The 142,938-nt window shown below is 43.9% G+C and overlaps 4 protein-coding genes and 1 long non-coding RNA gene across 12 annotated transcripts; 4 read left to right on the forward strand and 1 right to left on the reverse strand.

Annotated features, from left to right (window-relative positions):
- Positions 1-749: 749 nt before the first annotated feature.
- NSL1 (NSL1 component of MIS12 kinetochore complex) lies at positions 750-20,045 on the reverse strand. Its single transcript, XM_054022827.1, has 6 exons — positions 19,777-20,045; positions 14,208-14,292; positions 8,524-8,654; positions 6,898-6,952; positions 3,171-3,238; positions 750-2,445 (listed from the first exon to the last, which is right to left on the reverse strand). The coding sequence occupies exons 1-6, from the start codon at positions 19,999-20,001 to the stop codon at positions 2,170-2,172; spliced, it is 840 nt and encodes a 279-aa protein (XP_053878802.1). The 5' UTR covers positions 20,002-20,045; the 3' UTR covers positions 750-2,169.
- A 34-nt stretch (positions 20,046-20,079) lies between these two features.
- On the forward strand, positions 20,080-32,229 carry LOC128834221 (putative deoxyribonuclease TATDN3). 2 transcript variants are annotated; one of them, XM_054022828.1, is made up of 10 exons: positions 20,080-20,183; positions 21,485-21,517; positions 24,092-24,165; positions 25,733-25,817; positions 26,474-26,536; positions 28,667-28,776; positions 29,168-29,223; positions 30,339-30,451; positions 31,504-31,584; positions 32,005-32,229. In XM_054022828.1, the coding sequence occupies exons 1-10, from the start codon at positions 20,124-20,126 to the stop codon at positions 32,146-32,148; spliced, it is 819 nt and encodes a 272-aa protein (XP_053878803.1). In that variant the 5' UTR covers positions 20,080-20,123; the 3' UTR covers positions 32,149-32,229. The 2 variants fall into 2 exon arrangements, with proteins under 2 accessions (XP_053878803.1, XP_053878805.1); XM_054022830.1 differs by having other exon boundaries at positions 31,507-31,584.
- A 4,103-nt stretch (positions 32,230-36,332) lies between these two features.
- On the forward strand, positions 36,333-63,531 carry LOC128834852 (putative deoxyribonuclease tatdn3-A). Of its 3 annotated transcripts, none has more exons than XM_054023991.1 (10): positions 40,741-40,765; positions 46,871-46,903; positions 48,318-48,391; positions 50,368-50,449; positions 53,597-53,659; positions 54,446-54,555; positions 56,435-56,490; positions 57,602-57,714; positions 61,384-61,464; positions 63,185-63,531. In XM_054023991.1, exons 1-10 carry the CDS (start codon positions 40,757-40,759, stop codon positions 63,326-63,328), a joined length of 765 nt encoding a protein of 254 aa, XP_053879966.1. In that variant the 5' UTR covers positions 40,741-40,756; the 3' UTR covers positions 63,329-63,531. The 3 variants fall into 3 exon arrangements, with proteins under 3 accessions (XP_053879967.1, XP_053879966.1, XP_053879968.1); XM_054023993.1 differs by lacking the exon at positions 40,741-40,765 and adding an exon at positions 44,597-44,614; XM_054023992.1 differs by lacking the exons at positions 40,741-40,765; positions 46,871-46,903; positions 48,318-48,391 and adding an exon at positions 36,333-36,414.
- Positions 36,339-104,849, forward strand: FLVCR1 (FLVCR heme transporter 1). 5 transcript variants are annotated; one of them, XR_008444498.1, is made up of 11 exons: positions 74,845-75,529; positions 87,641-87,785; positions 93,715-93,855; positions 94,834-94,901; positions 95,155-95,258; positions 96,554-96,664; positions 98,753-98,858; positions 99,110-99,221; positions 102,089-102,156; positions 102,997-103,081; positions 103,489-104,849. XR_008444498.1 is itself a non-coding variant. In XM_054023988.1 (11 exons), exons 1-11 carry the CDS (start codon positions 77,042-77,044, stop codon positions 103,561-103,563), a joined length of 1,059 nt encoding a protein of 352 aa, XP_053879963.1. In that variant the 5' UTR covers positions 76,945-77,041; the 3' UTR covers positions 103,564-104,849. The 5 variants fall into 5 exon arrangements, 4 of the variants coding, with proteins under 4 accessions (XP_053879964.1, XP_053879962.1, XP_053879963.1 ...); XM_054023988.1 differs by lacking the exons at positions 74,845-75,529; positions 102,997-103,081 and adding exons at positions 76,945-77,108; positions 78,625-78,686; XM_054023989.1 differs by lacking the exons at positions 74,845-75,529; positions 102,997-103,081 and adding an exon at positions 36,339-36,414.
- Positions 104,850-134,829: 29,980 nt separating this feature from the next.
- LOC128833470 (uncharacterized) lies at positions 134,830-141,054 on the forward strand. The gene is made up of 3 exons (XR_008444246.1): positions 134,830-134,916; positions 136,792-136,905; positions 140,913-141,054. It is a non-coding gene; the product is annotated as an uncharacterized LOC128833470 (long non-coding RNA).
- Positions 141,055-142,938: the final 1,884 nt, after the last annotated feature.

Here is a 142,938-nt window from a genome sequence, read left to right on the forward strand (position 1 = left end):
TTGATTGTACAAATCAAACACACTGTTGGTGCTTAATTACAATTGTTAAGGAAGAAGAGCCAAAGGCTCCCTGAAACCAACTAGTCTTTCTTACGCCGTTCTATTAACTTAGGAGATGCTTAGATACTAGTGATGGATGCCAGTAAAAAATCCTAAAATAAATAGTACTCACATATCGGTCTTACAAGTAGAAGAGGAGGGGTTTTATCTGCGGGGTTGAGGGAAAAGGGGCAGAAGGAACTGAGAAGAATACGTGTGGATCAATTTTTGGGTGAAGGAATGGGGTGGTTGGTCTTCTCATCCCCACCAATAAAAAAAAAAAAAAAAAAAAAAAAAAAGCACACAACCATGCATAATGCAGGTGGATTGTGTTCTTCTTTCCTATCTATATTCTATATGCTAAAATAATCCCACCACTCTTGTGATCCCAGTCTTGGGCCTCTCAAGTAGATACTTCTGTTCATACTGAGTTATGCAGTGGTTTGGAGAGGACACATAAGAACCAGAATGGAACCAGCACCTAAGGTGTTATCAGGACTGTCCTGATGTTAGGATCCCAAGACAAAGCCCCTATTTTACCCCCTGCGCCCTGGTCCCAATTTTTCATACTTGCTATCTGGTCACCCTACTAGTACCTAAGACAAAATCTGAAAGTAGTTTCCAAAGGTAACCGACTAGAGTCACTGCATATTCCAGATTAGATAATTACTCTTGAAGTGGTAAATAAACTAAATTGAGATTTCACATAGTATTTTTTAATTACAGTTTTATTTGTATAATAGCACAAATGTCTATTTACAAATATACAAGTCATAAAAACAATATTTATGTACAAATGTTCAACATACAAATTCTCACTCTGTACTAAATTTATATTTATTAGTCACAATATTTTAAACTAAAATTTGCCAGACATTTTTCTTAAAGATTTTCTGTCTCTGAAAGGTTAAGTGGGCCTATTCTTTCCCTCTTACTGAGTCTCTTTGATCTGTGAAATTCTCCAATGAAGAGTTATTAAAGTTATTCAGTATGAGAAAGCACTTTACATGTTAGAGAGAGAAGTTTATATTGCAAGTGTATATAATCAGAAGCCAGGAAAAAGTTATATTAATAGCTTTGACTTCTAAAACATTTGAAATATAAATGATTAAGGCAAGCTGCTCAATTTAATATTTCGCAATCTTCTAGTTATTCTGTTATAATATGAAGAAACTCAGATATTGGATAGTTCAGCTTGATATTAATTTAATTTTACTCTACATTGATTTAGAAGTCTAGTCAAAAATATTTTACTTACAGATACATATATACACAACATTGCTTGGAGATCCTCTAACATGAAGAAGTATCCTCTAGGGATCCCAAAGTGGTTGCATTTAGACACTTGTAGTTAGGATGACATGGAAATGCCGATATGTTATAGATTACAAGACCGAAAAGGCCTGGTTTTTGTTCAAAAGCTATACTACAGGTAAATATATAACATTTTATTAAAATTCCATGTTTACATAAAAACATGGATTATAATAAAAATAAGCCAAATCCACCCAAATTTAGAATAAAAATAATTGTACTAAAAAAAAAAGACCAGTTTTGCAATTGCACACAAATTTCATAAATGAAAACTATATCTGATATATAGAGACTGATGTGTTTTAAAATTACTTTTCATCAACAATTAAAGAAACCAACAGCTATCTAGCTAGCTATATTTAAGGGAGCAATACGATAGGTTAATCCTCCAATCCTTTTATACACATGCTTTATGCATGAATAATCCAAATTGGACACAATAGATCTACTCACATGCATAAAGTTGTGCAGTTGTGCAAGCAACTGAAGGATCAAGACCAGAATTTATCCCTACAATAAAAATATAGAAAGAATTATAGGCTAATCTATAGAGTTTACTATTTTGAAGGACAGAGAAAAATTTGTGGGGATATGAGTGCACTCTGATGAACATCACTGCTAATGTACACATTTTCACATGACTAGGATGTAATAGTAAAGAGAAAAAATATAAAAACATTAAAGGCTACACAGCCACTAAGAATTCTCTTTTTAAAAAAACCTGTAATTCACTGTCAGAAAATAACACAGTTAAACTATACTGTGGAAATGGGGAGAGTAGATTTTCAAGCTTGAAAGTAAGTGTAAGAAAAACTTTCATGTATTCAACGTAATTCTTCGTCGCAGTGGGTAGTACTTCATCTGTGGCGAATCTGTGGTTCTCTTTCTTTTCAGGATAGTATTAGAATTTTTACTGGCAGCAGTCTCTGCTGGTGTGACTTCCACTTGTGTTATAAAGCTTTGGATTTTATTTTCTTCCTTAGCCTTACAGCCAGCAAAGACTTCTTGGCGAAGCTTGCAGAGTTCTAAGATGGGCTGCAAAGTTAACGCTTGGGAAAATCCCTCTGCTCTTTCTATCAATGCTGGTAGGGACTACAAAGAAAAGAAAAAAAAAAAAAAAAAAAAAGCATCTCCAATCCCAAGTTACATAATTAAACTAACATTATTCATATTAATTATGGGTAGAAAAAACATGTTAACTAGAATTAGACATCCATAAAAACCCCACCTAACACAATCTTTTGGAATTATAGTTCTGAGTTACCAACACTAACTCATAGACCAATAATAGCAAGAGTCTGCATTAGCAGCTCATGTAAAGAAATTTCAGTGCAAGTTTAAAGACTAAGCAGAAGAACATATGAACAGTTTATCAAGAATAAATATGGTGGAAATACTACAGCTCATTTCAAATTTCTTACCAAAGTGATAAAATGCCATTTAGTATATAGAGGCAGTACCATTCTTCTAAAATGATGGTTTAATCTTCCAAACACTGCAGGTACAGAAATCTTTAAATCTTTACAACACTGCGGATATTCCAAATTACAAAAATACTTCTACGGGTCTTTCACTGTGAATCTTAAAGGAAACTTAGTCCAAAGCAAGGGTTCTACTGCAATTATGTCTGATAAAGATGTAGAATCAGTAATTTTACAAATACAGGTGGCAAATTTTTGTACAAAAAGGATATATTGGCTAGTTAGAATATTTGCTTCATATGGCTGTTTTACAGCATTGATGGAAAATGTGTTAAATGTTATGTGACAAAAATCACAATGAAAGATTTCCTCCCAACAGGCACACAGAAATCTTACCTTCATTGCTTCACTAATCTGCTTGGATGTGACCCCTGTTAGTTGCCTAAGATTTGCCATGTGAGAAGCTGCAAAGAAACACAAACATCAAAAATGCTATATTCCCCCAGAATTATGAAGTGACAAAAAACTTTTTTTTTTTTTTTAAATAAAGAGCAGGAGAATATTACCAACTGTAAAAATACTTTTAAAAATGATTAAATAACTGCTTTGTTGCTTTCTAAGGCATTTTGTGATTCAGTATTTTATGTAACAGGAAACTAAAAGAATACACTGCTTTGTAAATTTAGTGATTCCCATTAGTAATAGTTTGATAGGTTATCCAGTAGCAGGGGAAAAAAATAAGCAGCCCTCAGGTTTCCCGTCACTTAACGACTGGGGCAATATATCAAGCCAGTACTACCTCATGTCATATTGTACAACCCATTTTTCTCATTTAGCGTTTATAGAAGAATATGGTTTCCACATTCAAAGGATTGCCACAAACCAGTCACAGCTTTATTCACTTAGGAAAAATATACAACAAATGTTTACAAGTAATCTTCCCGCAATCCCATGAACTGTTCTTTATATACATTTGCAGATGTTGTAATTGAACTAATTTTGAACTGAACTAAAGATTTTTTAAGGGCTCTGGTTCTAGGGTCTTTGAATATGAACGTACAAAATGAGAAATATTTTGCTATTTATTGCTCTTCATACATATTACTTCTATCTGTTCAGTTTTTATGCTACCTTGTGAGAAATAACCAATATGCCCCATGTTCTCAAAGTCTCCTTGACTGAAGCCTCCTAAACATTTTTAAAAAGACCAGAGAAGGCTAAGTAATGGTATGCATCTTAGGATTTCTTGATAAACATGTGCAAATAAATGTGCTCCATGAAACCACAAAGTCCAGAGGCACTTTCTATTGTTTCTTATTCACCAGTATAGATAGGCTGCTGTTTACCATACATGCAGCACAATACTTATAAGCAACTTGTATAAAGTTAGACTTACTAACTGAAAATATAGTATGAACTTGCATAAATGTCTTTAAACTCACCTATAGCCTATATTACTCTCTAAAAACCTGGATGTGGATGGTCATTTACCAACTTCCACCCCTAAAATTACGATTCTCTGTGCTAAATTTTATATGTTGCCATTATTATTCCTAGTCATTTATGTTGCTAGAGGCCTCATCGAGGTGCAGACAGGAAAAGCAAGATACAAGGTCCCTGCCCCAAAGGTCTGCAACCTAAATTAGATAAACACAGGAAACAACATCAACAACAAGGTGGTGAAGGAAGGAAGACAGTTACAACAAATAAAACCTCAAGACATGTTTATGAAGCTTAAAAGATTTCATTATATTAGACAATAAGATAGGGCAGAAGACAACAAAGGTGAAGAGGTCAGTAATGGAAAGTTAGACAAAAGTAACGGATTTGAGGGAAGGTTTTGTTGTTGATATACAACTGGAATTGCTGCCTTCAGCATTCAGAGTTACAGTTAACCTTTCCCACTCAGCAAAACTGGAGTGATAAGTGTTACTACAGAAAAATTAAGAACTCACTATAAACAAAATGGGAAGGTGTTCTATTAGATCAATTTGGAAAGAAGAGAGAAGTTTGGAAGAAATTAAGCTGCACAGTAGATGGAGAATGCAGGAAACACTTTCATTTTACCGTACTGTGGCAATAACAGGATGAGAATCTCTATGTAAAATTAGTTCTTGTGATCACTCTGAGTAGGAAAATCAAAAATTTGGAATAATTTGCAAGCTAAAATAATAGACCTAGTATGCTTCTCATCAAACAGTCTATCAAAAGCAATCCTGCACTCGTCTGCTATAGCAGGAAAATGAGCACTCTGCCCCGGGAAGAGTATTACTAGTGGAGACTTAGTCTGATTCCTATCCAGGTGTCAGGCAGCATAATTCAGGAATGGCAAAGGATGTTAAAAAGGCAGGATTATTCAGATCTTGGGAGGAAAAATATTTGCACAGCAATCCCTCTAACTAAAGAAAGAGCAGTGGACTATGAATGGACACTCATCCAAAAGGACAGTACATCTCCGATAGGAAGTTTTGATGACAGGATACAGAGTGATGGAAGGCTGAGCGAAGTAAGGACTCCCCCAAATTGTGAGTGAGAAGACAAAAGCAGTTACTTGAGACCCCTCTAGGTAATCAGAAACAATGGCACATTGAGTACATTTAACATGTCACTATCGGTTAAAGTTTAGGTTTACATGGAGAGCATTATATTCCTCATTGTTCTAGGCTTTCCAAAACATAGGGAAATGAAAAAAGGATATGAAAGGTATTGAGTAATCTAAACATTTTTGGTTTCTGGCCACTGCACTTACTAAACTGGAATGCATTAACTTCCCAGAGACTATGCAAATTCTAAAATTCAGCACAAACAACGTGCTTTTTGTTAATAACTTGCTGTTGCTTTGTTTAAAAAGAGCAACAACAAAATAAAGACTGCCGACGTTCCAAAAGTTCATCCATGCTTAAACCTGCAGATGTGGATACTAACCCCACCACTGAAAAAAACTTCAACTATGAAGTGAAGTTCTTTACAGCGCCTGCTGGCATCTTAGCTACAAAAACTGGCATTCCTCAGAGCAGTCTCCTCTCAGTTACAAAAAGGAAACACAGCCTAAAGTAAAGTCAGATCAGCAATTTGAGAATTGAAAGCTTCTATCAAAACTTCCCCTCAGTTCTAGTTAATGTTTCTATTTGTTTAAATATTTTTATATTGTGTGAATGACATTGCGCTGCCAAAGCACACTGAGGACCTTGTAACCACAAGGTATGATTTACTGCATTCAAAATGCTAGAAATAAACCAACACGCTTTTAAAATAGGGTAGTGAAGATAATCCAGCTTGTAAAGACAAGCCTTGAAAGATGGCATCCTACTGATGGCCCTTAATGTTTTATTTGTTCTTAACTGTAAGTTCCTTAGGACAGAGACAGTGTCCTGTTTAGAAAGTACCTAGTAAACTTAGGACACTGATTAAATACTTAGTTTCTGCTTTAACAGTTACAATTTATATTTCATGTGTCCCATTGACGTTGTACTTTAAAAGGTGACATGAGTGTTTATTATAATTTTTAAGACGAAAATCAACTCTGTGCCACTCAGTACTGAATGATAAAAGCATGTCCAAAAATGTGTACTTTATGCTTCTTTCCCAGGTCAGCCAGTTCTTAGCAATTGCTTGCCTACTGACCGATGTTGAGAACCAAGTGGTATTCTCATAAGACATGAATAGGAACACAGTGATTCATTGAGTTTGGTATCTTGTCTACAACAGTGGACAGAGAAAGAAACTCTGCCCCAGACAGTTATTGGATAACCTGACCCACAGAAAACATTTGTCAAACCCCCATCATTTGTTAGTGGCCGATTTTTGCCCTGAAGCACAGCCTGTAATAGCATGAAGGTTCAGGACAAGAGAACTAGATGCGTGCAAATAAAGCAATGTAACAGTATGCTCAGCTACCACAAGGCTCTATGTCTGCACAGTTACATCCAGAATAGAAGTGTATTCAAATAACCAAGTTCTCGCTCGGATAACTATGCCCACAGAATGAACAGGTTAAAAATCTTTGTCTGAAAGTCACACTTGAAAGAGAACAATTTTATTGGCGTTTCTTAAAAAATTTGCATTCGGTGATTCCGTTAGGTAATGTTCTCTATACATTTGCATTGTCATAAGAAACACTTACCTTGAGAGGGCTCAGGCTTTCTCTCTTTTTGCTTTACGACAGGCCGATAGAGCTTCTGCATACACAAAAATAAATTCAAAATATTTTTCACTCTGAAATATTTCCTTAGATTAAGACACTACTTAAACCATGTTTTTCACAGTACCTAGCACAATGGGTTACTACTGTAATAAAAATGGTTAGTGGGATTAGTGCTCTACATCCAATACAGAGAACTGTTAGAAAGAGTGATCTAATTAGCTCTGTCTGCCCATTTCTTATTTAAATGTATATAAAAACCATATTAAGCTTTATTTTGCCAAACTCTAAACTCATTGTTAGTGCAGAGGAAAGCAAGATTTTTAGCTGAAATCTAGATATTTTGGGAGAAGCATTGCCATCTGCTACATGATTTATGAAACAGAACTGCAGAGCAACTCTTAGGGAACCCTTTATGGAGCCTGGACAAACTTGGAACAAAGGGAACATTTATACAGAAAGCTATTAATATGGCCAATCACTGTCAGTTTCCGCTGTTCTAGCTTTGCAGGTATTTGTGTATGAATAAGAACATTCTCCCTCAAAACTCAGGTTCTCCTGCTCTTTTGACCATGCCATGAATCTTGTGTTCTGACATCAAGTAGATGTAGCAGAAATTAATGTAATAGTAGATTCAGCATTATGATTTTACTTCAGGTTGAGTGATGAGCAAGGATAGGCTCTGAGGGAGGAAAGAAACTTATTTCAATACCAACATCTTCAACAGTTAGAAAATGTTTTTAGTTTTTATAATACAAGGGAAAGGCGAGTAACATTTATATTCAAGTCTGACCCATAAAATATTTTCTCCACTACAAGTCACCTCTCAAAATTGTGAGCAGACCAGGATAAGAGAGTCACTTCTTTCTGTCATTAGTCACTATTGGAACAAAATTCTCGTGGCTCTTCGTTAGCTAGTCTGGAAATACAGAAGGCAACAGTCCCAACTGAGGGAAGTATACAACTTGCACTGCTCAAGCATTTTTAATGGATTGACTTGAAGATCCTTAAAGGAGGCAGCCTTCCTTTGGCAGATGTAGGGAGATTGACACACTTGTGCAGAGCAGGTGTAGCTGTTCTTCAGGAGGAGTGTTTTTTGGAGAAAAGTGTAAGGAAGCCCTGGAACTTCATTGTTATGGGCTATTATATGAAGCCACTGCCTTGAGACACATATATTGAGACAGTGATGGTAGTGGGAGTTGTGCTGCCCATGAGGACTCCTTACAGCCAAAGATGAGGAAAATATAAAAAGCTATTGCTCAAAAGTGGTTGAAAGTGATGTATAGTGATGCCACATTTTAACAACTTTGTAATTTTTGCTGAACAATTTAGGTAGAACAGAATAATTTAATTAGTATTACTGCAAAATCTGAAAGGACCATCAGTAACAAAAGCAAGAGGGGTCTCTTTGGGGAAATTACTTTTGGACTACCGTAAATCATAATTATCATTCACTTTGTAACCTGAAAACATTAACTATTAAAAACAAACAAACAAAAAAAACCCAAACAGTCTTGCTGCATATCTCAGCAAAGATTTAATAGTAGAGTGTGATAAAGTCTTATTACTAAGACTTCATCTTTACAAAGTCCAAATTAAGATCCTTACCAACATTTCTTGCTCTGCTTTCATGGTTTTGATTACATGTACTAATATCTTCCTGGGACACTGCTTACGCTTCGTAGCGGTCTCTACTATAAGTTCATCAAACTGATCTTCGAGGATTTTGATGTCAGAACCTAAATTCACAAGAAAAACAAGGTGACACAGTATACACAGTTATTTTAAGTGTCTTTAAAAAATACAAAATTATTACAGGAAATTAAAGAAAAATAAAGCAAAATGTTGGTCAGTCCTTCCCCCTAACAGCAGGCATTAAAATTTCTCATGGCAATTAGTCTCCTTACCCCCTGTTTCAGGGCAGCTGGCTCAACAGGTGTTATTTGTACTGGAACAGTGCTTAGAGAACCCAATCAGGGATCAGGCCCCACTGCACTAGGCACTGTACAAATGTAAAATGAAAAGATGATCTCTATCCCAAACTGCTTACAATCTAAGTAAATTTAGTTAGTTACAGAGAGAGGATGGAGTCAGGTTTGTGTTTCCTGTTTTTTGGAGAAGTTAGCATCCATCAGCCTAAATCATGTAAAGTGAGCCTACATGAGGGATGCCCCATCCCCTCATAATGTATACAATACAGGGACACCGTCCTGAAAGTGTAAAGCTGCTAAAGGTACATGTGCTAAGTGCTCAGACTCCACACTGAATATTGCTATTCTTCACTAAATAGAGATTGATTCACAGACAGACATGATGTGGGACTGTCCAAAAGTAACTGCTTTCTAGAACTCTAAGACTGAAAGTCAGCTTAATATTACAACTGCATCTCACACATGATACTAATTTCCTGGATGCCTTGAATCCTTCTGAGAAGCTTCAGATTTATGAGAGCATTGGTTATTGTTAAGAGATGGGCTACACATATTTTAGTTTTATACTAGTATAACTATTTCGGTCAAGGCTGGGATTTTATTCCAAAGTACTTATAGCAAGGCAACGCCTAGTTATTCCCTTTTGCGAGTAAGCTAGCCGAATATAAGCTCCTTTATACCACTATAATTGCATCCACCTAGGGGGATTGTTCTGCTATAACTATACTAGTATAGTTAACGCAGTACAACTTCTGTGAGTAGACAAGTCCTAAGATGCTAGTTCTCATCAGCTCCCTTCAGCAAAGATAGTAGATGTTGGAGCAAGTAGCTATTAGAAGTGACTACTGATCCAAAGCCCATTAAACCCAATGGAAAAAACTTCCATGGGCATTGAATCAGGCCCTCAAGCTTGACAAGTATTTTGTCAGATCTACTAAACCCCATTACTTTGATATTTGTGGCAGCCTTTTCAGACATGTATTCAGCCTGAAGACACATTCTAGACTTCAGACAAACTTTGCACTCCTTGAGAATTATTACAAGGTGTGCCGTAACTATACTGTGACTTAGAACAAAGGCTGGCTATTTTGAGACAATGCTCTTCTTCCAGCAGTAATGGCTGCTATTGTTCACTACATTAAAAAAAAAAAAAAAAATTACATTTTCTGAGGGACTGAAGAGTGGTAATCCTGACACTGAGCTATGCAATGAAAAATATAAAATATATATTTTACCTCTGTACTCATACAGACACCACACACTTATGAGTTGATCTTTCTGTAATACATAATTTTTTTTCTAAGAGCAAATTCTTAAAAGTATCAGACAAAATATGCAAGGCATTTTTCCCTTTGGCTGTAAAGTAAGGAGAGAAGTATTATGTGAGTAGTGTTTGCAGTATGTGTTTCCTATAATAAGTTCTTAGCTTCTCAAATATTGCAATTAAACTTGACAATTTTTAAAACTAAATACTATTAGATTTGTCTGAGACAACTTTAACCAGCTGTCTATGTTATTTAAAGTCATATCATCTATCATTACACACTATAAAAACTAGTTACCCTAACCACATTTCCTTCCGTTTTGTAACAGTTACATTCCTGTATTCTAGAATGCATGTGATCCAAAGGCTGAGACCATTTTAGATTAGGGGTAGGCAACCTGTGGCACGCGTGCCGAAGGCGGCACGTGAGCTGATTTTCAGTGGCACTCACATTGCCTGGGTCCTGGCCACTGGTCCGGGGGGGCTCTGCATTTTAATTTAATTTTAAATGAAGCTTCTTAAACCTTTTAAAAACCTTATTTACTTTACATACAACAATAGTTTATTTATATATTATAGACTTATAGAAAGAGACCTTCTAAAAAAGGTTAAAATGTATGACTGGCACGTGAAACCGTAAATTAGAGTGAATAAATGAAGACTCGGCACATCACTTCTGAAAGGTTGCCAACCCCTGCTTTAGATGTTAGTGTATTAGGGAAAAATGGATATTCAGCACCCTCTACTGGTCAATCTGCGCAGCATCAGTGGATGTGGAAGAAATGCCAATAGGCAAAACAATAGAGTTGGGTGGGAAACTGTTTTCCCATTCCATGAAAATTTATGAGATTTCAAAATATTTCCTGTTCTGCACTGGGACAAAACCAAGTCCTTCCAAACATTTTCACAAAATAACCGACACCTCCCTGTCAGGCGAGTGCCCTGACCACCAGGCTGACGACTATTTGGGGTACAAGAGGGAATTCCTCTTTCAATCTTTCTGGTTGGAACTGTTCTACTTCGGCTATATAATCTGTTTGTCCCTGTACAATATGTACTTATTTATAGAAAGTGGAATAGCTCTAAATCAGACCCTGAAGTTTTGATTTGTTGAGAGCAAACCACCAATGTTGTGCTCTAACCTTGTTTTCCCATCAAAATAAGTGGGTTATTTACACATACACACAATTCACAAGACTTATAAAATAAGAATTTTTTAACAGATTTTGCACAACTGTAATGAAAATCAATAGTTTACATTTTAAAATAAATATTTTTCCTAGAAGTGTATTAACTGCAAACTTAAATGCTGAGCTGAGTACTTCTGGCATGTTTCCACTGATATTCCAATAAGAAACTAAAATTGACATTAGTTCAAAATGACCCAAAGTGGGTAAGAATTTTCAGATTTTTTTTTTTTAATTCAAACTTTTTTGTTTGATTTTTTTTAAAACGGGGAAAAAGTTTTCCATAAAGAAAAATGTATTCCAATAAAAAAGTGATCCACGTTAAAATAGAAACAAAAATATCCTTCCATAAAGAAAGTTTCCAAGATGATGCAAACTTGAAAAATACTAGTTTTACAATGGTTTAAGTCAGGACTCTCTAAAACAGAATCCATTTTCTCAGTTCCAAACTTTCTGCCAAGAGGTAGTGATTCTGGAACATAGCTTGGAGTGTGTCCTAAGCCTAGGTCATCAGTTGCAGAGTTTATAGAGTTTGCTGACCAAGCAGCAGCTCAGGGAACTCTTCTTCCACATTCAAGTCCATACCTGTGTTTTCAATTTCACTCAACCAAGGGTAGCAGTTGCATGTGAGGAAGAATACCTGACACTCACTAACAGGTATATGCAACCAAACCACACTAACTGTCTTCTGTGAACACTAGAGGATACTAAGAATCCCCATTATTACAAATTAAAAGATATTAAAAGCAGTAACTGCATGTGACAGGGTGGATTAGGCCTAGAGGCCCCCTGCTGGAGGCCTTGTGATCCTGCCACATCCCACCCCAGAAAAGGCCAGTAGAGAGGTCCTCCAAGCTGCCTAGAATGGCTGTGTGGGAAGCAGCCACTCAGATTCCAACAGGTAAGTATAAGAAGAACTGCAGGGCCACAGCAAGTTCAGTTCCTTGCTGGAGCTGTAGGAGTGTAGACAGTGTGTGGCTGGCTGATAGAGCTATAGGACCTCGGATGAGGTAGTGCTGCCAGAAGCCAGGGAGAGCTAGAAGGAGCCCTGAGCTGATTGTGGGAACTCCATCAGGACAAGGTCCTGACGTAAGGGTGAAGACAGCACAGGGCCGTGGCAAAGTGGCCCAGGGAATCAGAGCAGCAGCGTGACTTAGGGCAGGACTATGCTACAGCCGGGATCGAGGCTCTGAGATTGATCCACTGGCAGTTAATTTTCGTGAAGACCCACCAAATTGACAGCAGATTGCTCTCCAGTTGACTCCTGTACTCCACCCCCGACGAGAAGAGTAAGGCAAGTAGACAAGAGAATTTCTCCCACCAACCCCCCGCGGTAACTTGACCTAAGGTACATATTCACGTAGCTGGAATTGCAGTAGTGCGGTAGTGTAGACATAGCCTTAGATAAAGAGACACAGCAGATAACTATCTACAGGATCCCTGGGATGGTACCTGGAGTAGTGGACAGCCCCTCCCCCCTACCCCACACACACAGCCACTGGGGGAAGCAGCTTGGACAGTGAGGAACTCCAGAGAGGGGAACTAAACTATAGTGACCCAGCTGGAGAGCTGTAGCCAGGAAACCCCAAGAGGGTGAAGACACTGCCTCCAGGGAAGGAGCCCTGAGGCACTGCTCTATTCTGGAGCAGGGACAAACAGCGACATGAGAGGGCACTGAGAGAGGCCCCTGTTGAACATGTACCTCAAAAGGGGTTTGGTGTTGCTTTTATCTCACTGACAGAATATGTATGACTTGGGTGGATGGCTGAGTCAGTGAAGACCCACCACAAACTGAAAGAGTGCAGGCACTTGCACTCAGCCGGGGGTGCTCGCAAGAGGTGAGTGCAACACTGTTACACTGCAAAATAACATTTTTCCCATTCATCTATTCATTACACCCACTCTTGTGTCTCTGGATATAATCAAGAATGCCAATCCCTGTGATGTAAACATACTTTTCTCACAAGAACTGGCTTGAGATACCACCAAACAACCATCAAGATAGTATAGGAAATTACAGTAGTACTACCCAACATCAATTTTGCTCCTCTAGGATGCACAAGGAATTTAGCTTGTCGTTAATCTTTGGCTGGTAGTTTTGCAGGGGTGGGACTTTCATTACTTTGCATCCATTGAATACTCTATTATATGTTAACTGTTACTCTATTTTTCTTCTTACTATCATTGTGAGAGAGTTACATCATAGCCTGGGGTGTCATGATTTAAAAAAATTGCAAAGTAAAAAAATAGGTTGTGAGTTTACTGGGAAGAACATTAGTTTCATTTTTTGTTAAATCTGATTTATTGCTTATTAAAGCTTTAAAAATAATATCCCTTCCATTTGTCCTATTCAATTCAGATAGTAAAAATAAGAGAAGAAACAAGACTAAGTGAATGGGACTGTAACAAGTGATCATGTAAAATGATTATTTTTTCAAACTAAATCTTATTTTGTAAATATTGCACTAGTCCTTTTGTTATGAACCCTTCTGCAGGATAACTACCATGAGCATTGGTTATATAAACTTCTTTATTTTGAAATGTCATTTACCTATTATTTATAAATCACCCATCATCTTGATGACTGAGTATCGAACAAATCTGAAGTCGTAAGTGTCAGAACAAATTGAGTTATCTTAAACACCCCGTTTGTTTCCAGGTCACAGAAATTTATATGTTCAAGGATTATTTTTCCTCCTTTAAATTTATATATGGAGGTTGTTTTAGGGGAAAGGTTTTAATTGAAAAGGTGTAAATCATTAATCTGAACACACACAGGCTTGGGTTCAGTCTGTTCTCTTCCCTAGGCATCACATATATATTAGCAACAACAGGAGGAACAATTGCTTGATTAATATATTAAGTGCTTAGACTAAAGTGAAGACATTATATTAAAAACCAAACACACACCATTCTGAAGCTCAGCTTCATCTGAAGTTTCATGCCATGGGTGTCCATTAATGGTAATATTCTCTTGAACTGATGTTTCAAAGTTCTGTAAGAAAATCAGATCAAAATATTTAAAATAATATGCTTTCTAACCTACCAATGTAATATAACACAGCTGACAACTGAATTTAAAGAACTTGTTCAGCATTTTCATTCAGGCAAGGACTCCATCCATGTTCCCTTGAGTTATTTTGTGTGTGTGAGACCCCCACGTGGTACCTTAACACAAGTTTAAAGCACATTAATGTGGTCTCTTGGTTTAGGATGGTCATTTGTTCCAAACATCCAGGAAGAGGGGACTGGCAAGAAAAAAACTGAAAGAAAGTAGAAGGAAAGGATAATGGGAAGGGAAGTATGAGACATGCTGTAACCCATCCCCCTGTCTGGCAGGGGCAGAAGCTGCTGCAGAGTAAGGAGAAGTGCTGGCCTCCTCTCCTGGGCTTAGTGAGGATAAGGAGGGAAGCCATGCAGCTACCTTTGTCTATAGCAGGGGTTCTCAAACTGGGAGTCGGGATCCCTCAGGGGGTAGTGAGATTATTACATAGGGTGTCGCAAGCTGTCAACCTCCACCCCAAACTCCGCTTTGCCTCCAGCATTTACAATGGTGTTAAATATATTAAAAAGTGTTTTTAATTTATAAGGGGGGGGGGTCAGACTCAGTGGCTTGCTATGTGAAAGGGGTCACCAGTACAAAAGTTTCAGAACCACTGGTCTATAGGTTATCCTACACTTTCGATTATAAGATCGTCTTTTCAGTTGCACATAAGTTTGCCAAACAACCTGTCTGAAATGAAAATTTTCATTCCAGGTGTCTGACTCAGGCTGAATTTTTTGATATGTTTCAGCTAAAACGGTTCGGTCATTTCCAAGAACGAGGTTAGGGAAAAATATATGCTTTGTCCATCTTTAAAAAACAAAAAACAAAAAAAAACCACACGCATCAACTGTTTTGTTGAGCTTTGGCACAGAATATTTGGTAGGTAGGTAACCATGGTGTCAGGGGCATCTCTTTTGCTATTCCTGTGAAAATCCAATCAAATCCAGCCAAATTACAGCTTGTGCAACCTTAAATTGGCCCACTTGTGCATATGCGTTATGATACAGCCATTAGTTACAGGATCCCCTATTTTACACAGAGCCCCTCTCTCGTTCCCTGCACAGAATGGATGGTGCATACTAAATGGGTAGCTTTTAATCTTCATCATTCAAAGTGTGCCCCTCAGCCTTATTTACTGCACCCTATCCAAACACTGCATTGAATACAGAATAAATTTATGTCCTCCTGGGCTTTTCTATGGTGCTCTCACCATAGTAATTTAGCTCTTCACACAGCATTATCATCCCCTTTTTACATATATAGGTCTAAGGTACAGAAATTAAAGCCCAAGGGATCCACTAATTTTGGGTGCCCAAACTGAGAAACCTAGGACCTAATTTTTATAGCACTTTATATGATCGGAACAGAACTCCCACTGATCTCAGTTGTAGTTCTGAGTGCTTGATACTTCTTCAAATCCAACTCTTGATGTCGGAAGTTGGGTATCCAGAAAATGAGCAACAAATTAGTGCCCACCAGTGAAAAGTTTGGTTTAAGTGTCTTGCCCGGCATGACATAGGAACTATGTGACAAACATATGGGGTTAACAGGACCCTCCTTTCTCTTCCTGCAGCCCTCTGCCACATTCACTACACACCTTACATTTCTGCAACAAATGGGGGATGAGGTATCATTCATTATGCAACCCTGATTCATTCCCAGAGCATAGTCCATCCCATGTACTGAATGAGATGAGGTCCTATAGAAAAATTAGTATATGTTCCTACGATAGACTGTATCATAATGTATACACACAAGAGTAGAGCCCTACAACAGGACCCAACAAGTGTCAGGTCTGGGTCTAGCTGGGTAAGAAAAAAACAGACCCTCTTGGACTCAGGCCAGGTTGGCTCCACTCCTCCTGCCAGTGGGGCTGGTACATTGGCAGCTGCATGCCTTGCTCTTGCTGCCACATCACTGCACAGCGTATGCTGCAGAGTGAGTATGCTGAGGAGTTGAAACCCCTCATGTTCTGCCGCACAGCAAGGAGTGGTGGACAGCAGGATCAGGGCACACCGCTGTGCTGAGCCCACAGGCACAAGTGGGCAGTGGTGGCAGCGCTGACTTGGGTTTGGAGGGGAAGGGTTGGTTGGGGTCAGGTCAGAAAACTATTTGACTTTCTTGGGTTCAGGTTGGCCTGGCTTGGGTCCAATTTTTAGGCCTGAGCAGAAGTCTACACAAAGAGGGCTGAATCAGAGAGAGGAAATATGGTCAACAGGTGCTAGCCTCAGACCAAGCAAGCATGATGGGTTGCACAGACAACCTTAATTCTAGCATTACCTAATTTCTGAGCACTTGACTTTGCTATCTTAATGTTCTTCTAATGTAGTGTTATTAATAAGCCATAGAAGATAGGTATGAAGAAGCTCATTCAGAACCCATACAAATTCAACAATGAAGCCAGGTTTTCTTTTCCATGTGAGACAATTACAAATTCTCACGTCTAAAGAAGATTGCTTCTGTTGTGGAGGTTGGGTACTGGCCACTTCTTTATGGTCTATGACAGCGGTTCTCAACTGGGGTCTGTGGCCCTCTGGGGGTCCATGAGCCCTTTCAGAAGGGAAGCGTGGCCCCACCACTGAAGCAGGGGGCACCCCCCTCAGGGTTGAAGCCGGGAGCGGCCTGGGGCTGAAACCCCGAGCTCTCCTCTCCCCCCCACTTGAAGTCAGAGCAGCAGGGAGCTGAAACCTCAAGTTCCACCTCCTCCCCCACTGAGGCCAGGAGCAGTGGGGCTGAAGTCCTGACCTAGGCAGAAGCCCTGAGCCCATGGGCAGAGTTGAGGGGGCACAAGTGTGTTGCCCTCCCCCCAAAAACTGTAGTGCCTTACCCAGAGTGGGCAGGTCCTCCCCCCACACCTCCTCCTCTCTGTCAGCTCCCCTCAGGCCCCACCCACCTTCTGGCCAGATTGTAGGCAGGAAGCCAGAGCCAGGCAGTGTGGGGCAGCTGCTCCTCTGGCTGGTGGTGCCATGAAGTGGGCAGCCGTGGCATTCCCCTGTCTGCTGCTGGTGCCCAGGGTTGCGGCTCCTTCTCAGCTCCCAGCCCACTTTGACTGCTCACGCAGCTAGTCAGCTGCCCAGGCGGGGAGCCAGCTCCGGGGCAGGCAGAGCCCTCGGGGAGCAGCACCCGGCACACAGCCCCAGACAGGTGGGTGGCCTGCTGAGGTGAGTCAGGGTGTGGAGGTGGCACTCCCTTCATGGACCTCACTGTGCGGAGCTGGCCAAAGTCCTGCCGGCCCCTGCCTCCCCAAAATAGAAGTCAAACAACGCCTATGCCCAAGGGTTCCCCTTTGCCCCCTGGGCATGTTGGGGGAGGGGGGGGGGGAGAAATCTCAGAAAGAAAAAGGTTGAGAACGCCTGGTCTATGACATTTTTCAGAACATGAAAACCACAAAAATAAAAAAAGCTGGATGGTTTTTCTGCTTCATTAACCTATTTAAGGGGATACCAGCAATTTAGACTAGAGTACAAAAAAAAAAGTGAGTTAAATTAGTTTCAGGTACTAGATGTTCCCTTGTATTCTTCTGACAAGTTTTTAGGGACTTACAATCACATTCTCATTTTTTTCTTTGTTCTTTTCCTGTCCCTGCATGAAAGACCCATAGAAGCAATAGGGGAAACAAGACCAATCCCCAATCCTGAAATGTGAGCCACACAGGCAGATTCCTGAGCATGTTTGGAGCCCCAAAGAAGTCAATGGTCTCTGTTTCAGAGTAGCAGCCGTGTTAGTCTGTATCCGCAAAAAGAACAGGAGTACTTGTGGCACCTTAGAGACTAACAAATTTATCTGAGCATAAACTTTTGTGGCCTGTAGCCCACAAAAGCTTATGCTCAAATAAATTTTAGTCTCTAAGGTGCCACAAGTACTCCTGTTCTTTTTAATGGTCTCTGTGTGCACACAGCTTGTTGGACGGCAGGATCAGGGCCTAATTGACTGCACAGGTATAACAGTGACACTGACTATACACAAAGCACATTAAAATGTACAAGACAAAGGCTGAAACACAGAGACATTTCCCCCTCTAGTCTTTAAAAGCAGCTGAGAAGGGATGCAAAGCACTGAAGCAGTGCCTAGTATTATCATCGTTCTTAGATTAGAATCAAAATGGAGTTGACAAATTTAAGATTTGGTCCGAAATCAACAAGATGAAGTAGTCAAGACAGGTGCGAAGTACTACACTTAGAAAAAAAATCAAATGCACAACTACAAAATTGCAATAGGTGGTGGTTCTGCTGTAAAGGACCTGCGAGTTATGGTAGATCACCAACTGAGCGAGAGTCAACAATGTCATACAGTTGCAAAAAATGCGACTATTCTGGGGTGCATTACAATAGGAGTGTTATATGGAAGAGTAGGTCTACACTATCGCTTAAGCTAATTTAACATATGTCGCTCAGGGGTGTGAAAAAGACACCGTAAGTAATACAAGTTACAACAACCTAAGCGCTGTTCATACTGGTGCTATGTTGGCAGGAGACGCTCTCCCACCGACATAATTACTCCACCTCTGCGAGAGGTGAAAACTATGCTGATGGGAGAGCGCTCTCCTCTCAGCATAGAGCATCTTCACCAGACATGCTACAGTGCTGTGGCTGCACCCATATAGCACTTCTAGTGTATACCTTCCCTGAGAGACAGAAGTTAACTGGGGAGCGCTACTTGGCACTGGTGAGGCCTCAGCTGGAGTAGTGTGTCCAGTTCTGGACTCCACACTTCAGGAAAGATGTAGACAAACCAGAGAGAATCCAGAGGAAAGCAATAAAAATGATAAAAGATATAGAAAACCTGACCTGTGAGGAAAGGTTGCAGAAAACCTTAAGTCCTGAGAAAAGAAGCCTGAGAAAGAACCTGCAAAGTTTTCAAATACATCAAGGGCTGTTCTACAGAGGACTGAGAACAATTGTTCTCCAGATCCACGCAAGGCAGAGCAAAAAGTAATGGGTGTAATCTGCAGCAAGGAAGATTTAGAATAAATGGTAGGAAAAACTTTCTAATGATAAGGGTAGTTAAACTCTGCAACAGGCTTCCAAAGGAGGTTGTGGAATCCACATCGTTGCCTAACATGTTTTTATAAACCTCCCAACTCCTGTCAGGGATGGTCTAGGGTCTACCTCAGCACAGTGGGCCGGACTAGGTGATCGCTGGAGGTCCCTTCCAGCGCTCTATTTCTAGGACTCTGTGGCTGCTCTCACCAACTCCAGCCCCCCAGGTCGGAGGCGGCTCGCACAGAGGTGGACGTTTAATTGCGGGACTGTGGCCCTTGGGCCCTCCGGGCTGGCTGAGGCCTCGGCCTCACCGGGGGCATCTGCCAGCCTCTTGGCTCCGCCCGAGGGGGTCGGTCGGGGCAGCCCCAGCCCCACTTTAAGACGGGCCCAGCCTCCCCCACCCGAGCGGGCGCAGCATGCGGCTCCCGTTCACCCCCGCGGCGGCTCTTACCCACAGCGCGTCCCGCAGCGCCCGCTCCCGGCTCTCGGCCCCGAGCTCGCCGGGCTGCCCGTCCGCCAGCGCCCGCACGTACGGGGCGCACAGCCCCAGCACCTCGCCCACCCAGCGCTTCGAGCAGCAGCGGACGCGCGTTTCCCGGAGGGCCGGGGAGGGCGGTCGCGGCTCCGGCCCCTTCGCCGCCTCCTTCGCTCTTGGCTGGGCCGGGCTTGCCGCCATTTCCCGCTTTCCAAACCGCCGGAAGCGGAACCCGCCCGAGCCCTTCATGAACCGGCGTCTCAGGTCACCTGTCCGGGCGGAAACCGGGCACCACTCAGCCGTTCCGGCCTAGGGCGGTCGGGATGGGGGCTGTGGGACCAGTGGATTGTCACTGTCACCTCGCGGCGCCGGACTTTGAGCGGGTGCGGAGCGGGTGCGGAGCGGGGCGGGGGCGGCCCTTGCTCACCCCCGCCTCATCGGGACCCTTCGCCTTGGTCACCCCCCTCCACCAGCACCCCCCCGCCCCTAAGTCCCGCCCCTCCGTGCCCCACCGGACCCTGCCCCTTGGTCACCCCCCTCCCCACTCCAACAGCACCCCCATCCCGCCCTTACGTCATCCCCTCCGTGCCCCACCGGACCCTGCGCCTTGGTCATCCCGCCCCTCCAGCACCCCCCCCGCCCCTCCGTGCCCCACCGGACCCTGCCCCTTGGTCACCCCCCGCCCCTCCCCTCCGTGCCCCACCGGACCCTGCGCCTTGGTCATCCCGCCCCTCCGTGCCTCGTCGGGACCCTGCCCCTTGGTCACCCCCCTCCCCACTCCAACAGCACCCCCATCCCGCCCTTACGTCATCCCCTCCGTGCCCCACCGGACCCTTCGCCTTGGTCATACCCCCGCCCCACTCCAACAGCACCCCCCCCGCCCCTCCGTGCCCCACCGGACCCTGCCCCTTGGTCACCCCCCTCCCCACTCCAACAGCACCCCGCCCCTCCCCTCCGTGCCCCACCGGACCCTGCGCCTTGGTCACCCCCCTCCCCACTCCAACAGCACCCCGCCCCTCCCCTCCGTGCCCCACCGGACCCTGCGCCTTGGTCATCCCGCCCCTCCGTGCCTCGTCGGGACCCTGCCCCTTGGTCACCCCCCGCCCCTCCCCTCCGTGACCCAGCGGACCCTGCGCCTTGGTCACACCCCTCCCTATTCCACCAGCACCCCCACCCCACCCCATCAGGACCCTCTCTCCGCCTCTTGGTCACCTTCCCTTCGTGCCCTATTGGGACCCTGCCCCATCAGCCCCCCTGTCCTGCCCCTTGGTCACCCTCTGCCCCACTGGGACCCCCTTCTGTCCCTTGATCTACCCCCCCCCCAGCCTATCTACACTGTAACCCTTGCTCCCCTCTCTTAACCCCCCCATCTGCATTTCTCCCCCTCCTGCCCCTTGCTCACCCCTTCCACCCCACCCCCAGTGCTTTACATCAGGGGCCCTTGCTTTGGGGTGTGAGGGGCTGCTCAAGGGTTGCTGGGGCTGCTTTTCCCTCAAGTGGAAGGTTTGCATCTCACAGATGGGTGTTTTCCAGTCCTGTGGCATCACTCCGTGACTTTTCCACTGTCGCCCTTCAGCTCTTGCTCTATTTGCAGATCCCTTAAAAGAGTAGACACTTGTCATTTTAAAAGTCTTGTTCCCCTCTCTGATTCAGGTTTCCAGTAAAACATTATAATCTCTTTCAGGATATTGAGGATGTATTGGAAGAAGCAAAGAAGGTGGGTAACTATCCTGGCATTTTTCCATAGTTGTAAAGTGTTTGCTAATTACTAAACATGGGACTTGCTCCTGTCAACACTTACACACATGCTTAAGTTTAGGCATATGAGTGGCCTCATTGAGGTCAATGAGGCTACCCCCATTTCTAAAGTTATGCACGAGCTTGTGTTTGCCTTATACTGAAAAAACTTCAATTCTGCTAACATTGCACATTTCCTGTTAGCTGGGCACAAAGTTTTATACTTTAAAATACAGGATTGCAACACAAAATGTAGTTAAATGTGGAATTTATACAAAGCCTAATGAAGTCTGAATATTCAGCACTTTCAAACTCTATACAAACATGAAGTAATCTTCACAATAGGAGTCCGTGTCAGAGCTGAGATTAGAATTTGGAAGATCTTGATTTACAGATCTGTGCTTACATCACAGCTCTCAAGTCATCTGTGACAGTGACTGTGTTTATTTCATCTGACAAGGACAAGCTAGACAACAGCCTGGCTTAGGGACTGTTAGGAATAAAGTAAAAGCCTCCCCTGGCTGTGCTTTGTCCAGAAACTTCAGTGACTTGGGGACTGATCCTGCAAACTGCTCTGCACAGCCAGGCCACTGTACCCCCATAGAGCCCCACTGACTTCTCTACCATCCTTTGTGGGCCAACTCATGCCTGAATGGAGCCCTGTAATTGCATGTCTTCACCTCAAGGTTTCCCCCTCATGCATGGATACTCATACTGGGGTCTTCACCAGGAGGTGCTAGAGATGATCACTTCCTTGGCCCCACCAGGGCCTGTCTGGCTGGGTCCTCTCCAGATCACTGAAAAATTCATTCCCCTTTTGGGGTAACAAGAGGTCCAACTAAGTCCAAATAAATATTTTCACTAATAATACTTTGCACCTCTTAGGCTACACTGAAGTTCTCTGCCTTTTTGTCCCTATTCCTGGGCCCTACAGAGTTTCTCCTATGTTACATCTCCTCAGCAGGCTTCCCCCACTGCCTTGCCTTGTTAGGTACTCTGGCAGCACCAGCACATCTCAGGAATCCAAGGGCCTCTGCTCACCCCCACAGGAGCCTGACCTACTTCCCGTAGATCTTTTCCAGCTTGACTTCCCAGAAAGGAAACCCCTCTTCCTCCTCGCCAGACTGAGTTCCCAGATCTAAGTAGTCCTCTCTCTGATTCCCCTCCTTCCTTGCAGCTCGGGTTAGTCATAATTAAGTCTCCATCACAGTCATCTTGAGGATAGGTGTTTGGTTAGAGGCAAGGCTGGGCCCAGCTTGCCTTAAAGGACCTCCCAGATTGTACCCAGCCCCAGTGAAGTTAACCGACTCTGGGCAGGTGCAGTGGTTTCTCCATGTGGAGCAGCTTGCAGAATTAAGGTCCTGTCTTTTGCAGACAAAGTAGTTGGGGTTATATTTTGAGAAAGACAAATCTGGTTGAATACATAATATTTTTCTGAGGCCATAAATTTGTATGTAGCATATGGTTCTTAAAGGAACTATTTATGGTTAAGATGCTTTTGCTACCATTGTATGGACAGGAAAATCAGCTGTCATTTCTGTTTCTTCATGGATCCTATGGAAGAATCCTTATTAGGAGGGCAGGGTTTCTAATTCACCTATTTTTTCTTATTTCATTGTCTTACTTATTAGTCAAAATTGAGTGTGTTTAATTTAATGATGGGTTTTCTAATATAATTAATATAAATGTTGGTACAGGTTGCTTTAGTGTTAGTGTAGTAAACTGAAATCCTTTATCACAGAAGAGTTACAGTAGGAGCAGCAACCCTGCAAACTTCCCTGTAGTATGATGCTGGCATTTCTCATCCTGACTTTGGAGCTGCCAATTCTAGGAGCAATAGGGTACTTCAGTTTCTATGGCTATTCAGTCCTTGGTGCTGAGATTGCCACAAGGCAATAAGTAATAAATGTGTTGGTTTACTTGTCCATTTGGCTATTACCTAGACCACAATGAAAACCATCAGATAGAATAAACTTTCACTTATTGCTGATCTAGCTCTTATTCACATTAACTGAAGTCTTTTCATCGACTTCACAGGCATGATTTTGCTTCCATCTAGTTGTATTTGAGACAGTGGTCTAGAGTTGAAATGTTCCATAGCCCATTACCAAAACCCAGAGATGTCACGTTCCCCCCGTTTAACCTACATTAGATGTGCCAAAAAGCACAGGGCTCATTGATTGGTTTTGGACTCTTAAATACCTAACCTACCCTATCCTTTAAAAATGCCCTATTGTCTTAAAAAAATTCTGAATTCATGGACATTTTTGAAAACTATTCTGATTATTTTTTTCAGTACTTGTACCAGTAGGTGGCACAGGGCTGGTTGTTAGGAACAAATGGGATTTAAACCTTCTCTCCCAAATCCCACCCCAGCAACCCCAGCACTAGGCTTTCCAGAGAAGGGTTCATTATACATGAAATTCCCCACCTAATTTTTATCAATTAAATGCAGACTATGAGAGAGCTTGGAAGTTCTGTCAAGCTAGGAAGTTAATCTAGGATTTCCATTTGTTCCTCTATGCTACAGCAATTTTATTTCCTGTTGTTTCAGGCTAAAGTTTTGGCCCTTGTGGCAGTTGCTGAACACTCAGGAGAATTTGAAAAAATTATCCAGCTTTCGGAAAGGTATTGTTTATTCCAGCGACTTTGTCTTCTTTGCATGTGATTAAAACAATAATTATTTTTAAATGACTGCAGAGCAGTTTGATAAGGTTGGTGCCGTGGGATTCAAAACATCAAGGAAAGCATGTTCTATGGAAAAGGAGAAAAAGAAAACACAAGTTGCGACTGCACATGGGCAGTACCCAAAGGACAGAGCAGGATTAATGGCTGTTCATGGGATGCAGCAAGGCCTTACTTAGACTGTAAATTCCTTGGGGCAGGGACTGTCTACTGGTTCTGTGTTTGAACTGTGCCTAGCACAATGGGGTCGTGGTCTGTGACTGGAGGTCCTAGGTGCTACTGCAATACAAATAAATAATAATAATTAATAAATGAGACCTTGGTGAATCAATAATAATAATTTTTCACTTTTCCAGTGCCTTTCATCCAAAAATTCCTAAGGGTTTTACAAATATGAATTAAGGTTCATAACCCTCTTGTTAGAGAGCTAGGATATGCAACTTTACAGACAGATACATTGAGGAACAGAGAAGTTAAGTGAGTAGCCCAAGGTACATGGTGAGTCAGGGCAGAATGGGAATAGAATGTAGAAATCCTGACTCCAGTCTTCTGAACTAACCATTAGCCACACTGCCTCTCAGAGTCAATAGTATTGTACTATGAATTTTTTCTATTTGACTCTTCTGTGCATAATCAAATGTAGGGTGTTTGAGTAGGGAGCTCTCTGCAATATCTAAAATCTTTCTGAGCTCTTTCCTGTTTGCAGGTATTAGAGTTGTGACAAAAACCAAAAAAATCAAGCACAAAAAGGCATCTTAAGCTGGAATCCTGCTGGCATTTATTAGGTTTGCTTTTAGGTGTCTTTATTTTGTATTATCTTGTTTATTTGGATTTCTGCATGCATAAAAAGTGCATCTCCAAAAACTTGTCACAAGATGAAACTTGTAATTGAAAGGTAGCAGTATTTTTATGAGAGAATAATATGCTTTTCACTTCTGTAGTTCCTTTTAACTGAGGATCTCAAAGTTCTTTATAAACTTTAATTAAACTTCACAACACCCTTGTGAAGGTGGTATTTTCCCACATTTTACAGAGGGAGAGAAATTGTCACACAGAGATGTTGAGGCTAAAATTTTCAGAGAGACTACTGATTTCAGTTGCTTCAATTTCTTCGTATCCAACACTCATGGTCTGATTTTCAGAGGTGCTCAACACCCAAATTTATGTACATTGTGAGTCATCAACAGCTTAGAAAATCAGGCACTACATGTGTCAAGTTGGACATCCAAAAATCAGAGAGGACTTTTGAAAGCCTGGCTGTAACTTGCTCAGTGTCAGAGAGCAAGTCCAGTCAGAGGCAAGAATAGAACCCAGGTACTCTGGCTTTCATTCTCTGGCACTGGGCATACGATGTGCTACTGCTCAAGTGGATTGCTGGTTATTGGGATGACAAGGAATGTACTGTAGCCTTAATTGATTAGTTAATACTTTTTTCTCTAGTTCTTTACAATAGTCATGATGTAGCATGCTTTGTGATGTTTCCCATTGTTAATATATTTCTCATTTCTAGGTATCCAGGGTTTGTCTTGCCATGTCTGGGAGTTCATCCAGTTCAAGGTATTCCCCCAGAGGAACGATGCAGTGTTACTTTAAAGGTATAAATAAACTCTTAATTGCCACTTGTCCAGATTGGGCCAAGCAGCAGGCATTCAGAATTGACTCATTTGACATTTAAAATAAATCCAACCTATACTGTACATGTTGCCATAATACAGAAAACACTGTGGATCAAATCCTGAGGTCCTTACTCATCTTTGATTCTGTTAATACTCAAGCAAAATGCTACTGAAGTAATTTGGCTCTCTATTTTACAGAGGGCTACACTGGAGCGGATGATCTGCTTACAATCAACATAATGAACATGCACATTTAGCTGTCCCTCTACTTCCATGGGGAGTGGAAGACTAAAGAGAGATGTATACATCTGTGTTCATGCCCTGACCATATTTGGTGACTGTTTGCACTCAGACTAACAGCTGGCATGTACAGGATATTAATAGATCTTGTCTTGAAGAGGTAATTACATGTTCCACTCATCTAAAAAATAAACTTTAAGGCAGAATGGCCTTGCAGAATCTTTAAACCTGACAGACTGCCCCCGTTTCCCTCCAACCTACTGTAGGAGCACGTTTCAAGGTACACAGATGACAGATTAAGTGGTTCTGTATCACAGTGGAACTGAATTCATCCTGCTCTTGCTTTGCAAGGATAGAGAGTTGTTTCTTTAATTTCTTTTGTTTTCTTCTCACAGGACCTGGATGCTGCATTGCCACTTATAGAACTCTATAAAGATAGATTGTTGGCAATTGGAGAGGTAAGTAGAAGTTCTGTGTTTTGTTTAAATCCTCCTTTTTTTTTTTTTTTTTTTTTTTGCCAGCATAGGTCCTCTGAGTTACAAGCACTTAGCACATGATCAGCTCTGTATAAACAAAAAGTAATACTAATAATCTGAGCAGCTGGAGAACCTGACCTGTCATTCCAGCACTGAAAATATTTTCCTTCATATACTTCCCTGAGGCATCTCCCCAGTCGTCTCCCTCCCCCTCTTCCCCCCAGCTGCTACTTACTTTGCAATGCTAATTTTTCATCTGAACGAGAATTTTTTTTGTCTACCTCTGAATCTGCTATTAATGCCCTTCAAATAAACAAATTGGCAACGGGAATTTCCATTCACACAGCAGTAAGGGAATAGCCTGAAAAAAATAGAAGAAAAATATAGTAGCATTTTTTATCTTCCTTCTCCCCTGCCCCCAATCTTTCCAGTTTCCCCACTTTTTCTCTCAAGTTTTTTCAATTGTACTTTTCATTTTTAGAGTTTCCTGACCCATCCTACTCCTTGCAGCTGCTCTTTCCTGCTAAGAATAACTCAATATTTTGATTTCAACCCAATGGGAAAGTGCCAATGGAACTTGACAGTACAGGTTGAATGAAAAGGAGGAGGTTTTAAAAGCTATTAGCTACTTTTTATTTTATATTTAGTTAATAGTGTGGACATGGTATGAAGTATCTTAAATATACATACTATCTTTCACCTGCAGCCATGCCAACTTGTGCGGTGATCTTGAGAGCAAAGTGTGGTCAAGCTGGGTCAGTACTTGGATGGGAGATCTCCACTGACCATTTAGGGGCTGTGGAAAGCAGTGTCTGTGATTCAGTTGCTGATCTCTTACCTTTGACTCAGTACTGAACTGAGGTATGGTGCAGGGACACTACTGCTGAAGGTGCTGTTTTTAGGATGAGATATAAAACCAAATCCTGATGACTTTGGTTCATTAAAGATCCCATTGCACTTTTCAGAAGATTACAGGTGCTCACCTCAGTGTCCTGGCAAAATTCCCACTGAAGTACTTGCATTCTGCTTTCCTAATTTGCCTCAGCAGTTTTGTTTGGCTGGGAATCTCCTTTACTTCCTGTCCTAAACTGTGGTGTGGTTTTATATGCTGTTGTGGTTTGAGGCTTGCTTAATTAATGTTAGTAAAGCTGTTATTACTTCCTCTCAGTGGATTCCACAGCGCTTCAGAAATCATGTATGTATGAATGTATTGACATAAAACTAAAATGTCAATTTATTGACCCTCAAAACACAGTATAATAGGTAGGGAATTCATAGTGTTCACTCGAATTGCCACTGAAATTCAGGGTGGAATGCAGCAGAGCAATATTAGAGCACAGGTAATGCTACATGACAGTTTATTACAGGACATGAAGGCGAATAGCTGTACAGTGGCTTGTATGACTGGTGATTGGTGTCTGAGCCCACTTCCTGCAGGACACATGGTCATATCTCAAAACCACCACAACAAATGACAATCTTGCCTGCAGTCTTAGCAGAGAGAATTAAATAAATATGAAGTACCCTCTTACACCTGGATGCCCTTTGGTTTACCCTCTGACACCGTGCAGGGTTGAGTCACACTGACATGTCAGTATAGGTAAATTTGCTATGCTGCACCTGTTCTGTAGATAAGGCAAGGACTTCGGTTGGTACAGCTGTGAACCTTGCGCAACCTTAAAAATCAACTGAAAATATTTAATTCCAATACTATACAGCTGGTTGACTTCATTAGAAATGGGCTTGAGCTACAGATTCAGATCTGAATCCGAACTTCCCTTGGAATTAAGAGGATTCTGGATATGGGGTTTTAGTTTGGAAATCATTGTTAAACAACGGTTATAGCTGCACAAAAGTCATCTATTAGTTAAAATGTTGAATAAAGTTCTTGGGTCTCTCAATTTATTTTCAACTCCTAAAGTGTTTGAATGTTGAATCTAAGCTGATAACAGACCATTTCCTATAGAGCTCGTTTTAATGGCAATCCTTCCCAAATGTATACATTTAAAATTGACTGGCAGGATTGAAAAACTATTTCTTTACTGAACTGCAGATTAGTATGTAAAGGAATCAGGTTGGTGAAACTTTCTTATGTCTCCTCTTGTGCTGTAGGTTGGACTAGATTTCACTCCCAGATTTGCCAGCACTGATGAACGGAAGCAAGAACAAAGACAAGTCTTGATCAAACAGATTCAATTAGCGAAAAGACTGGATTTACCTTTGTAGGTCTTGTTTATACTGACAGGTTATTGTGTTTCAGAAGAGATCTAAAATCAAATTCCTTCATATCTGTAGTTATTAAAGAGCCCAGAGCACTTAGAAAAGTAAGGATATTGCCTTCATTGTCTTGGCCAAATTACATTTACATTGTGCCTACTTGGGTTATCCCCTGTAGTTTCAATTGCATACTGTAGTCTTCTTCTCTTCTTATCCTAGACTGTTGCTACTGTATTTTCATGATGGCTGAAGTGATTTCTTTATACATGTTTGTAAAGTTCTTAGGGAATCTTTCTTGGTGAATGGTGCTATAAAAATTGCTGTCAAATCAGTTAATCTTATTTAAAAAAATACTCTGCTTAATTTCCTAATACTAGTTTTTCTTTTCTTCATTAGAAACGTCCATTCTCGTTCAGCTGGAAGACCAACCATTAACCTCCTAAAAGAACAAGGTACTTTTTTGGGTCACTTCATGCTATTAAAAATTCATTTTTTTTTTTCAGCAACCTTTCTTTGGTTTTACCATATCTCATTATCATGCATGTCAGTTTGCTTACACAAAGCTGGATGGGCACAGTTATGGAGGTCCTTCTCAAAGTACTGTAATTTTGATTTATGGGATTTACTGTTTGTTTGAGGAACTGTTCAGATTGCCTTAGCCACTAGCAGTTTGTCAGTTCAAATACACCTTCTGACAGACCCATATCCATGCTCAGCGTCTGTTCAGAATATCACATTCTCCAGGTTGGCATTTGAAATTCTACTTTTTTTTATTTTTAAAAAGTGGCCATTTTAAATACATTTCAAAGAGTGTTACAGGCAATTAACTGATATGATACTTTTATAGCTTAAGTCTTGGAGCTCATGAAGTGGAATCATGGCGTTATTAAAATAGATAAAAAAATTAAGGCTCTGGTATCTCTTATGTTTTGAACTAAGATCAAGTGTTGTATCAATTTAATATCAAATACTCACACTCCTGGGGGATGGAATCCTGCACTGGTAGGGGAATGGACTCGGTGATTTAATAGGTCTTCTTTTTCATCTTTTCATTATTGCCCAATTTGCCTTACTTAATGGGGGGGGGGGGGAGAGGACCTGTAAAAAGAAGAAAGGAAGGAAAGTGAATATAATTTCTGTCTGTCTCTATTATGTTAGAATGATGATGTCAGCTGCTGACAGAAACTCCTTGGCCCGACTGTACTTTCCTCAGACTGTAATGCTTTCAAGAGAAGGAGATTAGAATTGTTCCCATGGTGCTATCTAGCTCCTTCCCTCCCCAGACTGTCTCTGCTTGCAATCCCAATCATATCTCCCAACATGGCTCCTCTCGTAACAGGTTTTTCTTCTCCACATCCCGCCCCTTCACCTGATTTGTTCTATAAGCTATCTGTCTGACACCGTAAGCACCAACTGTGCTGGCATCACAGGAGCAGTTCTGACTCTGCTCCTCTCCAGAGCACTGTAATCCTAGAGTACAGCGAGACCAAGGGTTCTAGTACTAGGAGGTGACGACATAGTCCTATCACGAATATAGTTACTTCCTAATTGGTTTGGCTCTCTGTAGGTGCTGAAAGGGTATTGCTTCATGCATTTGATGGGAGGCCATCTGTGGCGATGGAAGGAGTGAAGGCTGGATATTTCTTCTCCATTCCTCCTTCCATTATAAGAAGTGAACAGGTAAAGTTCAAAGGGACTAGTCCTATCTCAGTATTTGGGGATTGCAGCCTGTAACCCTCAGTTTATCACAAAGAAAATACTACTTTCTGTTAGGCTGATTTTTTTTTTAAACCCTATAATATGTAAACTTCTGGTGACCTTTTCTTTGGGAAGCTCTAGTGCTCCCTTGCTTTGGAGTAGGGACTCAGAATTTGGCAGGGGGAGACTTGTGTGTCAGGAATGAGCCTTATGCTGTTCCTGTGAAAATCCACTCTAATTTGGCCAAGATATATGTCTACGAAAAACTGCAGTTTGCACATGCTCAGCAGAGACTTTAAATTTTAGCAGCTATATTCTTCAAAGATCCCATCCACACTGGGCACACTACAGCCACAGGCCAAGCAGGACTTTCCCTGCATTGCTGCAGGCTGTGCTGGGTTTAGGCACCTGAAATGAGAGCAGGGAGCTTGCCTGTCCTGTGCTCTAGTAACTCCCTGCTGGGCCCAGGCAGTTGGAGGAGGAAGCAGCTGCCTGATTTGAACGCAGAAGGGACAAGAGCCAGACTACGATGATGGAATAGATTGGGACAAGAACCTTGGGGATGGGAGGTGGGACAAGATTGGAGGACAAAAAATAGTATGCATGTAATTAAATATTGTATCATAAGACATATGCACAAAGAGGATGAATTAGGGTTGCACAGGCAACTTTGATTCTGGTATATCTGAGCTTTTGAGTGCTTTACTTTGCAACCCTAATGTAGGTTGTTGTTTTTTTTTTATGTGCAATAATATTACTTGATTTAATAGATAATAATGGGCTGAGTGCTTCACTAGGGGTGGCATTGTGTATATTATGGAGACTTTATTAAAAAGTAGTTCATGTATTCTTGACCATTTTTACTACTTCCTAATTGTGCAATTAGCAAAAATATATTTACAAGATCCCCACGTGTATTACTGCCATGCCTTTAACATGAAACATACCTCTCTCTCTCTCTCTCTCTCTCTCTCTGCTTTTTTTCCCTAGTTTGAGTGAATGAGCCATTTAATAGCTTTCTTGTTTCCTTTAAGAAGCAGAAGCTTGTGAAGCAGTTGCCCTTAGAATGTATGTGCTTAGAAACCGATTCTCCTGCACTAGGTCCTGAAAAACAGGTAAATTGTTGGTTTCTCCACTTCTGCATTTCTAAAAATGTAGCTTACTGAGGACTGTAACAGAGGGCAAAAACTGAATAGGCAGAGACAAGGAAGGAAAGACATTGTCAGATGAAATTGGAAAAGAGATAGCAGGTTGATAAGGCAGAGTGATACAAGGAGCCAGTTCCCAAAGGCAGGGACTACACAGGAGCCAGTTCCTAAAGGCAGGGACTACACAGGAGAAGACTCTTGCCAATTGCAGGAATAGATTGAGAGGAGACTGGTGGAGGATGAACAAATATAACAGAAATTACATTTAAGGCCCTATGTGTGGTATATTTGAAACCATTTGCAACAGCTGGTTCTGAAGATAAATTGAATCTGACACTAATGTAATTTCAGATTCTTTAATTTATTCTCTGTTTTTGTACATTGCAGGTGAGAAATGAACCAAAGAATATTTTCATTGCTGCAGAGTATATTGCCAAAATGAAAGGAATCCCAGTGGAAGAAGTTATAGAAGTGACGACGCAGAATGCACTGAAACTGTTTCCCAAACTTCAGAAATTTCTCTGGAAATAGACCCAGACATGTTTAAAATTTGCAATTACATTATGTCCCAACAGCTAACATGTGCAATAAAAAAAATCCGTCTTGTCCTAACTGCAGGATTTTACTATCAAATAATTCAGCAAATATTCTGGTATCTGGTCCAGATATAGATTCATATTAGTCACCTAAATAAATATGGAAGAAGGGTCTCTCTCATATTGGTGAATTAATATTATAGCTGTCTGACTTAACTAAACACTGTAAAATCATGGCCCTATTGAAGTCAAGGGTCAAACTCCCATAAACTTCAACAGGCCCAGGATGTCGTCCCAATAGTCAGAGAAATTATCTTCATAGTACCCTAATCGTTACTCCTAAGGCCCAACCGAATAAGGGGGCAGAATGTGGGGTCTCTGTGGAGTTACTGTGTTAAAACAGGACAGCGAGGGAGAATCTGTTCTCCTATCCCAGTCTATAGTCACTATAAACTTCTACACCAGAGCTGGACCTGAACCAAAACCCTGTATGTGAATGTTCCAAACTCTGGCAAGTTCAAATCTGCATCCCAGTGTTATGGTCTGGGCCCATGTATTCCATGTATCAAATGTTTGTACTGTTTTAAAACCTAAGACTTGTCTACAGGGTGTGTCTGTTTGAAATGGACATTAACACACAGTAGGGGACTTTTTTAGCGTATGCCAGGAGGGTCCACATGGGCCAGTTAATGTGTGACATGCTCGTGTGTGCATTAGAATTTACACCCCTCTAATATGGACTAATGCACCCTGTCGACAAGTCAAATCTTGTCTCCCTTAATATATACAGTTTTTTTAACTGCCTTGTTTTTATTATTCTGGAAGATCTCTTACAAAACACGGTTCTGAACTCCTGTTTGACATCTTTGGCTTTTTGTGAACCACCGATGGATGTCAGATTGACAAATTGTAGTCATGGTGCCAACGGAGTAGAGACAGCCTGTTGCCTTTGAAGTCTGTAGGAGTTTTGCTGTTTGTTGTTCAGTGAGAGAAGGATTGAGCCCTAAGTAAGATAAAATGTAAGCAGCCTATTTCCAGGTCATGTGGAAGGTAACTGCTGTCCACCTTAAGTGCTTGTTTTCCCTCACATTTTCATCCCTATGATTACTGCATCACCATTGGGGGAGGTTAGCTTTACTTGTTCCTCAGATAGTGGCAGTGTTAAGGTAAGTTGCGCCTAATTAGCTTATCAAGTTAAGAAAATATCTGTCTTTTCTGTCTTCAGAAAACACCTGAATTTGAATCATTCATATATATATTGCAATGTGTATTATGGTTTTAAAAGACAGGAAATAGAAGGAAGAACTGCAAATAGGTAAACATTTAGGTCTAAGTGGGAACCCTGATTAAGGATAATTAATGACATAGAGCCACCTACATGCACAGCTTCCACTGTATCATTATCAGGATTTTCTGGGCATGGATCAAGGGTAGTGTATAGCTCAAGATACATCTAGGGAACTTTGAAATGGATGCACGCTACCCATTGCTGATCGGTCAGATTCGTTACACTTACAATGACGGGCAATGTAGAAGAACTGGGAATGGGACATTGACCGTAAACTAAAAATACACCGACAAGTCTTATCAGTGTCTAAGCAGAGAGCAACACAGAAAAACATCTTCGTTAAGGAATGGCAAATTACATTTTAAAATTCATCCAGGGTTGATTAGCTCATGTTATTTTTAGTCATATAAAAAGGATTTTTAATTTTTTTTTATAACATTTTGAAGTAATTGCAGACTATACATGGTAGGCTATGTCTACATACACAAGTTGTAACGATACAGTATAATTAAAGTGATATAACTCCCCCCCAGTGTGCATGCAGCCATCCCAGTACAAAAGTGCCTAATGTGTGTGGAAAGGGGAATAAGCCATACCGGTAAAATGCACCTTGTATAACTGCAGTCACAATAAAGATTGCACCAATTAAACTATTCTAGTTAAAAAGAAAATTTACTCCAAAGGTATAAAAACTGTGTACAGCAGGCCTTACTCTAACAAAAAAGATTTTATTAAAAAAACAAGAAAAAAGGTGAAGTTAAATATAAACAAAGAATAAAACACTCAACACAATTAATGCTGTTGCTTTAGACTGGGGTAGGCAACCTATGGCACGCGTGCCGAAGGCGGCACGTGAGCTGATTTTCAGTGGCACTCACACTGCCCAGGTCCTGGCCACCGGTCCGGGGGGCTCTGCATTATAATTTAATTTAAAATGAAGCTTCTTAAACATTTTAAAAACCTTATTTACTTTACATACAACAATAGTTTAGTTATATATTATAGACTTAGAGAAAGAGACCTTCTAAAAACGATAGTGTATTACGGCACGCGAAACCTTAAATTAGAGTGAATAAATGAAGACTCGGCACACCACTTCTGACAGGTTGCCGACTCCTGCTGTAGACGATACTGAAAACATAGCATGACATCAAATTACACAAGCTGCAGAGTTCTATTGGCCCGTGGTGCCTGGGCACCAGGAAGGTTCCTAGCCCGGGTCAGGCTCCAGCACTGTTTGAGGCCGGGTCTCTCCCTTGGCCCCGCCTTCCCCCCCAGGCGCTCCCTCCCGTGCGTCCCCTGGGCGATTTAGAACAGCCCCGGGGCCCCCACCCACCACTAGCAGTGCAGTGGAGCTGAGCAGTTTCTGCCTGCTCGTTCCACGTGGCTGCCGGCCCCTCTCTGTAGCCCCTGGGTTGGGTGGGTCTGTGTCTACACACGCTGCTCCTGCCCCAAGTGCCCCTGCGGCCAGTAGGAAGCTGGGGGTAGCAGCACTCGGAGGCCCCCCGACCCGCCCAGCCTAGGAGCTCCAGGTAAGTGACACCCTCTTCCACCCCCTCCCAGAGCCTACACCCCCCACCCCTTTCCCACATCCTCCTCCCACCCCCAACTCCCTTCCAGAGCCTGCATCCTTCAACCCTTCCTCCTATACATGCACTCCCAGCCCAGAGCCTGCATCCCTCACCCCCTCCTGCACCCCCACCTCCTGCCCCAGCCCAGAGCCTGCACCCAGCACCCAAACTCCCTCCCAGAGCCTGCACCCCTCAACTCCTCCTCCTGCACTCCCACCCTCTGCCCAGTGGAGCCTGCATCCAGCACCCAAACTCCCACCCAGAGCCCAACCTCTCACTTTCTGCACCCAGTCTCCCTCCCAGAGCCTACACCCCTTCTGTACCCCAATTGCCTGCACCCCAGACCTCCTCCTCCCACCCAAAGTCCCTCCCAGAGCCTTAGGCAGGTGGGGGCGGGTTCTGGGCACCACCAAAACTTCTACAAACCTGCTGCCCCTGCAGTCTGGGCCCTGATCTTGCAAAGGCTTCAGTATGTCTGTAAATATTCACCAGTGGTCTCACTAATGTCAATGGGCCTCCTCCCATGAGCATAGGTATGCACAGGCTTAAGGGTTTGCAGGACTAAGGCTGTAATTATTAGACCCTATAAAATGCAGAAGAAATTGCTCATTCTACAACTGTGGGTATAAAAGAAATGTGTAGTCTACTCAAAATCTTCAGCTTCCATCGTTTGACTGAGAAGATTGCAACAAGATTCGCTGCTTCTGGACCAGAGGCGTAGCGAGCGCCCTCCGTACCCTCCAACCGGAGTGGGCCCTGCAAGGAAGAGGGCCCCTAAAAGTGGCAAAATAAATACTGCATTCCACTTTCTGCATTGTAAGGGGCCCCTTCCGGACATATGTTCGGAGGGGGCCACGTTCTTTGTTGCTAGGGCCCTGTTCTGGACCATTCCTAGCCTCGTCAAAACTGATTGTTGTAAGAAACGTGATTTCTAAATTGCCACTGTCCCTTTAATCACATTTTGCTGAGGCTTCAGTAAATGATAATCATTTGGAAAGTGACTCCGGGGGGAGACACAACAGGGCTCACTTTCCCCCGACTCAAACGTCCCGTTTGTAAATACTCCTGTAGTACAAAGCTGGGGCTGGAATGTTCTGCCTTGATTCTGCAAAACTGCACGCACGCGTGTGTAGAGGAAGATCTCACCAGACTCGAACTCCCTGTGCACCATAGAGAGAAGGAGGGGGCCTGGGCTAAGCTGGGCTGCTTGTCATCGTGGAAGTGGGAGGGGTTGTATTTGCTGCCCTGGGAAGAGCCGTATCCTCTTTCTGCTGTCTGTCAGAGTCCTAGGAGGAGGAGCCCAGGCCTTGCCTGCTCAGGGTGCTTTCAGCAGTCTTTGCATATGGAGAAGGGCTGGTTCATCGATTGCCACTGCCACCTCACAGCCGAGGAGTTCAGGCAGGTAGGACTGACGACTGCAGTCAGCAGATGCACTCTGTACACAGCCCTATGCTGGGGCTGCTGTTATTGGATTTGCAGCCCTGGATATAGGAAGTATTATTGTAACAACAGCTGTTTCCAGGCTAGTGACTGAATTCCCTCTACCTGCTTGTAGTCACTGAGCCTGGAGTATGCTCGGACTGTAGAAGCTCCTGATTCCATTAGAGTCAGTGGCAGAACCCCCATGTATAGCACAGAAGTGGTGGAGACACTTCAGGGAGCTTTTTGGTGGATTAGGAGCAGGGTTCCTTGTGCTCTGCAATTTACAAACTTGTTTGTGAGACAAGGTGGGTGAGGTAATAGCTTTTATTGGACCAACTTCCCTTGGTGAGCAAGACAAGCTTTCAGGCTACACAGAGCTCTTCCTCAGGTCTTGCTTGTGTCATGAATAGGGCCAGCTCTAGGCTTTTTGCCGCCCCAAGCAAAAAAAATTTTTGGCTGCCCCCCCCACCCCAGCCCTGGGCTCCCCCCTGCATCCCCGGGCTATCCTCACCCACACCCCCTGCTGCCCCAGCCCTGGGCTCTCCCCCCACAACTGCACCCTCCTGCCACCCCAGCCCTGGGTCACTGGTAACTCGCTCCCAGGGCGGGTCATTCAGCAGGAATTTTGGATGTGCACAGAACACAGACAGGATTGGTTCCCATATGGTTACAGAACTGCAGTAAAGTGGAACAATTTTCAGCTTGTGTGATTGAAGGATATCTGGATGCATATTATAAGACTGTCCAACGTAAATGAGGAAAAGTTGAGGTGCTTTTATTATTCTTTTGTTCCATTCTTTGTTTCTATGGGGAATTTTCCAATGAATATCACTGTTTTCCTTTTAAACAAATAAAACTAAAACTTAATAATAATAATAATAATAATAATAAAAGCAATGGCTGTTGAAAATAGCAATTCCAGTCCTAATAACCACTGGGAAGCATTTCTTGCTCAATTTATTCTACTTTTTCTACAGCACGTTACAGTGGATCAGTATATTTGATTTGGGAGAAATGAAGTAACAGCTGCCCAAATTGAGCTTGAGCACTCCTGAATTTTGAGGGTGTTCAAATCTGGAAGACAGGTGCTAGATTCCCTTTCTGAATATTAGCTAAATCTGGAAAAGAAAAGTCAATTTCTGCTTCCATGGCTCAGAAGTGGAAATCCTCCTATGTGCCTGGTACTGTATCTAAAGCTGCCCAGGTCCTCTAGTAGAGCCTCCTCTCTATTACGTTTCATTTTAAATTCTAGTGGGATCCACATACCTCCCTTGCTAGGCTTCAGATAGAGAGGGGCACTGTCCATTTAGTGCACCCAATTTTTTCTTTGGGGGCTGCAAGGTGAGGTCACACCAGTATCCCTAATCCAGTCTGGGGATGTCTTCTGAAGGAGATATCTGGGCCAAAGCCTTCTACTCCTTGGGCTTACTTGTTCCCTGTTCTAGGGTTACCTACCATACATCCGTATTTTCATGGACATGTCCGGCTTTTGGGGTTTTAAATAGTCGGCCGGGAGGAATTTCTAAAACGCTTAAAAGGTCCGGGATTTCCCTCCCAATGCAGAGCGTGGCACGGCTGACCGGGTGGTCCGGCCAGATTGAGCCACTCGCATTGGGGCTTCCAGCAGCCAGAGCCCCTCTCCTGCTCCCTCCGCTCCTCCCCTGCAGCATCAGCGTGCCGCACCGCGCCGGCAGCACTCTGGGGGGGGACGGGGCTGCGCACTCCACAGAGGAGCGCAGCAGCGTGTATGCGGCAGCATGTCTGGCTCCGCGTGGAGCCAGACACACTGGTCTGAGCGGCACGGTAAGGGGGTCGGGGGGCATGGGATCCCGGGGGGCAGTCAAGGGACAGGGAGCAGGGAGGGTTGGATGGGTTCGGGGTTCGGGGGGGGGCTGTCAGGGGTCTGGGGTGTGGATAGGGGTCAGGGCAGTCAGGGGACAGGTAGGGGGTGGGGCCCGAGGGGGGAAGTTAGGGTGTGGGGTGGTCTCTCTGGAGGGGAAAGTTGGGAACAAGGAGAAGAGAGGTTTAGATAGGGGGTGGGGTCCTGGGGGGCAATTAGGGGCAGGGGTCCCGGGAGGGGGGCGATCAGGGGACAAGGAGCAGGGGGGGTTGGATGGGTTGCAGGTTCTGTGGGGGGGCAGTCAGGGGACGGGAAGTGGGAGGGAATGGATAGGGGGCGGGGCTAACCCTCCTCCCCAGTGGAGTGTCCTCTTTTTTGAATGTTAAAATATGGTATCCCTACCATTCACAGTGCCACCCCATTCTAGCACTGAGCTCTCCATTCACAGCAAGCTGCACCATGAGGTCTCAGCTACCTCACTCCCTCCCCCTCCCTTTCCTGTAGATAGCTGCCAAGGGAATGCTGGGAAATGTAGTTCTTTCCCTGCTCCAGGGCTGGCTCTATAGGCAGGGAGCTAACCAAGGAACTACAGCTCCCAGGGCCCCCTGTTGCTTCTCAGTTCCCATGCTGGATCCCTGCCGCCCTTGCAAATGTGCCACCCCAAGCACCTGCTTGCTTTGCTGGTGCCTAGAGCCGGCCCTGCATGACACTGGTGTGATCTCAAGACGATGACACTTTAGGAGTCTGAAATAACTCATGGGATGGTGCAATTGCTTCCAGGGGGCTGTGTGGCCCTAATTAAATCCAGACAGAGCTGTAGAATGTAGGTAGGGTTACCATACGTCCGGATTTTCCCGGACATGTCCGGCTTTTGGGGGCTCAAATCCCTGTCCGGGGGGAAATCCCCAAAAGCCGGGCATGTCTGGGAAAATCGGGAGGGAGGGAGGGCTTGGCCGGGGCCTCTTTGGCTGGGGTCGGCGGTGCGGGGCCGGGCCGGGGTCGCGGGGCCGGGGGCATGGTGCCGGGCCGGGAGCTGGGCCGGGCGTGTGGTGCTGGGCCGGGGTCCAGGGGCGCAGTGCCGGGCCGGGTGCGGGGCCGGGCGGGGAGCCGGGGGCGCGGTGCCGGGCCAGGAGCCGGGGGGCCAGGAGCCGGGGGGCCAGGAGCTGGGGGGCCAAGGGCCGGGAGCCGGGGGGCCGGGAGCCAGCCCGGGGTCGCGGGGCCGGGAGCCGGCCCGGGTCGCGGGGCCGGGAGCCGGGGTCGCGGGGCCGGGCCGCCGGGGGGTGCGCCGGGCCGCCGGGGGCCGGCAGTGCTGGGCGGGCCGGGGGTGGTCGGCCGGGGGCCAGGGCCGGCACCCCAGGGCCCGAGCCGACCCAGGCTGGAGCCGCCGGGGGGCCAGCCTGGGCCGTGCCTCCTCCCCCCACACTCCCCCTTACCTGCTTCAGGCTTCCCATGAATCAAATGTTCGCGGGAAGCAGGGGAGGGGGCGGAGACTTTGGGGAGGGGGTGGAGTTGGGGCGTGGGCGGGGCTGGGGGCGGGGGCGGGGCCCCGTGGAGTGTCCTCCATTTGGAGGCACAAAATATGGTAACCCTAATGTAGGACATGTGATACCCCAGCCTGGATGGCTCTTTTGGGTTTAAGATAAGAAGGGTAGGCATGCCTTCCTAGGTTAACATTAAATACAAACAGCTAAAACTAGACATTTGAAAACTTGTTACACAAGTGCAGTCTCCCAAGGTATATCCAGTAGAACCTCAGAGTTACAAACACCTTGCCAATGGAGGTTGTTCATCACTCGGAAATGTTTGTAACTCTGAACAGAATGTTATGGTTGGTCTTTCAAAAGTTTACAACTGAACATTGACTTAATACAGTTTTGAAAGTTTACTATGCAGAAGAAAATTGCTGTTTTTAACTATCTTAATTTAAATGAAACAAGCACAGAAAGTTTCCTTACCTTGTGAAAATTTTTTTTTAAACTTTACCTTTATATTTTTAGTAGTTTACGTTTAACACAGTAGTGTACTGTACTTGGCTTTTTAAAAAAATGTTTGGTCTCTGCTGCTGCCCGATTGCGTACTTCCAGTTCCAAATGAGGTGTGTGGTTGACCGGTCAGTTCATAATTCTGGTGTTCGTAACTCTGAGGTTCTACTCTATGCCAGTACACAAGATCTGATAACTAATGTAGCAGATGTAATTAGCTGTGTGTCTGATGAAGAAGAAAATAACCTGGCAATTGTCATTCTCCCCAATGACCAGAATATTAAAAGCTCTGTGTCATGGCATGAATGACCTGAAACCCCCAAGGACAAAGTAAATACATATGTATATGATGCATCCATTGTACAATCTAGGTTCCATTGAAATAGATGTATGATTAAGAAGAAATGATTACATCTAGCCTTTTAGTTAATAATCTTTTTGGTCTGTTTCTCATGTCTGCTACATCCTCTATGGGGGACCACAGTCTGTGCTTACAGGGGATGAACTTGGTGAGCTAACATGAATGTCATATAATTGTGCAATTATATTTAACTCTGAAAAAGCATTGTGTTAACCTGAAAATTGCTGCTGCCATTAAAGGCAAAGGGTGTGTGTGTGACACCAAGCTAAACGTGCTATCGTTTGGTAGTCACTGCTGTGTCTCTGTATTAAAAGAATCACTATCACTGCCTAAGTGGCTACAGAATTAACCAAGTAGAGGGATTCAGAGTAACAGCCGTGTTAGTCTGTATCCGCAAAAAGAACAACAGGAGTACTTGTGGCACCTTAGAGACTAACAAATTTATTAGAGCATAAGCTTTCGTGGACTACAGCCCACTTCTTCGGATGCATATAGAATGGAACATATATTGAGGAGATATATATACACACATACAGAGAGCATAAACAGGTGGGAGTTGTCTTACCAACTCTGAGAGGCCAATTAATTAAGAGAAAAAAAACTTTTGAAGTGATAATCAAGCTAGCCCAGTACAGACAGTTTGATAAGAAGTGTGAGAATACTTACAAGGGGAGATAGAGTCAATGTTTGTAATGGCTCAGCCATTCCCAGTCCTTATTCAAACCGGAGTTGATTGTGTCTAGTTTGCATATCAATTCTAGCTCAGCAGTCTCTCTTTGGAGTCTGTTTTTGAAGTTTTTCTGTTGTAATATAGCCACCCGCAGGTCTGTCACTGAATGACCAGACAGGTTAAAGTGTTCTCCCACTGGTTTTTGAGTATTTTGATTCCTGATGTCAGATTTGTGTCCATTAATTCTTTTGCGTAGAGACTGTCCGGTTTGGCCAATGTACATGGCAGAGGGGCATTGCTGGCACATGATGGCATATATCACATTGGTAGATGTGCAGGTGAACGAGCCCCTGATGGTATGGCTGATGTGATTAGGTCCTATGATGATGTCACTTGAATAGATATGTGGACAGAGTTGGCATCGGGGTTTGTTACAAGGATAGGTTCCTGGGTTAGTGGTTTTGTTCAGTGATGTGTGGTTGCTGGTGAGTATTTGCTTTAGGTTGGGGGGTTGTCTGTAAGCGAGGACAGGTCTGTCTCCCAAGATCTGTGAGAGTAAAGGATCATCTTTCAGGATAGGTTGTAGATCTCTGATGATGCGCTGGAGAGGTTTTAGTTGGGGGCTGAAGGTGACAGCTAGTGGTGTTCTGTTATTTTCTTTGTTGGGCCTGTCTTGTAGGAGGTGACTTCTGGGTACTCGTCTGGCTCTGTCAATCTGTTTTTTCACTTCAGCAGGTGGGTATTGTAGTTTTAAGAATGCTTGATAGAGATCTTGTAGGTGCTTGTCTCTATCCGAGGGATTGGAGCAAATGCGGTTATATCTTAGAGCTTGGCTGTAGACAATGGATCGTGTGGTGTGTCCTGGATGGAAGCTGGAGGCATGTAGGTAAGTGTAGCGGTCAGTAGGTTTCCGGTATAGGGTGGTATTGATGTGACCGTCGCTTATTAGCACAGTAGTGTCCAGGAAATGGACCGCTTGTGTGGATTGAGCTAGGCTGAGGTTGATGGTGGGATGGAAATTATTGAAATCATGGTGAAATTCCTCAAGGGCTTCTTTTCCATGGGTCCAGATGATGAAGATGTCATCAATGTAGCGCAAGTAGAGTAGGGGCGTTAGGGGACGAGAGCTAAGGAAGCGTTGTTCTAAGTCAGCCATAAAAATGTTGGCATATTTGTGGGGCCATGCGGGTACCCATAGCAGTGCCGCTGACTTGAAGGTATATATTGTCCCCAAATGTGAAATAGTTGTGGGTGAGGACAAAATCACAAAGTTCAGCCACCAGGTTAGCTGTGACATTATCAGGGATACTGTTCCTGATAGCTTGTAGTCCATCTTTGTGTGGAATATTGGTGTAGAGGGCTTCTACGTCCATAGTGGTCAGGATGGTGTTTTCTGGAAGATCACCGATGGATTGTAGTTTCCTCAGGAAGTCAGTGGTGTCTCGAAGATAGCTGGGAGTGCTGGTAGCGTAGGGTCTTAGGACAGAGTCTACATAACCAGACAAGCCTGATGTTAGGGTGCCAATGCCTGAGATGATGGGGCGTCCAGGATATCCAGGTTTATGGATCTTGGGTAGCAAATAGAATACCCCTGGTCGGCGTTCTAGGCATGTGTCTGTACGGATTTGTTCCTGTGCTTTGTCAGGGAGTTTTTTTAGCAGATGGTGTAGTTTCTTTAGGTAATCCTCAGTGGGATCAGAGGATAATGGCCTGTAGAATGTGGTGTTAGAGAGCTGTCTAGCAGCCTCCTGGTCATATTCCAATTTATTCATGATGACGACAGCACCTCCTTTGTCAGCCTTTTTGATTATGATGTCAGGGTTGTTTCTGAGGCTGTAGATGGCGTTGTGTTCAGCATGGCTGAGGTTATGTGGCAAGTGATGTTGCTTTTCCACAATTTCAGCCTTTGCACGTCGACGGAAGCAATCTATGTAGAAATCCAGTCTGTTGTATACTCAAAAACCAGTGGGAGAACACTTTAACCTGTCTGGTCATTCAGTGACAGACCTGCGGGTGGCTATATTACAACAGAAAAACTTCAAAAACAGACTCCAAAGAGAGACTGCTGAGCTAGAATTGATATGCAAACTAGACACAATCAACTCCGGTTTGAATAAGGACTGGGAATGGCTGAGCCATTACAAACATTGACTCTATCTCCCCTTGTAAGTATTCTCACACTTCTTATCAAACTGTCTGTACTGGGCTAGCTTGATTATCACTTCAAAAGTTTTTTTTCTCTTAATTAATTGGCCTCTCAGAGTTGGTAAGACAACTCCCACCTGTTTATGCTCTCTGTATGTGTGTATATATATCTCCTCAATATATGTTCCATTCTATATGCATCCGAAGAAGTGGGCTGTAGTCCACGAAAGCTTATGCTCTAATAAATTTGTTAGTCTCTAAGGTGCCACAAGTACTCCTGTTGTTCTTCAAGTAGAGGGAGAATCTGGGCCTCTCCTTCCTTTGCTTGTCAGTGATGCTACTAGCATCAGGGCTCTTGCTTCGGAAGTCTGAAGTCATGGAGGTGGGTGTTCCTTGAAGAAATAGTGTTCTTTAAACAAGGAAAGCAAATCTCATGAAACCATATGCCCACTGTGACGGGGTGCAGCCTGGAACTAGGGTACCACTAAGCCCTCTGTTTTACCAAACTGAGCTCCCTCTCACACTGTGGTGCTGTGATTAGCTGCAAATCTCTCCAGGTACTGCACTGAACACGGACATTCACAGGCAGGGATACACCCAGCTGGGTTACATGAATGCTTTTGCCAGACACTCATGAACCGACAATAAAGAGGCTCAAGCCAATTCCCCACAGCTTCCCAGCCTAGGACCCCAAAGCTATACCGTCTTCCCCTGGTCAGAAGCCTGACCAGTGCCCCTCCCTCAGTGTGGAAAGGACATGCACCAGTTTTTGTTCCTGAGCAGATTCCCCAAGTACTTTACCTAAACAATGTGTTTTGCTTGAAGTATAAAACAGATTTATTAACTACAGAAAGGTAGATTTTAAGTGATTATAAGTAGTAAGCGCACAAATCAAGGTTGGTTACCTAAGAAATAAAAAGTAAAATTGCAATCTGAGTTCTGTAAACTAGACAGGATTTGAATCAAGCAGTGTCTCACCTTGATAAACAATACAAGTAGGTCTCAGATCTTCCATACACAGGCTGGAAATTCCCTTCAACCTGGGACCACTTCCGCAGTTCAGTCTTTGTTCTCCAAACGTATTTCTAGGTGCTGAATTGTGGGGGGAATGAGGACAAATGATGATGTCACTTCCCTTCCTTTATAGGTTCTTCCAGCTTGCTGGAAAGATCTTTTGCTATGGTGAGTCAAGTAGTATCCATTGTCTATGTGCTCCCTCTGAGAGGTCTTCACTGTATACAGTTCTTGAGGTAGTCTTTGTGAGTGTGTATTCCCCTTCATGGGTCATCATCGGTATCTGGCTGCCCCATTGTTGTATCTGAAAGGCTGGTTGTGGGTATTCCCAACATTACAACGTACTTCAGTAACACACACGGCAAACTTCATAACTTCACATACAATGACAGCACACACAATTCAACTGGATACTGATTTTCAACAGATCAAGACTTTTAAAATGATATCTCACAAGGCATACTTTGTAGAAAACATATCATAATTATATCACTGTGGTAAATATGGGGGTGCCCAAGTGTTGCTTTGGGGTACAGAGTGTCACCCCCCCATAATAGTTGATGTTCTCTGTAGCTGAATCTGAACTCGGCTCCAGTACCTCCATTTGAATTTCTGCACTCAGGGCTATGCATTGGTGTTTTGGCTGCCCCAGACTCCTTCTAGTGTGAGATTAGGATTTGAAATGCCCCAGAATCTGAGCAAGATAATGCACAAAAGTGTCATGGGAAGTACTGGGGGTTGGTGCCAGCACAGATGTAGCTGGGTTCCATGTTTAGCTTTCAAGAAGGTTGGGAGAGGAAGGGAGGATGTCTGTGCTGTCTCTTCCTGGTGTTCTGGCTTCCTGGCTTCTCTTCCTGGTTCTGCCACCAAATTCTTGTGAAATAATAAAATAACAATGATGATACTTTGCACTCATCAAGCACTTTCCACCCCAGGACTCGAAAAATATTTTACAATTATTAATAATTTAGTTTTACAACCCCCTTGTCAGCTAGGCAAACTTTGTCATTGCCATGGACTCGGTTCCCCATACATAAAATGGCAATGTTAAACGACTTACCCAAAGTGACGCAGGAAGTCTGTGACAGAGCCACTAATGAACCTTAGATGTCCTGCGTCCCAGCCTGGTATCTTCAACACAAGACCATCCTGTGACTTGGCACCCCATGTTCTTCACAGAGATATGATTATGATATGATTATGGCTTAATGTATTTTATGCAAGATAAGACATGTGAGTTGTCATTGGAAAGTTTATGATTTACTGAATATGATTATCCTATTTGTCTACATGTATCATTTTCATATCTGAAGTTAATTACAAATGTGTTTACATTTGGGGAACGCCCACTAGGCAAAAGGCTCTCAGTGGTTGGCTGGCTGGGAAGGGCCCATTCAGGTTAATGAGCCATTAGGAGAAAACAATAGGCCTTAGAAGAAGTGTATCTCCCATTGGGGAGCCTTCCTGAGGATGCTGCAGACAGCCTCCAACTCATGGCTGCAGTGACACTACAGGGACATGTGACCAGGTCACCTGGTGCTGGACTCCATCTTGGGATATCAGTGTTTTTTCCACTGACTGGCGTGGGAACCAAGCTTTGAAACAAAGGGTTCCCACCATATGCAAAGGCTATTTAAGGCAGGGGAGTGACATCATCGAGGTTCTTCACTGACTCCCCACCCAAAGAGACACCTGGAAACACCTGAGAAACAAAGACTGAACTGGGGGAAGTGCTGGACCCAGGCTAAAGGGACTCAAAGCTGTAAGCAAATGCAGCTTGTCCCTTAAGAATCTGCAGCCTGCTTGTATCATCACTTAGGGTGAGGATTTGCTATTCATATCCGATCTATGTTGTTTATTAAGCTTAGATTGCATTTTTGTTTATTTGCTAGGTGATCTGTTTGCTATGCCTTTAGATTTTAAGTGATTATATCTTTTTTAGTTAATAAACCTGTTTTTGCTTTGTCTAAAACCAGTGTGTGGGAGTCATAACTTGGGGCAGAAAGCTGTTGTATATTCTTCTCCACATTGAGGGAGGGGGCAAATTTTCTGAGCTTACGCTGTACAGTCCCTGTGCAGCGCAAGATGGTATAATTTTGGGTATACACCCCAGAGCGGGGTGCGTGCCCGTAGCTGGAAAGTTCCTTAGCTAGAGCCTTCCCATGCAGAGCTGATCACAGCGTCTGCATCTAACTGCAGCTGGGTGTGTCCCTATCTGTATGTGTGCTGGTGAAAGTGCAGGCTGGTCACAGCAGTACAGTGTAAAGGGAGCCCAGGCTGGTGGGTCAGGGGGGCGGCTCAGTGATACCTCAGTTCCAGGTGGCACCCGAGGGGGGGGGGAACCGTTACACATCCCTCACTTAAATGTAACAAAATCACGTCTCTCAGTGCTTTGCATGATAACTGATGATGTGTGTCTTGCAGGACATAAATGATGTGATTGAAAAATCAAGAAAGGTTAGTGACTTATTTTAAATTATTACTTTTTCTGCACCAGAATTCCTCATTCATTACTCAGGGCATTATTAGGATTTATTTATTATGTATTACAGGAGCACCTGGAAGCCTCAGCTAGATTAGTGCCCCATTGTGCTAGGTTCTATACAAGCATGTAGTAAAAGACATCTCCAGTGCCAAACAGCTTACAATTGTAGGCCCTGATCCTGCAGTATAGTCAATGGGATTCTACCCAGCTGCAGAGGGCTGCAGATGTAGCAGGAGCAGGACCCTAGGTCAAGACAAGATGTAACTTGTGGGTAAAGCAAGCAGGCAGGTGATGGCATGAGGACGGGGTAGCACTAACATGAGCATGTTAGACTATCTGTAGGCACAATTTGTAAGTAGAGAGGTTTTTTGATCTGTTTATTTGTTAGTGGAGCCAAATGAGCAGATTAGTATGTTCTTTACACTTGTGCATATGAAATGCCTACTGAACTTTATTCCATCTTGCCACACCTCCCACTAATGGGCAGAAAGGGTCATTAGAAGGGCTAGGGAGAAAGTTTGAATGGCAGTGTCTTGGCTGACTGTCATTATCATCAGTAATCCCATCCCATCCGGTTGGACCAGTTTGATTGCTTGACTCAAATTGGACAAGACTGCGGTAATACTGAGTGGTGAAGCAACTGGGAGGTGTGTATGAAGCAACTGGAAGGATTAGCATAGATCATTTGGGATCCCCAAATTCTGGGTGCAGGAACAGCAGTCAAGAGTGCTTTATTCTGTCAGGGCTTGGGAGAGGGGCCTGCCATCAGGGTGTTCTCATTAAGGGGCCCTTGTCTCTGGAGCTTGCTTTCTTCCTTGATGCAACAGAGCTTTGGGGTTTATCTTCGCTACCACGTTAAATCAGCCATCACTGCATTGATGCAGCAGCGTTGATTTAGCATGTCTGGTGATGATGCGCTAACTTGATGGAAGAGCGTCTCCCGTTATCATAGCGTGGTGTAGACACAACTTTAAGTCGATGTAAGTTATGTCGCTTGGGGGTGGTTGTTACACACCCTTAGCAACTTAACTTACATCGACTTAAGCGGTAGTTTAGACAAGTCCTGAATCTGTGGAACTTCAGGATAAAATATTCCCTCAGGATTTTGAGATGGGGATGGACTAGGAGGGGCAGTGAGGCAATGTGGCTAATATATTGTTCAATCCTGCATGGTTGAATAGATGAGAATTCATTTATTTTGGTACTACTTTAATTTTTTCCCTCAACTCATTTAATAATGTATTTAACTAAAGTGAGTTTAGTGAACGTGCTCCTAGAACAGTTCCTAGCTAGGTCCTTTATAAACTGAAACACGTACATAAAACAGGAGGGAAGTGTAACTTTCACCAGTACAGTTACTGGTTTGTTTGTTTTTCTTCAATCCAGGCTGGAGTTCAAGCCTTTGTTTCTGTTACAGAGCAGCAAAGTGAATTTGAGGAGGTTCTTGATCTAGCAGAAAGGTTTGTTATTTCACTGTATGCTTTATGTCAGTACAAAGACATCTTTTAGATCAAAGAAATAACACCCTACTTAACACTTGCCATAGCACTTGTCATATCTAGATCTCCAGATTCTGGACAGAGGTGAATGGGTCTCATTATCCTCGCTTTATTGATAGAAAAACTGAAACACAGAGAGATTAATTGAATTGGCCATGATCGTGCTGTTGGCCCTGGTTCTCCACGGCCTCGGGCTCTGCATAGTCAGTGTAAATCTACTGTTCTGATCTGGTAGCATTTCACACCCACTTGATGCAGGTGTAAATGACAACACAGGGAGCTAGGGTAGCGGGGAATCAGGGCTAGTGATTCCATCTCAGAACCAAGGATAAAACCCATGCCCACGAACTCGCAGTCCTGTGCCTTAGCAACTGGGTTATAGGGATCTCTCTGCATAAGGTCTTGGGAATGGCGTTCTTAGAATGAAGTGCAACTTTTGTGCATCTCATTTAAAAAAGAATATCTAGATTACAGGGTGAGTACCGGGGAAGGCAATGAGACAGAATCGTGGTCTGCTGATGAATACATAAACATGTTTAGCCTGAAAAAGAAGAAACAGAGGTGATATTGTAATGGTCTTCAGGTGTATGGAGGATGCGGGAGATAACCCCTTCATCCCTCCAAAGTAGCCGCTTGTTTTGAAGTTGTAACATTTGGGCTAGATATTATGAATTGCTGAAGTGTGGAATATCAGCCATATGATGAGTGAGGTGATGTCATAAAGGAGTTTAAGGCAAAGTTGACTATATATTTGAAATTAAGAATATACTGAACAGGGCTTTCCCTGGGAGTGACACACATGCATATAAGAGCAGGATTTTGCCTTTAATTGGAGGGGTACATGCTGAATAGCAAGCTGTTTCTGTTGTAAGGCAGGGGAACGGACCATATCTCTTACTGACGTGAGAACCTAAAATCGAGATACATTTATTCTTCCACGAGGGGAAGTAACATTCTCTCCTCTTCTAAGGGAGAATGGACTGCAATATGGCCTCTTTAAACAAGGCTATTGCATACAAATGAGCCTGAGGGTTGTTTTTGACTTACCACGGCAGAAAGCTGGAGAGCTGGAACAGGCTAACAAAGAGTATATTTTGCTTTATAAAAATAGTGTGTGTGCATGTGTGTGGGGGAGAGAGAGAGAGATGTTGACTTTACAGGCAATTGTAGGCAAAGGGTGAGATTGTATTTTTCTTTGTTTTTATAAAAAAGCAAAATGTAAAACATGGAAATATCAAGAGATCAAATATTCATTGTTAAACATTATTGATCACCTGCATATGTGTGAATTGAGTGTGTAAAGGAGCAGCCCTGGAGACATCTATTTCTCCTAAGAATGGGCAAAGCGTGGGGGTGGCATTGTAGATGCCCTTATGCTGCCTCACCAAAGTGCCTCAGCTCCACCTTGTCTACACACACAAGTTGTACCATTCTGATTATACTGCTATAGTCAAAGTGGTGCAGTCCCACGAGGGTGGATGTATTTGTGTCAGTATGAAGGAGCTTTATACTACTATAGCTGTTCTCATACATGAAGGGGAGTAAGCGCTACTGGTCTAAGACACTTTTATATCATTGTAAATGTGTCCACAATAGGGGTTGTCCTGGCATAATGGTATCACTAACTAATCACACTCCTAACTCACATAGTTATACCAGTACAAAAATGTGTGTAGACAGGCCTTTGAGAGACCATCTCTAGTGGTGAAAGGGTACTTCAGTCTTCCCAATCTGTTCAGTCCTTGGTGTTTCTGCTAAGAATGACAACTCAGTGCTGATTGTGATGTGTGTTTCCCTGAGTGAGGACACCTCTCTGCTAGAAACTTGGCTGTAACCACTTACTTATTGCCCACAGGCCATCAAACAGTCACTGGATGTTACTGTCACTGCTGAGCTAGATGTTTTAATCCCATTGACATATTTTCCCCCTGCTAAAGGTATCCAGAGTCTATCATGGCATGTTTTGGGATTCATCCGATTCAGGGCAGTGCAGATGGACATCGCAGTGTTACTGTTCAGGTGACTTGCCTAGCTTCCCATGCCTTTATTTTGCTCAATCAAATGAATTTCTTCATGTGGGTATTATTTGTATCTCCACTTATGTAGCTCTTCAAGTCTCTGGGGCAGAAATCTGCCATGGTAGCAGCTGTGTCTACAGCTGTCACATGGGTGAATATGGTCACTTCTCTTCTGTGCCCAACTTTAATAAAGATAATGTAATTATCACCAATTTATTGGGAAAAAAACTGGCTAGTGTGTATGTCTAATGCTGCTCTCTGTTGGACGGTATCAGATTTGCTCATCTGTGCATCATAGGCCCTATTTAGTTAACAGCTGGAGGGAACTCTCCTTTAAGTAGTAAGGGTCTGTGCTTTCAAAACAGGAAGGTCTGAGTTCCTTCCCTGTGAAGTTTGGAGTGCCCTTGCTCTGCAACGTAGTGACAGCTATGAAGTTGTGACTGGCCACAAAGTTATTACAATTTTTTTGTTTTGCCATTTTTGGAGATGAAGCAACAAGTAAGAAAATGAGCAAGTATGGTGAGATCTCGGAAATAAGTTAGGTGCAGGACTTGAAGCAGATGATAAAAGCTAAGGAGACTTCAAGCAAGGACACTTTTTTTTTTTTTTTTTTTAATGATTTTATCCTGCTTTCCTTCCTTCTTGCATAACTTAGTACGGCTAAGATTTTGTTATGGAGGTCATGGAAGTCACTGAATCCGTGACTTCCAGAGATCTCCATGACATTTTCCACTTCAGCCCTGGGGCAGGGACCCCTACAGCTCCAAGGCACCGGGCAGTGGGGAGAACCCTGGAGCCCCAGAAGGGTGCTGGACCCTCCTTCGTCCCCGTTTTGTTAGTTATTTTTAGTAAAAGTCAGGGACAGGTCATGGGCAATAAACAAAAATCCCCAGAAGCCCGTGATCTGCCTGTGACTTTTACTAAAAATAACTGTGACAAAAGCTTAGCCTTATGCATAAGCCATCACCACAGCACCTTGTCAATAGACATAAAGGCAGTTCCTTCACTGAGCTCCAGAGGGTGCTGTGTGATCATGATGGTCGTAGTTCCCTTGTGCAGTGTAGTCTTAGGCTACATCCTCACTACAGGGTGGGGGAGGGGGGGAGGTTGATTTAAGATACGCAAATTCAGCTACGCTATTCGACATATCGGAGCCGACTTACCCTGCTGTGAGGACGGCGGCAAATCAACCTCCGCGGCTCCCCCATCGACGGCGCTTACTCCCACCTCCGCTGGTGGAGTACAAGCGTCGATTCGGGGATCGATTATCACGCCCCGATGAGACGCGATAATTCGAACCCCGAGAGATCGATTTCTACCCACCGATTCAGGCGGGTAGTGTAGACCTGCCCTTAGCCATGTCGGTCACAAAGATGCCGTAGTGCGCAGTGTGTCCACATGGGACGTTACCTTGTAGCAGTCAGGGTGGATTTGATTTAAATCACTAGTTGGGAAGACTTGATTTAATCATGGATGTCTACATAAAAGTGCATTCTTGTTGGTTGTTATAACCTTAATACATATTCTTCTCAACTCGGAGATAGATGTAGGTTTCATTTTTAGAAGGTACACACTATACATTTTTAAAACAGTGATTTATTTTGGAAACTTTTCAGATTAGTTTTACAGCTATATCAGAAAATGAATGATTGTTTGGTTCTTTAATTTACCAAAGGTAATTGAAGCAGATATTTATGAAGTCATTGGGAGGTGAACGATCTCCAGTTCAACAGGTTAATCATTAATATTTAGAGGATTTTCTTGCCATGCTCTCTTAGGAGAAGAACATCACCAGACAGACATTTAAATTGTTTCATTAAACTAAAACAACAACATTAAGTATTCTGGATTTTTTTTCTTCAACAGCAAACATATAATATTTTAACAAAACATGGATATGTCCCTCGCTTCTCACATTTATCTCCAGACTTCTTCTCCTTGTCCAGATCTATTCTGCCCCCAACAATCTTCTATTCATTGAACTTTTTGAAATTTTGCACTTTTAGAGAGAGGTAAGGGATTGACTCTGTGTCCACAAATTTGCAGAGGGACAATAGGATCGAGGTCTGTTATTTCTCACCTGTATTTTTTATTTATTCATTTAAAAACATTTTTGCTGTTAACAAGCTTGTTACCTCTAGAGTCACAAATCCACAGTTTGAGAACTGCAAAACTAAGCATCTCTGATGGTATCTTCTAGACTGAGCACTGAGTCTCATTGGGTAGATAGAAAGATTAACCTAAATAATCTACACAGAAGCCTGTGGAACCCCATAAGATTGGGTCCCTAATCCATGAACTATTGGAACTCATTTACAAAACTTTTCTTAAACTTTACGTGAATATATTGTCTCACTATAGAATTAGAATTTATAATCCCTATTCCATGATGAGATATCTTTGAGCTGTCATGTATCTTAATTAAAACTATCTTTAGATATGCTTTTGGGAGAAAAGAACTGTTATAGAAAATCAGATTTAAAAAAAAATCATTGATTTTTATCTACCCTGGTAAATTCACACCCGAGCTTACATGTACTAAGTTCCATGTAGACAAGCCCTATGTGATAACAATGATGCCTTTTATTTATATAGCTGCTTTTGCACTTTGCAAACTGTGGCCTTGACTAATCTCTGCTGGCCCATGGGATGCAAATTGCAGCAGGAGAGGTTACATACTGGGGCATTCACGCTCAGGGGAGGACCCATGCTATTCCCACTGCTGTCCCTGTTGGGGAGTCCATCAGTGGAGCAGGGCAGCTTTACGCTTCCCCCAGGACTCCACAGGAGCCCTACCATCTGAGGCTGCCTTGAAGATGTGCTGAATCAACACATCTTCTGGCCATTATAGCCAAGCCCCATCCCGAGCCTGTACTCTCCACAGTAGGGAGGCTGGCTCTGGGCAGCCCAGCAGAATGATTGGGCTTTCTTTTCATTTTTAATTATAGTCGTATTTAAAGAATGGGTACTTAAAATATTCAGTAGCTTTTAGACAATTCAGTGTATAATTTTAATACCCGCCTTATACTGCTGTCCTCACCATGGTATACTAATGCCTGTTTTTGCAATTTCGTTAACATGCCAGGACCTCTTTTACCTCACTGTTAAATTTTAACAAAGCATGTGAGCTGTAGCTGGTTTATTACAGGACTTGGAACCTGCCCTTCCATTCTTTGAGAAGCACAAAGATAAGCTGGTGGCTATTGGAGAGGTAGAGTGCTTTATTTGATTTCATTAGTATTGGGGTTTTCTTGACTCAGCCATTGCTCTGGTAGGCCCGTGCAGTATATTGCAATCTGTGGTTTATGGTGCTTACTTTTCTTTTTATAGACAGAAATCATATTTGCTGAGATTAAAAAAAAAAAAAAAAAACCTAACTCCTCTCTTGGTGTGGGACTAGAATCAGGCTCCAGATGATCATTTTATGAATAACTATTGGAGACGGGCCACATAGATATGCTAGAATCCTGCAGCTAGGACAGTAGTAGGGAGACTAAATGAGCTGCTATAGATTTTTCCTAGCAAAGCATTTTTATGTTATCTTATATATAATATAGTTTATTCTGGATCCATGTACTACTGTACCCCCAGGTACAATACCTTATATAGAGATTGTAGTGCCTTCTAATCTTGTCTCAGTTATAGTGGCTTCTCATAGTAGCCTACAGCAGGGGTTCTCAAACTGGGGGTCGGGACCCCTCAGGGGATAGCAAGGTTATTATATGGGGGATCGTGAGCTGTCAACCCTCACCCCAGACCCTGCTTTGCATCCAGCATTTATAATGGTGTTAAAATATTTAAAAGGGTTTTTAATTTATAAGGGGGGGTCACATTCAGAGGCTTGCTATGTGAGAGGGGTCACCGGTACAAAAGTTTGAGAATTGCTGGCCTACAGCATTTGAAGTTTAATGTACTGAAAACAATAATCCTCCATGCATTTTGAAGTTTACTTAAGATTTCACAAACTCTATCATCCCCTAACTGATTCTCATTGCAGATCGGTCTAGACTTCACTCCATGGTTTGTGTCCAAATCCCAGCAACGTGAGGAGCAGCAAAAGGTCTTTGCGTTACAGCTGGATATAGCTAAACAACTAGACCTGCCAGTGTGAGTCAGAATCCCTCCAAGCAAAGTCTTCCTCACATAACAAATCTTAACTAAGCTCAGAACCTGTTTCCTAAGTCACAGCTCCTGGAGTGCAGGAGGGGTGGTAAAGCATATTAATAATGTTTTGACTAAAAATAATCCAAATATTCAATGGTTTAAGGTAAAAAATAACAATAATAAAAGGCAGTTTATATCTGGGAAGCCTGAGCCTGTATCAGGAGATTAGGGTTGATAAATGTTCCTCTCTAACTGAGTCATCGTTAAAATTGTGGGAGACTTGCTGGCATTTCTTCTAAAAGAGTTGTTGTTGAAAGGGGGTGTATTTTCCATATGTACACGTTTCATCTTTTGGATAAGAACTGAGCTATGCTCCCCAAATAAAACTTCAACGGGGGGTTAGACTTGTATTATTTCAAGGTGTCATTTTATGTCGCACTTCTGCACAAATGAAGTCAGAGGACAACATTCTGGCCCCTTGAAATGAATGGCAAAACTCCCCTGCAATTCATTAGGGCCAGGATTTCAACCAGAGAGAGATTTGCCACAGACTTCAGTGAGAGCAGGATTAGGCACATGCACCCACCACTGCAGAAAGAGACCCTCTTATCTAAACTCCTTGTTGTCCAAATTGAGGTTTCCTCCCTCTATGTATGTCATTTACATCACAAAACTCGCTTCCTTAACCAGAGCTTTTATTGGAATAACTTCTATGGCTCAGATTCTGATCTCTGTTATGCAGGTAAAACTCCAAGAGTTACACTGGCATAAATGAAATCAGCATCTCTCCCCAAACTCTCTATTCCACTAGATAGTGGTTTTCCACTGTATTTGGTAAGTGAACGTTCAGGGGGGAAATAAGAGTATTCTAAAAATAAACTGAGATTTTAATTTGATGCTATCAAGTTCAGCATCAGGAAACAGGAAGACAAAGACCGTAATACTTTATTTTCTTCTCCCTACATGTGTAACTCTCTTAACTATCAACAGGTATTCAGCATGCCAACTGGTTGTGCTTGACCCCCTTGCAGCTGACTTAGCAGATAAAAGGGGGCATGGCTGGAGAAAGGAGTGGGGAGAGAAGCTAGAATACCTCGGTGCATGGGGCAGTGCAAAGGAGAACTTTAAACCACCTGTATCCCTCACCTCATTTTGCCCCAAAATGTTAGGAACTTTAAAAAGTGGGGATGGAGAATAAAATCTCTTCGTTTGTAATTCTTTCTTTGTTTCAATGAAAGTAACTTTGGCGTGGCAGGGTGCTGTGTTCATTTTCTCCTAGTGATTTCCTCAACAAATGTGTTCCGTTTACCTGTGAAAAGATGTTGGTTTTTTTCCCTAATTGCCAGCCCTCAGAGTCAACCCCTGACTTGAAAACCAAGCTGGGTTCTTTTCTTCTTTGCATCATCCCCAGTAATAAAAGTTCTGCAGGTCACACGATGCCCTCGGTGACTGTGCAGTGTCATTGTCTTCATTCAGTTTATGTCGGTGAAACTCGTTGGTACTAAGTAAACAATTCTGATGATGATGCAGTAGTAGGAAAGTAATCCAGCTCGCTCTCTCTTAGCTGTGTTGGCTCTGCATGGCAAACAAGAGTAACACCTTACTTTTGACACTAAATTCAGCAGATCTGACTCTAAATACACACGAGGAGCAGACCTAGTGAGGAAGAAGGTGCCATTTTTCTGTAGTTGCTTTTTCAGAATAGAACCAAATCTCTTCACTTTGCCAGCAGTGCCAGTTGTAATTCTTGTTTTCCTGAACAGTAACGTTTTCTCCTTAATAGAGATATCTTATTTTCTAAAAAGAAATCACTTTATATTAAAAAAAAAAAAACCACCAGTGTTTCTCTGCTTCTCTAAAGTATGTGTTTTGTAATGAACAGAAACGTTCATTCTCGTTCGGCTGGGAGACAAACTATTGCTTTTCTTAAGGAGCAAGGTAAGTCTCACTATCCATTCTGATCAAACCCTTAGAACCAGTACTACTGATTGTTGCAAGTATAAATCCTTAACTGCTCTCTGGGCCTGTTTCTGCTCTTACACAAGTTATACGCTGGTGTACAGTAATTCAATTGATTTACCTCTGTATCTGGGAAGAAAATTGAATCCTTTACCTCAGTTTATCTGTTTGTAAAATGGAGCTAATAATGTTTCCCTACCTCACGTTTGGGTCATAGAACTCCATTCATTAAAGTCTGGAAACTATGAGTGGAAGATGCTCTAGAGCTGCCAAGTTTACGTATTATGCTCAAGGAGTGACAGTTTCTGCGGAGTGGAAAACCTCTGATGAAACATAGAATTGTTTCTTTTTTATATTGTAACTTTTTTTGGGAGTGAGGAGGGAATGAGTGAAGCAAAGCAACCTCTGTCTCAGCATCAACTTCCGCCACACTCTTTTGAACAGAAGCAAGAAGAGTACGGTTTCCAGATAGCTTTATTTCTCTTTATGATTTGTTTCCAGCAGATCTGTAGATTGAAAATTGGCCTATTTTGTGAAGAAAGATACAATTAAAATATGTTTAAAATATTTACTTATCTACATCTCTGTGCATATTACAAACACAGTTAGTGACAGCAGGACAGAAATAAGCTGCTGGGGGTCAGAAAGGCTGCGGAGGTAGGTAATCGACTGTGGAGCCTTTCACCACTAATTACAGGTTCAGTCTGGCCCCAGCAGATGCCAACTGAAAATTGTTACCACTGACAGCTCTCTGGTGCTGATATGAAGTGAATTTGGTGGTCTTGGTCCGGTTCCCAGTGGATACATTGGAATCAGAGTCTGCACCTTTGTTGGCAGGCCTAGCAGAGAGGTCACAGGTGGAATCAATTATGTTCTCACTTCTCAGGGAGGGATCCTACAAATCCAAGGTTGATGCACATTTTGCTTGTGGATAAATAAAGGACTTCAGGACTGAGAGCTGGCACTAAATTCTCTTACAATTAAAATAGAAAAAAAAAGTTTGATACAAATCTTTACCGTGGTACTGTTAAACTCTTGCAGCCTGGTTTTAGTGTCTTTAGGTTTTTTGGGTTTCTTCTATGTGGTGCAGGTATTCGGAATGCACTGCTTCATAACTTTGCTGGCAGGCCCTCTGTTGCCCTGGAAGGAGTACAAGCTGGCTTTTGTTTTTCTTTTCCTCCAGCTGTCACAAGGAATGATCAGGTAAGTCCCTGGAAAGTTCACAGAATCTGCTTCAGCATAGTTTTAATTGGACTGCACGAGAACTGACGTTCTGCATTGGCTCAGATATTGGGAGATAGTATTTGGGCGGGTAGGGTGAGGCAGAGGGCAAGAATGACCATTGAGGACATGCATACAGTGACCTGAATTCTCATGCCCACTAAGGCCTCTTCATGCCACTCTGGCAGTAAATTGCCTTTGTATATTTATACCCACTTAAGGGCACATTTACTCCTCCAGAGCAATGTAGATGGGCCTTAGTGTAAAAGAGAATCGGGCCCAACGTGTATAATAGGCACATGTGATACCCATACTTCCTAAGAGACACTTTCTCTATTATATATATCACAGCAGAATTAAAGACAAATGACGAATGTCAGGTCTGTGCTCGAGGAAGCTTACAGTCTAAATCACACATAGCTCAGCAAGGGATGGGGGGAGGAACATATGTGGCCTTTTAGTTCTTGTTGGGGTTTTTTAAATGAGGATTAATTAACTTACTATATTGCCGTGTGGAGCAATGATGGGGCTACAGCTAGAGTAGAACACTTAGCTGGGGAATGATGGTTGGGACATGATGATGGAGCTAGAGCTGGTATTCGGGATTAATGGCATTAATAATCTTTACACATTGATGTTTTAAATTCCTGACCTTTGGGTTTGTTTAACTAACTGCTGTGAGTTTGGAAGAGGGGTTAGAATAAGGAGGAGGGCGATGTGGCGTGGTGCACGGACTGGGTCAGGGATGAAGGGTGGCAAGAGAAAATGTGCAAAGCTGCTTCTGCAAGAAGGACACAAAGCCGATTCCCCTCTGGCTTACATGGATGTAAATCAGGAGTGAGTCCACTGAAAGTGCATGAGTGTGCAGCCAGTGTAAGGGAGATCATAATCTGGCCCAAAGGCAGAATCACCATGAACTAAATTGGTCGTGATATTGTTTGTGTTGCAGTAATGCTCCTAAGCACCAGTTAGAGGCTTTGCTGTGCTAGGTGTAACGCCGACAGACCCTGGTCGTCAGTGGGCGGGATCGAACTTGGGGCCTCTGGAGCTTAGCGCATGAGCCTCTACTTCATGAGCTAAAAGCCAACGGGCTGTTAGCTAGGGCTATAGAACAGACTCACGTTACCTCTCTCTCTCTAAGTGGTCTCGGTGCCACGAGATAGGACAGAACACCACACCCAGAAGGTGTGTGGGTTACTTAAGCGCTATACAAATACATAGTGGGAGACAGTCCCTGCTGCCAGGAGTTTTACAACCAAAGGCCTTGTCTGTAGCACTCGTTACTAAGATCAGTTGAACTCTACTACACCTGCAATAGGTGTCAAGCCTGGAGGGAGGAATTAAAAGGCCTGAACATGGCTCAGTTGGGGACTGACTAGGAAGGAGAGCAGATCAGCAGGAGAAGGCTGGCCTGCTGGATCCTCTGAGCCTGGGACTAACTGGGGAAAAGGAACTAGCTGAAGGAGAAGGTGGCTGAGGCCCTGCAGTGGGCCTAAGCTACAAATCCAGCTCCAAGAAGGAGAGCTGGGGGGACTCCTGTCATAAGGAGGGAAACGGGAAGGACTGTTTAGCAGCAGCTGGGCTGTATTTCACAGGCTGGGAGCAACTTTGAGGAAGCTCCTTAGTAGCTAGCTGGGAAGAAGCTGTGGGGAGCCACAAATTCATGGCGGTGTTCCCAGAACTATGGAAGGTGTTGACAAGAAGGGAAAGGTAGGGGCAACCCAGGGTAGTGGTGAGGGATTGAACGACAAGCCCTTAACCACTTAAACAGGGTCCCTGGGCTGGAAACCAGAGGAGAGGCTGGATTCCCCTACCTCTCCCCCAGACCTGGCATAGAGACCACAAGACTTAGTGCTTTCCTGTTTTGAGGGACTATTGGTTTACTCCAGAAGGGGTGGGAGTCTAGGTGACTCAGCTGGAGGGTTGAGTCACAAGAAGAAGCAGACTACTACAGAACCAGACTGGTTGTCAGCCGGGGCCATTGAAGCATGAGAGCCTGCTACACCCTGCCCTGCCACCGGGGTGCCAGCTGGTGACTTAGATGCTTACAGCACTTAAATAATTTCTTGTGAGAATGAGTTAGGTGCCTGCCTCAATCCATGCAAAACCTGGGGCACTCCCAGGCTCACCTTATAACTTTTAGCCCAGTGGTTAAGCACCCACTTGGATTGTGGCAGACCTGGGTTCAATTCCCTCCTCTGCTAGAGGGGAGCAAGAATTTGAACAGAGGTTACCCCACCTCTTAGGAGAGTGCTCTAACCCCTGAACTATGGGATAGTCTGATGTGCACCTTCCCCAGTGTCCCTGAGTTTAGGTGCCCACAGGGTGTGGTGGGAGTTTTGTGAAGCATAAAACTGAGACTGAGGTGCCTACATTAGGTGCCTATGTACCTTTGTGGATGTGGGTCTAAGAGCCCATGGGGAGGCGGAGTGGGGCAGGACCCTGAAGGTCAGGAAGTAGGGTATGAATGTGATCCTATCTAAAGAATCTCAAACTTTGGAGTGGAGGAGGCTCTTTGCAGGCTGTCTTCTAGGGGCCTCATTCTGAACTCACTTAAACTGATTCTACCTCAGAGACACGCCAGTGGAGTTACTCTTGACACAAGAAGGAGTGAATGAGACATGCCAAGTACATAAGACAGGATTTGAGGTTCATTCCCCTCCCTGCATACACATAGTACAGCAGCAGTAAAGCAGTTAATCTTTCATTTCTGTACGATGGGGTTTCCAAATCCTTTCCTGTTCATATGCAGGCCTGCTACGTAGTGTCAGCTGAGTTTATCCTTGTCCCTTGCTGCAGAGACAGCACACCTAGCTACTTGGTGAGAGGAGAGTGCCTTGACTTGCTCACAACCATGATCAATCTGATTGATCACCTACCAGTGTTAACTGACTGAGTCACGCCAGTGCATCTCAGCCGGATGATTGGGCCCAAGCATCCAAGGAATCACAAGGCTGATCACTTATTGATTCCTACACCAAATGACCAATTCTTGTGCTGAGAGACTGGGCCTTCCTGCATCCAAGCTACCATCTGCCCCATTGTCCTTTCTCTGATCTTCTGGTGGAGTGAATCCCTTTACCTTCCACGCCAGCCCTGAGAGGGGCTCAGATACCATGGCAGTGAATATGCTATAACTGCCTAGATAAAGAGAGAGAAAACCACAACCCACCCCATCTACCTAAAGTCATTAGTTAATGGTTATGAGAACAGGAGTCCACAGGATGTTCTTGACTGTGGGTCTCCTACACTACCAGCCCAGCACCCGGTTGGCTGTTGTACTGTCTTTGCCAACCACAGTACCGTGTCATTCGGTGAGTGGATGTACTTAATAGAATGTTAAAGACAGCTTGCATTTAGAAAAGATTAATAGACACTTGAGGGGGGTGAATATTCACAATCCTTGTAGTATGGTAGAGGCTCTGTTGGCCCAGGACACTCTGTTTAACCTTTGTGTTTGCAGCTCACTGGAGACATAGAATTATCCCTAGTGGCTCAAACTGCCTATTGAATGCCAATAAGGCAGACTTGTTACCCATTAATTGATGGTGTGTGCAAAATGTATAGTGTGCTCCTTTCTATATTGATTAGTGTGATGAGAATGGACTCTTACCTGTGTTATTTCTTGTTTTATTCTCCTGTCTTTACAAGCGAGCAAAGTTAATAAGACAGATTCCACTAGAGAACATTTGCTTGGAGACCGACTCACCCTCTCTTGGCCTAAAGAAAGAGGTACAGTAAGTAAAGTATGTAGCTTACTAGTTTAAATCCTAAATCCTTTCAACCTGCGTTTCAGAAATGAAGTGACTGACTCTTAGGGTTCATGCACTATAATGCATTAGGGACTCATGTTCCCTAATGCCCTGACTACTAGCCATATGCGAGATGCAAAGAGAGGTCCCAGCTTCTCTTATTTAAAAAAGAAAAGCCAAAAGAAGTTGTCAGGAGAGAAAAATAATTCTTGGTGCACATACTATAGGATTAATTTTTGCTATCTCACTGGGTTTTCATTGCTGTCGCTCCATTGACGCACACTAACCAGTACACAGTTTAACCTAGAGCTCAAACACCACCCCCAGGCACCTTTGAGATCAAAGGGGCACTGTCATGTGAAATCAGATCATTAAAATAAATGTTTCCTTCTTTCTGTTGTTACCACCACGGGTAATTAACAGTACAGATTTTAGAAATCAAATGTGTCATCATTTAATGCTCTCTGTGTACATTTGGCACTACATTTAGCTTGGAAAATAGACTAGTCAGTTTCTCGTTTTGCCATCTTGTGCTAATGCATGAGAGCCAGTGTTCAGGGTACCAAACTGCACAGGAATGTTTATATCCAAACTAAACCCCCCCTTTTAGTTGGAATTTTAATTTTTTTGTTGAAATCAATGTGAAAATGTCTCTTTAATAAATTAGAGCCTGCAAGGGGCTGAACAATGCTTAAACCTTTTGTGTGTCATCAGTCCTTGTTGACTTCAGTGGCAGTTGAGATGTTAGGTACTGAGGGGGGCTTCTTACCAGAAGCATATGACTCCAGGATCGGCACTGGCTGTCTGTTGGTTTCCAGGTGGAGTTTAAGGTGTTGGTTATGACCTATAAAGCCATTAATGGCCTGGGACAGGCCTACTTGAAGGATTGGCTCTCTCCCTGTGCCATACTGCAATAGCTGTGGTCAGCAGGGGCATTTGAGATGGATCTCCCCTCATTATAAAAGAAGGAGCATCTATCTGAGAGCTCCAAGACTCTGGAACTAGCTCCCCTAAATAGTCCAAATTAGGTGACGTTCTGGCCATGCTTCAAAAGACATCGGTTTGATACGGTTTTTGAAGAGGGTTGAGGTTTTGCTTCCTGCAACACTAAAAGGGTGGAAAGGAGTTCTGAACTCTGGCTGCCTGAGTTCCTGTGCAATGATTTCTTAATGCTGCTGGGATTTTATTGTAGCATCATTGATGTCAGAATGCCTCAAGCCTTGGTTAGGTATCATGTTTATTACTTTAAATAAATAAATAACTCCCATTGGGTTTAGTTAGGCACTCGACATCTTGCAGCATCTAGGCTGATATATATAGAACTTCAAAGAATGCAGATTTTTTCCTGCTGATAACCTCCACAGAGAAGTTTCAGGAACTTCAAACTGTTGCTGAATATTTATTCTTTCTCAGCAATAAAGGAAGTAGCATTTCTTAAGCTTGATCCAGCTGTTGTCTTTAAAATGTATGCTCGTGTCCGATCCAAAACTGCACTGTATCAGGCTGACTCTTCCATCTAACTTATCTAAGTTGCTAACACCATAGAGTCTAGTTGTGGTTTAAAATTTGTAAATACCAGTGGTGACTTTTTTGAAGTAATTAATGGAAGAGAGGGACTCAGTCCTATGGGCCCTGGGTAAGCCAGGCTGATCTCACTTAATTTCTTGTATAGTGTAACCTTGTTGGCAATTCTCTTTTAGGAGAGAAATGAACCAGAGCAGATCAGGATTTCTTGTCAGTACATTGCTGCAGTGAAAGGAGTATCAGTAGAAACAGTCTGTGAAGTAACAACATGTAATGCCCTGAAGCTGTTCCCCAAAGTTCACCAGCGGTTGAAACAATGAACACTTGCCAAACAACAATAAAAAGAGAGCATCTGAAACACAGCTCTGCTCTGTAGTTTGTGGTTTGGGGCTTTATTTTATATATTTTTTACAGTGTACATGTACATATTTCATACTATGGATGATATCATCACAGGGGTATATGTGGAATTTTTGTATTACCAAAATGACATCTTAAAGAATAAAAGCCCAATAAAGTTTTACCTATTGTATTTATACAGGCAGGCTATTTTACAGTTGATGAGGTGAAAATCAGTTACGATTAATAATTTAAAGCAGGCACATGGAAAATAGGATAGCAACAAGACTGCAACTTTCCATGCCTTTTACATAGATCAAAAAATACAGCAATGCTTATTTCCATTGGTATTTAAAGAGGAATCTTCTGAACCTGGACTCACGTCTTATAATGCTGCACTTTTCTCTACTACTCGAGCCAAACTTTTGCATCCTATTGGCATATTGAGACCACAGCATTCTCCCAGCTGGTGCTTTCCAGAGCCACAGAGGGTTGCTTTCAGAAATCTTTGTTTGCCAGTTAGTGTTGATAAGAAAATGCAATGGGCCTCATTTCTGACCTCCCATCAGTTTTGTACCAGGCCACATCTACCCTGCAGCTGTACCACTGTAATGTAGATGCTTCCCCTGAGCTGCGGGTGGACCACGGGGTCAATCAGAGGACTGCAGTATTTTTACAACACATGCCTTTTGGAGGCAGTGCAGTCCAGTGGGTCCGGCAGTGGACTGGGAGGAGAGCTGAGTGCTATTCCCAGCTCTGCCACTGACCAGCTGGGTGACCTGGGGCAAGTCACTTCATGTTTCTGTATCTCCATTTCCCAATTTGTAAAATGGGATAATGATACTTATCTATGGATGACATGTGCTACATATGAACTAAGTAGTTTTAGAGATAACTGGCTGACAACTCCCCCCCCCACCCCCACAGTGATTACCTCGCTCTACACCTTGTGGATCAGACAGTTGCCTGGAACCCCCAACACTTGCCCACTCCCCCCGTTCAATGACTTATGCTCCAAACACCCCTCCACAGGAGGAGGGAAGCGATCGGTGACCAGATGAGTAGTGTGGAGGCTGGGCAATCCATGCCCTGATCAGGGAGGGAGTGGGAGGAAGGGGGAGGGTTACATCAGTCAGCAATCTGTTCCCCACCCACCCTTAGTCCAGGATATTGTACAAATTCTCTGGCTCTTCACTACATTTTTCTCACTTTTTTTAAAATAAGCATGGCAGAAAACTGATTGTTAGCTAATATGAAATGTCAGGGGTTTTGTTTTAAAGCTATTCTGTTGCCCAAATTTGTTGTTAAATTTAAAAAAATCACTTAGAGATAGAGGGAGCTAGCTGTCCAATGCATTTTTCCTATGCTATGTGGCAGCATCCTGTGCACTGAAAACTGTAACAGGAAGTTAAATGTAGGGGGGATAGCTCAGTGGTTTGAGCATTGAACTGCTAAACCAAGGTTTGTGAGTTCAATCCCTGAGGGGGCCACTTAGGGATCTGGGGCAAAATCAGTACTTGGTCCTGCTAGTAAAGGCAGGAGGCTGGATTTGATGACCTTTCAGGGTCCTTCCATTTCTATGAGATAGGTATATCTCCATATAAACATGCTTTGGAAATTAATTTTAACCTCTAGTGACTGAAATGTACAGCTTAAAATGCACATAAAATAAACTGGAAATCCAATCTGCACACACACATTATAATTTTAATTCAGTTTAGAAATAAACCGTAGGTTTCATGGTCAAAATTTTACAGTCTTAGACACAGTTCCAGTGAATCAACTTTTGTTCATTTCTGAGTCTTGTCCTGAGGAAGAAAAGTACATTATGTTGGTTTTAAAATGTACTTTAGAATGTTAGTAATGAGTTTAATTGGGAACTGAGCTACTGTTGAAACAGTTTCTAGCAGTGTTAGATATCCAAACTCATTTTAAAAGCAGCCCTGTAATATCGGGCTTCTCCTTATTTTGTGAAATGTCCTGAGCTCAAACAAGAAGGCAGCTGGTGAAGTGGTGCTTCATCCAAAAATGGCATTATCTGCAAGATAAAAGTAAAGTTACGAAAATAGTTATGAAAACCAATTCCTCTCTTAGTAATATATATTTATATTACAGGAGGAGGAGCAGTAGAAGTAGCTGAATGTATAAGGTTGCCGTTTCAGTTGCTTTATAACTCTGACAAACTTGAACTGTTTGGAGTTAAAATTTCAGTGTTTGGTCTTTGATTGAGATTCAGTTGTTGTTTGGGATTTTTTGAAGCTTGAGCAAAAACAGTTCAGCAAAAAATAGGTTGTTTGGAAAAAAATCAAAAATTTAACATTTTAAAACATCTCTAGTACCTGTGGTCTGGAACAGGAACCTGACATTTAGCTGAGGGCTAGTTCTGAGGTTAGAGGTGCCTTTTGCTGTCCCAATGAAAATCCTTTGGAATGTGGCCAACTTATAAGCATTCGGGGAAAAAAGGCTGCTTGAACATGTACCCTGGAACTTGTTCAGCTCTTGTCCCTTCAAACTGTAAACACTCCAAATGCACTTCACGTGCTCCTAACTCCAGCTAAGCCTCCTCTCTTGTTCTGAAACAGAGCCTCACCCACACCTGAACCTCCATATGGGACACAGACAAAAGGAACAGGAGGATCCATATGTTCTCCCATCAAAATCCACTTTGTCTTTGGAGAAAGTGCCCTAAACTAAGAACCAGGAGACCATGAGTTCTAGTCTTACAGTGTCTGTAGTTGACTAGTGTTAATAAGAACTGCCTGACTAATGAGCAAATGAAAGCAGAATATGTAGTATTGGATAATTTTAATATAAGTGGTGTTATCATTCCACCTATTGCTCCTGTCTGGCAATAGCTACTGGGAATGATTCAGTAAAGGGTGTTACCAGAACTAAAGTAGACATGAGGAATGACTAAAAGAATGTGCCATTGTCTTGTGTTCCACAGATCTTCACAACATCATTTATCTGCTTGCACTCCAACTGCCATTCATTGTTAGCTGTAGCTGTATTGAATGGCAGAAAGATTACTTGGAGCAGGTTGCCAGAGCTGCCACTGTGATATGAGGAGTACCTTGTACCCTGTACATGTACCTTGAAGGATCAAGCATGCATCATTTCAGTGCTGAGTTGTATAGGTTGTATTATAGTAGACGTGCACAAAATGTCTGCTTGCCATGGAGATTGTCAGCAGTCTGGTGGCATGCATGACATCAGTGTCTGGGGCTTAGTGAGGGGTAAGCGAAGGCAATGTCTCAGAAGGAATCCTTAGGCAAGGGTGAACCGATAGTAACATTTTGCAAGTCTGGGGTCGTCTGTGTGGAGTAGACTTAGTATTTGGGTATAGACCAAGTAAGTGTAGGGAACTCCTGTTTGCTAAATGAGACCTAACTTGAGTTTTGCCTTAACAAAAAAGTGTTAGACTCTGTTGTATAGTGCTGTTCCCAAAGCGTTCTCGAGCACCTGTAAGGCTAGAGTGCTAGTGTGTGTGCTACTGGTGTGTTGGGACATGAAGACAGAGGTAAGATTGGGGGTGGGGTTGGTGTGTACCATACCTCATTATTTTCTAGTTTTCAGAGATTTAAGTGTAGGTGCCCTTGATCGTTCTAGAAGGGTATGAGGCACTGTCAGTCAATCTCAACTCTGTGTTAACGAAATATATGGGCAGTGAATAACCAATAGGTTTTGTTCTCCATCATCCCAGAAAAGGAAAATATTACTTGTGGTGTGATCATTTATGGAACAACACCCATTTCATCCCAAAGAATCTCAAAGCACTTCATAAAGTTACTGTACATAGTGTAGCAGTGAACTAAAATCAGTTCACCAGCCACTGAAATACTTCCACCTTGAGGGTGGCATGAGGCGAGAACACCCACACTATCACCACTGCACGCTGGGGTGTTGCGAAGCTTAGCTCATTCATATTTGTAAAATGCCTTGAGTTCTTGGAAGGTCCTACAGAAGAGCGAAGTATTATACTGTTTACACACATAGGGCCAGATTCCATAGGTGCTGGAAATAGGAGTGCGGGGGGGTGTGTGTGCTGCAGCACCCCCTGGCTTGAAGTGGCTTCCACTGTATATAGCAGGGGTGGCCAAGCTGAGCTTGAGAAGGAGCCACAATTTACCAATGTGCATTGCCAAAGAGTCACACTACCATGTCAGCAGCCCCCCTTCAGTTCCCCACCGCAGTGTCTCCCACCCGCCAGCAGCCTCACTGATCAGCACCTAACCCTCCATCCCTGTGCCTCCCGCCCGCCACGATCAGCTGTTTTGTTGTTTGCAGGAGGCTCGGGGGGGAGGAAGGGGGGAGGAGGGAGAAGGAGTGGAGTGGGGCCGGGGCCTGGGGCAGAGCCAGGGGTTGAGCAGTAAACACCCTGTAGCACATTGGAAAGTTGGTGCCTGTAGCTCCAGCCCCAGAGTCAGCGCCTGTGCAAGGAGCCGCATGTGGCTCCGGAGCCACAGGTTGGCCACCCCTGGTATACAGGGTTTACAGTTTGGTCCAATGGCTCTCAGCACCCCCACTATACAAATTGTTCCAGCCCCCCTGACAGATTCTGGTCTGTCTCACTGACAGCCATGCAAGCTGAGGCAGAATTTAGCCCAAAGACGGTAAGCAGCTTTGCTTTTTCAAAAACACAGCTTGAATTTAAACTTGGTATACAAATCTTCTACCCATGGCTTAGGGTGACCAGACAAGTGTGAAAAATCAGGATGGGGGTAGGGGAAATAGATGCCTGTATAAGACAAAGCCCCAAATATTGGACTGTCCCCATAAAATCAGGACATCTGGCCACCCTACTATGGCCTTAAAAAAAACAAACAAAAACCCAATGAAGTGCTGTGGAATTCCAGGGGCTTATGATTTCCTATGAATAAAACTACGTAATAAAGTTTCTCATTGGATAACCGCCTCCTGCTCTGAAATAAACTTCTTGGGCCTGATTCTTATCTCAGGCTGATGTAAATAAGAAGTAACTCCATTTCAGTCAGTGTAATTATACAGATTGAACCTGTCTAGTCCAGCACCCTCAGTACCCGGTGGGTGCCGAACCAGAGAATTTGCCAAACCACGGGTGGTCAATGCAGAGTGCCAGTGGGTTTCCATAGGCACAGGAAATAGGAGTGCGGGGGGTGCTGCAGCACCCCCAGGCTTTGTGCCCAGCGTGGCCCCCTGCCTGGGGGTGCCGATGCTGGCACCTGGTCCCAGCCACCGGTCCCTCGCCCAGGGTCCCAGTCGCCGGTCCCAGGTCCTCCCCCTACCTCCTGGAGCTTGAACGGTGTGAATCAGCTGTTTGTGGTGCTCTGGAAGTGCTGGGAGGGAGGAGGAGGAGTTTGTAAGCATGGGGCTGCCGGCACGCAAGAGGCGCGGGGGGGAGCTTGACGCCGGTGGATGCTCTGCACCCACTAATTCTTCCCCGTGGGTGCCCCAGCCCTGGAACACCCACGGAGTTGGCGCCTATGCCGGACCAAAAATGTTGTTGGACCAGGGAGTGCCGGATTACAGAGGTACCAGTGTGGCAGCTGAAGACATTTATCCTGTAACCTCATATTCCATTTGTCATAGTGGGCCAAATTAATCTCCAGTCTAAATTCACTGAGGTCAAGGAAGCTACACCAGGGATGAATTTGGCCCCAGGTGTTTCTTTTCTGTAATGCATATAACTTACTTCTTTCTGGAAAGTGCCTCCTCTCCTTGTGGTGAAGAGGAGTGAGTGCTGTCCAGGAGCTCCTGCCAGTGTCAAGCTCAGGCTCTTTTTCTCTGTAGGTCTCTAGTGAACTTCGATTACTTTGAGGGAAGTGTCTCCTCTGAGGTCTGAGCCAGGTTGAGTCACCTTTTCCTTCCACCATACACAAGGATTCCCTTGTCATGTTCAGTTCAATCAGGCGCTTTTTCTCTGCGTCACCCATTGTATCTAGGTGGGTGTCTTTCTTATAAGCAGAATTCCTAGTAAAAAAGCAAGCAAATCCTCATGTAAACAGAGTATTTGGCTCTGTCTGCTTGCCATGGAAGTGAAACGTATGCTGTGTCCACAGTGACAAACAGCCTGATTCTGACTTTGCTTTGCTGGTGTAAATCAGGAGTAACTCTGAAGTCGGTGGAGTAACAATGGGGAAAAGCCAATCAGAGCAGAATCAGGTCTCGTATTTTCTTGAGCTTTAAAGATTGTGTCCTTGGATTAACATAGGGGACTCCCCAAACTTCAGTGAGAACCACACACACAAATTCAAGGGCGGAATTTGGCTAAATCAGATTAAAATATGTGAGTAAAATTTTCATGAATTTAAGTGCTTTAGGAGCCTATGGCTTGGCCTATGCTTAAAAGTTTTGCTGCAATAGCTATGTCTGTTACTAGTGTGGTAAAAAAATCATACCCTGACAGACATTGCTACGCCACCAAAAGCCCTACTGCAGATGTAGTTATACCAGTAAAACTGTCTATTTGCCAGTATAGTTTATATTATTCAGGAAACTGGTATAAGCTGTATTGGCAAAAGCATGCTTTTGGCTATATAAGCTACGTCTCCACTAGAAGCATTTGCTGTTATAGCTTGCAAGTGAAGACAAGACCTAAGGCCTTCTATCAGTATATGCTGCATCCACACTAGGAGGCTATTGACAGGTTTCAGAGTAGCAGCCGTGATAGTCTGTATCCGCAAAAAGAAGAACAGGAGTACTTGTGGCACCTTAGACCTTAATAAATTTGTTAGTCTCTAAGGTGCCACAAGTACTAGGAGGCTATGTTGGCATAGCTATACTGACATAGGCTCTGTAGTGTAGATATCGCCTATGAGTGCTTTGCTGATGAAGGTATACTAGTATGGTATATCAGCAAAGCACTCCCAATGTGGATGCAGTTTATACTGGCAAAAGTGTCTTTGATTTGAAAATGGGGCTTACACTCCTAAGTCACTTAGGTACATTTGAAACATTTACCCTGTATCTGTTTTTTACAAATCAAAATAGAAATAAACTATTCAACTACAGATTTTCTTATGAACAAAAAAAAAATCCAAGGCGCCTGATTCTAATCTAATTTACACAGAGTAATTCAAGAAGATCTTCACTGAAGTCAGTGGAGTTAGACTGGTGTAAAACCAGAGTGAGTTTAGAATCAATCCTTAGAAGTCTAATAACATATTAATTAACAATACTTTGAAATCTTCAGATGGAGTCTCATAAATACAAAAAAGTCAATTGAAACTGCAGGGAAAACTTAGGCAGAATATAGTTCCTAGAGCTGGACAAATTATTAGTTTTGAATCATTCATTTAGTTAATTTTGCCTCTTCTGAATTGTTGGTGAGCAGCTTAATCTTGAATAAATTTGAGAAAAGCTTAACGTTAAAAAATTCTTGACTTGTAGCTTATTAACAAGCAACTTGTACTTTATATTCAAAAATATTTAAGGATTGATTGGACACGTAGGTCACATGGTATTTTTTCTGCTCCATGATTGGATGAACATAATCTTTAAAGGTTTCTGATGCATATCTGTGTTCTATGAATTCATAATTCCCTTCCTCTGGATATTCTCCAATATTCACTAAAAAGTCATGGAGTCAGCAAACATCCATGCCAGAACTTGTTTGCTAGAGTATTTTGGAAAAGCAAATGTAGCCAGAGAGTTAAATTTTTTTAATGCAGTATATATTCTTAGAATTATTCTAGCTGTAATAATTACCTAAATTTAAATAGTGCCAAAAAACCAAGGCTCAAATCCTTGATCTTGTCAAAACTGCCAGTGCATAAAATGTGAAAACTTAAAGGACATTTGTTGCAAAGAACATAGTTTCTTATCTAAAACAGAATGTTACTATTAGACCCATCTAAAAAGCTCAAAGGTAGCTTACAGAATATTATTTGATTAAATTCCTTCTATGATCTTTCCAAAAAGCTGATCTAAAATTTCTAACATTACTCAAGCCTGGTTTAAAAAAAATCTATCTTTCCCCTAAACTCCTTGGGGGTAGGGTCTGTTTTTTAAATTTGTGTTTATATAGTGCCTACTTCACTGGGATCCTGGTCCAGGACTGGGGCTCCTAGGTGCTAACACAATACAAATAAATAATAATAGGGAGGCTGGAAGTGAAAGTCTCTTACAAGAAAAATATCTTAACAATATAAAAACACTACACACCTGAGCCTCAGCAGTGCTGTATTTTCTGGGGAGGAGGATCTATGTGTGTGATGCCCAAGCCAAATTTCAGTGGTAGAGAGAAAAAAACAAAGGAATGTTTGCCCAAGGACTTTGGAACAAGGGGCAGTTGGTGAAGATCCATATTGCCTAGCAACTGACAATTCAACTGGTCATGGTTCCATCACAACTGCTGTCTCCCACCTATGCCTTAAATTACCAGGTAGGACCAGCTTTTCTCACTTCTGCATGGCAGCTGCAATGAGCCAAATCCTGTAACTCCAATAAAGGCCAGTGAATTTCACTACACTGAGCCAGAGCTAGGATACAGGTAGGCAGCATTGGAGTCCATGCACCTTGCATAATCCAGTGATGTGCTATGTGCGGGAATGCACAGCACGGAGGGGTGATGGGGTCAGAAGGTCAGTGAGTACAGATCCAAGAACCACACCCTACTGGCACGGGTAGCTGCAGCCAAGAGCATCAGTATAGCACTGAGGATGCAGTGCTATTTCTGCTGAGGTTATGTGGGGGTTGTAGGCAACATTCCCCAAACTTTTGTCAATTACCCACCATGCACAGCCCATATAGGCCCTGTTTAGACCAGGAAAAAAGGAGTGGTTTTTTAAAACATTAGCTAACATGTTTGAATTAACACTTTTAAAAACACCACTTATCATCTAATAGACCGGAATTAACAACTTTACAAATGTTTAAACACTGGGTGTCCAATATGAGGATTCTCCCCAGAAACTCTCTTTCCTAGGCTAGACATGCCCATGGAGGAGTCTCTGAAGAACCAGCAGCAGGGACTGGAGCAAACGATGTCTCTAGAACTTCCCATCACAGTTCCAGCAGGATGGCCAGGGCATTCTCTGGCTACATTGTCACTTTTTCTGTGTCACTAGCAGGGCAGATGGCTCTCCCTGTTCAAGAGAGTTCTTTGGAAGGTGGAGAAGTTGACTTCTTTCCCCCTTCTTCCTGTGCTCTATCGCCAGGTGTAGGTCAGGAGCCCTGTGACAAGGTTGCTGAAGCATTGTCAATGATGGACATAAACTGAATATCCAGCCCGTTTACCTTAAGGAGTAAGCTAGAGATCAATATGGGTGCACTCGATCCGCAAGGAGGCTGCATCTCTTTGGGATTTGCCATGATGATGTGTGGTTGGCTTAGAGTGACCAGATAGAAAGTGTGAAAAATCGGGATGGGGGTAATCATTGCCTGTTTACCATCTTTGCTGATCATGGATCCAAATTTTTGGATCCGTGTAGGGCTCTAACAGTGAGATTATGAGATAGGGTGCTGGTGCGAATACATACAAAAAGTGGGTCAAACACAAGTTAATTATCTCAGATGCGGATCCAATTTTTTTTTTATCTGCGCTGGACTCTACACATAGCTGGGAGGGATATAAATTGTAATGCACATCAACATGTTGTGCACTAACTGATCTATGCGGACCCTGCTGGTGCACACTGAAAGTTCTGTGGTGTGCATTAATGTAATCCTGTTTCAAACAGTACTATGTTAACATGCAGTAGGGAACTTTCAGTGCATGCCAGCAGGGTCCACATGGGCTAGTACACATTGGAGTTTACAACCTGATTAGTGTGGCACCATGTAGACGAGCCCTGACTCTTGGTTTTTGAATACTTGGGATTAGCAATACTAGTGTGAGGGAATGGGGCTGTCTCCTCTTGCAGGGAAGGGTGCTATAAGATAACAGGAGTGGTTCCTTGCTTTTTGGACTCGGACTCTGGCTCTGCGTTTTGGGGAGATTATTTTGCAGAACTATCCTACATCTCTCTAGCTGTGCTCTGGCTCAGTGTATAGAGCGGAGATGGGCAAACTACGGCCCGCGGGACCCTCCTGCCTGGCCCCTGAGCTCCTGGCCCAGGAGGCTAGCCCCCACACCCTCCCCTGCTGTTTCCCCTCCCCCACAGCCTCAGCTCACTGCGCCGCCAGCGCAATGCTCTGGGCGGCAAGCTCCTGGGGCAGAGCAGCTGTGGAGCCCAGCCTGACCAGGGGGCAATCAGGGGCAGGGGTTCCGGGGGGCAGTCAGGGGACAGGGAGAACGGGTGGTTGGATGGGGCAGGGTCCTGGGTGGGGCAGTCAGGAATGAGAGGAGGGGTTGGATGGGATTGCGGGGGGCAGTCAGGGGTGGGGGTTCCAGGGACAGGGAGCAGGGGGGTGGATGGGGCAGGGGTCCCGGGGGGGGGCATCAGGGAACAGGAGGAGGAGGGCAGGAGTCCAGGGGGGGCTTCACGGGGCGAGAAATGGGGGGGGGCAGGGGTTGGGCCACACCTGGCTGTTTGAGGAGGCACAGCCTCCCTTAACCGGCCCTCCATACAATTTCCGAAACCTGATGTGGCCCTCAGGCCAAAAAGTTTGCCCGCCCCTGGTATAGAGGAATGCCTTCTCTCATCTTTGGGGCTCTAGTTCCCCAAAGGGAGGAAAGGGCAGAGGGGTAGAACCTGAACCTGTCTCCCTGATGGGAGAGGGTTCCTGCAGGGGCAAAAGGATTGGATCCTCTCCATTACTACTGGGATCTTCCTGGATGGGGCAGGGAGGTTGAAAAAGCCTGTGGGCCAGACTTTCTTCACTCCTAGACAGGCAGGATATACACTACAGTCAATGGTTACCCTTGCTGAAGCACATCTCCACCATGGGTTGTCCTGGACAGTAGCTCTGCCGGCAGGCAAGAGGGGTTGGCACTTTCCCCCATCCCCATCTGGGCTCTGGCTCCCCCAGTTCAGAGGGGGTTCAGCAGGGAAAGGCCCTGGCTCCTCTCCCCACATTTTCTGGGCTCTGGCTCCCTCTAGAGAAGTGGTCGTTAGGGGGGGGGTGAGATGGGCTGGATCCTCTCCCCATCACTTCCATCTTCCCTATGGGGCAGAGACCGTGAGCATGCGGGGAGGGGCTCCTCTCTTTGGGGAATCTTGCTGCCAGGGTGGGGCGGCGGGAACCTCCCCCTCGTCCTGTGGGGGGCAGGGGGCTGGATCCTGCCTCCCTGCTGGGCTCCCAGCTTCCCCACAGGGGGAGACCGTCTCTCCAGCCCCGGCCGCCCTCCTGTGACCTCCCTGGCCCGGCCCTTCGCCCTCCAGCGGGTTGTGGGAGGAGGGGCGGGGACAGCGGGCGGGACTGGGTAGCACCAGGCTTAGTGCCCGCGGGCACGGGGAGAGCACACGTGGCCTGCGGGAGGGGCAAGAGGAGGTCGCAGGCGCTCTCCATAGGTACGCTGAAAGGATGGAGTAGGTGCTCCGCCCCTCTCCTGTGATTGGACAGGTGCTGGGCCGGGGAAGAGCCGCGTGCGCAAGAGGACTGGTGCAGGGACTCTCCCCGCCGAGCATCGGTGCCCTCTTTCCCTGCAAGCCGGCGAGCGGCGCGGGAAGCTGGGCGGGGAGGGCGCGGCCATGGCTGGGGACGGGGCGGAGGAGGAAGATGAGGAGGGGGAAATGCTGGCGGGGCCCCCGCTGCAGCCCAACGGGTTCCTCCCGGGGAAGGGGGCCGAGCGCGGCAGCCACGCGGCCGGGGCGGATGCTGGGGCGCTCCCGGAGGCGCAGGCCATGCTGCCTTCCCCGGGCTCGGGCGTGGCGCAGGCGCCCATCCGGCTCTCCCGGCGCAGGCTGGCCGTGCTGGCCGTGTTCAGCCTCTACTCGCTGGTGAACGCCTTCCAGTGGATCCAGTACAGCATCCTGAGCAGCGTCTTCGCGCACTTCTACCGCGCCTCCTACTCCCGCGTGGACTGGCTCTCCATGGTCTACATGGTGGCCTACGTGCCGCTCATCCTGCCGGCCACCTGGCTGCTGGACACCCGCGGCCTGCGCCTCACCGCCCTGCTGGGCTCCGGCCTCAACTGCCTGGGCGCCTGGCTGAAGTGTGCCAGCGTCCGGCAGGACCTCTACCCGCTCACCCTGCTGGCCCAGACCGTGTGCGCGGTGGCCCAGGTCTTCATCCTGGGGCTGCCCTCCCGCATCGCCGCTGTCTGGTTTGGGCCTAAGGAGGTGTCCACTGCCTGCGCTGTGGCCGTGCTAGGCAACCAGGTGAGCGGAGGGGAGAGCATGGGAGGACCTGGGGCAAAGGGGAGGGGAGAGAGCTGAAGGGGAAAGGGAGCAAAAGATCGGGGGAGGAATGGGTTATGTAGGAAAGTGGGAGTCAGGTTTGCGCCCTTCTTTTTAAAAAAGAAATGCCAGGTTGAGTCGTGGGGGAAGAGGGGTAGGTCACTGTTCATCAGTGCAACAGCCACAAATCCATGGTTTAGAAGGGAGAAATCAAGGTGAAGGAAATCCAGACAGAAGGAGGGGAAGAGAAGAATCTGGTTGAAATTAGGGGAAATCTCAGAAGGTGCTGGTGGGAGGGACGGGACACACTTTGATAATGTTGTATTTTTGAGTGCTCGCTTTTGTAATATAGCATACAGAGTTGATGTTGTTTGAATGAGGAAAATTCAGACCCAAGAGAGATTTTTCCATTGATACGCACACAGCAAAATCCTTTATCACAAGAAGGCGAGATTTAAAATCCAGCATCCTCCCCACAAACTGAGTTTTTTTTCTTTGCAGATGAGTGTGGCAGGCCTACATAGGGGAAAATCTAAACTACTGTAGTTAATAATTACAATGCCAGAATTGAAATTACTATCAGAAACCTGACTGCTCTAATCCAGCATCTTTTCTGAAGTTTTCAAGGGCACATGGGTGTTAGAGGCTCATTATAATTTAATGGAGGTTTTGGCTGATGTATTTCTTTTAAACTAAATAAATGTTATAGAAGCTAAATTATCTGTCCCTTATAATTCAATATGGCAAGTACTTAAACAAACCATATCAAAGAATAAAACTGCGGTAACATCACCAAGTAACTTACAAAGAGCTTGTTTCAAATATGTACAGCATGGTTCAATTTTTAATAGAGTTTTTCACTAATCCAGTGAAAGTTAGGTAAGCAATGAAGAAAAACTAATGGAGAAACAAGCTTTAGTTGAGACTTGTAATGAGGTGAAAGGTCTATTTAGCTTTATGTTAAATAATTGTGACTATCATTTTCCCAAACAAAAAGCAGAGAAAATAAATACTATAACAAATACTACTATAATACTGCAGCATCAGGGTTGGGGGGGGGGGGGGGGGAGAAGATGGTGGGGGATGAGAGTCATGTGGAGATGTAGGCAGGGCTTGTGGTCTGAGGGTGAGCCTGGGGCAAAGTGTCATCCAGTCCTGAGTTGAGTCATCCTTGCATCAAGGCTCGCCTTCGTGTGCTAGGCTACTTAGCATTAGAGCTGTGAAATCCCTTTAAGAACTGATTATCCCCATTCCCTGCGCACATCCGTGACTCCACATCTCAAACCGTCATGTGTTGTTTCTATGGGGGACGCCATATGGAGGTGGGATGCTTGGGGTAGGCAAGAGGCCTGCCCCATTCATGCTCCTAAACTCAAGTAGAAGTCTTCATTCTCACCAGCTGTAGTCCTGGTCTGATGAACCTGTTCAGGATGAACAGACTGGGATTGTCCTTTGGTGAGCCTCAGAAGTCTTGCCAGGACGACTGGAGAATTCATGAGAGGAGCTGGTAATTTCACTCTTGTGGAAGTTCAACTGGAAGTCTTCTTACCCCACCATAAGAGTGAGTGAGTTAGTTAGTACTAAGGCTACGTTTTTGTCACGGGTATTTTTAGTAAAAGTCATGGACAGGTCACGGGCAGTAAACAAATATTCATGGCCCATGACCTGTCCATGACTTGTACTATATTCCCTTAACTAACACTTGGGCCGGGGGACTGTGGGTGCACTGGGGTGGTGGTCGGGGGGGCACCGCAGGGACTGGGGGGTGGTCTGGAACCCATATTAGTGCTAGGGCAGGGGGAGGTTTGGCAGGGCTGGCAAGCTCCCTACTCGGCTCCGGGTGTCCCTGCAGCTCCTAGGGGGAGGGAAAGCCAGTGGGGGCTCCCTGCGCTGCCCCTGCCATGAGCTCTGGCTCCGCAGCTCCCATTGGCCAGGAACCACAGCCAATGGGTGCTGTGGTGGTGGCACCTGCAAGATGTGCAGCGTACGGAGCCCCCTGGCTCCTCCACTTAGGAGCTGCAGGGACGTTCTGGCAGCTTCTGTGGAGCTTTCTTGAGGTAAGCGCTTCCCCGCACCCCAGCCCTGAGCCCCTCCCACACCCAAACTGCCTCAGCAGCGGCCGATGTTGCTTGCCCAGGGGCTGCCTGATGTGCTCGTGCAGCCCTGGAGCCAGCCGCACCGGTCACTGCAGAAGTCACAGAGGTCACGTGACCTCCGTGACCGACACGCAGCCTTAGTTAGTACCCATTATGTCTCTGGCGTTCAAGGCAGTGAGGAAGCTCCTCCACTCCTGTCTGTTTCTGGCAAGTCTTTCAGTGGTTCCCCAGCTGTGCCCCAGGTTTTTCAGCTCAACTTCCACATCTCTCTGTTGTTTTGGGGCAGCCTAATTTTTGCTTGCCTTCAGGTGTCCATCTTATAGCTACTCTGGTGATGGAATCAATTTCCAGCCGAAGAACTGGTTGAGAATTTCCAAGTGGAAGGCAACTTGGGTGAAAGTGACCATGAAATGGTAGAGTTTACGATTCTAAGGAATGGTAGGAGGGAGAACAGCACAATAAAGACAATGGATTAAAGAAGGCAACTTTAGCAAACTCAGAGAGTTGGTAGGTAAAATCCCATGGGAAGCAAGTCTAAGGGGAAAAACAACTGAAGACAGTTGGCAGTTTTTCAAAGAGACATTATTAAGGGCACAAGAGCAAACTATCCTACTGCATAGGAAAGATACGAAGTATGGCAAGAGACCACCCTGGCTTAACCAGGATATCTTCAATGATCTAAAACTCAAAAAAGGGTCCTACAAAAAGTGGAAACTCGGTCAAATTACAAAGGATGAATATAAACAACACAAGTACAGAGGGACAAAATAAGAAAAGCCAAGGCACGAAACGAGATCAGACTAGCTAGGGACATAAAAGGAAACAAGAAAAAAATTCTACAAATACATTAGAAGCAAAAGAAAGACCAAGGACAGAGTAGGCCTGTTACTCATGGGGGGGGGGGGGGGGGGAAGGGGGGAGGGGAGACAATAACAGAAAACATGGAAATGGCAAAGTTGCTTAATGACTTCTTTGTTTCAGTTTTCATCAAGAAGGTTGGTGGCGATGGGACGTCTAACATAGTGAATGCCAGTGAAAATGAGGTAGGATCAGAGTCTAAAATAGGGAAAGAACAAGTCAAAAACTATGTAGACAAGTTAGATGTCTTCAAATCACCAGGGCATGATGAAATGCATCCTAGAATACTCAAGAAATTGACTGAGGAGATATCTGAGCCATTAGCAATTATCTTTGAAAAGTCATGGAAGAAGGGAGACATTCCAGAAGACTGGAAAGGGGCAAATACAGTGCCCATTTATAAAAAGGGAAATAAGGACAACCCGGGGAATTACAGACCAGACAGCTTACTCTCAGTACCCGGAAAGATAATGGAGCAAATAATTAAGCAATCAATTTGCAAACACCTAGAAGATAATAAGGTGATAAATAACAGTCAGCATGGATTTGTCAAGAATAAATTATGTCAAACCAACCTGATAGCTTTCTTTGATAGGGCAACAAGGCTTGTGGATGGGGGGAAGCAGTACATGTGGTATATCTTGACTTTTGTAAGGCTTTTGATACTGTCTCGGATGACCTTATAAACAAACTGGGGAAATACAACCTAGATGGAGCTACTATAAGGTGGGTGCATAACTGGTTGGAAAATCGTTCCCAGAGAGTAGTTATCAGTGGTTCACAGTCATGCTGGAAGGGCATAACAAGTGGGGGTCCCACAGTCGGTTCTGGATCTGATTCTCTTCAATATCTTCATCAATGATTTAGATAATGGCCTAGAGAGTACACTTACAAAGTTTGCAGACGATACCAAGCTGGGAGGGGTTGCAAGTGCTCGGGAGGATAGGATTAAAATTCAAAGTGATCTGGACAAACTGGAGATATGGTCTGAAGTAAATAGGATGAAATTCAATAAGGACAAATGCAAAGTACTCCACTTAGGAAGGAACAATCAGTTGCACACATACAAAATGGGAAATGACTACCTAAGAAGGAGTACTCCAGAAAGGGATCTGGGGGTCATAGTGGATCACAAGCTAAATATGCATCAACAGTGTAACTCTGTTGCAAAAAAAGCAAACATCATTCTGGGATGTATTAGTAGGAGTATTGTCAGCAAGACACGAGAAGTAATTCTTCCGCTGTACTCTGCGCTGATTAGGCCTCAACTGGAGTATTGTGTCCAGTTCTGGGCGCCACATTTCAGGAAAGATGTGGACAACCTGGAGAAAGTCCAGAGAAGAGCAACAAAAATGATTAAAGGTCTAGAAAACATAACCTATGAGAGAAGATTGAAAAACTTGGGTTTGTTTAGTCTGCAGAAGAGAAAACTCAGAGGGGACATAACAGTTTTCAAGTACATAAAATGTTGTTACAAGGAGGAGGGAGAAAAATAGTTGTTCTTAACCTCTGAGGCTAGGACAAGATGTAATGGGCTTAAATTGCAGCAAGGGTGGTTTAGGTTGGACATTAGGAAAAACTTCCTAACTGTCAGAATGGTTAAGCACTTGAATAAATTGCCTAGGGAGGTGGTGGAATCTCCATCATTGGAGCTTTTTAAGAGCAGGTTGGACAAACACCTATTCAGGGATGGTCTAGATAATACTTTGTCCTGCCTTGACTGCAGGGGACTGGACTAGATGACCTCTTGAGGTCCCTTCCAGTTCTGATTCTAAAAGCAGTTAATGCCGCAGTTTATTTCATGACCTGTACGTTAACAGTATGTACGTGTGTGTATCTTCCACTGAATTGGCTTACTTTGACACCCTTGTGTTTACACTTGATGTATTTGTTAATTAGTCTACCTAATTTATTGTGTTTTCTTAACATAGTAAATATTCTCATGTACTTGTGTAGTCCAAAGTTCATATGAAAATCAGTAAAAACAAAATCGCTTTTGTAAAACCTAGGAATTTTTCAGTAAAAATCAGTAATATTTGGGGAAGCACTGAAATGTCTCCTGCCAATGTTATGAGTGCCTTGTTATGATGACACAGCAAAACCATCTTCTCTACTGGTGTGTAGCTGAGGTAGACATTGTATGACCTGTGTTGACCCCAACAGCTCTTCAGCAGCTGTCCCATAATGCCCCATTCCCTGCAACAGCAACTGCTCTAGTCACAATTGTGAACTCTACGGCCTAGGGTTCATGGAGACCAGAAGCCACTACTCATCTTAAAATCCCTCACTTATTTTTGAAGTTCCTTTTCCTGATTGCCCAGCTTGGCGAGCACATTTAGCAGCTCTCCCTTCTTGTGTGCAACTGGCCAACCAACCATGCTGGCTCCACACACTAGATGCATTCCTGCCTGGAATAGACAGGAGGTATTGGATCTCCTGCGCTTGTGGGGAGTAGGGGCTGTGCAAGCGGAGCCATAGACGAGGTATAGAAACCTGGACATATACAAGCAGATTACATGGGGAATGGAAGCAAAGGAGTGTGAGAGGGATCAGCAGTCGCACCATGGGAAAGTGAAGGAATTGTGGCAAGTGTCCCACAAAGCCAGTCAATCTGGTTCTGAGCCACAGACTTACCACTTTGTCAATGAGCTGCATGCCATATTTGGTGGACACCCCACCAGCACCCTGCACACCATCATGGACACCTTGGCGGAGACCCCTGCCATAAGCAGCGAAGAGAAGCGATGGGGACTTCAGCCATGCCATGAGCCAGGACCTGCTTGAGACTCCACCACAGTCAGTCCAGTCCTGCCAGCTGAGCATGGATGAGCCCCAATGAAGTGGAAGGGACCTCAGGTAAGTGTGTGTGTATATTTTTTTTTCTTTATAATCTTTAAATTTAAAGAGGGCACCTGGCCCAAGCTAACAAGACACACACATTAACTTTTCATTGTTTAATTTGCATGAGAAGAGGTAGGGGTATAATAAACAGGTGTCATTTGCATGTGCTTTTTGTTTCCCCATAGGGCTAGGTGGGGGGTCGTCATGCAGAACACTTTATGTACACACAATGTCCCTTATATCCTCCTGAGAGATCTCAGTGGAGGTCTTCATGGAGACACTCAGCAATTCTCTCCTGAAGGTTTCTGGGGATGGCTGCCTTGTTTTTTCCTCTGCAGTAGGATACTTTTCCCTGCCACTCTGCAATGAGTTTGTCTGGCACCATTGCAGTAAACTGACTAGTGACATACGGGCCTGGGCAGCTTCAGGACACCAGTAGCAGCTATGCTTTTTGTGCCTTTGTCATTCTTAAGAATGAATATCAGCAAATCCACCACTGCCTATGGAAAATAGTGCCAATATTCAGTGCCATTGCCCTATACTCACACGCATGGAATAAGGACCAAAAACTTATTTCATGCAGCTGAATTTTCCCCCTTCCCCCTGGTCCTATTCACCATGGCTGGGGCTGGAGGGTGGTGCTGTGCTGAGACACTCCAAAGCTGAAGGGTCAGTAAACATTCCTTATTAGGAGTTTTTATCAGAATGAGGGAAGGAAGTTTTGAAACTTGCCTTTTTGTTGTGACTGTGTAGCCAGTGATACATGTCTGTTTTATATGTAGCTTCTGCTATTGTGGCCTTTAGGGGTGCCCCCTCCAGGCCCACAGAACATCTCACCCTGATAGGGAGGAGAAAGAAGACTGGGGAAGACCTGTTTAGTGAGATCTTATAAGCCAGTGCTGCATTGGACTGTGAAGAGAGGGCCAGTGTGGCAGATGGCACAGAGAAGGAGAGAGCAGACAGGAGGAAATCCTAACAGGAAAAGGAGAGGGAGATGCACAGGGACATAATGGCTCTCCTCAGGCAGCAAACCCAAATGCTGCAGACCCTGGTTGACCTGCAAGTCTCCAAATCTCAGACTCCCCACCCTGTGCAGTCCTTAGAGAACTCCATGGTAACCGCTCCCTATATCTCCCAGCATATCACATGGCATCTCATGCTGCATCCTATCCCTACCACTCCATGCCAGGGGATAGCAAGGAAAACTGCAATTTCACATACACTAATCATGGTTCTCAGGGGTTAGTGTTTGTGAAGTCACAAGGGACTGTGTGAACTGAAAGCAACAGAAATGTTTGAAATTGGAAAGGCAGCAAAGTTGTATTCTGTTAATTTATGTTTTCAAGATTGTATTGCATTGCTTGTTGTGAAAAAATACATTGTTTTTCTGCATTATTTTTGACACTCAATAAATTTCTATTTTTGGAGAATAAACTTATCATCTTTAGTAGTTCTCAGCACACACTGAAGAATGCCTATTGGTATTCAAAGCATATGACACTTGTAAATGTACAGCAAGCACCACAGATTTCCTAGCAGAAGCCAAAGCTTACTCCTGGGGGAGTTCTGTGCAAGTGCAGAATTAATGCCCCCTGCAGATTCCTCGCCCCAGGCGGAATAATTGATTCTGATGGAGAGGCGAAGGGAAGCTGTGAGAGGGGTCATGCTGCAATTACATCTTTCACCCACCCGCCTGATGTGGCACCAGAAGAGAGGGCAGCTGGCTCAAGGATGGGATCAGTCAGCTGTGGAAGAGAGGGGTGTGACAGTGCCTGTTCTGGCGGGACCCAGCTGAGAGTGCCAATTCAGGACAAATTGCTAAAACAGGGCAGTCGCAGCCCAAGGCTGGGGTTTTTCCACCTCTAAGGCAAACCAAACCAGCCAGACAAAGAAGACTTTGGTCTCACCCCACTGGCTAACCACGAGTCACACAAGTAATTCCCTTAGACACTCCAGTTTCCCAGTATCACCACCAGTGCCACTTGTTATGGGGACAAATGGTTATGAAAACCAATACCCCAGTAAAAGAAAAAAGGCTTGCTCGATCCCAAAGGACCAAGCCTCAGACCCAGGTCAATATACAAATCAGATCTTACCCACAAATCACGCTGTTGCCAATCCTTTAGAATCTAAAGGTTTATTCATAAAAGGAAAAAGAGATAGATGAGAGCTAGAATTGGTTAAATGGAATCAATTACATACAGTAATGGCAAAGTTCTTGGTTCAGGCTTGTAGCAGTGATGAAATAAACTGCAGGTTCAAAATCAAGTCTCTGGAATACATCCCTAGCTGGGATAGGTCATCAGTCCTTTGTTCAGAGCTTCAGTTTGTAGCAAAGTCCCTCCAGAGATAAGAAGCAAGATTGAAGACAAGATGGAGACGAGCCATCAGCCTTTTATAGTCTTTTCCAGACCTCTTTGTTCTTACTGTGGAAAATTACAGCAAAATGGAGTCTGGAGTAACATGGGCAAGTTCCTGCATACTTTGAGTTACAAGGTGTACCTGCCTTTCTCAATGGGTCAGTTATATAGCTGATGGTCCTTAATGGGCCATCAAGCATGCTAGGCAGAACTAACACCAACTTGTCTGGGATATCTCCCAGAAGCATAGCATAAGTTTGAAATACAGACGGTATAGAGCCAATATTCATAACTTCAACTACAAAATTGATACACCCATATAGACAGCATAATTATAACCAGCAAACCATAACCTTGTCTTAGACACCTCATTTGACCCCCTTTATACAAGATTTGGTGCCACTACAGGACTTTGGTTGCTATCATGTTCTATATGGTCCCAGATTATATCAATAATGTCACAAAGGGGCAGAGGCTTCCTTCATTACAGGGCTCTGCCCACAGGGCCAGGTGAGGAGGCATGGGATATGGGGGTGGTCGGGGACACAGTGCAGGGCACACAGGGCTGCTGGGGGAATCTCACAGATGGGGTTCAGAAGGGTTGGTGGGGGGCAGATGGGGGTGTAAGCACAGGAGCTAGTAGAGTGACAACATTGAGGCAGGAGCTGAATGGGAGTAGTGGTGCAGGGAGACAAGGGCAGCTATGCCTGGTTGAGTGAGGGTGCAGGGACACATGGGGACAGGGGCGTGAGGGTGGAGAGACATATTGGGACGTGATGATATGCCTGGCTGAATGGGGAGTGGGGGTACAGGGACACAGGGGCAGGTGTGCCTGACTGAATGAGAGAAGCTAGGGATCAGCCAGGGTCTTGATAGAGGAGGCTCCCTAACAACCCCTCCCCCCCAATAAAACCCCTGCTCCATACTTTCCCACCCACACCCAACAACCCTCTAGGTTCACTCCCAGGCTCCTCCCCAGGAATTACTTCCCTCTTCCTCAGCTCCTCTGTTACTCCTGACTCCTTCAAGCCTTTGCACTGCTTCTGAGGGGTGTGGGAAATAAATTTCTGTGTTGTAGTTTAAATGAATTATTACTCAAAGTTCTGTGTTAATATGTCTAGTAAGGAATCTGTTTGTCTAAAACCATTTCCTGAATCTTTTTTGTTTGTTACAGACATACTTGTTGACAGGTATTTTGAAATAAATTACCAACATAATTGAGACTGGAGTGATTTATATTTTGTTGTTTTGACAAATAAAATTTGCAGAATTTTAAAATGTTGTGTGTAAAGTCTTTTAATTTTTTGGTGCAGAATTCCCTTAGGAGTAAGTTGAGCTCTAGTAGTGGCCCTTTTGTCTGGCTGTTCAAACTCAGCAAACAGCCATTGCATCCCCACTCTGGTGCCAGGTTTTCCTCCTTTGTCTTTCAGATATGCAGGGCCAAACAGGCAGCTATAACCATTGGGATATTTTTCTCCCTGGGATCCATCAAATGCACATTAATCTGTTATTCTGCACCTGCTGAGCCGATAACTGAATCTTTTTTCTTGGTGATGTCAAAGTGGCCTGTGTATGGCTTCATGAGATGGGGAAGTCTGAGGCCCACAGAATCAGTAGTGGCATTTCAGTATCACCAATGGTAATCTGCTGGTTGGGAAGAATGTTCCTGTTTGCAGCTTTCTGACCAGTCCTGTGTTCTTAAAAATGCGAGCCTCATGCACCTTCCCTGACTAGCCAACATTGATATTAGTGAGGCGTTCCTGATGATCCAGCAACACTTGCATTACCTTAGGAAAATAGCCCTTTCTGTGACGATACTCTGTGACAAAGTAGACTGGTGCCAAAATAGGGATGTGTGTATGTCATCTTATCACCCACTGTAGTTCAGGAGCTCCAAATCCATCTACTATGTCCTTATGTTTCCCAGAGTCACAGGCCTGCAGAGCAGGACACAGTTAATGTCCTACGCACTTGCATGATGATGGCTCCAACTGTGGATTTTCCAAAATTATTTCCATTTCCAGCTTCCCAAGTGCGATCGCTACTCTCTTTGCTGTCAATGCAGCTATCATTCTGGAGTCCCTATGCTGGACAGTTGAGGTGAGCTTAACACATAGATCCAGGAATGTGGCTATTTGCATCTGAAAGTTTCGGAGCCGTTGTTCGTCTCAAATCTGTATTATGTGATCCCACCGGTTAGTGCTCGTTTCTCAAGTCCAGAAGCAGTGCTCCACCATCTCTGCAGCTGCTCGATGAACGGCACCAACAACCTTAAATTGTTTTGCGTTATGTCCCTCAGCAGACTGTTCTTGGGGAAATCACCATGTTGTGGTACATCCTCTAGGCCTCCATGTGCAAGAGGTTCAAGTGTCCTGTATTGGCAACATTCATGAGAATAGTGTAGAGCTCTGCAGGCTCCATGCTTATGTCAGAGATGGCGAACAGCAAAAAAAATGCTGTGTGGGTTAGTGAGATTTTAAAATAAGGTGCGAAAATTATGGGAGATGGATGGTACTATGGGATGGAGAATGTTGCATATTGGGAACTTGATCTCTAGCTCCCAGAGTTCTCTGGGTGAGTCATTTCTATCCCATAACACATGGCAAAAAATTCCCAAAAGGCATCGCACCAGATGGCAGTGCAGGACACACTGGGATACCTCCTTTTTGGTGCACCAATTTTGCATCGTCATAAGCACTCCTTGCGAGTACGTGCTGTGCTGACGCAAGTAGCCGAGTATGCATGTGCACGAGCGTCATACTAATTCTGGCAGCTGTACACCGATATAAATTGTGGGGATAAAAGTTTGTAGTGTAAACATGGTCCTAAGGTACTACAGTAAGAACAATATTAAAAAGATCCATAAAGAAATTAATAGTTCTGTATTCAATGCAGGTCTTGTGGAAAAAGTAGCATATGAGCATATAATTAAAGACTGTATCATAATGTATATGCACATGGGGGCTGTATTAAGATTGCACAAGGAACCTTAATTCTGGCATTTCCTAGCTTGAGTGCTTGACTTTGAATCCTTAGCATTTTTTTAACAAAGATTTTCAGACATAATTATAGAAATTAAACTACTTGAAATAGTCACTGGGGTTTCTAGCCTGACGGACAATGTTTCACTTTTTACTGAAAAAGAAAATAGTTTATTTTTGCTAAAGTAACGAGACAAAACCAAGATAAATTTAAAGAAGCTATGCTATGCTTACGCCTGCAGAAATTTTCAAATGTTTTACATACCAGGAGCCAAATTTTAAATCACAGCCTTCTATTTTTCTTGAATTAGAGGCTGAATTGAAACTGGTCCAAAACATAAACGTGCTACTTTTGTATTTTATGGCACTTCTTATCAGGCTTAATAGTAACTGAAAATGTGTTTCTACAAAGGCATTCCCTTCCCTGTTGCCTTTCTCTTCCTGATTAATCCTGCAGTGAAAATATAATGCCGAACTTCCCTTTTATAACATCAGGCTGTGAAGTCAAATGCAGGATTATGATCAAGAATGAGTGAAGACTGGTCTGTAAGAGAAACGTGTGTCCTGTCTAGATCTACTGTACATTCAGTCACAGAATGACAGGCCAAGTAAATGTGTGTGCATAAAGCAGTGTTCTCGTATGAAATTTCCTCCGTAAAGAAGGATTTCCATATATTTATTTGTCAGTGTGTAACATTCCGACTGTAGCATTGCAGTGAAGAGTAGGAAAACTGGTTTATGGAAATATTGGATGTGGGTTGTCAGGAAGATTGACAGATCAATAACTACTGCCCTTCAGTACAATGCAGAAACACTTTTCTTTTGTAATTCTTATTAATCACTTTCTGTGCTATAATATAAGCTCCATATTCCACAGTGTAGGACTTTTTTTCTTTGTTCTTTTGATTGTTCGTGTTCACAGGAAAATGTACTTGTTTTTTGTTTGTCTTTTTACAGCTTGGCACGGCAATTGGCTTCTTGTTACCACCAGTTTTGGTTCCAAACACAGTTGATGATATTGATCTAATGGGGCATAATATCAGCATCATGTTCTATGGAACAGCAGCAGTATCCACACTTTTATTCTTATTAACAGGAGTTGGTAAGTGAAACATTTCGTATAGTGACTGTGTGAGCTGAGCAATCTAATAGTGACTCTAAATTCCATGACCTTTAGGTTTTAGAAAAAATTGCAAACCCCGCCTCTCTGACTTGGCTTTCCTTGGAATACACTTATCAGTGTGTCACACCATACATCTGCTTTCTGTCGAGATACTCTTAGCAAGTGGTGAATTACATTTGCTTGTTTTTTGTTCTTGGGAGGTACTGCTTATAACGGTAAGGGCTGTATAAGTAGATAGGTTGAATTCATGTGCAAGTTTTGTTTGGCTAAAATAGTGTTTGCCTGCGTTTAACCATGCTATGCCATATTGTGTGTTGGCCCTGAGCTGTAGAAAAAGACCTGAATAGACTTAGGCCTAGTCTGCACTAAAAAAGGTTTGCAGGAATAGCTGTATCGGCAAACTCTCCTAGTATAGATGCAGTTTATACCAAACAGTGCTTTTGTCAGAATAGCGAATACCAGTTCCCCATAATTATATGAGCTGTACCCGCAAAAGCCCTTTTTTTTTTTGGCCAGTATAACTGCATCTAAGCTAGAGCTTTTGCTGGTATAAAACGTTATTTAAAAAGAAAAATCACAACCCTAACTGATTTCAGAGTAGCAACCGTGTTAGTCTGTATCCGCAAAAAGAACAGGAGTACTTGTGGCACCTTAGAGACTAACAAATTTATTTGAGCATACGCTTTCGTGGGCTACATCCCACTTCTTCAGATGCATAGAATGGAACATATATATAGCCCACGAAAGCTTATGCTCAAATAAATTTGTTAGTCTCTAAGGTGCCACAAGTAACCCTAACTGATGTTACAACACCAGAAGATGTTTTAAGAGTAGACTTCGCCTCAAATTCCTGTTTTAACTTTAAACCAGTTGAAATGCCATTGGAGCAAAAAAATTGAGAATAAGCTTCTATAAATTGTACACTGATAATACTTGAGGTGGTTTCTGCATGTTACCTCTTGTGGGTTGTGCTCCAAGGTGTTGCTGAGCTTTGGGAACTTGCTCAAAAAGCAGTGGGCATTGGGATTGCACAAGCATTCCCTCAAGGCACTGAATGTTCACAGGTGAGAGTGTAAGAGCCTGGCCCCAGTTGCTTCAGTATCTTCCTTTTCTTTGCTAGCTGCAAGTGTAGCAATGCAAAGCTCCCTCAGTTTTGCTTCAGAGCAGAGATCGATGGAAACACATTTAGAGATGTGTTCTTGTTGGGACTGGAGCAGAATCCTCCTATTCTGTGGATTTGTATGTACATTGGTGATCAGACAGGACAAGGCCTGTGTCATTCTGATCCCTCCTGTTTGGGCCAAGTAGTAGAGGTATGTGCATCTTCTGGATCTGTCATGGTTGTCTTCGGTGTGTTCAGAATGCCTAGCCCAGGAAGACAGCCTTGTTCTGCATCCCCAGGCCAAAGTCTCTTCATCTTGCAGCTTGGATTATGAGACATCAGCTTCTGATCTAGCGTGTCCAGTAAAGTTGCATAAAATCCTCCAGTGTTACTACCAGGTATGGAAAAGGTTATCTCTGTTGGCAGCAGATAACATGTCTTCATGCTCTGCTCCCTCTTAGTCTATTTTTGGACTTGTTATTATAACTGAAGTCTCTTGATTTTCTGCCATTCCTTCAGTTGACAACTGTAAAATCTTCAGCCATCCCAACACCAGGAGATTCCCTAAATGACTGATGTCGGTTCAAAGAAGTGTTCAGAAAGAGGATCTCAGCTTAATGGTGCCAGAGTTAAGAGTACTCCTTTTGAACCCTGGGGATAGTGTTCTTTATTCTGCTGGTTGCTAGAAACCAGGGCACAGCGGCAGCATCCGCGGCACGCAGACTGTGTGTAGCATGCTAGTGTGCAGCAGATTTACACCCCAGCTTTCCAGGCTCTAACCCATCTAGACAAGCCCAAGGTCAGTTACATCTATGATAAATGAATGAGTTGCAGGCTTTCATAGGTGATATACTCCCTTTGCTTTATTCCACATGGACAAATATGTCCATGTTCCTCATGTATAACGTTTACCTAAAGTTGAGCTTGATTTCCTTCTACACCACATAGTTTATCTCCTGTTTTCTTGATAAAACCTCATCACCTGTCATTGGAAGGAGTTGTGAGGTTTTAGCAGGGCTTGGTTTGCTAAAGCTTCAGGAGGATGGATAGAACATCTGATGTGGTTGTATAAAGCTGGTGAGCTGCTCTTATTTTTTCAGTCTTCGATACTGAATTCACGTTTCTCACTCACAGTCAATGTGAAAGCTGCTGATCAATACTGCAAATTGGTGATTGAGTGTCTAGTGATTACCAAATAGCAATGTATGGATTTATCTAACCTGAGGATGACTAAAGTTTAAGGAAGTGGTAGGGGGAAAAATACTAATTGAATAGATCAAAGTAATGAGAACTGAATCCTACTAAGATTAAAATGTAAACACTTTCAAGTATTGTTAAATAGCAAGTTAGAAAGGATTTGTGTTTAGACTTTATTTCGTAAGTCTTTATGTGCTTTGTTTTAGTGGTTCCACCTACAGTGAAAAAGGAAAAATGCTAAAGCATCAAATACAGCTGAATGGCACTTGAACAATTATTGACACTGTTTTTATATCCACCGGATATTGAGCTAGTATGGTGTTACTATGTCTTTAGAGATATATACAAAGGTCAGAAAGATTTTAAAGGGTTCATTGGCTTATTTGTATCCAAAAGATCCCTAAAGAAACTCCGGAGCCAATGGTATATTTACAGAAATTCAACTTTTAATACTGTAAATAAAAGAAGTTATACTACAGACTGTTAAGGGTCTGATACAAACCCATACCAAAGCATGTAAATTCAGGTACCACTGAAAGTCTGTTCTTGCCCTATTCCAGGGGTTGGCAACGTTTGGCATGGGGCTCACCAGGGTAAGCACCCTGGCGGGCTGGGCGAGTTTATTTACCTGCTGACACGGCAGGTTCGGCCGATCGCGGCCCGCACTGGCCACGGTTCGCCATCCCGGGCCAATGGGGGCGGCGGGAAGCGGCGGGGGCGAGGGATGTGCTGGGCGCGGCTTCCCGCCGCCCCCATTGGCCCAGGACCGCGAACCGCGGCCAGTGGGGGCCGCGATCGGCCGAACCTGCCGCGTCAGCAGGTAAATAAACTGGCCTGGCCCGCCAGGGTGCTTACCCTGGCGAGCCGCGTGCCAAACATTGCCGACCCCTGCCCTATTCTCTTGTGTTTGTGTATTGTAGAATCTTTAAGGATTGGGGTGAAATTCATCCTTCTGTAGAGGGTCTGCATGAAGACTCTGTGTACCATTTAAGCCCTTTAAAATGGTGCATAAACAATATAGAGGTCCTTGACAGGTCTTCTGCACAAAGTTGTGATTTTTTTTTTTTTTTTCCATCTTGTGACCTTATGTCACAAATGTTGTAATACTGAGATATAATGGAGTTAGCATAGCAATGCACTTTCGGCCTTATTACTAAATAAGGGAGCTAGATTGACCCTCATTTTGCCACTGTAAGCAGAACATCTAAATACTTAAGGGCTAGGTGATCTGATTAATGTGATCCTGCTTCATTCCAGAGTGGATTGATTTTAATCATGATATAAATCAGCAAGCAGAAAACCTTGATTTAAATAATCACTTCTAATCTTGTTTTGCTTTTGTACTTTTTAGTTATTTTCCAAAATAATAGCTGAGTCTCATTGGTTGGTAACAATTGAAATACGTTGATTTGCTATTAAATATAACCCTTACCCTAAGTTTTTGGTACTACTTTTTACTAAACTATATCTATTCACATTTATTTTAGCAATTTTATACTGTAACATATGTTCAGATTTTCTTAATTTTTATATTTTTATTGTGTTAGAAAATGAAGAATGACACATTCCTTGTTTATTAGATGATTTTTGTTTGTTTTTGGTTTTTAACTTGTGATTTGTGGCAAACTGAATTTGAATGGAAATTTAAATTCAGTTAAATGCACAGAAACAGCATTTTAAAATTGCTTTTATTAAACTACTTTTAAATATGCTGGATACATACAAAAACAAGTAAGTTAATCAAAACATGTTTTGCATTCAAACAGATTTATTAATCAAAGGAAGTACTGTCTGTAGATAGTGAATTGAAGTAATTGTTTCTTGTCTGCATGTCCTTCAAGATTTTAGGGCTAGTCGATCTCTGACATCTTGTTTTTATTCAGTCATTGGAAGAGGAAAACAAGCTTTCCTGCTTTTTCAGCTCCCAGTCAGTTCCTTACCTTTGAATTGACTAGTCATTGAACTGAACTAGTGGAATAAACTGAAATGAAGAAAATATTCTCTCTGCATCTGCAGAAGAAGCTACTTCTGTCAAAAGCTGGTTTAGCACTTCAACAAACGCTGGTTCCAGGTACTTAGCCAGTGACTTCCATCAGTTGAATGGTTTGACTCTAAAACGTAGGCAGCAAATGTACTGATGAAATATTATTTTTTTAACGATTTTAATATATTATAGTATGTTTAGACCTTAATATAGGTTGTCATAGGTTGTGTTAGCAATGTTAGCCAAAAAGAATATCTCCCATCTAACTAGGGTTCAAAGACGCTTTCAAGGAAGGTCAGCTGACTTCCTCTTTAGTACAAGGACAAGATAGAGCATGAGAAGGAGCAATCAGCAGTTTAAACACTGTTTCTTTTTTGCCAGTCCTCTAATGCAGGGGTTATTTAAGCAGTCTGCAAAAGATTGTTGTTACTATAGAACAGTGGTTTTCAACCTGTGGTCTGTGGACCCCTGGGGTCCGCAGACTATGCCTAAGATTTCCAAAGGGGTCCACATCTCCATTTAAAAATTTTTTGAGGTCTGCAAATGAGAAAAAGTTGAAAATCACAGCTTTAATGTTTTGTTTTTCAGTTATCTGTGGGGCCAATCAGAAAGAAGAGAGTTATTGTAACTTGACAAGTTTCCAGTGAAACAAAATGGTCTCCCTTGAAGTATATCCAGAGTAAAGGACTCTTAGGGCTTATTTACATGAACATTTAGTTCGCAGCAGGCTGGGGTGTGAATATCCTAACCTACCCTGCTGTGGATTAACTGTGCATGTGGACCCTGCTGACCCACCGTATCAGTTCATTAATGCGCTTTAATCTAGTCCCATCTCAAAGAGGACTAGATCAAAGAGTGCTAACGAATTGTTTATGTGCGGAGCAGAGTCCACATGGGCATTTAGTTCACAGCAGGCTATTGTGGGGTAGATTCAGACCCCAGCTACTGAAAACTAATCATTTGTGTAGACAAGCCCTTAATCTTGGTCCTTTACACTCAACCAGGAGGAAAACAAGCTCTTTAAAAAGAAGTTATGGTGGAGGCTTACCAATATTAATGCTTCAGTTTCAGGATCTGAACTGTTGCATCTTCTTTCTGAACTGAAGTTAGCTCAAGGTGTATTTAGGAATGTGCTGATTCACTGGCTTGTTTACTTCTGGGACTCCAACTACAAACTGGACCAGGTCCAAGTAGAGTGGAATATGTTGACGCTGGTGTGGGTAAGCTGTTCAGTCATCTTGAAAAGAGAGAGACATAGTGCTCTGAATAGTGTGCCAATTAATTTATGCCACAGCATGACTTTGGCATTTGTTTGAACTAATTATATTCTAAGTTTTAAGGGCCCAAACATGTGACAGATAAAAAATGTCTCTAGGATATGTTTGTCAGTAGCGCTCCAACCAGAGTGAATGGAGGTGGCATGTTCAGACTGGCTAGCCCTCATTGGAGGATAAAGTCAGAATAGAAGATGTTTGTTTATGCTTTCATAAAATCTACTTTACAATGTTCCTTAAACCAGAACATTTTGTATTCACATAAAATCCCAAGCCATTACTCAAAGCAAACTGATAAAGATAAGTAGGGTGAAAAATCCTTTTAATGTTTTTCTTTTCTGTTTGTTCTAGTGTTTGATGAAAAGCCTAAATTTCCTCCAAGCCAGGCTCAAGCAGTTCTCCAGGACATTCCTCCTGAAGATTACTCTTATAAACAATCAATAATTAACCTGTTCAGAAATATTCCTTTTGTGCTTTTGCTGATCAGTTATGGTGAGTGTTGCCTTCTGTCTTTAGGCTGGTAATAAAGGCGAGATACGTTCCTAGAGTCCATCTGATCTTTGCCATGCCATCACTCGTTTAGCAGCTTGAGATCAAAAACTGTGGGTGGCCTGTGGTCTTCTCAAAAACTATGAGCAGAATTCAGTGCATCATGGTACTTTTGGAGGAAGCAGGTAGAGGAAAGGCTGTCATTAGCTCTACTCCTGACATCCTTCACCCACTATAGTAGAAGGATTACTTACACTGTTTGTACTAGCACTTCTGGCATTCAAATTGGGCCTGGAATGACTGAAGCTTAATTGATGTGAAGCCTTGACAAATCATAGTCTTTATAGCTGCTAAATGATTGAGAGAGTAGTTCTGAGGGGACAAATGTCACTTAGCATGGTAAATGTCTCTAGTGTAGACACAGCCTGGGAGAGCAAGCCTTGTTGAGGAAAGTAGCTTTATTGCTTATTGCTTTGTTTTTCTCTGATGTGTGGAAGACCTAGGGAAACAAACTGTGGGAACAATGAAGCTGTGTACAAAATGCTTTTAAATGCACAAAGCAAACCCCCTGAGGAAACCATAAATATATTTTCTCTAATCTCTTTAAGTTATTATCTTAATTATCATTTTTAAGAATAGGTAAAATACATTCAGACGTGTGATTTTTAATTTTCGTGCCTCCTTTTAAGGAGTAGCTAACATAGACCTCTAAAGTTATCATTCGAATTCTCCTCATCCAGACAGATGGTGGCTTGAATGCTAGCCCTTGAGAGTCTGGGCACAGAGTATAGGGGGAGGATGGGGGCGCTTTAGGATACAGAGAAATCTTTAAAAAAAAAAAAAAAAAGTGCGATAAGTAGACATCGAGCTGGTGACTTACTGAATTTCCTGGTGGGGAACGTAGCTTCTTTAAATGTAAACATTTGATTATTATTGACACTTATGATATGGAGGGTACATCATGTTGTTTTTCTATTGCAGGTATGATGACTGGGGCATTTTATTCTGTCTCCACATTATTGAACCAAATGATAGTGACATATTATAAGGTAAGTTTCTCTTGAATCCTTTGCTTTTTCATTTGTATATCTGTAGAGTTAGTGTCCCAGATGTTTTGTAGGCATTTTTGTGTGATCAAGGATTCAGAGTCTCCTTTGTAGTCCCTTAAAATTGCATGCTCCATACAGTTATAGAGGTGATAAGTACTAGTGTTTGTACTTATAACTGTCAAGAGGCCTGAGAGCCTGACTCCTTGAGTGGAAGTGAGTCATTAATAAAAACCATATAAATATTTGTTGAAAGGGAGAAGAAGTGAATGCTGGGAGGATTGGCTTGACACTGGTGGTAGCAGGAATGGTGGGTTCCATTATTTGCGGTTTGTGGCTGGATTACACCAAAACATACAAGTAAGTGAGTGGAGTTGGGATGGGCAGGGGTAGGCGGATGTGCAATTGTGTTAGGGGAAAAAAAAGTCTTCTATAAAAATGCAAAGATTCAAGTGCACCTTTATGGAAGGCAGAAGGGAAATGATAAAAAAAAAAAAAATCAGTATGTCCATGATTTTTCTTTGTCCTTGAGGGAGTGCCATGACTGAGACTGTGGTAAGAGTCTTAGACTCAATCTCATTGGTTTCTGGCCAGGATGAGGTTTTGGCAAGGTTGGGCTGAGTCCACTATAGTGTGATGTGAATTTGTAGGGGTTTCTGTCTATCCCTGTGGCTGGAGAATGCATGCATGATGTTAGCAAAATAGGAAAGGCATCTTGGGTTCCAGCAGTCCCACCGCTCTCCATTTTATCTTGTTCCAGCTTTGACCCAACAAGTCCTTCCTTTGGTGGAGCATACTGGCTTCACCACATTGTCATATTGTAAATTAGGAGCTTAATTTATTAATTCAAATTTTTGCATCCTCTGCTGGATCTTTAAATAAGCACAACACAACCTTTAATCCAGGGCATGTCTGTGCAGCAGAACACTGTTACAGGCTCTGTAGTATGCACATGCTGTGGCATTTAGCAAACATGTACAAGGGAAATAGGGGATATTGATTTTTCAAAACAAGAACTCTCAGTCTTAGAGTGAAGTTCTTATTTCAGTGACTGTTTCTTTATCATAAATTATGTACAATAGCTTTAATAACCCCAGTGGATGGTAATGCAGTAGGATGGTTGCTCTGCTGCATGTGATTGGCTAATAAAACAAGCGTGTGCCTCAGTTGCTCAGTCTGTAATACAATTTGTAAAATGAATAGTTCATTCTAATCAGATTTGGCTTGTTTTTTATCTGACTCTTCACTTTTATTGGAAATAGTGTTCAATTTGGCTGCTTGAGATTTGATGTAGTATAGCATGTAATCCAGTAGTGTCGTTCAGAGAATGCAATAGAGCAGGGAACTACAAAGGGCTTGACGTCATCTTCTGGTGTAACTACTTGTCCTCTGTGAATCTGAGCAAGTCATTCCCCTCCATTGTGGCTTGAATAAAGCAGCCATATAACTAAGGGAATGAGGAGAAGGGGACGGACAGAGCCTCACTGAAATGCATGATATATCTGAGTTGGAATTACCTGAAGCAGATTTTTAAAACTGATATTTCAGTTGTAGCAAAGAGAATATGTAATATTTATATGACTGTTCCATGTTTGACAATATGTATTGTCTTCTCCGGTTTACAATGGGTATTTTCTCTTGGGTTTTGTTTGCAGACAGACTACTTTAATCGTTTACATTCTCTCATTTGTTGGAATGATCATATTTACTTTCACCCTGGACATTGGAAACCTTGTAATAGTGTTTGTGACTGGAGGAGTGCTTGGGTAAGGAATCAAAGGGGAAAGGAAGACAGGTTGTAATTCTAGTTAAAAACTGTATTTAAAGGTATCTAAGGGCTTTTTTTTTTAAACTAAAAGACTATACCTGTAAAACTCCCTTTCCATACATACAACCTATCTTCTGCTACAGATACAATGGGTGAGTGGACCAAATTCTAGTCTCTGCTGAAGTCAGTAGATTTACTCTCAATTTTCACTGGTGTGATGAAGACCAGATTTAGCTTTCTTATGAGAGCCTGATCCAAAGCCCATTGAAACAAATGAGTCTTCCCATTGACTTCAATGATCATTGGATCAGCCCCCCAAATAAACAAAAGTAGTGGGGTTGGGCATTTGAGCTCACTAATACTACTTGCTAATATGTACAATTTATATTTTCCTAGCATCCGAAATATGCTAGGCTCATCCCAAATGCAGAGGAAGATGCAGTCCTTGCCCCCAAGAGCGTATAATCTAAAAAAACCCCAGAGAGGTGAGGAAAGGGATATATAAGCGAAGCAATTGTGGTGATGATAGGCGTTAAGTCTAAGTTATAATTGTAAAAAGTAAGTACACTGAGTTCCCATCTGCCCTCCATCATTTAGTTCGCCCAATTTCCACAGCAATCCCCAGTTGCAGGTCTAGTGTCTGTACTGATGGTCAATCCCGTTCCTCCGCATAAATGAACAGCTTGGTGACTAAATTGCCTGTTTAAGTCCTGCACTTGCAAGAAATTGGCCTTTTAGTAAAGGGATTTTAGTGAAGAGAGGGTAGTGGCTTTGTGGACCAGCTTCAGAAGGGAGCTCTATATATAGAGGGTGGCATGGAACAAAACACAGAGATGGTTATGGGAGAACATAAGAAAGGCCATACTTGGTCAGACCAAAAGTCCATCTAGCCCAGTATCCAGTGGCCAGTGCCAGGTGCCCCAGAGGGAGTGAACAGAATAGGTAATCATCAAGTGATCCATCCCCTGTTGCCCATTCCCAGCTTCTGGAAAACAGAGGCGAGGGACACCATCCCTGCCCATCCTGGCTAATAGCCTCTGAGGGACCTATCCTCCATGAATTTATCTTTTTTGAACCGTTATAGTCTTGGCCTTCACAACATCCTATGGCAAGGAGTTCCACAGGTTGAATGCACATTCTGTGAAAAAATACTACTTTTTTTAGTTTTAAACCTGCTGCCTATTATTTACTTTCTCCACACCAGTCATGATTTTATAGACCTCTATCATATCCCCCCTTAGTTGTCTCTTTTCCAAGCTGAAGAGTCCCAGTCTTATTAATCTCTCCTCATATGGCAGCTGTTCCATACCCCTAATAATTTTTGTTGCCCTTTTCTGAACCTTTTCCAATTCCAGTATATCTTTTTTGAGATGGGGCGACCACATCTGCACACAGTATTCAAGATGTGAGCGTACTATGGATTTAGATAGAGGCCATATGATATTTTCTGTCTTATTATCTATCTTATGATTCCCAATCTATCTTAATGATTCCCAACATTTTGTTTACTTTTTGGACTGCAGCTATACATTGAGTGGATGTTTTCAGAGAACTATCCACAATGACTCCAAGATCTCTTTCTTGAGTGTAACAGCTAATTTAGACCCCATCATTTTATATGTATAGTTGGGATTGTGTTTTCCAGTGTGTATTACTTTGCATTTATCAACATTGAATTTCATCTGCCATTTTTGTTGCCCAGTCACCCAATGAGATCCTTTTGTAGCTCTTCGCAGTCTACTTGGGACTTAACTATCTTGATACAAAATTATTCATCTGCAAATTTTGCCACCTCAGTGTTTACCCCTTTTTCCAGATCAATGAGAATAAGACAAACGTGTCAGGACTAGAATCTATGGTGGAAGAATATGAGAATGAAATTGTAAGACAAGGGCAGATAACTAGGGAGGGCCAGATTAAGCCCTAAACTATATAAATTCTTGAAATCAAGCACATGACACTGTAACCTGATACTTTAAAATGACCTTTGTTCTGGTTTGTTTTTCATATCCATAACAATGGATTAGAGCCACACTTATGATACTCTTGTCCTTCCTCCCTCCTTCTCCTCCCCCCCCCCCTTCAGCTTCTTCATGACAGGTTATCTCCCGCTTGGCTTTGAGTTTGCTGTGGAAATTACATACCCAGAGTCTGAAGGCACTTCATCAGGACTCCTTAATGCTTCAGCACAGGTTATTGCAGGCTTATTCTTGTATATGAGGGTAACATTTAATAAAGTCTCTCTGCCTGAATTTTTGGGGAAACAGTCCTACATTTGGCTACTGGCATTTTATTGCGCTCCTATAGTGTTTGTTTATTTACCAGTCTCTAGACTGGTAGATAAACTGCAATACACTGATCTGGATTTTTATAAGCTAAATTAGAAGAGATTTACTAAGTGAGTCTAATAAAATCTGAAATGTTTTATGATGATTGATTACAGATATTTGGGATTCTTTTTACGCTGGTTCAAGGAAAGCTCATAACAGTATATGACCCTCGTGCGGGAAACCTTTTCCTCTGTGCATGGATGTTTGTAGGCATTATTTTAACAGGTAACTAATCACATTTGCTATTTATCTTTATTTATGTAGATATTTTTGTTCTTTGTTGTTGAGTCAGTGTCTCCAACAAAGCAATAGAGTTTAAACACACCGTTTTCTTATCTATGTCAAAGGATGGAAAATTATTTCTTGATTAAAGAATCGTTATCCATATTTACTGCATGCATACCTCATTCTAAGGGCAACACAGCAACTACATATACAGTCATATTCCTGGCTGCAATTCTACAGTGTCTTCATAAATTTAGAACATTTGACTATCTTCAGTAAACATAAATGAGAAAAACATACATCAGTTTAAATGAGTACATTAAACTGGATTTATTTTTAAATCCAAAGTATGAAAAAGCACATTTAAGGTATAGAGATTTTTGGATAGATTTGGTTAAATGGATTTATTGGGCGAAGTTAGTTTTGCCAGCAATGTCTGTCTGTTTACAAGCCAGAGTGATTATTTAAATATGTGGGGTTTTTTTTAGCTCCAATCAAATACATTGCTCAGCAAATAACTGCAAATTAGGCTGGAAATAACAAATAAATTGTTAACAATGAGAGTAATAAACCATTTGAACAGCTTACCAAAGGTCATGGTAGATTCTCAATTGACACTGACAATTTTTAAATCAAGATTGGATGTTTTTTCTAAAAGATATACTCTAGGAATTATTTTGGCCTTGTGTGTATGGCCTGTGTTATACAGGAGGTCAGACTAAATGATCACAATGGTCCTTTCTGGCCTATGCAAAAATCCAGGTTTTTTTAATAATTGATTTTAATGTTTTTGGAGTGAATGACTATCTCTAGTAGTTGCCTGGGGTGATCACTCTTCTAGAATAGAATGATCCAATGGTTGTATGAACAGACAGCACAAAGCTTTATTTTGTGAAAAAGAGGTTTCTTTGTATGAACTTGATCTGCCAGTTTGGAGGTGAAACCACAAATTCCTTCCAGCTGCCATCAGAAAAGGGTTGGAATTGCCTAGTTATGGTATTAGACATCAGTGATGGCAGCTATCTCATTCTCTGGAGTTTGACTGCTAGAGGGGTATTATTACTTACAAAATTATGAGAATAAGGAGTTGGCTAAAATCTGTAAAACTAATCCTCTAGAAATCTAAAAGAGCAACTAATGTATCGTTGGGCTTTGTTCAAACCTGATGGCTCAAGAAAGCTCGAAGTTTTATGTGCCTCATCCCTAGAGTGTTGGATTGCACATATCCACATGTGCACTAGTGTGTGTATTGGGAGATGGGGCTCTTGTGCATATTGGTGTTTGAGCGGGATAAGAGATTTTTGCCTGTAGGTGTTATTGACAAGCTTGCAAAGCTGTCTTATAAGATCTCGTGTTATCTGATGCCCTATATATGTGGGGCATAAGCAATTCTACTAGTAATTGTCTTACAAATTACTTATTTTTTAAAGGTTTTTAATGGTATGCTATTAATGTGCAAAACATTCATGTCATCTTCTAGCTGGCTTTTGAGAACTGATTAGGCATTCGCTTTTTAATGACTTGTTAAATTTTTGGATGGCATTGGCATTCTTCACATTTATTTTTTGTCTGCAACTTCTTTGTTAAAGGCAAAACCATCCATTATGGAATATAATAAGGAGAAAAACTAACCTTGTTAGCCAATTAGAAATACCCACCACTGAGTGTGTGCTTAAGATAAGAACCTTTTGATTATGAGGAATGCTGGATGTCAATTGGCTAGTGAGGAAATAATGGCATTTTATGTGTATGTGAAAGTTTTCCCTCACTAGCTTGAGTTTGATTCCTTGGCTTATAGACCTTTTTTAAAGGTAAATTATCCAATGAAGAACTAGAAATTTGGTTGTTAAAGCTTTATAGCCTATATACAGTATCAGCTCATAAAAGTGAATAAGCACTGCTTCACTTTTGTAGTAATCCAGAACATTTTTGATACTGTAATAACCCTAGTACTTATATAACGTGGTGCAAAGAAACTGAAGCAAATCACGCTTGTTTTATAGACAGGAGCTTATCTATGCCTCAGATAAAGTGGCTTGCTCAATGTGCCACAACAAGTCAAATCCATGGTTAGAATGTGGGATTTTTTGATCTCGGGCCTGTGGTTGGTTCACTGGACCACACTTGTAATTTAATGCATTTGAATGTCAAAGCATGTTGCTTTGAAGAGAGGAACTGACTTGCAGGAATCTTACCTGAGAGTGATTCCTGGAGTACTGCGTCCCATTCACATGCTTTCATTCCCCAGTGGGTGGCTTGATAGCATTCTTCTCTGGTGGTCTGATGTTTAGTAAGAAATCCATGGACATTGTGCACTCTGAGGGAACATGGGAGAGGTGCTGGGGCATGGAAGTAGATGCTTTCCCTCTAGAAATAAAACTCTTCTGTTCTTCTTTCATAAAAGAGATTCTGTACATAAGTCTTCTATTCTGAGGGCCTTCTTCTGTGGGGATTTAGAGACATGCAAACAGCCTGACAAGATTTCATTCTGGGCAGCTCTAACATTCTCAGACTAGAGAAATTACTGTTTGGTTCACAAATTTATACCTGGGACTTACTTCCCGGTACACATGTAAACAGCTGAGTATGTGCCAAAAACGTCAACATTCACCACACTCTCACCGATGGCTTAATGCGGCTAAGAAAATGTCATATGTAAAAACTGTTGTTAAATGACTTCTGTGAGGGGCAAGTTTAAAATTTGTGAATAATATGGGTAGGTGAATAAGTCAGAGTGCAAATAAAGAAATCTCTTTTGAACCAGTGATAAAGTAATTGCCACAACTGTGCCATAGTGGTACAGTCAGTCTCCTGGAATGGTCGCGTTATGGGAAAGTTGGGGGTTATAAATGTTTTCTTTGTTTCAGCCTTAATCAAATCTGATTTGCGGAGACACACTGTAAATTCTGGGATTTTGAACACAGACCTTAAAGCTGTAAGTGATTTAACCTTTTATATTTTGGTTGTATTATTGCACTTAAATATTTGACTTGTAATTTCATGAGTATTTAACATCAAAATACAATATGTGACTGCTTCCTAATTCAGCTAGAGCAACTGATACACTTCAGGACCTGCCCTCAGTTATCTGATTATTTCTCTATGTGACTGATATGTGTATATCTCTTAGCAGGATTCCATGGCTTAGGGTACATGCTGTATATTTGGCATTTCAGTGATATAATGGTCTTCCCTTTAAGTGCGGTCCACGTGTGTCTTAAAGAAAGGCATGGTAGAGTTTCATGCCATGACGAATTTATTGAGTGCGGTTTTGGAGTATCCCAGGGATTGGCAACCTTTGGTACGCGGCCCATCAGGGAAATCCGCTGGCGGGCCGGGATGGTTTGTTTACCTGCAGAGTCTGCAGGTTTGGCTGATTGCAGCTCCCACTAGCTGTGGTTCGCCGTTTCAGGCCAATGAGGTCTGCGGGAAGTGGCGCGGCGCGGGCCGAGGGATGTGCTGGCCACTGCTTCCCGCAGCCCCCGTTGGCCTGAAATGGAGAACCGCGGCTAGTGGGAGCTGCAATCGGCTGAAACTGCGGACGCTGCAGGTAAACAAACTGTCCCGGCCCACCAGTGGATTTCCCTGACGGGCTGCCAATCCCTGGTGTATCCCTTTGTTCCTTTTGAAGTGAGGGAAAGTTGAGCAATAACCATTGCTTTAGGTTCTTTAGTAGATCACAAGATGTGTACCCCAGCTGTTAGCTTTGCAATATATTACATAGTCACTAGTTGTTTAAATGAGGGTAAACCATTGAAATCTTTCCATCCTGTAGTTTTCTTGACCTTCAAGGAAATGAAGATGCCTTTGTGAAGTCTTACTATAACAGCATCTATCACACAGTTTTCTGCCTACTTTAGGTAATTCACATGTACCTATAAGTTACAGCAGGATTTCCTTATTTTCAAGATTCTCCTCTATTGGATTTAAATACACTGGGGATGAGCTGAATGTTAATCTCAGTAAGATCCATGTCAACACTCCATCTGTAATATAGATGGGAAAATTATATAATTTATAGGAGATCTAAATTCCATACGACTTTTAATCAAAAATTGGAGGGGGAAGGGAATCTGTTTTTTATGCCTTTCTATTATCATCTAACTCAAACTAATTATTCACCAAATCTAGTTTCTAAAACAGTAATATAGTCTAACTGGCTATATGAACTGTAGAATTTAATGATTAGTCTCATTGTTCCCAGGCAAACTGAAGTCAGGGACCGCTTCATTTGTATAACTACTTAATCCCTTAATTCTTTCTGCAGGTACCAGTTGACAGTCCTACAGAACATGAAAAGAATAACACTGTGTTAAAAAAACAGCCAGAATCAGCCATGTGAGGCAGAAGGAAAATACTCTAAAAACGCACAAGTTTCATGTAATAGTGAACTGCACTGATTAGCATAATCACTGGATTTGTATGTATGAGTAGTAAGAATTTTGTTAGAATATTGGTGTGAGAGTCATGCAGTATTACTGAATGAAGATGCACAATTCATTTTGCCTAAGGCATAAACGGTTTTAACTTTATATTGAATATTTATCATAGCATTTTTCAAATTTGGTAGTCTCATTGGTAAAGGTTTCTTTGACTGTTGTCCACCCTCCCGAAAGCAGTGCATGCTCAGAACCTCATGGTAAAGAAACTTGCATCTCAAAATATAAATCTCATAACAAATGGCCAGTCAGTTTTTAATGAAGTCAATACATTTGGTTAATTCATTTGCCCAAAGTCACACTTTCCTAATGCACAATCTGTTACTGGGGAGAGATGGACTGAGCAGACACACAACTGAAAGGGATTGATATTTTATCTGTATTTTTAATATAAAAGTGTTGCAAATTTTAAACCAGTCCTCCTGTTTGAGGGATTCTGTCTTTAGCACAATACATAGAGCAAAAAAAATAAATAAATTTGCAGGCATGAATGTGTCAGTGAGTGAAATCTGAAGCTTTAATTGCCTTGGGGAAAACCACAGTATATGAAACTTGTTGGTACCCCGATACAGGCAAGAGGAAACACTTTCTGCATAAATTCATCATAATACTTACAGGGGAGACTTAATAGTGATCTATTGAATATTGACACACTTTTACAAAGGTAAAGTGTTCATAGGCAATGGAGTGCTATGACTTGATATACCTCCATAAAATGCTTTGAATGCTACTTTAGATAGCTGATGTGAGATGAGTACATGTTTACAAAAAGATTGTGCCTTTATTGCTGAACGTTGTAAACAAGAGCCTTGGCTCAATCTAAGTTATATCTGTGTTGTCTTACATTGTTGGGGAAATTCCACTGTACATGTTTAAACACCTCCTCTGTGTATTTGCTGACTTAACAGAAAATGTCTTCCATCCTTACCATGTCTCTGCATCATGAACTGTAATGATAGTCTCTAGTTAAACGCTTGTGTTTATCATGTAACTTGCAAATAACTTGCTGAGAAGTAAAACACATTTGTCCTTCAGTCCGTATAGCTTTAAACAAATTGTGAAAGGGAAGTGCTTCACGGCGTCAGTTGGAGCATCTGCTCTTTGTACTGTGGGTCATAAGTAAGGTTGATTTTTGTCACAGTGATCATGAAAATCATGAATTTGAATAAAGTCTGTGAAATCTTGGAAATGGTTGTAAAACATATTTGATTATGCCCCCAAGCAGAGTGGCCTTGCGACCTGGTGCACAGAATCACAGTGCTACTCAGGTTTGGCTCATCTGCCTTTCTTTCTCCATTTACAGAGGGGCAGATGGACCATAGCTGATTGGTGCTGTGAGCTAAATGCACTAAGTCACAACAGCTGGAGTGGGGAGCTGCTGCTGTGAGGTGAGCTCACTCTGTAACTCCCCCGGGCCTTGCCTTTCAGCACCCCTCACTGTGCTCTTGCATGTGTTGATGTAACGAAAACAACTTTGTTTGATTAGCTTTCTGTGACTTATCACTTTTGCCCACGCCTTTTCTGTGAAATTTACTGAATATTTCCATTCCCAAGTCATAGTATTGACCATAAATATAAAGGGGAATTAGGTGTTGCAATGCCTAACTAATAGGCACCCTGCTGCCATTGGAAATAACAGCCCCTGAGTTAATTGCCCAGGCATCCTATGTATTGCATTGGGAGAGTTAGAGCCCTAAGAAAGGGATTTTCAGAAGGCAGCAAGCTGAGTGGGAACCCGCGTAACCTAGCCAGGAGTGAAATGCAGAGGAAGGGGGTGGTGCTCAGGGCCCAGCTCCATCTCAGTATTTATGCATCTAACTTCCATTGATCCTGGTTGCTAGGCACTTATCTCAGGTTGGGATTCTTTGCTGTGTGTCCTCTCCTGGATTTAGGCCACATGAGCCCATTGTCAGGAAAAACTGGTGAGAGCAAGAGAGGCCACCCCATTATTGCCACTATTCCAGTAGTTATGGCATCCACCTGGGAGACCAGTTTTCAAATTTCTACTCTACCTGATTTGGAGCAGGAGGTAGAACCCCCTGGTCTTCCACCAACCAGGTGACTCTCTTACCGCTAGGCTATTGGCTATTCTTTGTTAGAGCTGTTCCACTTCGTATTAATAATGAAATTGTCTGGGGGGGAGAGAGCAAAAGCGAGAGTGACTATATAGCCTAGTGGTCAGGGAATCCACCTGAGATGTGGGAGACCTGCGTTCAAGTCCCTGCTCCAAATCAGGCGGCTTGGGGATTCAAAGCTGGGTTTCCCCACATCCCATGTGTGTGCCCTACCCATTGGGTTTTTAGGTATTCTGGGATGCACATATGCCAGCCAGCCCACCCCTAAAATTTTGACCTGTTCACTGCCTCCCTGGCTGTCTTCTGTGCAGGTTAGGCATGCTTTATCACCTTGGGTCCTGCAGGTGCAATAGATCAGGGACTGACACATTCGAGAATCCCTGCTGGGCCTTAGGCATGAGGTAGGGCTCTGAGCAGCTTAACAGCAGCATTAGGACTTAGGGGGCTTTGCACATGTCCCCTAGTGGAAACCTGCTTGCTTATGGGAATAGATACATTCAGGGCTAGGCAGCAGCTGAGCAGTGATTTTTGTGAATGTCAGCGGTGCCTAAATGTTGGCATTAGGCACCCAACGAGTCAGTTATTCACATAAGTTCCTTTGTGAATCAAACAGTTTGTGCCGTAACCCAACAAAATACAGGGAATTAAAATTTAACAGTAACAAATGCATTTGATGGGTAGGGAGGAGGAAAATGAAGGATCAAAGGAGGAAAGAAGGGACAAAATGAGGATGTTTGTATTGTGAAGTTTTCTAAGTGAAATTGTAGTGTTTAGACTCCTCCTTTCCCCTTTAAACGCTGCACATTCTAGTCTAGTGCACAGTATCCATTCTAGCATCTTAAGGGTTTAATTTCTTGTGAAGATTTCAAAGGTTCCTAGTTTGGGATAGGGAGTTAATGCTTCTTTGTTATCTGGGCTCTGTTATAAAAACTCTCTGTGGTTGTAATTTTAAGTGCCCAAGTTGCTGATGAAAATGGGACTAAGTGCATTTGAAAACACAATCTCTATCCAAACAAAGTAGCAGTAACTGAAGCAGTTGCAAAACAAAGAACCACATAAATTAATTCTAAGCCCCTGTCTGTGCTACAAAAAAGACCTACAGTGAGAGCCTACAGATTTGATATTGTTGAGCCTATGGCCTCTAAAAGCTACCCAAGTGGTTATTCCCAGACACAGTTTAAATTCTTCTCCTTCCTTCCCTACACAATGTCTGAATGGAGAACCCTGACCTGGACCAAGGGCGATATGCAAATAAGGAGGGGATATCCTGCAACATTACTTCCAGGGAGTGTTAGAGTGAGGGTTGTGCGTTCTAGACTTGCTAAGTGTAGAACCCCCAGTCCTGAGGGTAAATGGCACTGATAAGTAATCTACTCTGCCCTTTCTTTACATAAGGCCACCACAGCTTTCCAGAAGCCCCTCAACTTTAGGGAGTCAGCTAGCTTTATAAGAAATGCTCTGTCTGTACAGTTTTCTGAACAAAACCACAGGCTGAGCTGGGACTAGAACTGTGCATTAGAGATAGACAGTATTTGAATAAGATCAGCGTGTGTTGAAGCAACCCTCTTCCAAACCAGGCCCCACACTCTTTTTTGCCAGTTATGGTGCAGGATGGAAACAGGCTCACTCTCCTGCTTTTGGAGAGATGGGGGGAAAAGGAATCTAATTGTTCAGCTGGCATAGAGATACTGGGGAGCGAATGGGGGCACAATGCTTCCATTATGCCACCCTCAGCGATTTAATTACTTGTTCCAAGGTGAATTGCTCCCATGCTTTTTGATTGAAATACAATCTGGTGATACCAACATTTCCGACCTGCACAAGCAAATTAAAAGTTCCAGAAATGTGCTTGTGGAAGCTACCCTTGCATAATTCTGGCTGGCTTCTGCCATTCCACAAATGGTGCAGTTTCACCAATTCATTTTCCCCCCCCCCCCCTTAATCTAGATATTGTAAAATGCAGGTATCTTGGTCATTGTCTGCAGCTGCTGTGTACTTGTTCCATTAAAAACCGTCAGTATTACAACCCCATTCTCCCAGTGATAGTTTTAGTCCTAGGCTGTGCTGCCGTTTTGTAACCCCTGCCACGGGAGACCCTCGGCAGGACACAACCCATACTAAAGACCTGTCAAGAAAGTTCAAATGACCAAGAACTGATTTTTTCCCCTCCCTCCATTGTGCCAGCATGTCCTTTTAAGAGGTTAGACTCATTCCTTCTGGCATTCAGTTCATTACCAATAAATGTTCTAGCCCAGCTTGTTCCCTTTGTTTTATCTTCAGCCAAATTGCTTGGCTGCCTTCTGAAAAGGCCGACAGTTTTCAACATGCCAGAGTGCCTGCTGGGCTCCTGAAAAGAAAATATTCCCGCGTAATGAGGGATTAATTACAGAACTAAATGCACCTCCAAAAAGAAGCATAAAAGTTTATCTGCCAAATATTTCCTTGCAAAGATAAAGCCTATTACATGTATGGACCCCAGTAACAAAACAAAAGAGCTTCTATAAAATACCAACTTGCTATCTGACCTGTCTATCTAAATTGTTTGAAATGAGACAGATGAAATGGAGACTCGAGCAGATTGCTGGAATAGTTTGTTTTTTAATTAGGCAATTCTACTCAATCTGTGAATATCAGATTTTATTGGTTTTGTCTAGAGCCCTTTGAGGGACAGTTTTAAAGAGAATCCTCCTCATGCTCAGGTTCTGCTTAATCAAATGGGCCTTGAAACCCCCCTTTATAGCCAGCTCTCTAGCAGGGGGTGTGTAGCACAGCACAGACTCACCCCTCCAGCACCTCCTGCTGGTCGTCCTTGGGAATTAGCTCTTTGACCCAGGACCGCCCTCTGCAGGCCAGTGATCCGCTTGCCATTGGCCCCCCATGTCCCTCACAGGACCCCAGTGCTCTTGTCTGGGTACTGCTCCCCTGGCAATACCCCACTTTCTCTGAGTTTCCCCACCCACTATCCCCACTTCACCTCAGTTTTGGCTACTGCCCAGTCTCCATTTAGCCCCCATTCACTGGGGCAGACTGCAATATCAGCCACTCATCATAGGCAAAGGGGTTTGGACTGGCTGCCTTTTACCTACCCTCAGGCTGCCCCTCTGCAAGCCCAATACCTAGGTGAGCCTAAGACTAGGCCCTGCAGCCTGGGGAGTTACTGGCCTAGGGCTTCCCAGCCCTGCCTCACTCTAGGTCCCCAGGTGAGGTTCCCCAGCAGCCAGGCCTATCTCTTTCTCCAGTCAGAGAGAGACTACTGAGTCTCCTGGCTCCCAGCCTTTATATACAGGCCAGCTGTGGCCTGATTGGGGCGTGGCCCAGCTGCAGCCGCTTTCCCAATCAGCCCAGCTTTTAGAGCTACAGCCCTCTGCAGGGCTGCTTTTAACCCCTGCAGCCCTCTTTCAGGGCTGGTTTCAAGCCCTCCAGGGCAGGAGCGGGTGTCCACCCCACTACAGGGTGTAGCTGCTAACTTTGGCCAAAATAGTCAAACCTGGGTACCTAAGGTTAGCCTCTTAAATAAATCTGGCTTGATTCCCCCTCCCTGTCACCCCACCCCACTCCAATGTGGTGAGCACTTGAGGCTTTCAGTGATTTCAGTGGGAGGGGTAAGCACTTGGCGATCTAAAAAGCAGCCCACTTCTATTTAGGAACCCAAATATGGGCATAAGGCTCCCAACTTCCAGCTCCCAGTTTGAACACTTTAGTCCTCGGCTTTCTTAGGGTATGTCTACACTGGAAACTTCAAAGAGCTGCTATGGGAACGCTCCCGCAGCAGCGCTTTGAAGTGCCAGTGTGGTCGCGTGTGAGCGCTGGGATAGAGCTCTCCCAGCGCTCCTGGTAATCCACCTCCACAAGGGGATAGCGCTCGGAGCCTGTCTACACTAGCGCTGACCCCCTGAGCACAGCAAGTCTGAGTGCTTTAAAGCGCTAGTGTAGACAGGCTCCGAGCACTATCCCCTTGTGGAGGTGGATTACCAGGAGCGCTGGGAGAGCTCTATCCCAGCGCTCACACGCGACCACACTGGCACTTCAAAGCGCTGCTGCGGGAGCGTTCCCATAGCAACGCTTTGAAGTTTCCAGTGTAGACATACCCTAAGAAAGCCGAGGACTAAAGTGTTCAAACTGGGAGCTGAAAGTTGGGAGCCTTATGCCCATATTTGGGTTCCTAAATAGAAGTGGGCTGCTTTTTAGATCGCCAAGTGCTTACCCCAAGTGCTTTTCACCCCCCTGAGCCAGCAAGTTAGAGCACTATAAAATGTAAGTGTAGACAAGCCCTTGGTAGTATTTAGGGCTGGTCTGTCTACACTAGGAACTTAAATTGGTATAGCTATATGTCTCAAGGGTGTGAAATTTCAAACCCCTGAAAGACGTAGCTATACCAACCTAACCCCCAGTGTAGACAGCGCTACAGAATTCTTCCATCAATTTAGGACTGGCCTACACTATGGGGTTAGGTCGATGTAAGCTGCCTTGCGTCGACCTAGCTGTGCAAGTGTCTTCACTTAAATGTGGATTCCGCTGACATAAGTACCTCTCTACACCGATTCAGTAACACCAGAGCGGTGTAGAGTCACGGTCGATGTAATTAGGACAACGCAGTGTCAGCATAGACACTGTGTTGCTTACATCAACTGTTACTGGCCTCTAGGAGCCATCCCACACTGATAATAGAATTAATGCAAGCACTCCTTGTGAGGATGCGCATTGCCAAGTGTGTGCACACACAAGCGATTTAATAACTCTGGTGGCTGTATGCTGATGTAAGTTACATCGACATAATTTGTAGTATAGACTGGCCTTAGCTACCACCTCTCCGGGAGGTGGATTACCTACATGGATGGGAGAGCCCTTCTTGTCGGTGTAGGCAGCGTCAACATTGAAGTGCTACAGAGGTGCAGCTGCAGCGTTGTAAGTGTAGGCATACCCTGACTCTCTGGCATCCTGTACTTAGAGTCCGTGAACTTTACAAGGTCTACAAGAAAAGGACCTTCTCAAACTAGATTGCAGCCTTCCCCCAGGGCCATAGCATCATTTTGTCTTTATTCACCGGAATCTGCATTCCCTTCAACCTGTGTCACTGCTGACGTTATCAGAGAAAGCTACTGTTATAGTTACTGAGTATCACACTTAACAGGTTGATTATCAAAAGCTTTATTTATTAAGTAGCTGAATTTCACTGCCTTGGTGCCACCTTTTCCATTACTTCATTCAAATCTCATCCAATTTCTAGGGATTCCACTACTGCATTTTAGGGCTTGTCTTAACTTTCCTGAGTGGCCTTGTGCAGACAAGTCAACTAAAGCTATGGTCAATGCACTAGTTAAAGCTTATTAAACCGCTGTGTGGCTGCCCTCATTCAAAAGTAAAGCAGCCTTAGTTCACTGTAGAACTAATGCAAGCACTCCTTGTGAGGATGCGCATTGCCAAGTGTGCGCACAAACTAAGGCTACTTTACTCCCGAATGAGCGCACCCACACTGGTTCAATGTGCTATAAATTATCCACGTTGACTTCATGCCTTTAGTTGAACTTTCCTGAGTGTCCCCATGTACACAAGGCCGTGGGTCGCAAGACAATTGGCCTTTATTGTAGTTTAGGCTTCACTGTAGTGTGACACTCACTTCAACGTATGTTTCAGTCAAATGACCCAGTTTCAGAACCTCCCTAATTTTTTCTCTAGTTATTTTTTTTTTAGTATGATCCATATGGGTGTATTGGTGAAGATGGGTTTTTGTATGGCGATTGGTGATCCTTCATTTGCATTTCCCTTAATTTCTCATAGCCCATTTTCCCCCTGTGTTGGTTCCCTAGATTTGTCTTTGTATGCTTTTAGTGCATTATGTTTTTGAATTGTTGTATTTGATAATGTTTAGTTATAGTATTGAATTTAACACCTAAAATGTAATAACCTTGAGTTCAGTTGTTTGTCTGTAGAATTCACTCCATTTATGTTGATGCTGTTCTGATGAGGCTCTTCTCCCATTGCTCGGTGGCACAATAATTCCTAATAGTAGCACTTCTAATCTAGATGCATCCCAAAGTATTTTACAAACTGTGTATATGCGAGGAACAACTTGCCAGTCACTGAAATACCTCTGGGGTAGACCACCATAACTAAAATGTGTCAGAAACACTTCCTCATACGTGGACTCAATCTCACAGGTTTCCACGATCTGCTCTTATGCAATTTAGTGCCATACTGTGTATGGTAGAATATCTTTAAACAAAAGTGAGTGACTGTGTGGGTTTTTGTCTGAACCTCATACTGTCACTGTTTTTAAATGTTTGTTTTGATAAAGGTAAGGAAAGAATGGGGAAAATTGTGTGTGGGGGGGAGGGTAAAAATAAGCACCAAATAATTTTGGGTTAACACAGGCTTTCCCTAAACTATGTCTTCTAAATAATCTTTTTTAGTTCAGGATTTTCTATTATTATGAAATCCATCAGCTGTTGTACTAGAGGGCTGCTTAAGATGCATTCTATCCATTGTAGATTAAAATCTATTTTGAAAAATCAGATAATAAATTTTTCTTTTTAAAAATAAACCTATTTAAAATAATTTTTGAAATTGTCAACCTGTATTAAATCCTAAACTTACTATAATCTATTAAAATCAATTAAATTAAATTTTAAAAATTAAAGAAAGTTAAACCACTCAGTTGGTTGAAGTCACTGGCTAAGTGCCAGAAACCAGACCTTGCTGAAGTGCTAAACCATCTCTTGACAGTACTAGCCTCTTTTACAGGTATAGAGAATATTTTCTTCATTTCAGTTTATTCAGCTAGTTCAGTTCAATGACTAGTTCATTCAAAATTAAGAAACTGATTTGAGTTGAAAAAGCAGGAAATCTTGTTTTCTTCTTTCAGTGTTGAATAAAAATGGGGTGTTTGAGGATGAGATTTACTCCTTCTAAAATCTTGAAGGACAATTGTGACCAGAAACAATGAGTTCAATTCACTAACTAGAGACAATTTATTATTAACTTGCATTATCGTAGCATTGATGAGCCCTAGTCATGATTGAGAGAATAATAATACTTCCTCTTTTTAATAATCAGTCAGTTATAAATGCAAGGCATGTTTTGATAAACTTTGTTTCTTATGTAACCAACACATTTAAGATAGTTTTTTATTTAATAATGAAAAAAATAGAAACTGAATTCTAATTTCCATCCAATTAGAGCTTGACAAAAATGACAAGTAAAAACTTAATCTACTAAATAAGAAATGCATCATTCACCATTTTCTAATGTAATAAACAAATGTAAAAATTAAGAGTCTGAACAAATTCATAGATTCCAGTGTCAGATGGGACCATTTGTGATCATCTAGTCTGACCTTCTGTCTAACACAGGCTGTAGAACTTCCCCAAAATAATTCCTAGAGCAGATCTTTTAGAAAAACATCCACTCCTGATTTTAAAATTTCCAACAATGGAGAATGTACCATAACTCTTGGTAAATTATTTCAGTGGTTAATCACCTTCACTGTTAAACAATTTATGCCTTATTTCCAGTCTGAATTTTTCTAGCTTCAGCTTCCAGCTATTGGATCATGTTATACCTTGTCTGCTAGACTGAAGATCCCATTATCAAATAGTTTCTACTTCCTGCCCAAGTCTGTGTTATCCTTGGGATATTAAAATATCTTTTCTCTGATATCCTGCTTCAGATACTGACCAATTCCAGTCTTTCAGGAGAAAGTTAAAAATCCCCATACCTATTCTAGCAGGCAATGTTGTACATGGGTAGGGAAAAATCTTCCTTCCTGACCCCTACAAGCTGTTAGTTTGTAAACTGAAACTCAAATTCCTCATCTTGTTTCAGCTATAATATATATATTGTTAATGGTCAGAAAATAATCCAATTCTGTTAGTGTATCCTTTAACATGATAATATTTCATATGCGAGTGAATTCCATGGGTTGACTATACATTTTATGAAGTCTTACAGTGAAAAATTTCAGATTATTTCCATGCATTGCAGTAGGCAGATGCTGTTTTAATGAACCTCCAGTTGAGTTGAAGTTGTTCTGTGGGGGGAAACATTTCACCATTAAAAAGCTTATGGTGGCTTCATTTTATTCCCATTCAAGTCAACGGTGAAACCGGATTCGTCTTCAGTAGGAGCAAAGTTAGGCCAATGTTGAGCACTTCTGAAAATACCTCTCTGTCTTTTATCGTCATTGTAAATTTTCTGCCTTTTAATTTCAGAGGGGCACGTCGTCTGTTACATAATGGAATACCTTTAGCCCTTCTTATTACTGTAATTTAATGCCAGTGAGGATGACTACACAAGTGTAAATAGTTGTGAATTATTTGTAAGGGCTGTTATCTAGAGGAGATGCTTCACATAATGAGGCTAATGGAGTCTGCAGAACGTGGGAGACACGAGGCTTTTATCCACTGGAGTGGAATCCTTCCCCCTTGCCATGGAGTAACTTGGCTATCCAGCCGAGGTTATGTGGCCATGGTGATCGTCCAGGATAGAACATGCTGTATGAGTTGGCAATTTTTTTTTCTTTTTTACCCAGTGATGTAGGGACCATATTCTTGATATAATGCTGCTGTGATAGGCCTCATATTGCATTCCTGTTCAGTGCTCTTATTTAAACATTCCCCCGGTGGGACAGGTAATGATTAGGGTGGTCACTACTGTCCAAATGCATATTTGCCAGCTCATCTGCCTTTCCCAAAGCTAAGCCCCAGAAACCCCACTGGATGAATGAGGTCATGGGTTCATCCTGACTGGTAAATTGAAGTAATTCTTGTGGGAAAAGTCTTTTATGTTTCTTTCCACAAGGGAGGTTGACTCTGTGTATCCAAAATTAATCAATTCTATCCCTTTCATAAAGCAAGGGAGTTTGCAAAGGGATTAACTATGCAGGTGCTTTATGATAACCAGGGCCGGCTCCAGGCACCAGCTTCTCAAGCAGGTGCTTGGGGCCGCCGCTCCGGAGAGGGGCGGCAGGTCCAGGTATTCGGCGGCAATTCGTCGGACGGTCCCTCACTCCGCCTGGGACTGAAGGACCTCCCGCCGAATTGCCGCTGCAGATCGCGATCGCGGCTTTTTTTAGATCGCGATCCCGGTTTTTTGTTTGTTTGTTTGTTTTGGCTGCTTGGGGCGGCCAAAACCCTGGAGCCAGCCCTGATGATAACTCCTCTTTCCCAGGCAGAAAAGATTTCTCAGGAGCTTGGTGGATTTCCTGCCTGCTGGGTTTGATCACAATGAGACAGCCTTATCCAACCATTATCAAAATCAGTTGTTTAGAGCTTCAATGAAACAACATCCTTTGGAAGACAAAACAATAACATCCTAAGCTTTGAGGTGCAGGAACCTGCTTCGGGGACTCCTCCCTAAAAAGTAATTGCTAAAAATACTGGCACTGCTGGACGCACATTCATTTTACAGGGGAGGCTGGTAGGAAGTTTCTGTTTAAACTGCATTGCCAGCAATAGCTGTGTGTTTTAACTAACCAAAAATTCATGTAGAACCAAATTCTGGCCTGTGAGCCATTCCTGAGACTTTCATGAGAGCTCCACGTACAAGGCTGAGACCAAAATACGACCCTTGAATAAGCCTGTTGAAATTGATAGGGCTGGAGATAACTTCTTGTGTTTCTCCTAGATCATGAGGATACTTGATTGCGCGTATGGGAGAGGTGAGCATGCCACATATGTAGGTTGAAGATATATTGTCCAGTCTGTGGAAAGCTTACTGAAAATGTGATTTACCTGCATGCTCTGATACCGTCAGCATAGGAAACAATACTATATATTGATCAGGATCCTGCTATAAGACTTTTCTGGATCTGAAAATTTTGCATTTCTAACAATGTTTGGGTAAATTTTTTAAATTGTATTACAGTAACACCTTGAGGGCCCTAGTCAGGATAAGGGTCTTCCTGTGGTAGGAGCGATAGAAACAGCAAACTGGAGTCTACAAAGCAATTGATGCTGCACAGGTGGGTGAGGTGGGATTCACTTTCTAAATACTAGTGTAAGGAAGCCTTATATGAGCACAGAAATGATAATCACAGCATACAGTTCATTAAGGTCCAAATTCATCAGCTTGACAACAGAGTGAATGTGCATCCCCGAGGGATTTGATTTTAAACAAAAGTGTATAATTGAGGAATGGAAAGAAGAGCATCCTAGGTTTGTTTTATGATGTTGTCATAACTATAAAGGGAAGGGTAATAGCTGTCCTGTGTACAGTACTATAAATCCCTCCTGGCCAGAGACTCCAAAATCCTTTTCCCTGTAAAGGGTTAAGAAGCTCAGGTAACCTGGCTGGCATCTGACCTAAAGGACCAATAAGGGGACAAGATACTTTCAAATCTTGGGGGGGGAAGGTTTTGTTTGTGTTCTTTGTTTGGGAGTGTGTTCCTTCTCGGGGACTGAGAGGGACCAGACATCAATCCAGGTTCTCCACATCTTTCTAAACAAGCCTCTCCTATTTCAAACTTGTAAGTAAATAGCCAGGCAAGGCATGTTAGTTTTCCTTTGTTTTTCTCAACTTGTAAATGTACCTTTTACTAGAGTGTTTATCTTTGTTTGCTGTACTTTGAACCTGAGACTAGAGGGGAGTCCTCTGAGCTCTTTAAGTTTGATTACCCTGTAAGGTTAATTTCCATACTGATTTTACAGAGATGATTTTTACCTTTTTCTTTAATTAAAAACCTTCTTTTTAAGAACCTGATTGATTTTTCCTTGTTTTAGATCCAAAGGGGTTTTGGATCTTGATTCACCAGGAGTTGGTGGGAGGAAGGAGGGGGGATGGTTAATTTCTCCCTGTTGTAGATCCCAGGGGGGGGGTTGGAACTGATTCACCAGGAGTTGGTGGGAGGAAGGAGGGGAATGGTTAATTTCTCCTTGTTTTAAGATCCAAGGGGTTTTGGATTTGTTTTCACCAGGGATTTGGTGAGGGTTTTTCAAGGCTTCCCAGGGAGGGAATCCATTGATGGTGGCAGCCGAACCAGAGCTAAGCTGGTAGTTAAGCTTAGAAGTTTTTCACGCAGGCCCCTACATTTGTACCCTAAAGTTCAAAGTGGGGATCTCAGTCCTGACATGGTGAATAGCGGTGGGATCATTTTAAACCCAAAAGCCAGTGAGATTTTTTTTTCCTTCTAGCTGCTTGGAAAGCCGAGCTGGAAGTAGATAGATGCATATCTTATCTCTCCTTGCCTGAAGGCAGAGGTGTTAAGTTTTTTTTACAGGTCCTTTGTTAAGAGAAGGGTTCAATTAGCAAATGACTGGTAAAAGGTATTTACAAGCTGAATTGTTTTTTTTTTTCTTTTTACATCCTCGGGAGTAGCTAGTTAGAAAGTTACTGTTAACTCTGCAGCAGCCAGAGCTGAGAGCTTCCCAGTTTGTCAACTGCAAAGGGGGTTACCCAGCACAAGAAAACAGGAAAATGACTACCAAAGAAGTAGCTAACAAAATAGAACTGGCCAAACTAGAAGCAGAAGAAAATGAAAGAAAACATCAGAGACTGCTTCAATTAACAAAACTCGAGACAGAGCAGAGAGAAAGAGAAGAAAAAGCCAAAGAGGAGGCCCACAAGAGAGAGATGGAGCTGAAAGAAAAAGAGATGGAGGAGAGAGAAAAAGAAAGGAAGCATGAACTGGAAGTAGCAAAGGCTAAGCAGGATGCACCAGCCAATGCTAACAACCCCCCTCCAGGTACCACTTCCCATCCCAGAAAATTCCCCATCTACAAGGCAGGCGATGATACTGAGGCCTTCTTAGAAAATTTTGAAAGGGCCTGCCTTGGATACAGCATCACTGCAGACCAGTACATGGTAGAGCTGAGGCTGCAGCTCAGTGGACCCTTAGCAGAGGTGGCGGCTGAAATGCCTAAGGAACACATGAACAGTTATGAACTTTTTAAAAACAAGGCCAGACTCAGAATGGGGCTAACACCCGAGCATGCCCGTCGGCGGTTCAGAGCCCTAAAGTGGAAACCGGATGTGTCATTTACCCGTCATGCCTACCACATTGACAAAAATTGTGATGCCTGGGTATCAGGAGCAAATGTTAAATCTCTGGAAGATCTGCTTTCCCTAGTAAAAATGGAGCAGTTTTTAGAGGGTGTTCCTGAGGAAATAGAAAGGTACATCCTAGATAGGAAGCCCAAAACTGTAACTGAGGCGGGGGAGATTGGAGCCCAATGGGTGGAGGTGGCAGAAAAGAAAAAAACTAGTAGCAGTTGGAGCGAATATCAGAAGGGGCAAGCCGAAACAAAACCTTACCACCGGGGACAACCCAAGGCCCCGCCCACATCCCAAGGGAAACCCCAGACGCCTTCTCACCCCACCACACCAGTCTCCACCAACCAACCTCGTCCCGGTGATACCTTAGCAGGGCGATGTTTTAAATGTAATGGACTGGGACATATAAAGGCTCACTGCCCCAAGAACCCCAACCGATTACAGTTCATTACACCCCAATCACACCAAAGATCCCCAAACCCAGATGCCTCTCTCATACCCTCGGAGCGAAGGGAAACCTTGAGAGTGGGCGGAAGGAAGGTTACCGCTTGGAGGGACACTGGGGCTCAAGTGTCAACTATCCACCAATCCCTAGTGGACCCCAAACTCATCAACCCAGAGGCTACAGTGACAATTCAACCCTTCGTGTCACAATCTGTAACCTTGCCTACAGCCACGTTGCATGTCCAGTACAAGGGCTGGTCAGGAATGTGGACTTTTGCAGTCTATGACAATTATCCCATTCCCATGCTGCTGGGGGAAGATTTGGCCAACCATGTGAAGGTAGCCAAGAGGGTGGGAATAGTCACCCGCAGCCAGGCTAAGCAAGCTTTCACCCCCATCCCTGTTCCTGAGCCGTCCACCAGGGCCCCGTCTGTGTTACCGGAGACCCAGACAAAGGTGGTGGAACTGGATCCTCTGCCAACGACTGCAACAGCCGTAGTGGATCCAATCCCAGAGACCCAGCCAAAGCCAGTCCCAGAACCGGAACTGGCAACGCAACCAGCACCAGAACCATTGCCAGCCCTGAGTCCAGCGCTTGCAAACCCGTCTACAACTCCAACGCCAGAGGGCACCAGCGAGCCTGAACTGGCAGAAGCAGCAGATAACCCTACCCAAGAGGCTCAGCCAGAGCCTGAGTTACCACATAGTGCACCAGCGGACAGCGGTTCACAGTCAATGGAAACAGCCCCAGCACCTGCATCACTTCCAGAGGGACCAAGCCCCAGTCCACAGTCCAAGGAGGAACTGATGTCTCCAGCATCAAGGGAACAGTTCCAGGCCGAGCAGGAAGCAGATGACAGCCTTCAGAAAGCTTGGGCGGCGGCGCGGAGCACCCCACCGCCTCTCAGCTCTTCTAACCGATCCCGGTTTGTTGTAAAACAAGGACTTTTATACAAGGAGACTCTTTCTGGTGGGCACCAGGAAGACTGGCATCCTCAAAGGCAGTTGGTAGTTCCCACTAAGTATCGGGTAAAGCTCTTGAGCTTAGCCCATGATCATCCCAGTGGCCATTCTGGGGTGAACAGAACCAAAGACCGGTTGGGGAAGTCCTTCCACTGGGAGGGAATGGGCAAGGACGTTGCTAATTATGTCCGGTCTTGTGAGGTGTGCCAACGAGTGGGAAAACCCCAAGACCAGGTTAAAGCCCCTCTCCAGCCACTACCCATAATTGAGGTCCCATTTCAGCGCGTAGCTGTGGATATTCTGGGTCCTTTCCCAAAGAAGACACCCAGAGGAAAGCAGTACGTACTGACTTTCATGGATTTTGCTACCCGATGGCCGGAAGCAGTACCCTTAAGCAACACCAGGGCTAAAGGTGTGTGCCAGGCATTAACAGACATTTTTGCCAGGGTAGGTTGGCCCTCCGACATCCTTACAGATTCGGGAACTAACTTCCTGGCAGGAACCATGGAAAACCTGTGGGAAGCTCATGGGGTGAATCACTTGGTTGCCACCCCTTACCACCATGAAACCAATGGCCTGGTGGAGAGGTTTAATGGAACTTTGGGGGCCATGATACGTAAATTTGTAAATGAACACTCCAATGATTGGGACCTAGTGTTGCAGCAGTTGCTTTTTGCCTACAGGGCTGTACCACATCCCAGTTTAGGGTTTTCACCATTGGAACTTGTGTATGGCCGTGAGGTTAAGGGGCCATTACAGTTGGTGAAGCAGCAATGGGAGGGGTTTATGCCTTCTCCAGGAACAAACATTCTAGACTTTGTAAGCAACCTACAAAACACCCTCCGACATTCTTTGGCCCTTGCTAAAGAAAACCTAAAGGATGCTCAGGAAGAGCAAAAGGCCTGGTATGATAAACATTCCAGAGAACGGTCCTTCAAAGTAGGAGACCAAGTCATGGTCTTAAAGGCAATCCAGGCCCATAAAATGGAAGCGTCGTGGGAAGGACCATTCACGGTCCAGGAGCGCCTAGGAGCTGTTAACTATCTCATAGTCTCCCCCACCTCCAACATAAAGCCTAAAGTATACCATGTTAATTCTCTTAAGCCCTTTTATTCCAGAGAATTAAACGTTTGCCAGTTTACAGCCCAGGAAACAGATGACGCGGAGTGGCCTGAAGGTGTCTACTACGAAGGAAAAAAGGATGGTGGCGTGGAAGAGGTGAACCTCTCCATGACCCTTGGACGTCTGCAGCGACAGCAGATCAAGGAGCTGTGCACAAGCTTTGCACCAATTTTCTCAGCCACTCCAGGATGGACCGAACGGGCATACCACTCCATTGACACAGGTAATGCTCACCCTATTAGAACCCCACCCTACCGGGAGTCACCTCATGCCAAAACTGCTATACAAAGGGAGATCCAGGACATGCTACAGATGGGTATAATCCGCCCCTCTAAGAGTGCATGGGCATCTCCAGTGGTTCTAGTTCCCAAACCAGATGGGGAAATACGCTTTTGCGTGGACTACCGTAAGCTAAATGCTGTAACTCGTCCTGACAACTATCCAATGCCACGCACAGATGAGCTATTGGAGAAATTGGGACATGCCCAATTCATCTCTACTTTAGACTTAACCAAGGGGTACTGGCAAGTACCACTAGATGAACCCGCTAAGGAAAGGTCAGCCTTCGTCACCCAGGCAGGGGTGTATGAATTCAATGTACTCCCTTTCGGGTTGCGAAATGCACCCGCCACCTTCCAAAGACTTGTAGATGGTCTCCTAGCGGGATTGGGAGAATCTGCAGTTGCCTACCTCGATGATGTGGCCATTTTTTCTGATTCATGGGCAGAGCACATGGAGCACCTGGAAAAAGTTTTCGAGCGCATCCAGCAGGCAGGACTAACTGTTAAGGCTAAAAAGTGTCAAATAGGCCAAAACAGAGTGACTTACCTGGGGCACCAGGTGGGTCAAGGAACTATAAATCCCATACAGGCCAAAGTGGATGCTATCCAAAAGTGGCCGGTTCCAAAGTCTAAGAAACAGGTCCAATCCTTCTTAGGCTTGGCTGGATATTATAGGCGATTTGTACCCCACTACAGCCAAATCGCCGCCCCGCTGACAGACCTAACCAGAAAGAAACAGCCAAATGCAGTTCAGTGGACTAATGAGTGTCAAAAGGCCTTTAACCAGCTTAAGGCAACACTCATGTCTGACCCTGTGCTAAGGGCCCCAGACTTTGACAAACCGTTCCAAGTAACCACAGATGCGTCTGAGCGAGGCGTGGGAGCAGTTTTAATGCAGGAAGGACCGGATCATGAATTCCATCCTGTCGTATTTCTCAGTAAGAAACTGTCTGAGAGGGAAAGCCATTGGTCAATCAGCGAAAAGGAATGCTATGCCATTGTGTACGCGCTGGAAAAGCTACGCCCATATGTTTGGGGACGGCGTTTCCAACTACAAACAGACCATGCTGCGCTACAGTGGCTTCATACCGCCAAGGGAAATAACAAAAAACTTCTTCGGTGGAGTTTAGCTCTCCAAGATTTTGATTTTGAAATACAACACATTTCGGGAGCTTCTAACAAAGTGGCTGATGCACTCTCCCGGGAAAGTTTCCCAGAGTTAACTGGTTAACAATTGTTTTTGGAATGAAACATATTGTTAGTTTTTATATAATCAGTAGTATGTCTAAAGGTACATGTGTCTTATTAACTCTGTTTTCTCCTAAAACTCCAGGAAGAAATCACAGCCAGTGTGGAACCGAACATCCAACACTATCTGTGATTTGGGGGGCGTGTCATAACTATAAAGGGAAGGGTAATAGCTGTCCTGTGTACAGTACTATAAATCCCTCCTGGCCAGAGACTCCAAAATCCTTTTCCCTGTAAAGGGTTAAGAAGCTCAGGTAACCTGGCTGGCATCTGACCTAAAGGACCAATAAGGGGACAAGATACTTTCAAATCTTGGGGGGGGAAGGTTTTTGTTTGTGTTCTTTGTTTGGGAGTGTGTTCCTTCTCGGGGACTGAGAGGGACCAGACATCAATCCAGGTTCTCCACATCTTTCTAAACAAGCCTCTCCTATTTCAAACTTGTAAGTAAATAGCCAGGCAAGGCGTGTTAGTTTTCCTTTGTTTTTCTCAACTTGTAAATGTACCTTTTACTAGAGTGTTTATCTTTGTTTGCTGTACTTTGAACCTGAGACTAGCGGGGAGTCCTCTGAGCTCTTTAAGTTTGATTACCCTGTAAGGTTAATTTCCATACTGATTTTACAGAGATGATTTTTACCTTTTTCTTTAATTAAAAACCTTCTTTTTAAGAACCTGATTGATTTTTCCTTGTTTTAGATCCAAAGGGGTTTTGGATCTTGATTCACCAGGAGTTGGTGGGAGGAAGGAGGGGGGATGGTTAATTTCTCCCTGTTGTAGATCCCAGGGGGGGGGGGGGTTGGAACTGATTCACCAGGAGTTGGTGGGAGGAAGGAGGGGAATGGTTAATTTCTCCTTGTTTTAAGATCCAAGGGGTTTTGGATTTGTTTTCACCAGGGATTTGGTGAGGGTTTTTCAAGGCTTCCCAGGGAGGGAATCCATTGATGGTGGCAGCCGAACCAGAGCTAAGCTGGTAGTTAAGCTTAGAAGTTTTTCACGCAGGCCCCTACATTTGTACCCTAAAGTTCAAAGTGGGGATCTCAGTCCTGACAGATGTATATAATAGTATTGTAACTAATTCCATACTGTTTTTACTCTCTTTGTGTTGTATCTGTATTTAGCAAAATATTGAATAAAAATCACATGAAAAAGGGACTTTGTAATTGACTTCAGTTCAGTAAAATGTTATTGGCAATCTTGAACACAGCCGTTGTAAGGGAATGTACTACCTGACTGAAAGAACTTGTATTCAAAGATGGAGACATATATAGGTAGGTTATCTATATAATGTTTTCAATTTGTAATCTAGCTATTTTGGTATTGCCTGGTATTAGGAGGGAGAAATTATTTTACCCTAAATGAACATTTTAAAGAAGCAGTTATTGCTGAAGTCACCTTTCAGAAATAAATTAACTTCAGCAACTAAAGACTGTCTGCTGTGCTTTTTTTTTTATAAGTTATATGAGGAATTGCTGAAACCTGGTTTACTGGTGAGAACCATGGTCTGGTGTTATGACAGGCTTGGGAGATAGTTATTCTAGAGTTCTAATCCTGGTTCTGGCAGCAGTGTTCCTTTGTGGCCTCAGGGTGTCTCCATGTTTAGTACCATTACTTAATGCTCAGATAGCCTTTAGCTTTCTCATCTCTAACATGGATGTAGCACAGGTGTGTTGTGAAGATGAAGTAGTTTAATGTTTGTAAAGTGCTGTATAAGCATTATAAGTATTGTGCTGTCCTTTTAAATAAACACCTTCATTATAACGTTCGTCTTGCATTTATGTTTGCTGCAAAATCACTTATCCCGTTTCAGATAATAATAATAATAATTAATAATAATAATTAATGGAGATATCCTATCTCCTAGACCTGGAAGGGACCTTGATAGGTCATCGAGTCCAGCCCCCTGCCTTCACTAGCAGGACCAAGTACTGATTTTGTCCCGGATCCCTAAGTGGCCCCTCAAGGATTCCTTATGGTAAGATAAATCTGAAATTTAACAGAACACTTTCTGTCCTCTCTAATTAGGCATGTCTTTTTTAAGGAAAGACCTTTACAAACAGTCATCATGACATTTGAGTCCAGCCTATGGTAGGGCACATTGGAGAATAAGTTTTATATTGATTACTCTGGATGTAATTTACCTGGTTTGATCAGAGTGATTCAGATGGCAAATCTGAAACAGACTGACAGACACTAGTAGAAACCTGACTTCTGAGCTGAATAAAAAGAAACAATCATCTGAAGAAAAGCATAGCCCCATCTCACTTATGGTCTAATTAACTGGCTCTGAAGAGCCAATTTATATCTTGATCTAATACATCCTTTGCTCCCACAAAATGACTGAAATTCATTTAGGGTCCTAAGTAGGATGTCACTGTAGCTCAGCTCTTAGTTATAGTAAATCCTTGCACTACATAATCTCCGGAAGTGCTGCAGGCACTCAAATGTAATTATGAATGATTAAGGCTTTACTGCATTGATTTGGTTGATTAGTGGAAGAGGACTCTTTCAAACAGATTCTGCCTCAACATAGCACCAGTATGTAAAGCCTAAAAGTCCCTCGGCTTCATGTGTTACTGATGCATGAAAGCCTCAAAAGGGCAGAGAAGCCCCCACAAAAGTCCAAACCTTGGCAGAACCATCCAGAGCTGACTGTCTTCAGATGAGATTTTTGTGGGACTTTGTGATTCTTGGGGCAGGCTGGCAACTCTGCTTTTCTTCAGGGCCTAGCACAGAAGCCCATAGAAATGAATAATAATGTTGGAGAAGGGAAGACATTATTCAGAGCTCCAAAGTAGTTCATTTTGAGCTAAGGAGCTGATTTTTTTGTCTGACTTAGTTCATCCATCCGTGATGAGCTGTGGTTGAAATCCCCTCCAATCCCAGTGAGATGCTAAGGGGATGCAGGGGGTAAACGGGGGCTGATGCTACAAGATGCAGAGCCCTCTCAACCCTTGTTGAACTCAGCAAGATCGTACTCATGGGGTGATTATTTAAATAAAAGGCAATCTTATCTAGACACCTGCATGAATTCACAGTGGAATGATTTATTGTTCCAGGACATGTGGTCAACTTTACACAAAGGAAATAGCCTCTATTCACAGTCAAACAGCTGAGATTCCTCAGGCAAATGCTTCGATTAAACTTGAGTTCTACGTTTTCAAAAGTGACTAATGATTTTGGGTGCCCAAACTGAGACCCCTTAAAGGGGCCTGATTTTCAGAGATGCTCAGCACTTTCCGAAAATCAGGCCTCTTTTTGTCATGTCTCAAGTTGAGTACCAAAGAACTGAGTGAGGCACTCAAATCTCTAGTTATTTCTGAAAATATAGATGTTTCTATACATAGATATAATATACACTGTAGCAAACAGAGTGAAACTGACTGAAAGAAAAAGCTCCACTTTGATCCAAATGATGGTACTTGAGCTAAGGGCTGTGGCTTTTTAAGAGGTAAGAGGGTTTGTCTTCAAAGAAACTAACAAATGAGTTATTCACAGCTAAAGGCTACTTCTGCAGTGTGTGGCTATTCAATCACTGTTCTCTTTTAGAGAGTGGGAGTGGGGAGGAGGTGTTCTCATTTGCAGATCTCCTTCCTTTCCTTTAGGGCCCCCGTTCTGCAGCCCTCACTTCCATGAGTGAGTTGCAGGAAGGCATTGAGGTGAGTAAAAAGCTGGTGGATCCAATCTTAGGAATTTGTGGTGACATCTTTTCATACCACAGGTAAAAAAAAACTCCACTGAATCCTGGACTCCAATCTTTGCAAACTTAATAAAATAACAAAAACTCAGTTTTTAAAAATGCTGCTGGATCAATTTTTAAACAGCACTATCTACAGTAAGTGTCTGCTTCCAGTCCTTAGTCACGCAAATTCCTACTGAAATGTATTCCTCTTGATGTGGGCAGTAGCAGCTCAGATTAAACTAATACTCTAATTTTGCAAGGGAGGTACACTATGGCCCTGATATTGGTTGCTGGATACCTGCAGCTCCTGTTGAGGTTAGTGGGAGCTCAGAACCTCTGAAAATTAGATCCCGTCTATCTGTTTAGAAGCTGTTCTTGTTTAGCAGTTCCCCTGATTTGTTAGCTGCATTTTTATCCTGTAATTCCCAAGGGAAAGTAATCTAAATTTAATAGAAGCCACTCTCAGATTAAAGCTGCAGGGGGCAAATAAGAAATCAGAGTTTTTTTAAAAAAAGTAGGGGAAATTGATTTGAGGGTAAAAGTGGTATATCCATGTTCAAATAAACATCTAGATATCAAGACGGAATTACATGGTTATTGTACTGGTCCCAGGGGGAGAGCATGACTGGCTATCTGAAATGAGACGGATGTCTTCCCACCTCATAGCACTATTAAGTGTTAAACTCTAGGAACAAAACTGAAAGGGCTGAGCATTTTTATATGGACGCTAACATGCAACATACAGATGCAAAGAATTCAAGAGATATTTATCACATTGTGAACCAGAGTGTGCAGTTACTAAATAAGCACAGAAAGAGAGGGGGCAGCTCCCCAGCGTTCAGCAAAGAAGTTAGCCAAGTAAAACATGCCAAATTTCATAAGGTGAAAAACAAAAAAACTACAAAATTAATTAGGCAGAGGTCCCTGGGCTAAACCATGTGTCATATTCAACACATCCATTCCCCAATTGAAGTAATCCTCTGCCTTAATCTGTTATGTTTGGCCATTGGAGCTGATCTTTCTTTTAAACTCTGCCTCTTAGGTCTTAGCCATATAACAAATACTTCCTGGTGCTAGAAATATTTGTATATAGTGTCTTAACATTGCTGTGTTTTTGTTGTATACTGGGACATTTCTCATACTCATAGATATTAATGCCAGAAAATACTATTATGATAAACTGGTCTGACCTCAAAAGTGTCCTGCCTCCTAGTCCCCCTCCTCTAACTACTAGATTATACTCCTTCCCAGAGCTGAGAATAGAATCCAGGAATCCCCCTGTGCTAACCATTGTATCACACTAGTGGTTTATGAGGGGAACATGTCTTCAAAAAGCTGTGGACCACCATATAGATTTGCCATGCCAAGTCATAACATTGGTCCAAATCCACTGTCTGGTCTCTGAGAGTTGCCCCTACCTGATATGCCAGGGGAATGAAAAAAAATGCATAGTTCAGTTAGTCTTCCAGTGCTATATGTAGTAACTGGGTATTCCTTTCTGACCCCCTTAGCCATCGGTGTGCACCCTGAAGTGCAGGATTGGCTTACCCTTCCCTTAGCAAGTGAAAACTGCAAGTGTTCTTAGGAGCAATAGAATTATACAGCCCCTTTAAGAAATTCAGTGACAGTATTTGATGCATTAACTGCCTGAAGCAATGAATTGCAGAGGCTGACTCAGTGGTGTCTGAGCCAGTATTCCCTTCCACTCATTGCATTTCCGTGTTCTTCTAGTAGGGGATAGCATGTGTCACACATCCTACTGAGCATCCCCTCCTGTCCATCCATGAGGAGTGCTGCGAGGGGAATCCAAGCCAACGGTGGTCTGGATCCCTAGGTGTTCCAAGTCCCTGGAGCCTGAATAGAGTTTAGCCACTGCCCCAATCTCAGGTCCTTAGGCACACTGTCGGGGTGTGGACATTATCTGGCACCCTCCTCTGAGTGTTGGAACCTGCTGTCCAGCTGCCTAGCTCCTCTGGGAGCAGTGCTGACTTCAGGTCCCTAGTACTTAGCACCCCACCTCTTCCAGAACTCCACCCAAAAGGTGCGAAGCACATACACACGCACACCCATGCTTTGCCCAGTCTGACATCTTTATGCTCTTTGATTTAATCCTGTTCAGCACAGGAGAGTACAGATTCTAGAAAACAATAAATGCACGAAAGCACAAATGTCCCCTGCTTTCTATCGCCCTTTCCTTGTGAGTCCTGGAGGAACCATCTGGGTCCGGGAGGGCAGGGTGTCCCCTCTTCATGCTGGCTGTTGCACCCTGGCTGAGCTCTCTCTTATGGAGCCTCTTCCCAGCTTCTGTGACTTTGCTCACTCTTTCCTGCCCCATGCTTCCTCTTTCTGGCCCCTCTTCCTCTGTGTTCCTTCATTTAAAACCCATCCTGATCCACTGGTCTCTCTTGTTCGCCTCCTGGTAACTTCCATTGCTCTGACAGGATACTGGGCTAGAGGGACCTTTGGTCTGACCCAGTATGGCCATTCTTATGTTCTTATGTCAAGAGGTGAGGGTGGTCAAGTACCTCTGAAAAGCAGACTGCCCATTGAGGGGCCTAGCCATGGGTTTAGGTGCTTCACTTTGGGCACCCAAGTTTGAAAATGCTGCCTTGTTTCTCTAAGCCAGAGGTCCCCAAACTGTGGGGTGTGTCCCTGCAACGTTTGGGGGGGGGGGCGGGCCAGCCCCCATGTGGGATGGGGTGGGATTGCCATCCAGCCCCTTCCCACCCCCCCAGCTCTGCTCCGGTCCTGCCCACAGCTGTGTCCCTTGCTCCTGGCCCCATCCCCATCCTCGGTGTGGCTCACCTCCGAGCCCAGCCCCCAGCCTCGGCCCCTGGCCAGGCATGGAGCCACACGTGGCAGTGGGCTGGCTGCCAACCTCCACCACAGCCCGGCTGCAGCTCCGCTCCTGCCCCCGTCTCCAGCCTTGGATCCTGGCTGCAGCTCTTGCCCCAGCCCCAGCTGCAGACCCGGCCTTGGCCCCCTTAGCCCTGGTCACATACCCCCCCTCCCAGAGCTGCGGCCCCACTCCTGGCATGGTCCTCAAAATTTTGGGGACCACTGCTCTAAGCACAGGTGCATTGGAAGGCTGCTGGTAGTGACCTCTTTTCAGTAGGGATGGGATTTTAATTCTTAACAGCAAACTGAATAAGATGAAGAAAGAGATACTTGTTAGGACCATTTTACAGTGTTGTTGGCTAAGCTTGTGAAGGCCTTACACTCCACTGGACAGTATTTCTGTCCGTGTATCTGTCAAATAAATGATAACCTTTTGTGACAGAGTGCTAGGTAGGAAACCCTGAGTCAGCACTCTGTTCACAGCAGCGCCAATCAGGCATAGCATAGCAGATTGGAGTTGATGAGGCAGACCTGTGCCTAATTTGTGGGAGGGGCATGGCAGGGCAGAAAGGCTAATTAAGCCATTAGCCAGAGCTCACAAATAGGTGCAGGAAGGAAGTGAAAGGGAGGAAAGCAGGCAGGAGTGAGTCAGCGCTAGGCATGCTGCCAACGTGGTGGGACTCAATTATAAATAAAGTGCACACGGTGTTGAACCAGCAGAAGGGTCTCTGAGTGGTTTGTCGACTGAGACAGAAACAGGACCAAGGAAGTCTGTTACACCTTTAAACACCACATCTGAGCAATTCCAAAATTTCAGGGAACGTTGTAGGCATTGCTGGACAGAACCCTATTGATTTTGGGGGAAAACTGAAAAAAACAAAAGGGGGGAAATGGGGAACATATGGAACCCCTGCCATGTGTTTAGCAGACCCACAGCTTCAACCACCTCTGTGATTGTCTGTAGATCAAAGAACTGATTGACGGCAGCCATTAATGCCTTCCAGCATAACAAGTCCCCTAATCTCATCTCTGCTCATCTTCCCAGCAAAGTTTAACACCATGTGACATCCTGAATGACTAATATCCCAGACTAAAAGAAAATAAATCATAATGGTATGTTGGGGAGAATAGGGGAAGCATGGGGTGCACACAGAGCAACTGTCATGGGGGAGAAATGGAGGACTCTGGTATGAGGGGAGGCATAAGTGAGGCATGCAGAGCCCCTAGCAAGTGCGGGGAGGGAAAGAAATGGGGGGTCATACAGAGTTCCTCGCATAGGAGAGAGAATGGGGGAATGCCAGTCCCGAGGAAGGGGGAATGGAGGCATGCACACAGCCCCTAAAATGGGCAGGAAGTGGGGGGACCCTGCTGGGGGGAGGGGGTAACAGAGGGCACATAGAACACTTGGTCAGGGGCAGGGGATTGTAGGGCCTTGGTATGGGTGGAGGAAGGATGGGGGTACACAGAGCCCCTGTATGGGGCGGAAGTGGAGAGTTTGGAATTGGGAATGCACACAGCTACAGCCATGTGAAGAGAATGGGGTCCTCGGTATGGGAAGAGGGGAATAAGGGGCACATAGAACCCCTGGCAGGGAGAAATTGGGGGAGATTTGTATAGGGGAAGGGGATCACAGAGAGCCCCTGGCATGGGGAGACTGTATGATGCTGGCAGACCAGGTGCCAGCTCATGCCAAGGTCCCTATGTCTCCACTGAACTCCGACATATATAGCTGGAACCAGTCTGGCTCACCTTGGTGTTAGTATTGTTAACACAGGTGTTAGAATTATAAGAATGTGTTTAGTGATTCGACTTTATGGAATGCTTGTAAACTGCTGCATGCATTAATTTCACTTACAACATCTGTATCCCATATTGTAAGGTAATATTTGAGCATTTGCACTGTTAGCCTCTGTAACAGACAGGAGAGAGACACTAATTATCAATGATTTCAGTGTTTCCTTGTACTCCCCCATCTGTATCTCTCTCTTGTCTCTTATACTGGGATTGCAAGCTCTTTGGGGCAGGGACCATCTTTTAATTCTGAGTTTGTACAGTGCCCAGCACAGTGGGGTCCTGGCCCATGCCTGGGGCTCCTAGGTGCTGTGGTAATACAAATAATCATAATAAGGGAGGAGGTTGGGGAGAATTGTAGGGAGTCCCTGATGTAGAGGGGGATGGGAGGGTGGCCCACGGTAGCTCCTGGGATGGAATGAAAGAAGTTAAGGAGTCCCTGCTATGCACAATGAGCTACACAAGCTAAGAAGTGTGTGACCCTCTAGTACATACAACATTCAAGCTGGCAGGAGGATAAAAGAGGATTTGTGGAAAAACAGAAACCCTGACATCTTTTCTTAACTGAAAATGTCCAGTTACTGGGCGGGGGGAGGAAGGAATTCAGTGTGTGAGACTCATACAGATGCTCATAAAGCTTCCTTCCTTACCACGTATTAACAGGGTTTCTTTAGGAATCTTCATGCAAAGCCTAGACAGAGGGAGCCCTCCACCGTTCATTTCATGCACTTGCGCCTAGCAGTCCAAAGGACTGTTTGCAAGCCATTGATAACAGGAATAATGGCCATAAGTGTTCCCACTGCTGCTGTGGCCTTCATATATGCAAAGTAGGGCAGGGCACTATGGCTTTGATACACAATAGGACTGAATTTATTAGTATAAATATTCAAATTCATGAACAGATTCTAACTGGAAAGTATAATATTATGAGATATATATCTATAGATCTCAACATGGCTACAACACTGCAAACAATATTATGATACTCTGACAATGCAGAGCATTCCCTTGGGTTTATATGATATCCTTAGAATATGATTCTTTTTGGACAAGGTGGAAATGTTAATATCATGCGGCTACTGTGGTACTACAGGTCAGATTTTAAATCTAACCTTTCAAATCTAAACCCTCAGATGGCTTTGTAATTATACTGAAGTGTCTTTTTTGTATCACACTTAAATTAGCTGGCAATTAAAATAATGAAGGTAAAACTCACTTCTATGATTTTATGATCAAATTAGCTGCAGTGGCCAAGAAAACAGCGCTGCAACAATCTCCCTGCATTCGGAATTAGATTGCAGGATAACAATATTATTCATTTTAGCTTTAGAAATGTATAGCAGTACAGTGTGGCGTGCATTCATAAATCAGTTAATTACAAAATCAAAAGCATAATGAAACCTCTGCTAACAACCAGCCATCCTCCTAGTCCCTAATTTTACCAAAGGCCAATCAAAAGCTTGACCAAATAGTGAGGTCAACACAGCTAACAAGTACTGTTAACACAACTAGGAGTCTCGTGGCACCTTAAAGACTAACAGATTTATTTGGGCATAAGCTTTCGTGGGTAAAAACCTCACTTCTTCAGATGCTCAGTGAGTGCCTGAGCTTTTGAAAATCAGACCTGTCTCTCGTTCAGGGCTGGCTTTAGCAAGAGCGGGGCCCGATTCCTGGGGGCGGGGCTTGCGGCAAGCCCCGCCCCCAGGAATCAAGCCACGCTCCGTCCGGGGCCGCCGGGCTTGGGTCTGGCCCAGAGCTGCTCGGCGGCCAGAGCCGCTCCGCGCCGCGGGGGCCAGGCCGGACCAGACCCAGACCCAAACTGCGCCGTGGGGGCCGGGCTGGATCCGAGCCGCGCCACGCCGCGGGGGCCAGGCCGGGCCAGACCCGAGCTGTGCCGCACCGCGGGGCCGGGCCCGAGCCGCGCCGTGCTGTGGGGGCTGGGCTGGACCGACCCGAGCCGCTCCGCGGGGTCCGGGCCGGACCCGAGCCGCGGGGCCTGGGCCGGACCTGAGCCGAGCCGTGCCACGGGGGCCGGGCTGGAGCCAAGCCAGCCCGGAGCCGCTGGGGCTGGCGCGCTCGGCCAGAACCGGGGCCGGACTGGGCCACGCCTTCCCGGAGCCCTTCTCGCGCCCCCCGCCACCCTAGCTTACCTGGTGCTGTCTGCCCGCCCCTGCTTCTTTTCAGACTTCCCGCGAACCTCTGATTCACGGGAAGCAGGGGCGGGGGAGGAGCAGAGGGCAGAGCGTTCAGGGGAGGGGAGGGGAGGAGGGGGAAGTGAGCTGGGGGTGGGGTGGAGAGCTGCGGCGCGGGGCCCTCTTAGCGCGGGGCCCAATTCAGCTGAATCGGCTGAATCGGCCTAAAGCCGGCCCTGCTCCCGTTAATCAGTAATGTAGGTGCAACCATGGGGCATGTCCTGTCGATTTTTCTGACTCATCTTCATTTTCTGCTCAGTGCAACTGCAGGACTCATTTGATTTCACTGCTGGTCCCACAATAACCCCAATTTTTAAAATTTGCATCACTGTTCTACCAACACCCTTATATGATACCACAGTGTCCGAGCACCTCATAGATGTTAAAGTAAGTATCCTCACAACAGACAGGGGAGTATTTGCCTGGCCAATTTATGGATGGGGAACTGAGGCACAGAGCAGTTAAATGTTTTGTCTCAGGTCACACAGGCAGTCTGCAACAGAACCAGGAACTGGCCCCTGCTCTCCTGATTCTTGTTCTAATGCCTTACCCACAAGACCACCCTTTCATTCTGTACTGACTCCCAGTGGGTTGTGGTCACTCCATAGCTGTATCACAGAGTCACCGGACAATGCTCTGGAACTACTCCAGATGAAGCCAGTCAGGACTCTGGGGGAGCCTCCTCTCTCTGAGCATAGTGTCTGCAGGGCAAGAAGCTTACACAACTTCGACCTTCCTGGGTCTGACCTCGGAGCATTCAGCATCCCCTTCCACGCCATGCGCTTCCTGCAGCGAGTCCGCCCAGGCAGGGCTCCTGGGGAAGCCAGAGGGCCCTGCACCCCAGCTCCGCAGTCAGACGTGACTCTCAGCCAGTGTAAACCGGAATCATTTCCGTGTTTATTAGTCGACAGGAACACAGCATAGAACAGAACTTGTTAGTGCAGAAATCAGTGACTTTCAGCCACAAGTCCATCTTGGGGAGTCCTGGGCCAGGCGGCCTGGAGTCCCCCTCTTCCAGTCCCCCGAAGCAGACTGCCAGGTTCCAGCGACCCGACCTCAGACACCCCCGTTGGTCCTCCTCCTTGTCTTTGTCTCGCTTCCCAGGCAAAGAGTCACCTGGTCATCCCCTGGTTGCATCCCCCTCCTGAGTCTCAGGTTATGAAGGGCACTGGGCATGGCATACATGCAGACAGCTAGAACAGCCTCACCTGCCCCAGAGGTCTCAGCCAAAGTCACACACCCCTATTCCCACCACCAAGGTATTGGTGCCGCACACAGGGAAACTGAGGCACACATTATTCATGCAAAACAGTAAAACTCACATAGGCTCAACAGTGAGACTCACATACAACCTAACAAGGGAAAAGCCCCACTTTGTCACAAGCTGCATATATATACATTTATGAATATAGAGTTCTTTTAAAAGTGTCAGGGGCTTCTGCGGAGGGTTGTCTGTTAACTGGGATGTCTGTTAACATCTTGGTGCCCTTCCTAAATGCTTGCTGCTTATGTTGCTCTGGAGCCCCATCATGGAATTTACACTGCCCATTAGGGAAAAGGGGAGCAGCTGGCTTTGCAAGCATGGATCATCTGAGTGATGGAAGTGTTGCACAGGGAAATTAACAGCTGTGTATGGAGCAAAAAACCTGGGAAGAAAATAAATGTGCATAGTTTGCTTTAGGGTTTGTATGTCAGGGGGGGAAGTGCCCTGCGAACACTGATGGAAGAATCACCACCACTGCTTCTGATTTAAGAACAAACCATAAATCATGGAAGTGCTAATGAGATGCTGGTTACAGGCCAGCAGCACCCAGCTCCCCGCAGACTGTCAGCTCCAGAATGGTCTGTTAGCTTTGTTCCTCATCTGGGCCTGCTGCTTATTCCTCACAGAAAGTCACAATCCCATTTGCAAAATCACAATCATTTCTGTGTATGCCGTGTAGCTGTAGCCATGTTGGTCCCAGGATATTACCTCACACTCCCCTTATCTCTCTCTAATCATTTCCATGGCAGCCTATTGTGATGTTAGGCAGAATTATACTGATTTCGCTAGAGGCAAGAGGGGGGATGGCAAGAGGGAGGTGGTGAAAGCATAGGATTTGGAGAGATCTGACTTCCCAAGGGCCCTTGAGCAAGTCATTTAGTGCTTCCGTGCCTCAGTTTCTTTATCTGTAAAATGGGGACGATGATAATATTGATCTTCCATTCTAGGGTGTTGCCAGGTTGGGCTTTGAGATTCATTCCCAGAGGGAAGTATAGTACACGCAAAGGGGATATTTAATTTAGGGTTCAGGACTCATGCATCCAATAGTTTTTGCCTCCCAGGATTCCCACACAAATGCTACCTAAAACCTGGCCTGGATTATACAGTCATGGAATGGAGTGTTGACGCCCCCACAGGAATTTACCACATTATGGAACTGCAAAGTATTATCATTTATCATATTTTTCTGCAGGAGGAGTAAACAGAAATGAGCAAAAATGAACGGTACAGAAGCAAAATCCTGTTCTCATGCCAATGTCCACAGTTAAGATTCAGGGTCAATGGCAGAGAAATATGGAAAGCATGTGATGAATTGTCCATTGCTACCAACATTTTCCGCAAGGTTGTGGAATCCCACGGTATTCTAGCTGAGCAAAGGTATCACTGAAATTATGATCAGTTGGGCTCTTTTGTCTTTCCGTTATCATTTTCTATGGCCCTAGCTATGTTGCCTTGGGCTGTGATCCTGTAGCTTTGCCACAGCTAAAGAGTGTTGGACTCAGGCAATACTTAGAAGTGGGATTTCCAGGGAAGCCCAACAAATGGTGGTGGTAATTCAGTAGGTGGCACTGCTTCCCTCCCAGTCAGTACAGAGCCAATGTGATCTGAGGGGCTGATGTGCTGCTCCTGGGGGGATGTCTTTCATATAATATAGAGTATAAAAGCAAGGCAAGGGCCCGGCCAGTTGTGGTCATTAAAAGTCTTGTTCTGGAGCCTCAGTTGAACTAGGACCCTCCTTGGCTCTCCTGTTAGGGGGACAGAGGTGGTGTTATGGCAACTTTCTGCCCCCCTCCCAATCCTGAGGGGTAGCTGTGGACCACCAGAGGAACTGCACTTGAAAAGCCACGGAGCTGCTGGAACTGGCTTGAACAGGTTCCTAGGGACTGTTCTGTTGGCCAGGGCCGGCTCTAGGTTTTTTGCTGCCCCAAGCAAAAAAATTTTGGCTGCCCCCCCCCAACCCTCCTGCCGCCCCAGCCTTGGGTCACTGGTAACTCGCTCCCAGGGCGGGTCATTCAGCAGGAATTTTGGATGTGCACAGAACACAGACAGGATTGGTTCCCATATGGTTACAGAACTGCAGTAAAGTGGAACAATTTTCAGCTTGTGTGATTGAAGGCTATCTGGAGGCATATTATAAGACTGTCCTACATAAATGAGGAAAAGTTGAGGTGCCTTTATTATTCTTTTGTTCCACGCTTTGTTTCTATGTGGAATTTGCCAAGGCAATATCACTGTCTTCCTTTTAAACAAATAAAACTAAAACTTAATAATAATAAATAATAATAATAATAATAATAAAAGCAATGGCTGTTGAAAATAGCAATTCCAGTCCTAATAACCACTGGGAAGCATTTCTTGCTCAATTTATCCTACTTTTTCTGCAGCACGTTACAGTGGATCACTATATTTGATTTGGGAGAAATGAAGTAACAGTTGCCCAAACTGAGCTTGAGCACTCCTGAATTCTGAGATGTTCAAATCTGGAAGGCAGGTGCTAGATTCCCTTTCTGAATATTAGCTAAATCTGGAAAAGAAAAGTCAATTTCTGCTTCCATGGCTCAGAAGTGTAAATCCTCCTACGTGCCTGGTACTGTATCTAAAGCTGCCCAGTCTAGTAGAGCCTCCCCTCCCTTACTTTTCATTTTAAATTCTAGTGGGACCCATATACCTGCCTTGCTAGGCTTCAGATAGAGAGGTGCAATGTCCATTTAGTCCACCCAATTCTTTCTTTGGGGAAGAGCCCAGGCTGGGGCGGCAGGAGGTGCGGGTGGGGGGGAAGAGCCCAGGGCTGGGGCGGCAGGGGGTGCGGGTGGGGCCAGATATGGGGCAGCAGGGGGAGCCCAGGGCGGGGGATGGGGGGGACAGCAAAAAACCTAGAGCTGGCTCTGTTCCTACCATTCACAGCAAGCTGCAGATTTCAGTTCCATACTCCTTTCCCACACCCTTTCCTGTTGCTAGTGGCCAAGGGAATGCTGGGAAATGTAGTTCTTTCCCTGCTCCGGGGCTGGCTCTATAGGCAGGGAGTTAACCAAGGAACTACAGCTCCCAGGGCCCCCTGTTGATTCTCAGCTCCCATGCTGGATTCTTGTGCCCCTTGCAAATCTGCCGCCCCAAGCAATTGCTTGCTTTGCTGGTGCCTAGAGCCGCCCCTGTTTGGGACCATGAGCGAGTCTCTTCACCACTGGGTGCCTCGGTTTCCCCAACTATCAAATAGAGCTAATCAAAGTTTTGTTTGTTCTCCCCATTTTACAGGGTGGGAAACTGAGACACTGTTGGGACCTGTCTACACTACAGGTCTGTAGTGCATTTGTAAGCTGCTGACTCCCACATGCTGTTCAGAGCCTATGGACAACATGGCTCCTAAAGGTGTGTTTCTTCTGTGCTTATCGCCTATGTACCAGCAGGGCTGGAGGGCCTTTTCTCACTGTGCTGTGGAGAGCAGGTCCTGGGTACTAAGGGTCTGAAGAAGCTCTCAAGGACTAATTTTTTAAAATAATGTTTATCAATGAATTGGGAGAAAACATACAATCACTGCTGATAAGATTGGTGGGTGACAAAATAGTGGCAGAGTGGTAATTACTGATGAGGAGAGGGCATTGAAACAGAGTGATCTGGCTCATTCGGCAAGCTGGACCCATTCAAAGAAAACAAGTTTGACCAGAACCAAATGCAAGGTCCTATACCTAGCAACGAGGCCTGCCGGCCACACCTTCAGAATGGGGAAGTGTGTCCAGGAAAGCAGTGACTCTGAAAAGGATTTAGGGGCCATAGTGGAGAAGCCACTCAACATGAGCTCCTAGTGTGATGCTGTGGTGAATAAGCCCAGAGTCTGGTACTATTCAATATTCTCATTAATGATTTGGAAAATGGAGTGGAGAGTATGCTTCTAAAAGCTACAGATGACACCAAGCACTTTGGAGCACAGGATTGGAATTCAAAACACCCTTTACAAATTGGAGACTTGGTCTTCTTGAGCCAAACTCCCTGGCTGGGCCCCTCTCTATAGATTGGGCTGAAGTGAAACCTCCAACAACCACCTGGCTCCTTCCTGCCGTAGGCCGCAGCCCCTAGGTTCCATAGGGAATTTCTGAATTAACCCTCTAGAAAGCTGCCTCTGGCGCTCTACAAGCTCTCACACAGCCCTGTCACGAGAGGTGAGGAATAAGGTCCTGCCTCCCCCAACTGCTCGGGGGAATCCTCTCAGAGAATCAGTGCAGGGCTTTGTGCTTCTCTACAAACAGATCCCTCTGCGTGGTGTTGTCAAGCAGCTGCACGCCCCTTGGCAGCTCTTTTTAGAGCAACATTAACTCCCACCGGGATTTCTGCTCTAAATGCTCCGGGCCTGAGAGAAGGATTCTGTGGGAAACAGGCCTTTCCCTTGCTCCAGTCCAGGCTCTTCTGTTCTGATGCTGCAGAGCTGATAGGGAAGGCTTGAGGGTTCCTGGTGAGCATGCTGCAACGCCACCAATCCCATGCTGCAACGCCACCAATCCCATTCTGCCTCAGCCCCGGGGACACGTCCTCTTTCTCCCCCGGCACCTTCCAGTGGAGGGAAGAAAGGGACATGTGAGATGGAGTCTCTCCCTGCTTACAGATAACCCATCCTGCAGTAACACAAGTGTGGATGCAGGGGAATGCTGTGCTGCGGTGTATGTGCCCTGCAAGATATCACTCATGAAGGGAAGCAACACTGCTCTTGGCACTGGCATTAGGGAAGAGGAGTTGGAAATTCTCCCTGAGGAGGGGAAATGGGGAAACCCGGTGGGACGATGTGTATGACTGGAATGTTAGTGTCACTGGTTACAACCCAATGAGATAGGGTTACCATACGTCCGGTTTTTCCCGGACATGTCCGGCTTTTCAGCAATCAAACCCCCGTCCGGGGGGAATTGCCAAAAAGCCGAACATGTCCGGGAAAATGCCGGCCAGACACTTCCCCTCCCGCGGCTGCTCTGCTCCTCCCCTGACTCTTCAGCTCTGTTTAAGAGCCGAGCTGCCCGAGCACTATGGGCTTCAGGCAGCCCCCGTGCCTCCGGACCCCAGCTGCCGGCCGGGCGCTTCCCCTCCCGGGCTCCAGCTGCGCTGGGGAAGCGCCGGCCGGGGGCACAGGGTCTGGGGGCTGCCCGGCAAACCGTGAAGCCGGTAGCGCTCGGGCAGCCCTTTTCGCGTGGCTGGGAGTGGGAGGGAGGAGGGGGCGGAGTTGGGGCGGGGCTGGGGGTGGGAAATGGGCAGGGCCAGGGCCCCATGGAGGGTCCTCTTTTTTTATTTGTTAAATATGGTAACCCTAAGGGGAGAGAGGGGAAAAAAATAGTGGTGGTCAGGGTGGCACTTTACATTAGACCAGCGGTTCTCAAACTGTAGGTCAGGACCCCAAAGTGGGTCGCAACCCTATTTTAATGGGGTCACCAGGGCTGGCTTAGACTTGCTGGGGCCAAAGCAGAAGCCTGAGCCCCACTGCCTGAGACCGAAGCCAAAGCCTGAGGGCTTCAGCCCTGGGCAGTCAGGCTCAGGCTGCAGGCCCCCTGTCTGGGGCTGAAGCCCTTGGGCTTCGATTTTGGCCTCCCCATGTAGGGTGGTGGGGCTCAGGCTTTGGCTTTCCCCCCCTCACCTGGAGCGGTGGGGCTCGGGAGGGCTCAGACTTCGGTCCCCCTTCCTGGGGTCATGTAGTAATTTGTTGTCAGAAGGGGGTCAGAGTGCAATGAAGTTTGAGAACCCCTGCATCAGACACATCATGACCTGTTTTACGTTCTTGGTCATTGAGAATCCCAGGACCTTGAATGGACAGGGATCAATCTGCTAATAACACAGCCCAGCAGGGGAACCGGTGGAGGGCTGGCACAGTTCACTGAATCCAAACCAGCAAGCAGAAAATGTTTCTCCTTTTACACCTGTCTGTGACTTGTGGGAAGAAATGAGGTTAGCATGGGGGACTTCCTATTGGGAGACGGACAGGGGAGGTCTCACGTAGCCAGGAGCAAATCATCCTTGGAGATTTTGAAAAATTATAGATACTTTTCTAATACAAAGTTTTGTACCCAACTAGGGGTGACTCTATTGTGGGCCTCCTTGTGGTGGATAAAGATGAACAGATCACTGGACTGGATGTTTGTGGTTGCTCTGGGGCCACTGATCATGACTTGACTGTATTCAGTAAGGACCAGTTTTGGAACAAACCGATAAATTAAACAGCAATAAGTCACCAGAACCAGATGGTATTCGCCCAAGAGTTCTGAAGAAACTCAAATGTGAAATTGCAGTACTACTAACTAACTGTGGTATATAACCTATCCTTTAAATCAGCTTCCGTACCAGATGACTGGAGGATAGCTAATATGACATCAATGTTTAAAAAAGGCTCCAGAGACGCTCCCAGCAATTACAGGCCACTAAGGCTAACTTCAGTACCAGGCAAATTGGGTGAAATTATAGTAAAGAGCAGAATTATTAGACACATAGATAAACACAATTTGTTGGAGAAGAGTGAACATGGTTTTGTAAAGGGAAAGGATACCTCACAAATCTACTAGAATTCTTTGAGGGAGTTAACAAGCATGTGGATAAAGGTGATCCAGTGGATGTAGTGTACTTAAGATTTTCAGAAAGCCTTTGACAAGGTCCCTCACCAAAGGCTCTGAAGCAAAATGGGGTAAGATGGAAGGTCCTCTCTGGGATAGGTAACTGGTTAAAAGGCAAGAAAGAAAGGGTCTGACTAAATGGTCAGTTTTCAAAAAGGAGAGAGGTAAATAGTGGTGTTTTCAGCTTGGAAAAGAGATGACTAAGGGGGGATAGCATAGAGGTCTATAAAATGATGACGGGTATGGAGAAAGTAAATTAGGAAGTGTTATTTACTCCTTCTCGTAACACAAGAACTAGGGGTCACCAAATGAAATGAATAGGCAGCAGGTTTAAAAACAAAGAAAAGGAAGTATTTCTTCACACAATACACAGCCAACCTGGGGAAACTCTTTGCCAGAGGATTTTGTGAAGGCCAAGACTATAACAGGGTTCAACAAAGAACTAAATAAGTTCATGGAGGATAGGTCTGTCACTGGCTATTAGCCAGGATGGGCAGGTGTGGAATAATAAGGAGATGACACATACAACAGGTTCGACTCCTACCCGCATCTATCATCTGGGAGAATTAGAAATCTGTGTGCCTCCCGCCCGTGTTGTATTGAAATAAAGAATAGAGAGAATATAACCTGAAACAGAAGATTTATTAAGGGATAGATACAACTGGGGGAAAATTCACTATGGGGAACACTACAATACCCATGAATAGATTCCAGTAAGGGGGCATAAAGCCCAGGCCCTTAAATTGTCCCTTGGCTAAACTAATAAATGCCAAAAAATAATTACTGTCTCTCTTCTAGTTGCAGATGGAGGACACTGGCAATGGATGGTCTGTCTCAGGATCTCTGGAACATCGGAGGATTTGGCTCTCTACTGCCGAAGCAGGAGATCAACAGATCTGAGCGGATAGCACAGACTTCACTGGATCCTTTGGTGGATTACAGGAGTCAGGTAAGAATCAGAGTCCTTGACAGATGTTAGTAGCCTAAGTCTTGATCTAATGCCGCACAAAGGACCTGGACGTGGCTGCCTCGATGGTGGACAGCACCTGCGTCACACTAACAGTCCCTTATACGCTCTCTGAGGCGCACATTCCTGAGGCACACTCTGACAGGCACCGCTCCCAACCGGTTCCCGCCAGTTCTCTGTCCCTCAGGTTCCATGAGGAAAACAGAGTTTTGGCGGGAAAATGCCATGAAGAAAGGGTACCATAATGGAGTTCAAACCCTTCCTATCATATGCGCCATCTTCAATTTCTAAACTCCACTTTGAATTGCAGCAACATTCATAACAGAATATGACCATGTACCAAAATCACCTTACACAGGGATCCAAAACCATGCTCTTGAAGTGTCCCTAACCTGTGTTTGCTGGAAGCTGGGAATGGGCGACAGGGGATGGATCACTTGATGATTACCTGTTCTGTCGATTCCCTCTGGGGCACCTGGCATTGGCCACTCTGGGAGGATAGGATTCTGGGCTGTATGGACCATTGATCTGATCCAGTATGGCTGTTCTTATGACCAACAGAGGGCAGTCCCAACCAGCAATATTTATATTTGGTGCACTGAAAGGGCTAACTTTCCAAAGATGACCAAAATGATTAGTGAAAGTGTTTTGGAGAAAAACATTAAACAGAACAATGTGAATGAAAATTGGGAGCTATTGTTTAAGAAGCTTGTTAGATGGGGCATACGCCACATTGCATAATTAGCTGAGCTTGCAATAGCCTTCTGCTCAACTCACTGACATTTCTCCATCTGTAAATGTGGTAACCGTTTTAAAATCTAGATCCAATCAATTACAACATGTCAGGGAACATTCTAGGCATCAATGGTCTGATCATTGGGTTGATGGCGGTAAACAAGAGATTCCCATAGGGCTCCTGCCTTCCCTCCCTTTCCCTAGGAGCCATCCTCATCCTTTCTTTCCCTTTCTGCTCCCTCATCCTCTGCCGAGTTTTGGCATTAGTGAAGAGGAGATATTTAAAAAATTAAAGAATAAAAAAAATTAAAAATTATGCCAGCCAAGTTAAGAAAGGTTAGGCCAAAACTACTGACTTCCTGATACATCAATAAAATTCCTTTCAAAGAACAGGTTGCAAAGCCATGCCCACATAATATACTTACTGCAGTCTAGAAATAGATTTGCTCCCATTTGTAGTGCAGCAGGGCTAATAGAAGTGCTGCACGTTGAGAATCAGGGATATATTAGTTTCTCCCATGGGCTGTTTTTTTTTTTTTTTTTTAATTATTATTTATTTTGGGCTTCTGCAATTGACAATTTTTTTTCTACTATATAATTCAGCCTTCTGCATTCTTTCCTGAAAACTGGGATTCTCATGTTTTACTCTCTCTTCTCTGGTATATCACAATTTGAAGTTATTGTGTATCAAAGCAAGAGTTGGATTAATGAGACCTTATTTTACAAGCATGTTGCTTCCAGTATATTTTAGGGGGAAAAGTTAAAGTAAGTGAACTTGGATTTTTTGTTGTTGTTATTAACTCCGATAACCACAGCATGGAGCTGTTCGCTTACACAACCAAGTTTGTCCTAAAGGGCTTAATTAACTTTAATGGTGCAGGATCATTTCACAAACCCCTTAAGCTTAATATAATATAGATATTTGCATTATATTTTTGATAATCTCATATTTCATTTTGATAAAATTATAACAACAACTGATTACAAATACATGATGTTCTCTTTGGCTGAAATTAATCCCACTGCAGAGGGTGGTCTGTACACTGTCTTATGCACCATTTAAGCCCTTCAGTTAAAGTTGTTTGTAAGGCCACACTCAGGCTTTCCAACTGGGGTGAATTT

Source organism: Malaclemys terrapin, chromosome 3 (genome assembly GCF_027887155.1).
Source record: "Malaclemys terrapin pileata isolate rMalTer1 chromosome 3, rMalTer1.hap1, whole genome shotgun sequence".
Taxonomy (NCBI): Eukaryota; Metazoa; Chordata; order Testudines; family Emydidae; genus Malaclemys; species Malaclemys terrapin.

What these genes read in the sequence shown, in the direction of transcription:
- LOC128834852 (XM_054023991.1), top strand. An exon ending in TGCTTTTCTTAAGGAGCAAG is followed by an intron (nt 56,491 to 57,601) that starts GTAAGTCTCACT and finishes TATGTGGTGCAG; the next exon opens with GTATTCGGAATGCACTGCTT. An exon ending in CTGTCACAAGGAATGATCAG is followed by an intron (nt 57,715 to 61,383) that starts GTAAGTCCCTGG and finishes TGTCTTTACAAG; the next exon opens with CGAGCAAAGTTAATAAGACA.
- LOC128834221 (XM_054022828.1), top strand. Translation starts at nt 20,124, where the DNA reads ATGGGGGCTGTGGGACCAGTGGATTGTCACTGTCACCTCGCGGCGCCG. An exon ending in CGGCGCCGGACTTTGAGCGG is followed by an intron (nt 20,184 to 21,484) that starts GTGCGGAGCGGG and finishes AATCTCTTTCAG; the next exon opens with GATATTGAGGATGTATTGGA. An exon ending in GATGCAGTGTTACTTTAAAG is followed by an intron (nt 25,818 to 26,473) that starts GTATAAATAAAC and finishes TTCTTCTCACAG; the next exon opens with GACCTGGATGCTGCATTGCC.
- NSL1 (XM_054022827.1), bottom strand. Translation starts at nt 20,001, where the DNA reads ATGGCGGCAAGCCCGGCCCAGCCAAGAGCGAAGGAGGCGGCGAAGGGG. An exon ending in TGAAGCTGAGCTTCAGAATG is followed by an intron (nt 8,655 to 14,207) that starts GTGTGTGTTTGG and finishes TTGTGAATTTAG; the next exon opens with GTTCTGACATCAAAATCCTC. An exon ending in AAAGCCTGAGCCCTCTCAAG is followed by an intron (nt 3,239 to 6,897) that starts GTAAGTGTTTCT and finishes GTTTCTTTGCAG; the next exon opens with CTTCTCACATGGCAAATCTT.
- FLVCR1 (XM_054023987.1), top strand. Translation starts at nt 74,900, where the DNA reads ATGGCTGGGGACGGGGCGGAGGAGGAAGATGAGGAGGGGGAAATGCTG. An exon ending in TGGCCGTGCTAGGCAACCAG is followed by an intron (nt 75,530 to 87,640) that starts GTGAGCGGAGGG and finishes GTCTTTTTACAG; the next exon opens with CTTGGCACGGCAATTGGCTT. An exon ending in TGATAGTGACATATTATAAG is followed by an intron (nt 94,902 to 95,154) that starts GTAAGTTTCTCT and finishes ATTTGTTGAAAG; the next exon opens with GGAGAAGAAGTGAATGCTGG.